This window comes from Tiliqua scincoides, chromosome 3 (assembly GCF_035046505.1).
Source record: "Tiliqua scincoides isolate rTilSci1 chromosome 3, rTilSci1.hap2, whole genome shotgun sequence".
Taxonomy (NCBI): Eukaryota; Metazoa; Chordata; class Lepidosauria; order Squamata; family Scincidae; genus Tiliqua; species Tiliqua scincoides.
This window is the reverse complement of record NC_089823.1, coordinates 175,809,151-175,953,329: the sequence shown is the minus strand read 5'-3', so window position 1 is coordinate 175,953,329 and position 144,179 is coordinate 175,809,151. Positions and strand designations below refer to the sequence as shown.

Below are 144,179 nucleotides of genomic sequence, written 5' to 3'. Positions count from 1 at the left end.
CGGGCTTCTGAATGACCGTTTAGGCAAAAACATTTCTACTTCTGGTTTTACAATAAAACTGGAAGTGATGTTTTTATGCTTATTAGGCATTCTGAGGCCTGGAGAAGCTGTGGTAGGAGGAGGGTAGCATTTTGGTTACAGGAGGCAGGAGCTGAGAGAGTGAGGGAAGAAGGAAGGCTTGAGGGTTTTGGGGAGGGGGCTGCACAAGACTTGTTTCTTGAAATGACTTGTGATCTTACTCAAAATGACCCTAAATGGGGCTCAGGTCAATTGTGTTGGTCACGCATTATGACTTGCGAGTTGACTCAAATTGTAAGGGTTGCAGACTCAGGACTTGACTCACATCTTGGGCTCAGTGACTCAAGCAGCCTGCAGACCTAACACTCACTGCCTTGTCTAGTAGCTCTACAGCAACCAGCCCTGCAGCCTACAGACCTAACACTCACTGCCTTGTCTAGTAGCTCCATGTAGGCTTGGAGCTGCCATGCTATACAGACTTTCTGGTTGAAAAATGTCACACACTTTTACACATTGCTTCTAGGCAAGTCATTTGTGTGCAATGGGTCACTATATAAAGTAGATTGAGCTACTTTGCTGCTATCAGCATCATCAGTGGTGTCACAGTCCATCAGATGTTTGGACTGGAATTTTTGGGTTCCCGCCAGTTCAAACTCTACCCAAGAGTTTAACAGCTGGTGAGATATCACTGTATAATGTTGGATGTTTCTAATAGTGTGGCTCATCACAGTTGTTCAACTGTTATCTTATCTATACCTATATTGGTCAGGTATTTCTTGAGGACCTTGGGGATTGTGCCTAATGCACCAATGACAATAGGGGTGGTTGTTGTTTTCTTTCCCCAAAGGTGCTGCAATTATTTATATCACTGCAAATAGCCAATGGGTGATGATTTACTCGTAAAACATCATCTGCATGGTAGCCATAATTTGTAAACTGAAGTTAAATGGACACTGATTGATACTGAATGTGACAACCTGTTGAGAATATATTCTGATGATTAAAAGGCTAACAATTTGCTTCAAGTCCTGCTTGTCGGTTTCCCAGAGGAATCTGTTTGGGAAACAGGATACTGGACTAGTTAGGTCTTTGCTTTGACCCAACAAGGCACTTCTTTTATGCTTATGGTTAGTCAAATGGCCCCATATGGTTTCACATTCTGAGAACAAAACAGGCTGAGGTTGCACAGATTAAGGGGGGTATTTTGGAACATGAGGTTTCTGTCCTTATTATTCAGACACAGGAAATGGTTGCTTTGAGATCATAGCAGGGATGTGTATGTGGATGCAGACAAGGTAGAATGCCATGACATATGCTGATCCTGAGATCTGGCTGATGGGAGCTGGTTTCCCAAAGAACTTTTAACAGTAACAAATCCAAGTAAGCCAGCTCTTAATAGCCCTGATCCTGTCATCAAAATGGAACACTGTACTAGGCTACAGAGATTCAACAGATAACTTTTTGAGAATCTTCTATCTAATACTTAAATGCTGCATGAGAATGACGGCGGGGACATTATGCCCTAACATTTCCATTTACCTGGGGGTAATGGAAACAGAAATCAGCCATTTGCCTTTTATTACAAGAATAAAAAATTACCATTGAATTTTTGAGATTATTTAGCCTGCAGGAGATCAAACAGCATATGCATTTATCTACATGCCTTCTATCTACATTCCTTTTCTTTAGTAGTTAAGGCAAGGAACACACAAGCAAAGGAAAAAAAAAAGTATGAGATAAGAAGCCACTGCATAGTACGAACCAGAAAGAAAAGAAAACATTTATTGCTACGTGTCTGTGCACCTGATGCTTGAGGATGAGGCACACCTGCTAATGCTGCATCAGTTGCATCCTGAGACAATTTTGGAAGGAAAAATTAACTGTGTTGGAATAATGGCTTTACCCTTCCATAGTCACACAGTGCATTAATATAGTGTGTGCCTTAGATTGACGCAGTGGTTAAAACAGTGACAGCTGAATCCTGGACATGTTTTACTCCGAAGTCAATACTGCTACGTTAAATTGCATGTGTACCTGTGTCAATGTGTCAGTCTGTTTGGGGAGCCCACCTTCCTCCACCCTCTTAGCACCTCCTGGACCTTACCTAAGAGAGGGATCTGCTGCTCAGCCTTCCATTTCAGGCCATAGCCAGATGTCCAGGAACTGCAGAAATAAACTCCCCTTCATTTTGGTGAACCTGCAAGGGTCTGCTGCTGTTTGGAGGCCTTGCCCTCCTCCTTCATCTCACTATCTAGGAGTAAGATCTGTTATTAAGGCTTCCATTTTGCCTTTTTTGTGAAGCCTTTTGCCCTCTTTCCATGTCCTCCTACCTTACCGTATCAAAGCCTAAGTCCATGCACATTCAATCACTGCATATTCTTCCCTATCTGTCCAGGCACCCTTCCCTTTCCTCTCTGGTCTTCTTTGTGTTTGTCTTAGTTTGTTACCTGTACCTTAGCAGCTTGTACTTGTACCTTAGCAGCTACCACGTTTTCCAGACTCACAAAGAGAGTCTGGTCCAACAAGAAGCTGACGGAACATACCAAGATCCAGGTCTACAGAGCTTGCGTCCTGAGTACACTTCTGTACTGCAGCAAGTCATGGACTCTTCGCTCACAACGGGAGAGGAAACTGAGCGCTTTCCACATGCGCTGCCTCCGACGCATCCTCGGCATCACCTGGCAGGACAAAGTTCCAAACAACACAGTCTGGAACGTGCTGGAATCCCTAGCATGTATTCACTGCTGAAACAGAGACGCCTGCGTTGGCTTGGTCATGTTGTGAGAATGGATGATGGCCGGATCCCAAAGGATCTCCTCTATGGAGAACTCGTGCAAGGAAAGCGCCCTACAGGTAGACCACATCTGCGATACACAGACATCTGCAAGAGGGATCTGAAGGCCTTAGGGATGGACCTCAACAAGTGGGAAACCCTGGCCTCTGAGCGGCCCGCTTGGAGGCAGGCTGTGCAGCATGGCCTTTCCCAGTTTGAAGAGACACTTTGCCAACAGTCTGAGGCTAAGAGGCAAAGAAGGAAGGCCCATAGCCAGGGAGACAGACCAGGGACAGACTGCACTTGCTCCCGGTGTGGAAGGGATTGTCACTCCCGGATTGGCCTTTTCAGCCACACTAGACGCTGTGCCAGAACCACCTTTCAGAGCGCGATACCATAGTCTTTCGAGACTGAAGGTTGCCAATACCATACCATAGTTTGTTAACCCCCAGCAGGTCTCTTCTAATGTACAGTGCCACATACTTTCAGGGTGCTACATTTGGAAACAAATCACCTTCTGAGTTGTGAACCAGGAAGTTCAATTCAAGGTGCTGATCATCACCTTTAAAGCACTAGATCAGGGTGGGAGTATTTAACAGCTGGGGGGGGGGCTGCATGACCCTGGTTTTATCCCCCGATGTGCAGATGTGGAAGTAATTGGTGGTGATGTGATGGCATCACCGCCAATTACTTCCGGGTTCTGTGTCACTGGTGCAGGTGAAGGAGAATGTGGTGGGTGTGGCTGGGCTTTTCTATCTCTCTACTGTGCTGCTCCAGCTTCTTCTTCTCTGCATGTAGCCCGGGGGGCTTTATGTTGGACCACCCTGCCCTAGATGGTTTTGGTCATGGGTATCTGAAGGACTAGACACAGTGGCCGAGTGGTTAAAGACACTGGACTGTTGACTTTTCTCTGTAAACCACTTTGTGAACTTTAGTTGAAAAACGGTATATAAATACTGTTAATAATAATAATAATAATAATAATAAATGCAAGTAGATAAATAGGTACCACCTCGGTGAGAAGATAACAATGTTCCCTGTGCTTCGGTGTTTAATTATGCTGGCCACACGACTACGGAAGATGTCTTCGGACAACGCTGGCTCCCTTGGCTTGGAGACAGAGATGAGCACCGCCTCCTAGAGTCGGATATGACTATGCAGGAGAAACCTTTACCTTTCCCCTTATCTGAAGGACAACCTGTTTCCAAGGGATTCTGCCCATCCCAAGAGATCTTTTGGGAGGGAGAGTCTGCTCTGTGTAGCATTGCTTCCTGCAGTTTGGTTGGCATGCAGAAGGGGAAAAGCCTTCTCAGCAGTGGCCCCTAGGCTGTTGAACTTCCTTCAGCTGGAGGTTTGCGGTGCTCTTCTCTCTCCCAGCCTTTGAAAAGGACCTTGCAGAGTCACTTGTTTCACTGAGCCTTTGGGGACGAGTGGGAACTTGGTTATATGTTTCTGTTTGTCTAATTGTTGTTTGTAATATTTTGTGAGCTGTGTTAAGGCAGTTGCGAGATGGTGGGATTGAAATAAAACAAAAACCTCTCTACTGCCATGAAGGTGCAAAGTGGCCCTGGGTAAGCCATGCTCAGAGTCTCAAAACCCCCCCCCCCATTTTTCCCACGTGAGGATAAATAGTACTGACCTGCTGTATAAAACTGTAGGATTTACTGATATAATGTGTATGAAGTGCTTTGAACATTCTCAGGTGCCTATACAAATGCTAAGATTATGAAGTTCATATCTTTTATTGGACCTATTTCCGAAACAGAAGGCTTTTAAACTCTTAAAGTGCACAGAACTGTTCAGTGGAAAAGAAAAAGAGAAACCATGTAACTCAAAACTGAGACTGCATGCCTTACTAAATATGATGCAGCTATTTCAGCTAGCTTCAGGCAAGCAGTGTTATGGATCAACAGCCAAACTTAATCTCCAATTTGCTGACAGTAGTTAGCTTTAAACACCAGAGAATGTTACATGGACCGAGAAAACCTCATGAAATCACAGTTTCTTTCATGTGTCATTTTTTTGAACATGGTGAGATTAAGACTTCTGCTTCCTATGCAAAAATGACTGTTAGTATACAAGTGTAGCTGCCTATAACTTGGAATCAGGTTATCTGAAGGACTGTTTTCTTCTTTATGAACCTGCCAGTCCATTAAGATGGTGCTTCATTTTCTGAGGTCAGGAAGATGACTACTGCAAATGGGGCCTTTTTGGTTGTGACACCCTGTCTTTTGAAAATCACCTCCAGGGAGGCTCACCTGGTGCACATATGACACTTCTTTAGGCATCAGGTTAAAACAATGTGATTCCTTATGATTCTCCTCTAATTTAATTTAATTTGCCCCCCCCTTTTTTTTTTTTACTATTACTGATTTATTTTTTTTATAGTTTTAGGATTTTGTACATTTAATGTAGGTGGCCTTGGACAATTAATTGAAATGATGGGATATAAATATACTAAAGAAATAAAATGTCTCATTTGCTTTCTGTTTGGAGTGAATCTTCTTTCTAATAGAATTTTTCTTGGAATTTTTAATGGCTTGTTTCGATGCATATTTGCCTTTCTGCCAGAGTCATTTTATTTAACAACATTCTGTGCCCCAGCACTATATGTATTCACAGTACATAGATCTTACCTTTTCGTCACATGCTGTGCTATAACAACCAAGGTGTAAGGTAATGGGATGCAGAATTTAGATCTTTTAATCAGTACAGCATTGTACGCATAATCCTGTTTACACATTCATAGCTATATTGAAATATCTTGTCTATGGCAGTCAACTTTTGCAATTTCCTGGTTTTTAATTAGCCATTGTCTCAGCATTGTTTCTATAGCAATAGAATAGCACTGTAATTCGATTATTCCATAGTACTCTGCATCATATGTTCTTAAATCTATAAGAGGATAAACACTGTTTACCATTTGCAGCCGGGTTCAGTAGTCAGTTGCTCTCACTTCAGATATTGCAACCCAACAGGGATTTTACAGCAGAAACTTGAAGCAGTGATCCCCAGAAGTGTTTTTTTTTTTTAATCCTCACTCTATCTAGTCCTGTAAATAATTTTAGAAAACATTATCTAATCTGGACATGTAGATAATGTTCTTTCTGGACACATCCAAATGGGCACTTTCTAGCACCAGATACTCCTTGCTTTCCCACTTGAAGTCACATGCAGAATTGCCAAGTTCGTTCCACATGGCAAACACAGTAGACTGACTCTCAACCCTTTCTCCTTCGTGTTTCTGCTGTACCTGGGCATGTGCTTCTCGAAAAGAAAAAAGGGAACTTTAGGGCTAGCAGCAGTCCAAACCACATCAACGCACTACCTTATTACCAATTCTATTCCATGGATGAATGTGACATTTTCTGTAGGGAAAGTACAGTTGGACACAGTGGTGTCGCTAGAGGCGTGTGAGGGGTACGGGCTGCACTGGGTGATGTGCACAGAGGTTGTGTAACATCACTACTAGCTATTTTTTTTTTTTAAATCTTGGTATTTTCAAATAATACCATCATGTTACATATCACTGAAACAAACCATGTTGAAATATCTTTTTTCTATTAAAAAGTTAAAGCCAAAAAACCTGCAAGGCGAGGCAATGGTGCATCACCGTGCCAACCGTCCAGGGCATTGCCCTGTCCACTGCATGGGAGAAGGTCCATCATGGGGGTGTCGCTCTGGCCTCCTGCATCGTGATACAAACCCTAGTGACTTCACTGGGTGGACAACAGATAAATGATGATGACATCATGAACACCATCATCAAGAGTGAAGTGAAGAGTGAAGTGCTTTTTACATTGCTTATATGACATATCATATTCCCAGGATCAACACTGTCTAGAAGTGCTCTTACTGTGGTCTTGAAAGACCAGCATGTGTCATGCTGCACAGTGTTTGACAGCATGTGTCATGCTGCACATGTGGGACAGTTTGCCGCATGGATATCTATTTCCTATGCCTGTCACATGGAGACAAGCCAAAATAGCTTCCTTATGGTGACTTAGGGCTTCTCCACATGACACGGTGTTGCACGTGGAATAGGCTGCCACATGGCTATCTGCATCATGTGACTGGCTTCTATAGTTGGCACAGACGCTACAAGAACTCCTAGACTACCTTAAAAGAATTCTAACTGCTAATGAGATGTCTTTGCTCTGCAGAAGCCATGCTGAATCTTCCTCAGCAAGTCTTGTTCTTCTGTGTGACATAACCTTAACCATGCTGCCTATCTGTACTTCCAGTGCAGCCATTTTTTTTCATTCCTTTTCCCATCATTTTGTTGCTGTTCAACAGCTGAGTAAAATCCCTTTCACAGCACCCCTGCATATACAATGTGTACATTTCTTTCTGCATTTGGGTTGATGAGGGTTTGTTGTTTGCCTTTAATGTGATATTCTGTTTTTATGCAAATGTGATAACACAGGCCAACACACATTTTGCTTCCTTAAACGTTACACCAATTCCAGGTATATTTGAGGTGCTGATTCCAAAAATGGCATCCATTTTACCCTATCATGTCTAGTTTTGGAGACACGGCATAACCTCTTTAGTGAATGTTTCAAGCAGCTTCCTCATGAGGAAGCCTACGCCATAGTTTCCTCATGAGGAAGCTGCTTGAACCATTCACTAATGAGGCTATACTGTATTTCCAAAACTAGATGTGATAGGGCAAAAAGGATGCCATTTTTGGAATCAGCACCTCAAATTCATATCAAACCACCATAAATTTTGGGAGAAACTTTTCTGACCCTCAATTTTGTTGGCCTATGTAATTGTTAGCTGCCTTGAACACCTCTTTGAGATAGATATATTTTAAATAAAAATGGACTGCATGAAAACCAAGAAAGGATTTTTTTTTGTTCAGAAACTAATGGTTTAGTCACATGAAGACTGAGAGCCCAATCCTATGCAAGTCTTCTCAAAAGTAAGTCCCATTATAGTCAATGGGGCTAACTCCCAGGTAAGTGTGGATAGGATTGCAGCCTGAGAGCCCAATCCTATCCAGTTTTCCAGTCTCAATGTTCCTGTGCCAGCAGGCCATGTGCTACATTCTGTGGTGGGGGCACAGTCACGGATAAGGGAACACTAGTTCCCTTATCACAGGGCTGCATCAGCACTGGAAATTAGAGTAGGATTGGGTCCTAAATCAATTAAACTCATTTGATTTTTCTCATTTTACTTTTTTTAGAAGACTTATACCGCCTTTAAAGCTGCAAGGATCTTTTTCTGCTAGTGTTCTTTTGCCAGCTGAATGAGAAGCAGAAATTCATCAGGTGAAGCTCTCACGATCTTGACATCTCCCTGTTGGGATGTCTTCACTCATCAAATTCCTGCAGCCATGTGGCCATTAAAAGACTAGGAACCCTGGCCAGTGATGGGGCGTGGTGATGGTGGCAGCGGCTGGGTTTGCATCCCTTACCTTTCTGATGGACTTTGTGTTCTAGAAGGTGACGGGGACAATTGTGACTAAAATTAGTGTGAGTTAAGGTTGGACCTTGTGGATCTCAGTATGCACCCTCCATAATTCAAGCCCAAGGGAAAAAAAATATCAAAGCTCCGTATTCCCCAACATTGCAGCCCAATACATAGAATGAGCATCATTCATTCTGGGGGGGGGGGGGGGTTTGAATTGAGACACCAGCTAACCAATTGCATTAGTGTCTCCGATTTTTGAAAAGAGGTCCTGCAAAGCGCAGAAAAATATATTGCTATAGTGGGGGACTGCGGGGGAGGGAGGAAGCACCTTTCCCGGAGGGTGGCGATGGAGCAACAGATAGTTCCTCGGTTGGGAGGGGCACGGCAATCCCCCAGGATCTCCTTAGTGCAGACTGCTCCAGAGTCAGGAGCTGCCCCCCCCCCCGTAGTACTTGGGCGCCTACCAAAGCGGCCAGAGGGAAGCCCCGGCCAGCCAACCAGCCAGCCAAGAGCAGGAGCTCCCAGTGGGTGGATGGTCTGCTGGCTCCAGCTCCCCCCCCCCGGCTGCTTCTCTCCACGCCGGCTCGGGCACGGCGGCCGCCTGCTGGGGTGTGGAATGGACACGGAGGGGCTGGTGCTGCACTTTGGCGGGGGGAGAGGGCTGCTCCGGAGCAACGCAGTGCCGGTGCTGTGCCTTCCTCCTCCTCCTCCTCCTCCTCCCTGCCTCTTTCCATGGGATTAAACGCCAGGCTGTGAAGCCAGCCGCGTGGATCGTGCCTCCCCTCTCGCCTCTCTTGGAGCACACCATGCGGGAGCTCGCCATCGAGGTGGGGATACGAGTCCTGCTCTTCGGGGTCTTCGTGTAAGTAGGGGGGCCAAGTTCGGGGTGGTCTCTTTCGGCGGGCGCCTGGGATAAGCCTGCGCCCTCTTTCCACGCGGCAGCCCAGAGGCTGCTCCAGGCGTCCCTCGCAGGGGCAGGAAGAGTTGGGCCGCGGGGGAGGAGGATGATGATGATGACGACCTTTGGGTGCCGTAGATCTCGGAGGGGAGGCGTTCCCTTTGGTTCTGCAGTGTTTAAAACCCTGGAAGAAAAGAATGCGAGAGTTCCCGAAGACCCCCCAGAAGTTGCAAGCTCAGCCCTTCCAAGTCTTTCTCTTCCACCTCCCAAAGTGCCAGGCACTTCTTGTGGTCACCACCTCTGGAGGGAAATTCACTCTGCACGCGCTCAGAGGTACTTTTCTGGAGGTCAGCTTTGCCTACTCCATAGCCAAGTCCTGGCACTGTACACGGGCTTGGGAGATGAGCACACATTAACCCCTGGGGCGCTTGTACTGGAAGGATCCTCTGGCTGTCTAGGTACAGTTTAAGAGCCCCATCCTATGCTTGTCTACTCAGAAGTAAGTCCCATGGTCTTCAGTGGGGCTTACTCTCAGGAAAGTATGCATAGGATTGCAGCCTCAATCAACTGGACCTGTACAGCACAATCTACTCAGCACAATCTACTCAGAAATAAGTCCTATTATGTTTAATGGGGCTTACTCCCAGGAAGGTGCGGCTAGGATTGCAGCCTTACTGTGCTTGCAAAAGAATCAAACCTGTGACTAGCAAGGATTATGAGTCTGTTGGCAAAAGTTGGGCATTGATTGATGCAATCTTATCCATATGTTGGGGGGGGGGGGACCAACCCGTGCTTTTCACAGAGTAGTTTTCTCAAGTAGCTTTATGGTAGAAGCATGTTTTATGCATAATCATCTAGATAATGACACACTATAGTATGCAAGGCTGAAAAGCCTCTGTAAGTGTAAGTTTGGTTCAATAACTATTAGGGATGCTTTTGATGAACTGGGGGGGGGGGAAATGAGCACCAAGATCTAGCCCCAAACTACTGTGCCTTTCAGATTGTTTAACTTGTCAGTTCACTTTAGCATCCTCTCCCTTTTTAGGTCTATGCCTTTTATTCCCCATCATTCTACTTCATACTTCAACTTTTCTATTTCTTCTCCTCTCACCAGTGTAACTTCATCAGAAAAAAATGATCATCCTACATAGATTATTAGCATGATAGCTTCAACCCCCGTCCTGCCCGGCTCTGGCAATTCTTTTAGTTTGGCCAAGGGAACCTGACTTCATAGTACAGGTGCTGCAGTGGGACTTGCCCTCCAGACTCCTGTCTGTTCTTCCTGCCTATGCCCAGATTCTGCAGAATAGTTTCCTGTTGCCTTTTACTGGAAACTGACAATGGGCAATGGGGAGAAAAATGTCTGTGAAAACAAAATGCTCTCTTTTTTAGCTCCATTGCTGCTTTCACAGCAGTCTTCCTGCACCACTGCTGGTTTTTAATTGGCTGACACTCGGATGTTTGTGCTGTGTGTTATCATTGTAAACAATTGTGCATGTTTGTGCAGAGTAATTTGTGTCCAGCTTTAGTGAATATGCTTGTGACTTGGAAGTAGTAGATAACTGTTGCTGGAGATAATCTCCAATGCAAAATGCCAAGTGTACAGTATTTACAAAGGGGCTAGTAGTGTTCCGCTTTTCTTCTTGTAAGTATTATGTAACGTTAAAAAATGGTGCAGGGTCTATTTTGCTGAAAGGGACACTTTCCTGAGTCTGGAATGTGATCGATGAATGACACAGATGTGAGGTTAAGGGTGGTATGTCATGTTGTCTTAATTATATTTTTTGTGCAAGAATTCTCCTCTTCCCCCTCCTTAGCATTGGAAAAGGCAAACCCTCTATTGAGCAAGTGCTTTCTATTTGAATTACATACACTTATTGATAAGGTCAGAGCCCTGAAATATAACATGGTAGTGGAATGTTCGGGATTCCCCCTCCCTGAAATGTGCAGTGTGGCCCTGGCATTTGGAGGGTCTGTACAGATGACAGAAAGTCAAACACTTTCAGGAACCTTCAGTGGATATTTTGCTGTCCATGACTATACAGTATGGTTATACAGCATGTTGAATCTGCAGACCTCTGTTAAGTTGCTCTAAGGACTTTATGGCTATATTTTTTCATTGTCATACTTAAATTACTGCTGGCGGGTTTTAAAAATTAACTTTATCAGTCTCTTAATTCCAGCCTCTAGATGCGCAGTTCTCTAGATGTGCAGATAATAGAAGCTTACAGTATAATTTTCTTAGGATCAACGCTTTATTAAGTTTTGTGCACCTTGACTGTGTTCACTTTCATGCTTCTAAGCATTGGAGGATTTGCCATGCACATGTTGGGATTTCTCCAGTGTGCATTAGAAAGTCAATTTTTGTTGTTGTTGTTGTTGTTTGAATACATGATCAAGATAATGTTGCTTTGTGGATGGAAACGGAGCACATGAGCCAGAAATGAGATGAGGGTCAAGGACTCATAGCCATTCACTTTGGAGAATATTTTAGGAAGTCGCTGTCCCCCAACCCCAAATCCTTTTAGTATCACTGACAATGAAAGACCTCTAGACACACTCCACAATCCTAAGCATATTTACACAGAAGTAACTCTCAGGTAAGGAAATGGGACTTGTGCTTTAGTCAGTATGTTTAGAGTTATAACCTTAAACAGTTTGTAGGTTGGAATACAAACAGACTGTCACATAATTTTAATTTTAAGTTGAATGCTCTGGGCAAAATGATACTTTAACATATCTCTGTTTTGAGGGGCCATCGCATCTAGACCCATTACATAGTGTTGTCCCCCCTGCACTTTGTGTTAGGATAAGTAGAAGATGTGGTTCATGTTAACAGTCTATAATTATTAATCCAATCATTATAGCTAGGGTGGGAAGAGTAAAACAGTGGAAAGAAACTGTCCTCTCTTTGAGGAATGGTTATATAGATTTTAAGAGACTTTATACTTGGTTGAGTTAACTAGTTCTGTAAGATTCCAAGAAGGGAGAGTTAAGGCGGAAAAAGTAAAACGCTTCTAACCAAGTGCAACTGGTGTTTGACATATTGGAATAGATATGCCAGACAGGCAGCCCCATCCCATGGATGGCAGCAGATCTCATGAATATAAGGACATACATTCCTCTTAAGGCATAAGAACATAAGAAGAGCCCCGCTGGATCAGGCCAAAGGCCCATCTAGTTCAGCTTCCTGTATCTCACAGTGGCACACCAAGTGCCCCAGGGAGCATACAAGACAACAGGCCTCAGGTTGTATCTGTTGTCTCGTGCGCTCACAAAAGGTGTGCTGCTGTCATGCACAGTTGGACTACCGGCACAAATGGCTGGAGGTTCTGCGTACACATCAGTGGCTCTCTGACACTATGGTGAGGCAGGTAAGGTAGAGGAGGATTGGAGCATAGAGTAGGCTGAACTGGGGCCAGTTTGAGGGCAGGTATTTGCTGCAGCAGCAGCAGTCAGCAAGATCCTATACCCCTTCCTGGCCTGGGCCTATCCCCAGAAGTCTCCTTGGACTGATGCCAGAAAACCAGCTAGCATAGATCTGAGGAGACCCTTTGGCTCCCAGGCAGAAAAGAGGTAAGTACATTACTTACCTTTCCTGGGCTATCTGGCCATCTTCCCACCATAGCATGCAGCATGCACTCTAGCACCAGTTGCATGGAGTAAACTGGTGGGGAATAGGATTGGGTTTTGAATGTGCTAGCATAGTTGTTTTTATTTATTTACATATGTAATAAATAATTGCCTTTGTTCTGGTTGTATAATGGGGGAGGGGGTGTTAGTCGTTCTTCTTCCATCAGTTTTCCCCCACCATGCTCTGCTTTTCATTAAAAGAAATAACCCTGTAGGGGTGTCTGGTGGGCTGGGGGACAAGGCAGCTTCTGCTTGGGGATGGTCCCTGTTTGTGGCCCTTCGGGAGGCCTCAGGGGGAGGGGGTTAAGTCACCCTGGCCCTCCTCCCTGGCATAGCCTTTTAGACTGAGTCCTAGGCAGGAGCTGTTGGAGACACAGCCTTTTGCCTGTCCAGTCCTGGCTTTCCGCCCTCATTATGGGCCTGCTGTCAGTTATATAGGCTGCTTCCTCCTCCAGACCTGCCTGTTCCTTACTGGGGAGGGCATAAAAGGGACCCCACCCAGGGCCTCTCTTCATGGTGTTACTTCCCTTGTCTCTCCCTGACCTCTTACTGGGTCAGGTCCTTCTGGCCTCCCACCTTCTCCCCGACACCAAGTGCTCCAGTCAGGGAGAGGTGCCTTGTCAGCGGGTCTCTCCTGACGAGCTGGGAGGTTGTCAGGCAGACTAGCCTGCACCAGGCGGCTCTCCCTCTTGCCTGGCCAAGCTGCCTTCCCCTTGTGTCTCCCTGGCCCTCTTGTAAGGTAAGTCTGGGTCTGGCGGGGAGGAAGGCACCCTGACAAACCCTTACATGAAAGTAAATCCAGTTTAGTGGTATTTGCTTTTCCGCAGTGTTCTTGATGCCAATCTAGTTGCTCCTTGTTATGTGTGACTAGTGGCCCTGGCTGGAGAAGCACATCCTACTTGCATGAGATGTATCCATTGGATTCATTGGAGGCAAGAAAGAGGATTAGCATCAGTTGCATGCATGGATCCTCATCACGGAATTAAAGCAAATGCATTCAAAATGTAAAACAAGGAAGCTGTTTGAAGGAATGTGTAGGGAAGCAATACATAGCTTAACTGGGCAATCAAGGTGATGTTTGGTGTTAGGCTTTAAAGTTGCTTCCTTCCATTGTAGACAATGGGGTGAAACCAGTGTAAATCCTCAACGACTTTGGTTTAACCCAGGGGTGCTCACACTTTTTTGGCTGGAGAGCTACTTTGAAACCCAGCAAGGCCCGGAGATCTACCAGAGTTTTTTTTACAATGTTCGCGCCATCATAACATATAACATTTATGTGTACAATGTATGTTGGTGTACCTTGAGCCCCACTGAGTATAACAGGACTTACTCCTGAGTAGACATGCCTAGGATTAGGCTGTGAGGCTGCAATCCTAGCCACACTTACCTGGGAGTAAGCCCCATTGAGTACAATGGGCCTTACTCCCTGCATTTCCTCCCAGAGGCACCTGAAGGGGTGGGTCGGCACTCCGCGATCTACTCATTTTGCTTCACGATCTACCGGTAGATCGCGATCCACCTATTGAGCACCCCTGGGTTAACCAATTGTGGAATGTTCTAGTAACTGAGAACAACATCTTGTTCTTATATTGCCTGCAAACTATCATGCTCCTGTTAATCTTGGAGTGATGCTAGATTTACTTTGGAGAAATGGAAGGTGGCAAAATCATTATTGAGGGAGGAAGCGTTTTGCTTTAGAAAAGTCACTGTTTGGGGGGAGGAGGGGAACTAATTGCTATTTCAGGATGCTTTTTGTGTTGTTAATGGTGTACAACAGCACTGGACAGGGAATATAAGTAACAGCACCAGTGTGGGTGTTCTGTAGTAGTACATTATTAGTTGGCGAAGTGGGATAGAGACTGAGATGTAATATTTAATTTGGGTTTAAAGGACATGATCATGTTAATACTGCACGTAATAGAAGTGCTATCCTCTGTTGCCAAGTGACTCTCTCTTGTTGAGCTTGATAGCTTACTAATTAGCAGTGATGGTCATCTGCTGTTTGCAGGTGGAGATGTTTTGTTCAATGGATTTTTATGATGAGAGGAGGCTTCTTCAATGGACATTGATGCACAGTGGCTACTCAGTACTCACAAGGTTGACTGTAGGAGTAGTTGGAGTTTTAGTCCACCTAGTAAAAAAGAAACAACTCTACATTTTGCTGCTGGCTGGATAAAAGAACCTTGGTACAATCTAGCAACTGTGTTCCTCACCGACTGAAGTTTCCAAATCTTTTGAAAGGCGGTCCCATGTACAGTTCATTAGAGGGGTCCAGCCCTGGAGATGAAAGGATATGGGTGACCATGGAGTAATTAAAGATATTGGACTAAGAGCGCAATCTTAACCTCTTTTCTTTCCAGCACTGACATAAGGGCAACGCAGCTCTGAGGTAAGGGAGCAAACATTCCCTTGCTTTGAGGTGGCCTCCGTGAGTGACACCCAATGGCAGGATGCAGCACACGTCCTTTGGCACCGCTATGCCAGTGCTGGAAAGCACTGACATAAGGGGTTAGGATTGCCCTCTGATTTGTTCTAAGGGAATTTAAGAACATAGTTTAACTATCCTTTAGCAATGATTCTACAGTTCAGTGCTAGACCACTTGCTTTGCATCCAGAAAACCCTAGGTTTAAATTCTAGTATCTCTAGGTCAGGCTGGAACTCCAGGGCTGAGGATGATGCCTGTCAAAGACCCTGGACAGCTGCTGTGAGTCAGTAAAGGTAACACTGAGCAAGATGGACCAATGGTCTGATGCGGTATGTGGCAGCTTCACAAATGGAGTCTTACAAATTCTAAGTTGCAGGAAATGCTAAGTCTCAACTTTCCCAAGCTCCACCTCCAGTCACACTGTGTTCTTAAATTCCACCAAGAATAAATTAGTTCAATATCTTTAACTAAGGATCACTTTTATCCTGCAGTATGTTTTATGTGGAATGAATGAGACTTGATAAATGTGACATCTTCATGTTAAGGCAATTAGCAAGTTGAGCCATGTTAGTTGTCCCATTAAGTTTGGTGAGGCTAATAAAATTCAAAACAGCACCAGAATTCATTCTTGTGTGTTCTCATTACTGAAATGACACATCTCTACACATGGATTCAGGCAACATGATTTTTAATAATAATTACAAATTATGATGGGGGAACTAGTCAGTCTGAGATCATAGAGCAGGGCTGCGTATATATTGCTTTCAGTAAGACTCATATAGGTATCTTTTGTATGCTAACCACCATAGAAATTAATTGCCAGTTTGTGCTAGTGTGATTCATTTCGTTGTAATCTGCTATGCCATGCAATGGGCTATGAATACTTTAGTATAGTTGAAGGAGTGGCCAGTGAGCTAGTTGTTGTAGTCTACACTTCTTTTTTCAGAGACCTGATATACCCCAGTGCAGTCCTATGCATGTCTATTCATTGAATAGTTGTTAAATGGGGTTTACTCTTAGGTAAGTTCTGTACAGTATATCTGATATGAACCAGAGTCCAGTCTCAGCTCTGCCTGAATGAATTATGTCTCAGTCCTTTCTGCAAAGTTCCATTTACAGTAATACCAGCTTGTTGTAAGGATGTTCTAGGTAAGGCATTTCTTTGCCATGGACAACTTATCTTTGCAAACATTTTAGGCAACACTTTTCAAGAGGTTACACCTATCATGCCTTTCACAGCTATTTTCTGTTTCAGTGTTGAATTGTTTCACAGTAATTTTTTTGCAGGCAGCTGTTTGAACCTTCAAAATAAAATGTAGAATGCCACGATGTCTGGGCCCCACTCTGGATTAGTCACATTCAGATCTCAGTCCTCCCTTGCTATGCAGCTTACCTCCATATCCCTTGCTCCTCCTGAAACTCCTTTTTCTTTTGCCACTTCCCCTGCATCTGTGAAGTGTCACCCATTCGTTTCCCCTGCTTTCTGCAGGGCTTTTCTTTATGAAGATCTTCACTAACCAGTTAGAACAAGGATGCCAGGAGAGTCAGACCATTAGAAACTGTGCTGTGAGAAATCTTCCCTGACCCTTCTTACCACTCTTATAGAAGCTTGTGGTGACTGCTGAGTGAGTGGCCAGTGATGGTACTGCATGACATGTTTCATGTCATTGCCACTCACAGGTTCTGAGAGTGTGGCAGCCCTAAAAATTTTGGGAACTGCTGCACTATGCTATACCAGCTCTCCCTGAGGGATGGCATAACTTCGCCCATATAGATTTTACGCTGCCCCAGCTTGGTCAACAAGAGTGTATTGTTGCTAGTCTTCAGAGATCTTTGGAAGAAATTGATTGCTGATGCAAGCCATGTTTGTTCTGTGTCCATGAACTACTATAGAGGTGCTGACACACCAAGGGCCCATTGCAGTTAGGCTTTGTAGTCAGTATCCGTGGGGGCGTGGATGTTTCTGCTGCCTGTTTGCCATTTTAGACAAAGGTGTGAGGGTGAACTTGCAAATATATGCCTGTGAAAACTAAGCATTATTCCTATTTGAATACTAAAGTAGGAGAACAATAAAGAAAGAAAAATAGAGCTCTCACCAAGATAGTATGTCTTTGCTTCCTAGATCATAAGACTGATATGAAGGGATTTGCACATTATTACCACTTTTCTAACGTATCTATAGCTCTTTATACCCTTTCAGATTCTGATCCTTTTTTAGTAGACCAAGTGTACCAGAAATCTTCTATTTATTGTTCAGCTTTAGTTTTCAGTTTAGTTTCCAGTGAGTGATTTACACCATGTCATAACAGTAGAAAAATGGCCTTTTTTTTTCAACCCAGTCATCCATAATGGGAATTGAGTTGACTGTCAGATTGAAGTGAAGGAACCATCTCTCTTGTAGTCATAGGGCCCTGGCAGTGTTTTCTGTTAATTGTGGTAGGAGTTACTGCCCCAGTTTGGATGTGCTCCAACACAATAATGGGCTTTTTTCTGAACATGTGCAAAGGTTTTTCTCAGCTTCTTTCACATGCTCCGCAAAGGATGTGCAATGTGACAGTGCTGACATGATTTCAGGAAAGAAAATGCATTTGTTCAGTACTTCTCCACGGTCCAATGGGTGGCTGTTATTAAAAGGGCCAACATAGAAGTTAGTCTGATACGCGGAACCATAGATATGGTCTGCATATCATATGGGGGGCAATAGATACATGTGCACAAAAACAGGATGTGCTTTCAAATCATTTAGGGTGCAATCCTAACCAACTTTCCAGCATTTGTGTAGCTGTGCCAGTGGGGCACATACTGTATCCTGCAGTTGGGGAGCAGTGATGGAGGCCTCCTCAAGGTAAGGCAATATTTGTTCCCTTACCTTAGAGTTGCATTGCCCTTACCTTGGTATTGGAAAGTTGGTTAGGATTGCGCCCTTATTTATTTTTTTGCTTTTTTATACCATCCTTCCTCCAGGGAGCTCTGGGTGGTGTATGTAGTCCCTCCCCTCCTTTTTATCCTAGCAACAACCCTGTGAGGTGGGTGAAGCTGAGAGTGACTGGCCCAAGGTCACCCAGGAAGGTTTGTAGCTGATCAGCATTTTGAACTTGGTTCTTCCAGGTCTACATCCAACTCCCAATCCATTACACCATCTTGGTTCTTACTATAATGGCTTTTTATATGCATGGACAAAAATCCAGAAGAATGTGTCACATTGATGAAGGGTCGGCATATTTTAGCATTCTGACAGCTTTTCTTTTGACAGATCATTGGAAGCTACCAGCACAAAATGGCAGCTTTGGGGGGCAGATTGTGCTGTAAACTGCAGTGGGGAGGTAGAACCAGCTGCAAAATAATGGCTTCTACAATGATTTACATTTTGGGGTTATTTACACAACTCAATAGTACAGAATGTTCTGCTTAGGGTTCTTTCAGGCTGCAAGCAAGGGTGGATGTTGATTCAGACCTGGATTCCCGGGAACCTGGAAGGACACAAGAAAAACATTGAAACCACCAAGGCAAGGGTTGGTGGGCAGAAAGTTCAGGAGTGACTTTTGATCACTGTCGGGACTGCCAGTAACTCTGGAGCAACTTTCTGCCCGAAACAGATGATAAATCTTTTCTGCACATGGCTCACCATTGCTGAGTTCAGCCAGCCTTCTTTGGCTATTTGCTTCACAATGATTCAAAGGAAGGGGAAAAAACAAATTCACTCTTATTTAAAAGCTATCTATGGTTTAAATATGTGTTTGAATTAGGGGTGGCAGTACGGAGCTGTAACAGTAAAACCCTCAGAGTAATAAAACTACAAGTAGTTGTTTGAGATGGTATCATCTATACTTGATGAAGTAGTAATTAATAACCTAATTAAAATCAAGTAACTGAAACCCTTATGCGTTCAGAAAAATCAAATGGTGAAGGTTACCTCATCCCTCGGGGTTTTCTGCTACTGAAAGACATTATCTCAGTGCTACTTATTTTAAGCTATGTAGTTTAAGTAGCATGGTAATAGTTTAAATGGTGGAAATAAAAAATGCAAAGTTTGTGGCAGAATACTTGACCTTGTATGCTTGTTCAAGGACATTTCAGAATGGGGCTGGCATAGGTGGGGGGGGGGGAAGCTGGGCATAGTGTCCTTTGGTGGCCTCTAATATTTGTGAGCCATTCTTCCTGGCTCCTCATGTTGATGATCCATGGTGGATTTATCAGATAGCAGAAGTGCAACTGCCTTCTCAAGTCACTATCAGTGCCAGCACCACCAGCAGCTTCCCTCTCAAGCTACTTTCTCAAGCTACTCTCAATACTCTCAGCAGCTTCCCACCACCAGCTACTACACGTGGGTCACCACTGTTGGGCTTTCCAGGTGGTGAGCATGGCAGGCAGAAACAGTGTGGCACACTCCTCAGAGCCGAGATGCACCATCAGTTCAGTTTCCAGAGTGTGATGTCCCTGACATAGCTTCACTCTGTACCATTGTATTGTGAGGAATTAAAATAGTGGCACGCTCCAGCACTGGTAGTGAGAGGCATGCCCTGAAGTAGATTGGAAAAAATCCAACTGCTAACAAGAGAGAGGGAGAGGCTGCAGATCAGGTCTAGTGATTGTGGGCCCTCCTGGAGTGCTGGGCCATTGCTGTCTGCCCAACATTGCTAATCCCTGACACTAACCCTGATTCAGAGTCATCACTAGGTACTTCTCAGTCAAGTACAGAGTTTAAAATCTGCTCACATGCCCTTTTCTTTTTTTGAGCAAATGTGTGTTTTCTCATGAATCAAAGCATCTGAAAAAGTGGAACTTGCCTTGGTTCCTTTTATGCACGAGACCTATCTCCATTCCCTTTTCCTCTAGGAAATAGGACCTAGACCTGATCCTCTCAGGTTCCTCATTGGTGTTCTTCACCATTTACAGGTGAAGTCAGAAAGTGGATGGTGGGGCGGGAGGCGATAGGATAACAGATCACTCCGAGCTCTTTCCCTTCAGCATGATGGTAGTTGCTAAATTTGGACCCTCCCTTCTGGTGAGAGTATGGCAAAGAGGTGTGTGGATGGCATGGATACTGGGCAGCACTTAGAAACGTTTCACTGGTTACAACTTTGTTGGAGACTTTGCAGCATTCTGAATTATGTCGAGTGAAATCTGTGGTGGAAAGTCCTCTAATTCTAAATGCATAAAGTTGGTTTTGAAGACAAATTAGGACAGCCAGCACAATAATAATCTCTTTCCTGTGATGATGAACATATAAAGCCATCTGATGCTGAGTTAGACTGAGTCTGCCCAGCCTAGGGTTGTGACTGGCAGCACCTCTCCAGAGTGGATTCTTGTTAACTGTTGGGGAAAGAACCAGGAACCTTCTATAGGTAATGCTTGGCTGAATGGTTGAGCTACAGCCCTTCTCCTTGAATGAACAGGAGCCTGATTGTGAAATGCTGTATAGATGCTGGGTGCTGCTAAATGGAAATCTTCCTTTTTTGGGAGGGGGGATAGGAGGCAGCAACTATTTAAGGGCCCAATCCAAAAGAGTGTGTGCCAGCTTACTGCCAGCGTGCACTGTTGCAAATGTACTGTAAGGCACATTTGTGGGCCCTAGTGCTGGTGCTAGCCCAGCACTGACTGGTGCTGGGCTAGCGCCGGTGGAGCACTGGAGCTCTGATGCTTGGCGGTCATGCAGACCATTGGGCAATGGAGAGGTAGGTGGGGTTGTGGGGGAAGGTAGGGAGGAGGCGTTCCGGGGCAGGGGGAGGTGGAGAGAGAGTGGGGAGAGGGCAGGGAGGAGGCATTCCAGGGAAAGGGAGCGGGGTAAGAGGGAGTCAGGACTGGTGGAGCTTCACTCCACTGGATCCCTAGCCTCCATATCGGGCCGTCTGCCTGACACGGAGGCTCTAAATTCTACCCCGATTCTTGGGTCATCATAGAATCAAGTGACTCCATTTTGGGGCTATTTACTTTAACCGGGGGAAGGGAACAAAAGTCCCCTTCTCCTGAGGAGGCGGTGATGGCTGCCTGAGGTTCGCTAGAGGCAGCGGCAGCCATTTTTGGTGCTGCTGCAGCCCTGCACACCAGGCAGCTAATGATTGGGCTGCCCATCATTTTGCCCTTTGACCGGATGCTGTTCTTAAGCAGAACAAGTTAAGATGAGATTGAGAAGTAGTCTTTCTGCTTGTGGTTTCAGTGTTTTTTGACACTGGCTGATGAAGAAGCATTTGCATTTTTTTTAAAAAATCTTTTAATTTCCATTGAGTGATTAGTTGATGCTGATTGAAGAGTGTCTTTCCATGAGGAAGTCTGAAATGATGTATTTATCAAACAGTGACATTTGAGAAAGGTTTGGGTGTATTCCCTAGCCAACTGAAGTTTTAACAACAAGAGTGCTGATGAATTGAATGAACAATAAGGGTGCAGCATTACCCGGTTACAAAAAGTTTTTTGCCAAGATGATATTTTGCACCATCAGGGAACAGAAAGCAAGTGTTATTCAATGACTTTTAAAATTTTGGCTACTGGGAGCCAATTGTTAATTAAGGTGACATGGCCATCAATAAGAGTTGTTGATGAAGAACAAAGACTTTCACCAGGCTTTTTCAGGGCTCTTTTATCAGAGCTTGAGATCTTCCCTGATTGTAAGGTAATTTGCAGTGGAAATGTCATTCAGGGTAATTGGATTGTGCTTTAGAGGCAATATCTTGTTAACAGCGTTCCTCAGAGATGTGTGTTTATCTACAGGGTGATACAGGATGTAATCTGTATAGGCATGTACCTCATTATTGAATATTTATTCTATTATACATGTGCTAGTCTATGTTAGTTAAGGCTGAATCAGTTGTATCCCATGTCTTGCAACCTAAACCTGTCCATGGTGAATGGCATGACAAATACACTTAATGGTGACTGCATAATTCTCTATGAAGAATAGGAATACTGGAACGTTTTCATCCCCCTCCACTTTACCTTGTGTGTAAGCAGTACATAAACTTATCAAAAATGGTCTTGTTTCATACCATATTTAGTGACATATCACTATAAAATGGGAGTTTTATTGGGATTCTTCTTTACTAATGGGCACGGACCAAGTCATTTTTATGCTCGGTTATGTTTCAGTAAACTCCTAGTGACACGTAACAAGGACTATTCATATGAAGGGCATAGAAGGGATTACAGTTTGGACATTGGCACAGAGTGTTGAGAGGAAGGGCGAAAATGGAGTATCAGATCGTGTGAGCAATTGACCTTGAGAAGATGATGCATTTCAAGACAATGGTATTTTTCAAATACACTCCCTCTTTGTTCAGATCTGCTGGCGCTGCAATATAGTTCCTATGATAGCTTCTAGTAGTTTTGCAGAACACCTCAGATATGACTTTTTCTCAATATGGTGCCTTTGAAGAACCCGAGCAACCTTAGATAGGGATGTCTCAGATGCCTGCATAGGTGTCTCCTCCTGAACTCCCTTCAGACCAGCATGGTTCAGGAGAGGGACCATCAGGAAGATGGAGTGGATGGGAAGGTCAAACAGAGCATCTGAAGAATCTGTTATTTTTCCTGCAGGATTGAGACCCCCTCAAAAGCAATATTGCCCCAGGAGGAGCAGTAAGGATACACATTTCTCAATCCAAGGTTAAGGGACATTGTAACCTCAGGAGGCGGTCTATTAATCTCCACTCTCTGCCCTTCTCATATTTGCATGTTTGAACATTTTGAGTTCACAGTGGCAAGCTGGGCCATTGTTAACATCTCCCCATTGTTGAACTAATGTTCCAGAATAGTCTACATGACTGACAGGTTATTCTTTTTGTCTTATCTGAACCTTGCTATCTGCATAGAATTATATGATTCTTTTTGTAGCATGTGTAGAATATCATTCAAACAGATTGCTAGGTTTAATTTCTTCTTCTTATGTGATGCTTATGCTTTCAGTAAATCATCAATAGTGAAGATACCAAGGGTTGGTGCTGAGGCAGGTCTGTGATGCAGATTCTGCAAATGACTAGATATTATATACAAATACAGCTACGTGACTGTACCCAAAACCAGAAAAGTGGCCAATTTCCCTTTGAATCTGCTGATTCACTGCAGACACCCGCCCAGAAGTCGACCCCACAGATAAGTCAAGGGCAGGTTTTGAGACAACAATCATGGAATTTTCTATGACCCTCGGATAAGTTGGGGGGGGGTTAAACTTAGGGGGTGTCTGACTATCGTTTTGTCTGATTTTACCCGAGGCCAGATCCTGAAAAATAACCTACCGCTAATTGTTACCTAAGAACTGTAGTCTCTAACTTATTAAAAACATTTTTAATAATGTTTTTAAGATACATTTTTAATCTTTTTAAATTCTGGTCTTCACCACCTTTTTGTAAACACTATCAGAGTAAGTGCACTGTAAACAACATACCAGTAGAACAGTGGTTCCCAACCTGGTAGTCATGTACTCCAAGGACACTCAACAGGACCTTTAGGAGTACTTGAAAAAGAATGGCATAATGCAGGTCATACTCCAGAATGCCTTGCAAGACAGGAGTGCCTTGCAAGGACCAGCAAGGCAGGAAGGGAGGTAGCTAGTTGGCTGTGAAAGCCCCACCAATAGCTAGTTTTTGGTCATCAATTCATGTATGAACCAGTGATTGAAAACACAAACATTTTGCTAATAGGAAGGGTACAATTTATGGAAATGGGCTGCCAAGGGATATGCCAGTGAAAAAGGTTGAACCATGAATCAAATCCACCTTTAAGGTGTCTGGCGTGTTAAGCCAGAAGCTCTACGTACAGCATACAACCCATAACACATATCTGGGAGTGTGCAATTCAATTCACAGCAGAGCGATGCAGCTGCATATATTTGCAACCCTTTTTACTCAGAAGTAGACCCACTACTTTTCATGGGTGTTATTCTGAAGTAATGGTGCACTGAATTGTAGCCTGGGAAGGAGGGTTCCATCCTGGTGTTTCAAAAAGCAGACCTGCTTTGCAAGCGTTTGCCAAGCAGAACCAGAACCAGGCTGCAGCAGAAGGAAGGAGATTAAAAGGTGAACTTCAGCTGGAATTTCCCAGTTCCTGTAGCAACGATCTCTGCCCTGCCTGCCTGGTGCCTGCCTGCTGCTTGAGAAACTTGGCACCTGCCTGCCTGCCTCTTGAGAAAGGAAACTGTTCAGAGTTGAAAGGCTCTGCCCTCTGATTGACCCGTGGATCAGGCAAAGTGAGAATTGGAGCTTGATTACTTGGCAGAAATTTCACTTACTATACCTGAGTATCTATGGTAATTTGGATAACAATTGCTTTTCACTGGAATCTTGACATCATGTGAAGAGGCCTTTAAGTGTGTGTTTTCATTTGCAGAAATAAATGTAATTCTTTTGTTGCAGAATAACTCTACTTCCTCTAGTAGATAAGAACCTAGTCCCAAGGCAGGTTCTTGGCAGGGTCACTTAATAGCCTTTTTTCCCCAGTATCCAACTTGTGGTTTCTAATAACTAGACCAAAGTCCAAACTGTGAACCTGGACAAGACACAGTCTGGCAATTTCAAGTCTAAAAGGTGCTTTTTGCCTTTAGCGGCTGTACTTGAAGGAAAAAGGTTGCCCTACTATATTCGAGAGCATGCTTTGAAGTATATAAGCTGCAGGGTGTAGACTTTATTCAATAGCATTCACATGGTTAGTACACTCATAGGACGCTGTCTTCCTGTCCTATTAAAAATGACACATCTGCAACATAAAGACACAACCCAGTGAACCCAAAAGACATGCGTACAGTATTAACTGATTTACTTCCACAGAAGGCACACACGCATTCAGAAAGAAAATACATAGAAGGAGAGATCAGAGCAACAAGGACATTTGTAGTTACCGCTAACATTTATATGCAGACTTGGAATCAGTGTTTTCGCTAACATTCTGAGGGTCAATAAAAATACAAATGTGCTTATCAAATTATCTTTGAAGCAGGAACCAACTTCCTAGGGAAATCTAAGAATGAGGGCTTTGAAAATGCTATAGCCTTCAGATCTGACTAAAAAGTAAAAAAAAAAAAAAAAAGCAGCAGGATTGAAGCTTAAATTTTCCCTATTTTCGCTGCAACTCAATGAATTATCTGTGCCCTTCTGTAATTTCAATGTGAATGGTGATTTTCATTTAGTTCTGAAGAAGATTCTAAAACTGCCTGTGCTGAATTAACCCAACAGGAGAAGGATGCTTTTCGAAGTATTTTCCAGCTCCTCAGAGTTTTGACTCTAAGGGCATTTTAACTCTATATATCCTTTTCCTATCAGTGATAGGCTATCACTGTTAAGGATGTCAGCCATAAAACGACCACCAGGGCATGCCCTGAGCACTTGGGACAACACGGTGCTTTCCAGGTGGCCCTTGGTGCCGCTCACTGTTTTGCCCCACCCCACCTGATGCCTCTCCCCGCCATGTCATTCTGTCTTCCTTTTGTGGCACATATTGCATGCACAGTGCTAGCAAGATGGCTGTGAACTCTTGGACAAAGTCTGGTGTTGAGCCTTTCTTCCTCCCCCATGGCCATCACTTTGACCAAGTACTGGGACTTCAGAGAGTTGGGTGGGTCTTCTAATCAGTGCTGCCCTTGAGCACACAGCATGTTACTCTTCCCCCACGTCACCCCTACTGGTACACCCTTCTTATCTTGCTGTGATTTTCAAGCCAGAGGACAATTGTGGGGAGGGGGGAGAGTGCCTGGAGGTAAGAAGAGATGAGCAGCATGGTATACTAGAGCTTCTCCTCCCACCATCTCCCTTTGCCCTTGTGAATTGAGGGAGTAGGGAAAGGAGGACGAATGGCTGTGTAAGGGGGATCACTGAGTGGAGGTGGCCTGTGGAGGTGGGTGGGTGCAGAGTACATGGACTGTGACCTAAGAGCTGTTTGCTATTGTGCTGTTGGCTGCAATTGTTCCACAGAGTTGTTCTTGGTTCAATTGCTCCACTTCTTTCCTTGTCTGAAATGATACTTAGCACGTATGTAGAGCTTTTCACATTCTGAGTACTCTCCAAACATTAGCTAATTAAGAGACAGAGAAGCTAGTTTATTAGGCTCCTGGACTTCTTTTGGCAGAAGTGAAAGAAAAGTTAAATTAATGAAAGTATTCCACGGTGCCTGTCAGACTTCTTTTTTTTCTTTTTAGAGTAGTTCATTCAGTTCTGTCTTGATGGTTATCTTTTGTTCAGCTGTAGAACTGCAGGTTATTTCAGATCCTTAAATAAGATGAGACTGGCTGGACTCCCCAGCTAGACTCGGATGGGTCTACTTGGATCTGCACCAGATACTTAGCTAGCGCAGAACCAAGGAAAACTGTGTTGGGCTCTGCAGCTTGGGAGGGCAGATAGGATTTGGTGGCAGCCTCTGCTGCTGTCCCTGTCCCCTCCCGGGCTTGATCTGCCCTCTGGCCCACCCCGCCTCTGCCCAGTTTTGCCAGAACCCAGCATAGGATTGGGGTGCCCGAGTGTTTGCCTGCATGGATCTGTGCTGTACTTTGGGAGAGATCATTCCTGTGTTTAGAGATGCTGGGTGTGCACCATCCCTAATCACAGGGAAGTTCTATCCCTTCAAGTGCAAGTTTTATGCAGGCAAACACTCTTAAGTGTGATGGATGGAATTGGGGCTATGGAGCATGGCAGTGGGACTGGCTTGTATGTACCTAAATGTTGTGAAACACCGAGACCTTCATTATGATTGGAAGAGAGTTAAAGTGAGTGAGGGATCTCACACAGCAGCTATAGCTGCCTTGAGAGAATGCAGGGGCTTTCAAGGATGTCTTCACCATTTGAGTAAAGCCTTAATCTGTCAGGAGAGAGATGCACACGTACTGGTCATAGCATCCCACTTTGTCAAGGAAGGGAAACAGATTGGCTCCGTATTACTACCCTAGAGTCATGGTTTCCCTCTCTCTTTCAGAAGACAGATAAAGCACAGAGAGCAGCTATTATGTACAGTACCACTCGCAAGCTTCCTCCAGTCTGATTGTGCTATCCCTGGTTTTTTGGTGTTCACATTTCTGTTGTTGAAAAGTCTGATTTTGAAGTCAATACACAATAGCTACAGCTTGAATCTTTGGGATTTATAAATGAAATACAGTTTATTCCTATGGTTCGAATTAGGGATTAGATCTGAGCTGTTTGCTTTGAGTTAACTTGAGCTGCACTGTCCTGTGATCTGGGTTTCTGGTTGTTTCGTATATACTGAGCTCACAGCTGTCTGGTGCTTTTTACAGTTTGCATTTAATTAATTCTCAAAGACTGAAAAGCCTCTTTCACTGTTCCCCACCTCCTTAAGCGGTAAAATCTAAGGCAGTGTTTCTCAAGCTGTGGGTCGGGACCCACTAGGTGGGTTGTGAGCCAATTTCAGGTGGGTCCCCATTCATTTCAATATTTTATTTTTAATATATTAGGCTTGGATTCTGCCATGGTATGAGACTGCATCTGGGGAAATATTACAGATTTGTACTTTTAACAGGCTACTATGTATATGCTTTTAACAATGATAGTCAGTGGGACTTACTCCTGCGTATGTGTGGGTAGGATTGCATCCTAGGATTGTTAAAAATTTTCCTGCTTGATGATGTCACTTCTGGTCATGACGTCACTTCTGGTGGGTCCTGACAGATTCTCATTCTAAAAAGTGGGTTCCGGTGCTAAAAGTGTGAGAACCACTTATCTAAGGCAGTGATTTTCAATCTTTTTCATCTCATGGCACACTGACAAGGCACGAAAATTGTCAAGACACAGCATCAGGTTTTTGACAATTGGCAAGGCACACCATGCTGCCAGTGGGGGGCTCACATCCCTATTGGCCCTACTAATAAATTATCTACTCCCAAACTCCTGTGGCACACCTGTGGACCACTTGTGGCATACTAGTGTGCCATGGCACAGTGTTTGAAAATGGCTGATCTAAGGTATTGTTTTGCTTGAAAAATGAAGATAAACTTATTACAGTTCCATTTTTTAGTCTATGAGGTGGTATTTTTATTTTTACTGGTGTATTTTTTTCCTTCCAGTTTTAGGAGGAAAATCCTCTGGATAGAATCACAAAGTTTTAATATCAGTGTTTCTAAATATGTGTGATTTTATTTCATGGGCATGTGAAGACCATACCTAGTATTGGTTTTGGTACTAAAGATGGGCAAGGTGGTTAGTCTTGACTGAAAAACAACAACTGGAAATAATCAAATTCCCCCTCCTCCCAAATCATGAAAATTTGTATCATTTACTGGGCTGTTTTGAGCCTTGGCAAATACCTACTTAAGCAACCTCACTGCTAATGCATACATCCTAGAACCTCCCCTTCTCCTTACCAGTCTGAGCACAGTGGGGGCACAGAATGGAGAATGGGGAGGTTTTTCTTCTCCCCCCCTTCATTTCCCCAATGTGCTACAAACAGTATTCCAGAAAACAAAATACAAATGGTTCAGAAGCCAAGAGGCCTTTTTCTTTATCCCCCCCTCCTTTAGTTGTCCCAGCACATTGCTCACAGTGTGCTGTGACTAAAGGAAAAATCACAGTGCCCTTTGGGACTTGCCGTCTTTTGAGTGACTACAGCAATTGCTGTAATTGCTTGGAAAATGGCAAATCCCAAAGGATATTGCAAATTTTCTTTTAGCCTCCGGCACAGCACCCTAAAAAGCAATGAATTGGGACAGTGAAGGTTAGGGAGGGCGGAGGGAGAAAGAAAAAGCTCTTGGCTCCCAAGTCACTGCCATGGGTTTCTGTGGTGCACTGCTTCCAGTTCGCAGGAGGAATGAACTCTTCCTCTTCATCCAGCACAACATCTTTCTGGTGGTTCTTTGCTGATGCTTCTTCTGCATATTTTTGGATTGTGAGTCATGGTCTTCCAGACATGGAATTATTGATTGATTGATTGATTTGATTTTGCTGAAATTGCTCTGGAGCATGGGGGAGGGAGGCATTTCACTTAACTGCGGGAGGTTTCACTTAACCGCGGGGGTGGGATTCAGAACGGAGCCCTGTGGATATGGGAGTATGCCTGTACCTCGTTTTCCGCCAGGAGGGAAGGAAACAGAAGTTTTCTCCCCCGAGTACCCTGTCATAGTCGCACCCCCTTCTGCCTTGCCCCATGGGTGACACATAGGGGTTGGGAACAACATGCTCAGTCTAATGGACATCCGCTCACCACATTGGATGCTGCCAATGGAATGTTTTATTTATGGTGACACACATGGAGAAATAGCTCAGAGAAGTTCTCTGAGATCCCTGATGGTGGGTGCCTTCTTTTGCCCAACCTTTTTCCCTCCCCAGCTGAACTTAGAGTGATGCCTGTTTTCTCTGAACCCACCATGTGTGCATCTTCAGCCACAAGAAGGACCGATCCACCACTCATTTCTCTCAGAGCCAAGGAGACACTTCTCTTGGTCCTGCTGTTCCTCTCTCTCTCTCTCTCTCTCTCTCTCTCGCTCCCCTGTTCCCAGATTTCCACCTCGAACAGTAAAGCATGCTGTGCTGTTGGAACATGGGCACTGAGAGACCATATTTACTGCTCCTCTGTTAGCTTTCACACCACGGGTAGATAATTCAAAAGTACATAAGCATCCACAGATATTGTCGCAATTTGACACTTATACAGTTAATAACTTCTTCCCAGAAAAATTGTATTTTTAAAAAAGATCACATTGTATGCAAAAGTATTGCATTTGACACATTACAATACCAGCATTTGGACTCTTTAATTAGTCTTTTACTATGAAGATGTTGTGGTGTCCAATAAACCCTAAAAATCAGTTGGATAGAATTGGGTCTTTAGAAGATCAATTGTGAATCTAGATATTTAAAAGAAATGGATTCTTTCAGCTGACTAACAAAGCACTAACAAAAGGACGAAAAGCCAGCTTTTGCATTTATTTGAGGAAACCATTGGGCCTTTACAGTAGACAGCCAGATGGTCTGTAAATCAAATTCTCTTATGAGCATTGTGAGAGTTCATGGCTGCTGCTTCTGTCTCTCTCTGCTGGTAGACAGCACCCAACCTAGAAACAGCCTTGCTGCACTTCAGCATTCTCCTGTTGTCACTTAGTTCCATATGTCATGTTTGATGTCTTTGCACTGGTGTCAGTCACTGGCACCATCTGCCCTTAGTGCTAACACACCATCATACTGTTGAACTCTGCTTTGACTTTCAACTCATGGGTGAGATTGGATTTCCAAATTCTTGAATGTTGCACTGTTAAGTTCGTTGCTTAGACTGTTGCCCACTTGTTTCTTGTTGCTCGCAAGAGTTGCCATTGTGCACGCGCTCTCTCTCTCTGTCTCTCTCTCTCAGACTAAACTTTGAGGGCCCCCACCCATTGGAAGGCCCACTGGGCTGAACCCTGTAGTCCAAGAATCCTGTAGTAGAAGTGGTCTTATGGGTGGTTGGTCCCATGGCTGGGCTTTGCCTCAGGGTGCACAGAATTTTGGTGCCAGCAGTACAGGTTTTCTTAGAATAATAAGGCACTAGGCCAGTGTTTCTTAATCAGTGGTACAGGTACCACTGGTGGCACTTGAGGTGGTGCCTGGTGGTACTTGGACCCTTGGACACTTGCTGCCTAGTAGCAAGACTAGGAATGTGATACAACAAATAGTGTTGGGAAGCTCGGCAGGCAGGGCTCCAAAACATGCTTTTCTGCACTTGGAAAAGCTCTCCCATTCACCCTGACCTTCTTACTGGTGTTTGTTGCATCGACAGTCATTGCCAGTTAATGTCATCACCAGTTAATGTCATCACCAGTTATTTCCAGTGGTATTTCGAGTACGTGGACCATGTGAAGTGGTACAGTGGAGGACAAATGTTGAGAAAAGCTGCACTAGGCCTTTTCATTTCTAAAACATTTCCTGAATTATTATTGCACAGTATCTTTTTGGTGAATATTAAATATCCTCTGTCCCTCAGGACAATCCAAGTCAATAAAGGCCCACGTTAGTTTTATTTGCTGTTAATCAAAAGTGAGAGTAAACACCACATATGTTGTTCTTGCAGCAGTTTCCATTTGTACAACAAAGGGAACAAAGCCTGGTTTGTAGGAGTGTAGCAGCTGCAAAAAATTTTTAATCTGGTCAAAGTGGAAATTGTATCATTTGGCACATGTATTTATCGTGTATAAACACAACCAGTGCACTTAACTGGAGGGAAAATTTTGCCCAGATCTCCAGGAATGCAGATAATTATGGAAGCTTTGACAGTATCTGGATAGTTGCATTCTGTATTAGCTTTGAGTAATTCTTCAAAAGTATCAACACTGCAGTAAGAAAGGAAGGCATGTTGTGCCAAATTTTTTCACTGAAAAGTTGGTCCTGTAAAAAAAAAAAGTTAGTAAACTAAAAGGTGACTCAGCTGGTGTTGATTTTTTCCCCCCTCCTTAATCTATAATACTGTATTTCAGATAAATCCCTTTACAAAGGGAGAGGTTTATGTTCTCAAATGCATTACTACCCTTTGTAGAAGTCTTGTTTTATGGTACGTTTGGCTTGTAGATGGAAAATAACCAGTGTGAAATATTTGTTCCAGATAGCTCCAGCATGGTTTAGTCCAGGGTTCAGTTTGGACATCCTGATTCAGGTGGCTCTCATGACAGCCCAAACACACAATGAACAAGGCTTACACAGAAATAGGAAACCGGCATTGAGGCTGTCCTGTGTTTGGCTGCTTGTTAGGGTGTCTGTGGCGAAAAGGGAATGACAGATGGTAGTGATATCACACAGCTCACCTTCCAAGGATTTTCAGATGCTGCATTCCCTCAGGTTCACACCTTTTGAAACATCCTAGGAAAGGCATTGAGGATTTGGTATCCAATATCTGATATTTGATATGTGCATGCCAAAGTAGCTGCTGCACAGGAATTCTCTGCTCTTTTGTATTCTCCTATCCTCCTTCCTCTGAGCTGAACTACAGCTCCTCCCCAGCCCTAAAGGGATAAGGTTCACTGGGATTTCACATTTTTGGAGTGATGGTGGTCCCATACAACCACCTTGGGAGGTCTGCAGATCACTTCTGAGCTTGCAGCTGCAGGCGTTCATGTAGAGGTGCCATGTGTATAAACTGACATTGCCATGACAAGGCCATACTCAAGGCAACCATGATGGTTCACTTGATGGCTACCTTATATGCCCCTGAAGCTATCCCATGAGCTTTGGCCTATCAAACCTGTGACTGATTTTATCTCCATTTTAAAAAAAATACAACATATAGCCTTGCAGAAGTAGATAAAGCTGCTCATGCTAGTCATGGTATTTTATTATTTTATAAGTAGGCTGCTTATTTTATTGCACTTTTTTTATTGTCCGGAGAGACATTCTCTCCCCACTGAGTAATCTTGTTCTAATATAAATTTGACTTCCTTTAGTGACATAACTGGCCAGTAGTGTTTTACCCAATTTAATAGAATTCCTCCAGCTTCCATGTGGCAAATAAATGACAGTGATAAACCACAGGTATTCATACTTATCTTGCCTTGCCAGTGCCCCCAACTATTTGCTTCTGGCCGCTTAATTCAGTTTTTCATCAAAGCTGCAGTAAGGAATTTAATATTTGGCATTTACTTGCAAAAAGATTATGATGAGTCCAAAAGCCTTTCTCTTGCTTTCTTTCTCTCTATTTTAAATATGCATGGCAATAGAATAAAAGCTCTTTATTCACAGTGTCATTGCATTAATGCAAGCAAACTTAACAATGCATTTACAGCAATTACTTTTGAGGCATGCAAAAATATGGTATAAGCAGTTGTGATGAATGCCCCCATTTTTTTTTTTTTTTTTGCCAATTTTTGTGTATTTTTGAACTCCCTAGCACAGTGGGTCCCAAACTCTCTGGGAGTTTGGGAAGTACTGTAAGTTTTTGTAAGGGAGAGGTGAAGGCACTGATGTGATTACCAGGATCACACTGTGTCAGGTCAGCTGGGGAGGATAGACTTTGCTTTCCTGATAGCAGAATGGCTCGGGAGCGTAGGGAGATAGCAAAAGAAGCAGGCAATCCCAAACAGAGCCAAAGAAGCAGACACAGGCTTGTTTGTTGCAGAAGCATGTATTGGTAAAAGGAGCAGGCAGAAGAGTAGTCAGTCAAACGGTCCAGAAGTCAGGGATACAGCAGGTCACAGTCATGAAAAGCACAGTCCAAATCAGTACACAAACCAGTAGCAAGACACACAGACACTCCACCACAACAATCCATACCTGGAGTCTGTGCTTGCCTCATATATACTGGGGCCAGCCAATCAGAGTAGGGTGACCTCATAGTCACAAGACAGTCTTGTGACCCACTCTGATTGGCTGTCCAGTGGTGCATTGCACCATTCCTCCATAGCCTATGTGACTCAGTACTCATCTCTCCCCAAGTCAAGTGACTCCCACCTGCAGCAGGCATAGTTGATTGCATCAGCTGTGCTGCCTTGCTGATTGCTTCACACCAGGCCCAGATATCAGGACCTCCTGCCACATCCTGGCTAATAACAATCTCAAGCCTGGGATGCCAAAAACCTGACACACTGCTGCCAGGGATGGGGGGGGGGTTACTTACCAATGGCAGCACTGGTCTTTGTAGGGGGTTGCTGGGAGCCCTTGAACGCCTCTGCAGTGCTCCCCAAGCCTTGTAATATCTAAAAATAGCTATCATGACCCACTTCCGGCATCTGTTTTGCTCAGCAAGAGAGCTATCTTGCTGATTGGCTAGCAAACCTGTCTGCCTAGGTCCATGATGTGGGATGGAGAAGTTAGGTGAGTTCCACTCCTCCAGTCAGGTAACTTGATGAATTCATTAAGCAAAGTATTATATGCTCCAGCCCACAGGAAGTCTTTGTTCTCTGCCAGTCACTTAGTGAGAGGCCAATACTAAACAGTGTGCACTGGCTTACCGCCGGTGTGCCATGTCACAAATGTGCTATAAAGCACATTTGCAAGTCCTTCATGCTGGTGGAGCATCAGAGTGAGCCCAGCGCCAGTGGAACACTGGTGCTCCGCAGTTGCCCAAACCCCTGGGTGGCAGAGAGGTAGTGAGGGGAGGTGTGGAGGAGGCGTTGTGGGGTGGGGGGAAGGTGGAGAGAGAGTGGGGAGGAGACATGCCAGGGGAGGGAGTGGAGCGAGAGGGAGGTGTGACCCATGGAGCTCAGCTCCACCACATCCTGAGATCCATGTTGGGCTGCATGGCCCAACACGGAGGCCCTTGATTCTATGGCAGCCCAAGGGCTGCTGCAAAATTGAGTAGCCCCGTTGTGGGACTATTTCCAATCCCTGGGAAGGGGATGAAATCCCCTTTCTCCCAAGGAGCCGCTGGTGGCAACCCTGCTGCACATAGATGCCATGGTAGCTGTTTTGGCACTGCGGCAGTCCTGGCAGAATGCGCAGCTCAGGATTGGGCTGTGAGCCATTTGTTTTCCATTTAAACATGAACAAATATTTGTCTATAACTGCAATTATCTAAATTCACTTGCTTTCTTCCTTGTATTCTTTTATGCAGCAGTGACACAATTTTAGCATTTAAAATTACTGTATGTCTAACTCGCAGGTTGGGGATTGAAGATGAAGGATTTTACAGACTCAGATCCAGTTGCCTAGACATGTGAATAAGAAACAGAAAGTGATTAACAATTCAATCCGTGTCTACTCAGCTATAAATCCCATTGGTTAATGGAATTTACTCCCAGGATTAGGATTGCAGCGGAAGTCTCCCTAGTTATGTGTTTAAAAGTCTTGTTACAAACTCAGGCCTACTAGATTTGTCTTCTAACATGGTTATTTCAATTCTTTAAAATACTTTTATTGTATCATAGTGTCTGACTGTTCTTTGCTACTATGTTTTTTGAAAATAGACATAATAGTACGACTGTTACTTGCATTAGAAAACATCTGGACAGCCTAACTGAATGCCAACCAAAATGAAATCAAAATGTCTTGTGCTTCTTACGGCTTGTGTTCAGGTGCGAGAAGCTTCCCACACCTCCAGATACAATAAATGTACCTCTACTGTTCTGGCTTTCTCAGAATCATTCTGGAATCTCTGTCTTTCCCCTTCCTATATGGCTGAAGACTGCAGTGTCTCCGAACGTAACTTCTGCTTGCAGTTACTTATGTAGCACTAACAGGAATTTTTCGAAGACAGTGCTTAAAGACTTCTGCCTGCATTTATTCTACTTTCCACACATGTAGTTCTTCTCCCCCCATGCCATTTCATGAGGAAGGGAAACAATTTTGATGTTGTCGAACTATGGAAGAGCTTTGTGACATACAAACACACCATAGCATTATTGGTTTGCCAGATGTCCCTGTTTCTGACTTTTGTCTCAGGAAGATGGACAGCAAAGGGTAATCTCAGGCCATTTTCCTGGTGCTGCTTGGCTCTGCCCTTGGCTGCTGAGCTCGCCCCCCTCTCCCTGGTACCATATCCCTGCCTTTTTCACGTGCTCATGGTCTTGTGACATTGCCAGGGCCCATGTGAGACATCTCAGGTTTTTTGATCCATCTCACCTGAAATCCTACCCGCATTGCTTGAATTGACATCTTTTACAGCACACTCCTAACTTGTGCTGGAGCAGGCAGGTGCTTTATCCAATGCAAGTTTCAGGCTCTCTGAGGCTCAGCCAGAGGCAAGGGGAAAGGATTCCCCTTACCCCATGGAGAGCCACAGCAGTCCCAATGGGGCTACTCGGATCTGCGCAAACTAAATTGGTGGCGCAAATCCAAGCGACCTGGTGACTGCCCTGGGCCGCCTGGGAATGGGGTTAGGGTCTGGCACTTGTGCCAGATTCTGGTCTCGCCACCCTCCCCCACCTTGAAACGCTTCCTCCCTGCCCTCCCCACACACATACACACCGACCTCTGCACTGGCCAGGCTCAGCCAGTACAAATTTACCGGACCCGGGGCTTGCGTCAGTGCAGGGAGTGGCATGAGGGAGTAGGGAGTGGTGCAGGGAGTGACTTGACATCATTTTCGCTGCACTCTTTGACCAGTGCAAGGGAGTTGTGAAAACTGGAGATGCCGAAAACCGGAAGTGCCCTTCTAGGACCTCCGGAGGCCTTTCTGAGGCCCTGAATAGCATTGGAAAGCGAAACTGAAAGTCACCTTCAGAAGCCTTTGGGGGCCTTTCTGAGGCCTGTGAAGGCTGCAAGCAGCCTCCATGGCCTCAGAAGAGCTTCCGGAGGCAACTGGAGCACAGCTCTGGTTGTCTCCAGATGCTTCTGGTTGGGCCGAATGTAGGTCAGCAGGGGTCCGGAGGAGCTGTGTTGAGCCAAATCCACAGATCAAAAATCTGCGACTAAATAGGCTCAACTTGTCGAAAGTTGCATGCTGTCTCCTTCTGGATAGGTGTTCACATAAAACAGGGGAAAATGTCTGGAAATAGGGTCCTGCTTGCAGGGTTTACACAATTTGTTATTGAGCACTGTTTTCAATAAATGTGGTTCAGTTCTAATCCAAACATTATCTTGTGTCTTATGAAAAGTACAAAGGAAAAGATAATGATAGCTGCAAATAAACCTCAGGCACATTCAGTGATCAACAAGCTGATGTCTTGCTTATAGCAGAGACTTAATAAGTGTTTCTAACTAGGGTTGATGCATTTGTTTTTGTTTTAGACTCTCAAATCAAGTCAGAGTCTAAATTCTAATGCTTACATTTTTGGGACATAGGCATTGAAATAAAATTTTGATAAAATTAGTCTGAGTTTCGTATTTCTAAGAACATTTTTTCTCTGGAAGATTCTTATTGTTTTTCTTTAAGTAATAAAAGACATCAAATATTGTTCCATTGGCTTCTGTATCAAGGCTTCAGATCTGAAGTGTTTGTTCATAGACTTCAGCAAATACACATTACTGTGTTCGGCTGTACAGGAACGGCCGAAAAAAGAACAGCAGGGCAAATATTTTGCTTTTTATATCGTTTACAGGGTACATATCATATTTTGACACATGGTCTTTAGAAAAGGTTTTGAGACTCTGGAAAAGAGACTCTCTGAAGAAGCTAGACCAGCATCCTGCTTCTGAAAATTTCCTGGTATGCTGCTGCTGAAACTTGGGAGAACGTTGGGTGTCTTCTCCATTGTAACTCATGAACTGTGCTTGGAATGTGCAAATCTCTGGGTGTTTATTATTGGAATATTGAAATACTTGTTTGTGCTTGAAAAACTCTGTGTCTCACATTTCTAGCTGTCATGATTTTGGAAGAAGTCTTAAAAATGTGGCTGATATGTGACTTTCAAACATGCAATTTTGCTTTTTCTATCTATTTTCTTACTAGTTTGAGATTGAAGCTACATGTTATGTGTACTTCAGGAATGCTTCCTAAAATGGCACCTCTACATTATGTCCTTCCTGTAACATGCAGGAATACTAAGTCCATGGTGTGACATCATCAAATTGAGTCCTCCCACTCCTGCTGCACATAACTGAGGACCTGATCCTGTCCAACTTTCCAATGCGGATGCATATGTACCAACAGGTTGTGTGGAGCATTTTGTGGTGGTGGTGGGCAGTCACTAACAGCCCAGTCCTGAGCTGCTCAGCAGGGTTGGGCTACAGTGGTGCTGAAAATGGCTGCCGCCACATCCAATACAATCCAGGCAGCTGGCAGTGGCTCCTCAGGAGAAGGGAACTTTTGTCCCCTTCCCCTGGGTAAAGCAAGTAGCTCCACAATGGGGATACTTGATTCTACGTTGACCCAAAGGTCAGTGTAGAATCAAGAGGCTCTGTGTTGGGCTGTGAAGCCGACATGGTGGATCTGGATCAGGTAGAGCAAAGCAGCACCAGTCCAGCCTTCCTCCCGCCTCGTTCCCTCCCCTCTCTCCTCTGCACCCTCCCTCCACCTCCCCCCTTCCTGGAACGCCTTCTCGCTGACTCTCCCCTATGCTTCCACTTACCTCTCTGCTGCACATCGGTCTGTGCTACTTCCAAGTGGTGGAGCTTTGGTGCTTGCCTGGCAGTAGCCTAGTACCAGCCAGCGCTGGGCTAGCACTGGTGGAGCACTGGCACTAGGGCATGCAAACATGCCTTATGGCACATTTGCAACAGTGCACACTGGTGGTGAGCCGGCATGCTGAGCTCAGGATTGGACTCTTAAGTCATCCTCAAAGTAAGGGAATGTTTGTTTCTTACCTCAGGGCTGCACTAGCTCAGTTAACACAATGTCAGTGTACAGTTGGTCTTCACCAGGGTGGGCAAACATTTTGGCAGGAGGGCCACATCATCTCTCTGTGTTAGGAGCCAGGAAAAAAAAATTTACTTTTCAAGTTGAATAAATTTACATAAATGCATTAGAGATGGAATTTATATGAATGAATTTTACTGAGCTTATTTATAATACACATGAGAACTATAATACAGGCTTGTAGAACCACCTGAGAACTATGAACTGTTTGCCACACACTTCTAGCACAGTGAAAACATGCAGACCAAGCCAGAAACACACAGACGTAAGTTGTTCAGAGGCAATGTGGGTGTGTGTGTGTGTAAAATAATGCCCAGGGAAAAGCGGAAAACACTTGGAAACTAGAAAAGGCCTTGCTCTAACTTGGCCTGCAGCTCGCTTCTGGCAGTCGTGACCAGTGGTTGTAGGCCAGCGTGGGCTGCAACAGTCTCTGATGGGCCAGAGGCTCATTGGAGAATGGGGGCTCCCTGTGGGCCAGATTGAGGGTCCCGGAGCGCTGCAAATGGCTCCCAGGCCAGGATTTGCCCACCCCTGGTCTTTACCACAATGCAAATTGCATGGATGGTTGTAGCATTGCAAGCTGATAACAATCAAGAGGATACTAAACTGATTTGGGGACCAGCTGGTCTTGTGTACTTGGAAGAAAGTCATTTTGAGATTGATAGGTTTGCTTGACTGTGACCAGACACATTTCAGGCTGCAGATCTCAAATTTGAGTAGATGTGTAGCACAGTCCTCATTCATTGGGATGTGGCTTTTAGCAGCTCTGTGTCTTGGACAGAACAGAGGTACCTATGCTGGGTGTAGTGCCATGGAAACAAAATTGTGATACCTTTTATGAATAGTAATAGGTTGTCTATCAAAACTAAAGAAGTAATATAAACTATGAAGTTGGAAGCAAGCATACATAGAGTCAGTTCTCATTATTGGCTAGGGCTGGGTTCTTAGAAACCCTAGTGGATAGCGTAATTGCAGATAGCAAACCATTGATAACACCTGCTAACTGGGTAAGAGGCACTTTTTTAAGTGGTGATTGGTGCTCTCAGTGCTATTCCAAAACACTTTGAAGAGCACCTGAACAGCCACAGAAATTACCATCAATCAGCTGCAAAAAGCAGCAGTACTGGGAACAGCTTACATTTTGCAACAGTATTTATAGAATAAAAACCAGGCATCCAAGGTTCTTGGGAAGGAATCGATGTCTGGATAAAACAAACCAGTTGATAACACCTACCTGACTGTGCGAAAATCTCATAATAACACAGTTGTGCGCCACTTGATGACAGGGATTGGGACCATGATCCCTGTCATCAAGTGGTGCTTGATGCAGTCGGGTCCCTCTGCAGGGAAGGGGATGCTCTGCTCTCCTCCCCTCTGGAGGTTCATCTGAGCTTCCCAGAGGCAGCTTCCTTGCTCATAGAGGAAACTGGAAATCACATGAGAGTCACGATTGCCCTTAGTCTGAGCCTTGCAGAGGCAGCATGCAGATGTTCACTGCCTCTGGGAAGCTCGGACAACACTCTGGAGGGGAGTGGAGCTTTCAAAGGGTTGGGCAGTGTAAACCGGAATGTCGCAAAGTGGTGCGCACCTATAATAATAATAATAGGTCCTATGGGATTAATGGGGATAGGTACAAGGTGAACCCTGGGGGGAGGAAGTGGTACCTTCCCTGCCATCAGATATATCCAGCAGAGACCCTCAGGAAGCCAGTAGAATGCAGCAGGAAGTGTCAAAATGTCTCTAAATGCTGCAAAGACATTCCAGAGGCTACAGGGACCTTCAGAATGGCTCCCGCAACCAGCTCAGATGCCTTTAGAATGACCGGCATAGGCTTCCACCCACCATTTTAAAGGGGTCCATGCTGGTCACAACTGCCATTCTTGAGGTTCCTGCAGCCTCCAGAAAGTCTCTGCAGGGAAGAGAGAACAGAGACACAGATAAGGAGAGATGGTAGCAATTCTGTCCCTCACAGATAAGCAAATTCGCATATAAAGAGAACTGACTGTATTCATCATGCTTTAAAAACATGCCTGCATGTGTGTAGGGAGTTTGTCAAGTATGAGTGTTGCATATCAGTTAGTTTGCACAGTAGGCAGTAACTGAACAGCTTTCCTATTAAATTAAAGGCTATTTCTTATTTAAAGATTTGTTTTAAAGAAAATGGATATATTTTTTCTCAGGCTGTTATAGCTCTTTGAAACTTCTTGCCCCGTAATGCTTTAAGGCAGTGGTTCTCAAATTTTCTTGACTGGCAGTTTCCTTGACCTACTGGGCCATTGGTTGTGGCTCCTGATTAGAGCTACAATCCTATACATTGTACAAGGCGCTGGGTTTTTCATGAGGGTTCTGTGGCTCTCTAGGCTGGTTTCTGTGGCTCCTTGGAGAGCCACAACTCGCAGCTTGGGAACCATTTCTTTAAGGATATACTGAATACATGAATGAGACAAATGCATTTGAAATACATTTATCATACAGCTGTATTGAGTCAAGGAGCTAGGATTGTCTGCCAATGTACTCATGCAGCACAATCCTATGCTATCTACGCATATGTAACCCCCATTGACCTCAATGAGACTTGCATCCTTGTAAGCTTGCACAGGATTTCATAGCCCAATCCTATGTAATTCCTCATGTGATGATTCAGCTGCACCAACGGGGCACATACTGCATCCCACAGGTGAGGTTTGGGCTGCAAAGGCTTCCTCGAGGTAAAAGAACATTTGCTGCCTTGCCCCAGGGTAAATGCTTGCTGCTCCATTGGGTCTTCTCAGACCTGTACCAGCTATATAGTTGGTAGAAATCCAATTGGACCCAGGTAGGCAGACTGAGGCTCGGAAGGGGGATAGGATATTGGCAGTGCTGCTGCCACTGATATCCCTTCCCTGCCTCGAATCACCATCCTCCCCACCCCGTTCCGTCCACCTCATCTCCCTCCTGTCCCTCACACTGACTTACTGGCAGTGGCACTCCTTCCCTGACCACTGGTATGTGAACTTGACCACTCATTGCTTGCAGCAGTCAACAGCTGAACAGACTTTCCCAGGTTTGGTATAGGACTTTCGACCCAGCTCTTTTTCCCTCTTGATGATGATAAGGAGCAAAGGAAATTATGTAACCAAAGCAAATGGCAAATATTTGATTAGTTTGCATAATATAAACATTTTGCAGTGCTTAGCTTTTTCTTGATTCAGAACTTGTGTTGCTTTGGCACTTGTGTGTCTGTGTGCACTCTCACTCTCTCGGATCAAATGCGGCTGGTTATGAGAGATGAAAATGTTTTAGTCATGTGCACCAGTTGTGCTCATGCTCTGGGACCCCTTGCTTTTGGAATTCTTGGATTAGCCTTCCAAGGTGAACTCCACCTCAGATGAGTCAACAAAATGGTATATCTTAAATTTGACAATGTAGCCTTATTGTGTATGTTTTTGCCACTAAGAAGCACATGCAAATTTGCTTACATCTCTGATCCATTGATCCACAGGTAAGAAGATATAACAGAGTTTTTTTTGCGGCTATGTTTTTGAAAAAGGAAAGAAAAAAGCTACTCTGCTCTCCTTTTTGTTTAGAAAAACTTGGTTTTATTGGCAAGCAGCTGCTCAACGCCCCATCTACAGCCAACTCTTCAGCCAAATTGTATTTTTCTGTTTTGACTCTAATTGACTTTTGTTCATTTCTGTTAGGCTAATTTGCCTTCCTCCTCTCACCCAGTTGAGGCTTAAAGTCATCATTAGCACAATTTTCATAGGTACAAGAGGAAATGCAGAAGTACACAGTGTAACAATAGTAAAATCTAGGAAATCATGTTGCTGTGACAACACTCACTTTTCAATTATACAACTTCTCATCCACCAGACAGCACGTGTTATGGCATGGCAGGTGTCTGACAATCCTCCCTGCTTTTGCAATCCCAGGCAGATAACAAAATTAAGAGGGTTACTGAGTCACAAGTGGGTTGTCATATATAGCAGGTGGCCTGCATTTGTCTGGGTGGATCTCAACTTGCATAGACCTGATCTGGAGGGATCTTTTTTATTACTTTAAATAACATTTTTTTGGTAGTGCTAATCTTGATAGTCCAACAGAAATAATGTTTGAAAGTACCACAAACACATAAATGTTAACACATGCACTATTTCATAGCATTTTTAGTACTGCCCTTCAACAGTGTTTTCACCAGCAATAGACTGCACCTTCCACAGTGTCCTTTTATGTTGACACTTTCAGTTAGGACATGAGTCGTGGACTATAGTCAGCTTCATGTGAATGATGTCTATGATGTCACAGTCTATGATGTGACAATGAAGAATATGATATTCGCAGGACTAGAAGGAAACCACATCAAGAAGTCCAAACGGCTTCTTTCACTTTAACACATTCTGAACATTTTGATCAACATAGGAGGATGTTTCTTTGGCAGACAAGGTTAACCGGAGTGGTCAGCTAGAGAATATGTAGTAGACCATATCAGGATACCATATGGTATGGGTTTAGAGAAGTACAAATCTCAGTATGCAAGGCATCACTTACAGAGCACAACACGCTATCTCTTGTTGTGGTTGGTACACTTTGTTAGTGCCTAAAGATGTTTGTTTTAAATGCGTCTACACCACTGGATTATGGCAGAATCCAGTTAAACCATTTTTGCCCAGCCCACAGATGTACACATTTGGTCCTGTTGCGTATATACAATGTTGGGCTGTTGTTGGCATCCTTCAGTCTTGGAAGACTATGGAGTCACGCTCTGAATGGTGGTTCTGGAACAGAGTGTCCTCTCCAGTGCGCAAAGCCTGGGTAAAGTAGATATGGAGGATAGACTGTTTCCCATGCAGCAAATCCCCCCTCTCCACGTCGCTGAAATGGTCCAATGGAAAGGCAGAGGCCAATACTGTTGATTCCAGCGGCATTGCAGGAGTTGCCAGAACGTGACTGTGTTCAGCCATGAACTGCCTCAGGGACTTCGGCTCCGGATTTTGCCTAGAGGTTGACTCCTGAAGCCTTTTCCACAACTGGATGTAGCCACAAGGCAGTGGAAGTTTGGGATCAGAGTTTTCCTTCTCTCAGATGAGCTGCCTTCCCAGGCTGATGAGTCCCATCTACCCGGTGGCTGTTTAGTCGCCTCTTACGACAAGTACAGCCAAACTGAGGGCCTATTCTTATCCCCCAGCCCTCAGGAGTAGAATGTTGGGCAGAAATGGCTTAATTTGTACTTCAGGCATGCTATTGGTGACAGCTGAGTACTGTGCATCAGAAGCAGGATAGTGCACCATCAGGGTAGAGGTGCTGAGAGGACAATGAATCACTTTAGCCATAACTTCACTTCTCACACAGCTTTGTCCCTTAAATTGGGTTTAATGTTCACTGCATCAGAATCCTGACTTTCAAAAGCAAAGGTTCCAATCCTACGGGGGCCTTGTGCTGTTGGAACTAGTATTCTGGTAATGCAAGGTCCTTTGCGGCAATACGAAAGCCAGGCTGCTGTCATGCACTGCCAGGTTGCTGCAACAAGTGGCTAGAGGTGCACCATGTGCAGCAGTGACTCTGGGAGGTTCTACAGGCACCAGTAAGTTGGTGGTGGCGGGAGGGGTCATGGGCGGGGAGGGGGAGTAACAGGGCATGTTGGGAATGTGACAGGATCCGTAGGGGACGGATCTGGTGACAGTTGCGCACATCAGATATTATATGACATTGTTCTGCTTGCCTTGCCCCTGGCTCTCCTTGGACTTGCACCAAGGTGCAGCTAGTGTAGGTCCAAGAAGACCCATAGATGAGCAGGCAACCTACTGGGGGGGGGGCGATGGTTAAATGAATATTTTTGGTTATCTCCCGCAGGCTGCTTGATTTGCCCCACCCGTAGCATATAGCACATCCTTTGGCATGGCTGCATGCTATAATATGGTGGGCAGTAAGATTGGGCAGTTTGCAGTCAGAGCTCTGGAGTTCAGAGTTTCCAAACCGGAAGTGGGCTCCAACTGCAGATCAGAGTCCACTGCTGCAGAGGGGAGGCTCATGGAGGGGACTGCAAGCCTCCAGGACCCTTCAGGAGGCTGCACAGTTCCTTTAGGTATATTAAAATGCTTCTGGGTGCCTGCGGCACCGTGACTGCTGCAGCATTGTCAGTATAAACCCCCCCACTTCAGTCCCTACCCCCATAAGCACTTACCAGTACTTCTCAGACTCTTGGAGAGTTTGAGAACCACTGCTTTAGGGTGTTCAGACCGTGTCTGGGTGTAATTGTGGCAAGAGGTACACTCCTGTGATATGCTTTTCTCAGATCCCTTGCTTCAGGTACATGGTAAAACAATGTTCTCTTTATTGTTTTGTTTAGTTTTACAGAATTTTTGGACCCATTCCAGAGAGTTATTCAGCCAGAAGAGATCTGGCTCTATAAAAACCCTTTGGTAGAGTCCGACAACATACCTACACGCCTCATGTTTGTAAGTACTAGAGATTTAATGATCATTTGGCTGTGTGGTGAGGCTTGTTTGATGACTGTATACAGTATTAGCTAACATAGAAATGAAATTCAGTGCTTTCTTTTGAGAGAACAGAGTGAACAATAGCTCGCTGCATCCATACCCTGCACTGATGATAAAGGTGATTATTAAATCAAATCTGACTTTGGAAGCCACTGGCTGCTGTTAAACACCAGTTTCTTTTGCACTATCCACTGTATTTCCTCTTCAGCCCAACATTGCTACCATTCCCAAGTGCATGGGGTGAGTGTGTGTCTATGTATGTGCTAGAATTGATAGGAACAGATAAAAGAAGTTTGCAGCATTTTGACCAAGGCTAGAATCAGATGAAATGCTAAACCATGATTAAAGTAAATTGCCCAGTCCGATGCATCTCAAAATCTGTCACTTCTGAGGTGGAGGCATGGTGATGTCATAACACAGGGCCTAGTGGTATCACAAGTTTATCAACCTTTGATGAAAAACGGGGAGACATGTAGATCTGAAGTGGAGCTCTGCGAGGAAGGTTGGAGCTCAGTGATGACTCAAAAATTAAATTAGTCTAATTCAAATCTGATTTGAAATGTTTAGATTAAACTAATTCAAAGTTGATCTAATTTGATTAGTCTAATCAAAATCAGAATAATCCTTGCTGCCAATTTATCTGAGAAAAATGGAGAAAAACCTGGAGAAAACCTGGAGAAACAGGGTCCTTTTGAGCAAACTGATAAACCCCATGATTCAAGTATGGGTTCCCATTACTAGCACAAGCCTGTTGTGTTCCTTCTCCTTCATTCATGAGAATAGAAAATTTGCTTTTTCTTTTCCTGAATTAAAATAATGCAGGATTTTTCACTGCCTATGAACATGACCAATCCTGGTTTATTCTAACCATAGTTCGGGAACAAGCTAGGGTATTGAACCAGGATAAATTCCCAATATGCCACATAAAATATAGCATTGCCAGCAGTACCAGCTGGTAAACATGTACAGTTGTAGTAAGCTCTAATGAGGATAGATTGACTCTTAATTTTGTGCTGAAATGGTATGAAGATGCAGATACACCCCACAAATTAAACTAGAATCTTAAGTATTCATACCGAAGACAAAGAAAGTACTCTGTGTTCTTTAACGTTCCATGAGACACAGCTGCAGCTATGGGCTGCTTCAAAGGAGATATATGCATTCATGTATTTTTGACACTTTCCCTTTAGAGTGCACCGTTGGTTAACCCCATTCTATCAACTTCTATATCTTTAGCTTGAGGTATTAGGCAGGGTTGTCCTTTGTATTCATGTATTTAGAATCTTTATCTGGAACTGTTGCTGGTCAAGATAAGATACAGTGACATCCTTTACAGGAGCCTCCAAACTGTGGGCAGCAGAGCACAAAGAAAGGCTTCTCGGGCATGGTTGGCATCCTTCAGTCTTGGAAGACTATGGTATCATGCTCTGAATGGTGGTTCTGGAACAGAGTGTCCTCTCCAGTGCGCAAAGCCTGGGTAAAGTAGATATAGAGGATAGACTGTTACCCATGCAGCAAATCCCCCCTCTCCATGTTGCTGAAATGGTCCAATGGAAAGGCAGAGGCCAATACAGTTGGTTCCAGCGGCATCACGGGAGTTGCCAGAACTTGACTGTGTTCAGCCATGAACTGCCTCAGGGACTCCAGCTCCGGATTTTGCCTAGAGGTTGACACCTGAAGCCTTTTCCATACCTGGATGTAGCCACAAGGCAGTGGAGGTTTGGGATCAGAGTTTTCCTTCTCTCAGATGAGCTGCCTTCCCAGGCTGATGAGTCCCATCTACCCGGTGGCTGTTTAGTCGCCTCTTACAACACGTACAGCCAAACTGAGGGCCTATTCTTATCCCCCAGCCCACAGGGGTTGGGCGTGGTGCAGCAGTGGCGAAACCATACAGTTCTATTCCGCCTCCCATCTTTGAACGTGATCTGTGCAGGAACTTGTGCTGGGCAGCCACTTCTGTTGCTGATCCCCCCAGAAGACTTTGTGTCCTGATTTCATGGGGGAAGCGACTGCTCAGTGTGAATTTTGGCACAGATTGTGCTTGAAGACAGGAGGCTGTAAGGCTTCACCATTGTGCCGCCCACTTGATGATTTTCTTGGCGCACTGGATTCAGCCCCTGGACCATAGTTTGGAGGCCACTAGACTAATAACACAGGCCAACACACATTTTACCTCCTTAAACGTTACACCAATTCCTGGGTATATTTGGGGTGCCGATTCAAAAAATGGTGTCTGTTTTGCCCGATCACATCTAGTTTTGGAGATATAGTATAGCCTCTTTAGTGAATGGTTCAAGCAGCTTCCACCTCATGAGGAAGCTGCTTGAACCATTCACTAATGAGTCTATTCTATATCTCCAAAACTAAATGTGATAGGGCAAAACGGATGCCATTTTTTGAATCGGCTCCCCAAATTCATATCAAACCACCATAACGTTTGGGAATAAGTTCTCTGACCCTCAATTTTGTAGGCCTATGTAATCGGGAAGGGGTATCTGCTAATGCTGAATGTAATTATCAGCCCAACCCTATCACATACTCTTCCATGCCGATGCAGCTGTATCACTGGAGTGCAGACTGCATTCTATCGGGGCAGGGCAATCCCAGAGGTCTCCTCCGGGTAAGTTAGCATTTCTTCCCTTGCCTGGGAATAAGCCTTCACTGCCTGCAAGGGTCTGTGCAGTCCTGTGCCAGCAATTTATCTGGCACAAATCCAAGGGGATCTGGGAAGGTGGATTGAGGCCAGGAAGGGATATCAGCAGCACTAATGCTGCTATCTCCCCTTTCCCAGCCTCAATCCCTCCTCCTTCTGCTTTGAAGTCCTCCCCCCTCGCCACCCTGTTTCACCCATCCTCTGCCTCCATCCTGCCCCCATGCTGAGTTAGCACTAGCGGACATGGATGGACTGCTGACATGCTGCTGTGGCCACTTGCAGGGGTGGCCCGGCTGCACAAAATGCCATGATGCATTTTGCGACAGCCATAAAGGACAGCATAAGGCCCTCATAAGATTGGGCTGAAAGTCAACAAAGATGTGCATGAGCAATATGTATGTAACTAGTTTTTAATGGAGCAGAAAACATCTCATGTTTCTCAAGTAATTTAAATCAAGGTCCGTTAAATTGAAGTCCACCGTATAGTGCGTTCGTTAAAGGCTTGTAGGACTACATGGATTTAAAAACCTGAGATCTGCAGATGATTTAGCTTTAATAAACTTTGATCTTGAAAATCCCCTTTCTACTTTTCTGAAAATTTTGGAGGAATGGATGAATTGATCATCTTTTCAGATTAATCATCTTAAAACAGTAGTGTCATTTCGTCTTGCCAAGATGCGATGGAGAATATAAAGATTAAAAGTAATCATAAATTCTACTGGGGTGAGCTACCGTGGAATCCTTTTTTCTAATTCAGATTTAGGTCTCTATAAACTTAATTATATGCTACTTTAAAAAAAAAAAAAAGCTATGAACAATGTAGGTAATTGGTCTCACTTTCCTCTCTTTTCCTTTGTTAAAACTGCTGCTATTAAAAATGGTTACATTGTCAAAAATTAACTTTCTTCTTCAAAGTACTCCTGGTGCCATTACTGATTATCAAGTATTTAAATTCCCTATTTAAGGACCCCTTATTATTCCATATGATTATAACAGCCAGGCTTATTTTAACAATAAGATAAGGCTGCTGTCCCCAAACCCAGAGAATAGTGGATGAAACTATGGGATTTGGCCTTACTGTACAAAATAACGTGATATTTAAAAACTAAAAATAACTCAATAGTAAGTAATAAATATCTCCTGGACTGGGATGTTCTCAGGCAATGTTGGGAAGCAACAGTTAATTTTAGGAAACTTTGTTTCTTTATTATAATATTGCCGAAAGAAAAAGTAAAGGTTAATAAAGTAAAGTAAAAGAGAGAGATACATTTTTAGAGCAATTTATATGTTTCCTGTGTCTATTGTCTTTTAGTTTTAATTGTAGATCTTCGTTTTGCGATAGCCAGCTCTCACCATCTTATATATATTTCTTCTATATTTTTTGTTTTCATTTTCACTTATTGGTCAAAATGTCAAGATCTCTGTTGGATGTGGGTTGTACCCTTGGCTAGCCCCATCCATGAAATCAACTGAAGCAGTTGGCTAACCAGGCAGCAGCTCGGCTGGGGGCACCCACCTCCATCCATACACTGCTCTTCCTCCTCTTTCCACTCCTTGAACTGGAGAAAGGAAAGGAGGAACGGAGCCAAAGAGGAATTCTAGAAGAGAGGCTTGTATATAACCAGATAAAGGGGGGGGTTGGGGTTGGAGCATTCTACACTCAGGTATTCTGCATGAATGACAAAACATGTCACATACAGAGGAAGCCAGTAGGAGGGTGAAAATGGAATCAAAAACTTGCATGTTCTTTATATGGTTAAGTTTTTCTTTACTTACAGTGCAGTGTTATCCAGGACTGGGCTGCTGGGCAGAGCAGGTAACAACAGCGGAAGTGACTTCCGCTGTTGTGAAATGGCTGCTGATGGTGCACTCAGCATGCCACTGGAGGCTCTTTTGTGCGTGCTGCCACATGGGGCGGCAATGCTGCAGCTCTGTTATCAGATCCCGCCCTGCCCGTCAGACATTGTAGGTCACAGGTAGAGGCAGGGAGGGGAAGGAAGTGGGCAGGCTGGTTGGTTGGCAACCTTCAGTCTCGAAAGACTATGGTATAAGCCTACAGCACCCAGTATTCCCAGGCGGTCTCCCATCCAAGTACTAACCAGGCCTGACCCTGCTTAGCTTCCAAGATCAGACAAGATCGGGCGTGTGCAGAGTAGTGTAACTTGGGGGGAATAAATGGGGAAACTGGGGGCAGAGAGGAGGCGAGAGGTGGTGGATTCAACAGCACTGTCTCACGTTGGTTCCTATTTCCTGTTTTCCAAAACTCCCTGCCTCTTTCCTATCCTTGGACATACACCACCAGAAGTGGAGTCATATGTCCAAGGAAATGCATAGGTGGCCCCTGGGTATACTGCGAGGTAAGTATACATTTGTCATATGTATTTCCTATTTGCCCTTAGGTCACCTACTGCTAGATGCAACACTCACCTGTTGGGCTCAGCTGCATTGGCGAGGGCAGGGAGAGGATGGGATTGGGCCTTAGCATGGTTTCCTTTCCTTTTTATAACTGTAAGGAAGCCTAGTTGCCTGTTTATTATTTTTGGGATAGTGGATACAGTTCAATAGTGGAAACAAGTTCAAATCCTTAAAAATATTGTCAAGGAATATGTTTTTTAAATATTTTTTTATTTAAAACCTTAGTACCCTGCCTTTCCTATTCCGTCAGGAAAGCTCAAGGATATTTACAGAAGCAGGATTAATAAACGGTAAACAAATCAAATCTAATGCAACAAAATAACGCATGGTTCAGTCAGAACCAAATAAAATAGCAGCCTTACAAAGAAAACTAGAAAGGATACAGGAACTTGTGAATGAAAATCGTATCTTTCTGCATGCACATTAAATCAAATCAGTTAGTGGATTTTCCTAAAAGAATGAGAAAGCAAACATGAAGTGTTTTTCTGGAGAATTTGCACGACTCTGTGTCTTTAGGCTGCCAGGATGGATAATGAATGTGCTTGATAGTCAAGAGGGTCTTGACCATGAAAGCAGCAGCTATCCTGGAAGATGTCACTATAGAGACAAAAAAAATTAGCCAGAATTATATAAAGCAGATCTTGTTTATCTAGGGCTTGCCTTAGGGATGTTGTTCCGGAAGGGAAAAAAGAAGAAAGATCTTTTCAGTGGCTACAAATTGGCTCTGGCTTGGAAAGCACTTGAAATGTGCACAAATATATTTTAGTTTTACAATTTACCACTGTATTTATAATTATACATTGTGTTGTGTACACACGCATGCGTATGCATGTACATGCTCTTACATTTCACTGCTTTCATATGGTAATAATGTCCAGGGCTGACCTTTGTGAAATGTGACATAAGTAACCAACTAGAGCAACACGGTAGAGATGGCACTCTTCCTGTAGCAGCTAATGAGAGGGGCACTTGCCTTTTTGCAGAGCCTCCTTGGTTCATGTACTTATATTGCTAAAAGATGACTGGGATTAGAAGAAGGAAAGACAACATGGTGCTATAAGAAGACTAGGAAGGGATGGGCAAAAAGCACAAGACAAGGTCTGGGCCATGGATCTGTGACTTGCTGCCCGAACTTATGAAGGACTTGGGACCCGATCCTGAACATTGTGCACCAGCTTACCGCCAGCATGCAAGTATGCTGTAAGGCACACCTGCGACATGTTCTGCCCAGCCAATGTGGGTGCTGGCTCAGCATAAACCTGCACTGAGCCAGCGCAGGATGGAGCTTGGGCAACCGTCACCCAGAGCTTTGGGCGAATGCCAGGAGGCGGAGAGGTAAGTAGGGGTGCAGAGGGAGGTGGGAGAAGGTGTTCTGTGGCGAGGGGATGGTGGGGAAAAGACATGGTGGGGGAGAGAGCAGGGCAGGAGGGGGGAAGGACCGGTGGAGCTCAGCTCTACTGGATCTGGAGCTCCGCATGGAGCCTCTTGGCCCGACATGGGGCTCTCTTATTCCACGCTGTCTAAATTGCCGGCCCAGGGTCAAGTAGCCCCATTGTGGGGCATTTTACCTTACATGGGGAAAGGGAATGAATGTCCCTTTTCCCCGAAGGCTGCCAGAGACTGACCAGTGTGCTAAGGATGTTATGGCAGCCATTTTGGTGCCGCGGCAGGCCAGCACGCTAGGCAACTCAAGATTGGGCTGTTACACTGCTGGAACAAGTGTTACTTTATGTCTGTTGTAAAATGCAACACACTGTTTTGTGCAGTTCGGCCACTGCTACAAGTGGTGAATGGCTGCAGTGGCAAGCCAGTAGACTGTCCAAGTCCCCTGGCACCAGTAGGTCCGTGGGGGGGGGGGTCAGGTGGGTGGTGGGTGGAACAGGGCAGGAAGAGGGAGGAACCAGGTGGGGTGGGGAGGAATGCAGATTGAGACCGGGAAGGGGTTGATGTTTGTGGCAGCACTGCCACCATTATCCAATTCCCCATCCTGACCTCAATCCCCCAACCTGGGTCCACCCAGACTTGCACCAGCAATCTAGCTGGTGCAGATCTGAGTAGACCCAGTAGGACTGTGAGGAGTTATCCCAGAGCAAAGGAATAAATTACCTTGCAGAGAACTTCATGCTTCAAAACTGACCTATGACATGCAGCTCGTGTCCCGTTGCCGTGACTGCATTGACACATAGGGGTTAGGTAGGATTGGGCTGCTTGGCTACATTCTAAATCACCTCAAGTAGGCCCAAGGTATTTAAGGACTTGGTCAAGATGGTTCAACGGGGTGAAAAGATGGCTTCCTTTCCCTTGACTTTTCATTGCCAGTGCATTTTCCAGTGATCTAAGCTTTTGTTTGTTACCCAAAATAGTCATCTAAGAGCAATTCAAGCATGTGTGCTCAGAAGTCCCATTGTGATCAGTGTGCCTTACTCCTAGGAAAGTGTTACAATAATTATAATCCTTAACTATTGTAAATACTCTTAAGAATAGTGGGAGAATGTCACCATTGAACTATATACAGGTTACGGTGAAGAATTAAGACATTTTATGGGCAGCAATTTCCTGTTAAGTGAGTTTCGGTAGACCTTATGGTGGAAATTATGCATTACATTGAGCCTGTCATTAGACTGGAGGTGCTTTACCGTTCTGTACTGACTAAGAGGCACTAAGGGCTGATCTAGAATGGAGCTGCATCATGGAGGAAGGTGGTTTTAATCCTTAACCTTTGCTGTGGTCCTGATCCATTGGTGACAATGAGAGAATTCCACAGCCAGCCACAGTGTATAAAGACCAAGGAAGAGGCAAGGGTTAAAGCCCCCCCCCCAGTCCCAATGTGCATTGTCTTATTTCTCTGTGGCTCCTGTATGTAGTACAAGAAAGTTAAGCAGGTCAGTACTGATGATGTACTTAATGTAATGTCTTCTTCAGAACTCAGACGGCTTACCTTCTGAGAACTACAAAGGGATTTAGGGCCTGATCCTGAACAGTGTGCGCCAGCTCACTGCCAGCACGTCAGGCACGTTTTTGAGCCCTTACTGCAGGTCCGGTGCTGGAAACGGCTCCAGCACTGGGCCTGTGTCCTGCCGCCTGGTGGTCGCCTGGACCGTCTGGCAGTGGAGAGGTGAGTGGGGGTGTGGGGGAAGGTGGGGAGGAAGGATTCCGGGGTGGGCGGGGAGGTGGACAGAGTGTGGGGAGGAGGCGTGGTGGGGGAGGGAGCTGGGCGGAAGGAGTGCAGAACTGGTTGAGCTCTGCGCCACCGAATCCTGAGCTGCATGTGGGACTATGTGGTCTGACATGGAACTCTCCGATTCTGCGGCAGCTCCAGAGCTGCTGTAGAATCAAGTAACCCCATTGCAGGGTTGCTGGCAGCTGCCTGGTTGCATGCTGGCAGTGATTTTGGCACTATTTTAGTCCCACATGCCAGGCAGCTCAGGATTGGGCTGCCCAACAGCCTCACTTCTTGGCTTTCTCAGGGCCCACATTTAAACAGTGTGGGAGATCTGCAGTTGGATGCAGCCATAAGCCATAATAATCTGCCCATTTGTCTGAAGCAGTGGCTGGTGGAGTGGAAGCTTGGGTGCAGTGGTACATTCCACCTGGGCCATTTTCCTGATCAGAACCCTGCATTTTTTTTTTTCTTTGTCAAGGGAAACAACAGCTTTGAGGAGGTCTATATTGGGGAAAATGAAGTGGGAGGAAAGGTTAAAACTTCCTTTCCTGCCGTGACCTGGAATAAATTGGCTACCCCTGAATCAAAATATAGTTTTAAAAAAAATGGGGAGAGCCAGTTGTTGATCTACATTATTTGTTGGACATCCAGTTGCAGATTGAGGAAAAAAAACATTAGGAGAAGTTCTGTGGTTTCCCAAATATGTTGGTAGAAATTTTTTGACCAACAGGCATTTAACAGTTCATGTAGGCATGTGCATGACGGCCTCAGGTTTCATGTTTTCCACAGGGAGATCCATGCATTGCTCATGTTTTGTTCAGTAGTTGTAACCTTGATGATGAAGTAGCCTCCCCAAAATTGTAGCAAACGAGAAAGTTTCCAGGGCAGCGTTGAGCCGCCTCACCTCTTTTCTTTTGTTTTTTCCCTCCTGAATTGTGTTTTGTTCAGCCCAAGTAAAGCGAATTTGGCCTTCTGAATTTGACTTTACATTTTTTATCTTAATGCTTTCTCAAGTCTGTAATAAGCCTTCTTTTGTGAAAGCAGAATGAACAAGTGATGAATGGCAGTTGGATCCCAGGGCTAATGATGCTTATGAGGCTGGTGATGAGTGATGGAATCTGTGGGCAGTGGCATATTTCACAGCAGACAAAGCCCCGTGTATTTCCATTTACCTGACCTCTGGATTGTAAATCAACCTGTGGCCTTGGTAGCAATGGTGGAAGCTGGATTAAGAACACTGTAGATTCTGGCAAAGGAAGTCCAGTTACAAACATTTTTTTTCCATTCCTCTGCAGCACAAAACAAAATTTAATTGAACAGCAAAAACTTGTTCCCTTTGTTATGGGGAACAAAAGACCAAGATTGCTTTTTTAATGTTTTGCATTTAGGTTTGCTGTTAGTGTATCACTAACATAGTATGCAGTATATCACTGAATTCAGTATTTTACTGAATGAAAACTATCCAAAGCAAATGAATAACAGCGCCTGTTCTGACATCCTTGAGCCAAACCCTGTTTTGTTTACGGCACAATGATATTCCTCACTTTCTAGGACTACTGTGATTTAACTGCCTACCTAGAGTTACTTGTTCTGGTTACGTTCCACTATGTAATGTGAAAATTAACGTTTTTAATTCCTTATTTGATATTTTTACGAGTACTTGTTGCTATACTTTATACTTGATTATAAAGCTTTGTTAGCCTTCTTGGGCATTTACTTTGGCATGGGAAAGGCGGGATCTAAATAAATAAATAAGATTCATTCTATCTGACACACATTCCAGCATTATTTTCCATAATACAGAAACTTTCACAGTGAATTCTGATGATGCAAATGTTTTGGCGCGTGTCATAGCAGGCAATGAATCTTTGTGCCAGGGATCCAAGAAATTCATAGGATCATGGCTTCTGATCCCTTCACCATATAGATGCTATCCAGGAGAGTCATCTTACCAAGTGTTTGGATGTGGATGTTGCAGTAGGAATAGGGATCCCCTGCTAATAGGATAAAATCCCCTGCTAATTGGGTAAGAGACACCTTTTCAAGTGGGTGCTCCTTTTTTTTAGCAGGGGGAGAGTAACTGGCCCACCTCACCCCAGCAGTGTCTGTTCTAGTGGCTGTCTGCTGGTATTCATTTGCATCTTTTTAGATTGTGAGCCCTTTTGGGACAGGGAGCCATTTAGTTATTTGATTTTTCTCTGTAAACCGCTTTGTGAACTTTTAGTTGAAAAGCGGTATATAACTACTGATAATAATAATAATCTGAAAAGCCTTGATGTGCATACAGAATGCAGAGTGAGGCCATTTGGCACTGGACCTACATGCATAACTTTGCAGGTTCAAGACCTTTTGTCTTAAGATGTGCAATCTAGTCCAGTGAAGGACAACTTTGCCTAGTCCATTCATGGCCATGAGATAAACTTGCCTTTATATTTGTCGGCCTCCGTTTTTACAATCAGGCATATACACTAACCATGAACCCATTAGTACTGTGAGCAATTCGACAATGCTATATATGGACAACAATAAACAAAATGTATTGTGGGCCACACATAGAATCCTAATGGGCTGCATGCAGCTTTCTCATCATTGGTCTAATACCATTTATTGGTCTAATACCATTTATCAAAATGGTTTGAAAAATGCCAAAAACTTATGGTGAATGACATGCTAAGTGCTGGAGCACATGTGACAGGTGTGACACAGAGGCCGGTAGAAGTGGCCTCCATGTGATGACTAATGGCCCAGTCCTGTCCCCCGGTTATGCTGCTGGAATGCACTTTCTGGCTGTTGCAAACGCGACATGCTGGAGAGCATAGCCTGACCACTGCCAGAAGCAGCAAGTGGCCCAGTCTATGCTGCAACAGACTAGAGATGGTGCCTGCTAAATCCTAATGCTCCTTTCCCCCAAGAAGTTCTCCAGAGGCCAAAACTCCCTTGCAGATGCCATGTCAGTGGACCTCATGTTGGGGCTGCTACACGACCATGTGGGGAATTAGGTAGGATTGGGCTGTTATTCTGTTGCAACCATTACTTGTAACACATGGTTTGGGATGCCATACTCACGCAGGCATGACCACCTCTGAGAGCACAGAGGATCTCTGTGACATCAGCTAGAATGATGATATGACTGGCAATGCATGTTACTTCTGCAGTGGAAATGAGTTATGCCCATAGAGTGTTTCTAGTGATTGCTTTATGATGTTGGTAATGTGTAGAATTGGATGAAAGGACACATTGTAGGTGGAAGGTGTAGAACTCTTCAGAAAATCACCCCAAGATTCTTTGACCAGAAACATGTGTACATAAAGTGAAATTGTTTGACTAAGATAAAGGCCTGGAAAAATCCTAGGTTTTTACAGAATTTGGGAGAAATGTGTTGCTTTTCAAATATTATCACAACTGGGGGGGGGGGAGTGACCTTAAAGGGTCTTTCATGTTCTGTGTCAATTGAAATCAACACATAAATCTTTTCTGATTTCTGAACATTCACCAAATGATGCTCACGCTTATATGTTTAGGCTTTTCAGTATATTAGTATTGGAAAGCTATTTCTTCAATAAGTGACAAATAAGTTTATTGGGATTCTGACCTCAATGCTTCATGCCCAGTCACAGTTACAAACACTTAAAATCTATGGAATTGGAATTTGAAAGTCCAGCATTTGACTGTAGAGCAGTGGTTCTCAAACACTCTGAGTTTGAGAACTGCAGTAAGTCTTTGCAGGGGTGGGGGGATGATGGTGACATATCGCCAGGGTTGTGCTGCTGACACAGGGGTTTTCATTGTGCTTACCTGTGTCTGCGCCAGCCTCTAGAGCAACCATTTTCAACCACTGTGCCGTGGCACACTGGTGTGCCGCAGGTGTACTGTGGGAGTTTGGGGAGGATCATTTGTTAATAGGGCCAATGGGGGATGTGAGCCCCTGCTGTCAGTGCAGTGTGCCTTGTCAGTTGTCAAAAAGCTGATGACGTGCCTTGACAATTTTAGTGCCTTGTCAGTGTGCCATGAGATGAGAAAGGTTGAAAATAACTGCTCTAGAGGGTGCATGGAGCCCTGCAGATCATCCCATGCCTTAGAACACCCCATGTCTGAAAAAAATGTGTTTGCAACCCACTTCTGGTGTCTCGATCACAACCCAGAAATGGGTTGCAGTCATATTTTTTCAGTGTTCCAAGGCATGGGGAGCCCTGCGTCTCCTGGAGGTTGTCGCTGACAGAGGTAAATAGCTCACTTGTCCTTATCTGCTGCATGATCCTGGTGATCGCCGGACATTCCCTGTCCAAACCCCTTAAGGGCACAGAGACAAGGCTTCTCCAGCTGGTGGGTTGCGACCCACTAGTTTGAGAACCACTGCTACAGAGGTTCTCAAATCTGATGTACTCCCAGAACACTCAAATTGCTATTTAAATTATTAGGGATGGAAAGGCAGTTCATTTCATGAAAGCAATTTATAGAGTATTTTGGAGGCAGGGAGGAATATTACTTGCATGCCCGCTGCAGTTTCATATGAAACTCTGTTCACACCTAGTCTTTAGGTTGATTTTTGAACTGGAGGTAGTCTAAATAGCACTGGTGGGAGGAACCTTCTAAAAGAGAAGCTATTAAGAAAAAAACAATTTATGAAACAGGAATATTGTATTTCAAAAGGCTGTGTGGATGCACCTGCCTGTGTGGTCACACAGCAGGAAGTATTCCACACTTACCCAGAAAGTGTGAGCTCATTAGATAGTTCTGGGAAATACTGTAACAGTAATTACAGTGTATCTTTGTAATGAGTCATCTTTGAGATCTGAGTTTTCATTTAAAAGCTGACGAATTTTAAATATAGTTCCAAGTGATTATAGATCAGTTAAGATTCAGAATTTAACTTATTATTCTTTTTCTTTAAAAAAAGTATTTTTGCTCTTTAGTTACAGGTACTGATCACGCAACTTTGCTTAGAGTCAGGAGGCTTGCTAAAGATAATTTAGCCAGCCCATCAAAATGACACTAGCTGGAAATTATCACTTCTGTAAGACTGATGGAGTGAAGATGTGGTAACATGCAGGGCTTTGTTATTTCTCATAGGCAATTTCATTTTTGACACCACTGGCCGTCATTTTTGTGGTGAAAATCATCCGTCGGACGGACAAGACTGAAATTAAAGAAGCTTTTTTAGGTAAGCTGTGAATCATATTAATTTTTTTTTAACTGGAAAAGTTATTGCTCTGTGAAATGTAGGAAGCATTTTTTGTTCTGGAAACATAAGTGATTCTCTGACCTTAAACGAGGGAAAAAATTGATTTTTGGGCAAAGCTTTTATCCTTCCTGAAAACCTGTGTTCTGTGTGGTTTCTTAAGTCAGCAGAAAGTACTGAGAGAGCAGGAAAAGCATGCAAAGGTGAGAAGAGTGGGTGAAAGGTATATGCCAGTCAAAGATTGTATTAAATGTATTTTTTTCTGTCCTTGGAGAGATGAGCAGTAGTGTAGGTCTTTCTGCTGAAGCTATTTTGAGAAAAACCTGTCTCTTACAGTAATTGATCTTTTCGAAAGACTGCCAAACTGTTTAACTTAGAGAGATGCCTACCAAAATCAGCTGGTTGAGTGCCATAGATAGAAAGATAAATAAATGACTTTTCCCAGTTTTATCTATCTCTAACAGACAGTCGATGATGATTTACTTGAATCTTATCAATGATCTAGCACATGTCAAGTGTTCAAAGCACTTCATGTATTTTATCTCCGTCATTCTTAACAGCAGCTGTGTAAGGTAGAAAAGTGCTGCTATTCCCATATTACAGATTGAGAGTGAGAGGGGCTGAGAGAATAGTTGGTTGCTAAGTGTGTTTCCAACAGACATGAGACTTGAAATTCCTGGAACTCTCTGGGATCCTACTCTGACCTGCTACTCTACCCTAACTCTGCCACTCCCTTTCATCAGAGCCTCCACATTTTCACCTCCCTCCTTATCAGAATAGCCTTCTCCCTAGATGTATTCCTTAACAAATCTTCATGGCTTTCCAACTGCTAGAAAGAAGAGAAAAGGATCATGTTCCAGTATTTTTTTTTCTTTTTCTAATCTGAGTACCCCACTTAAGAATTATTTGTATCTATAGTCTGAAGTTGATCCAAACTCTGGCCTTTGAAACATGAGCACTGTCTATGACTCTGTTTCCACTATAGAACTGTTGGCCATTCACAGTTCATTTATTACTAGGTTCGGTTTGTGGGTATTTTCTTCATACAGCTTATCCGTGAAAATCTCCATGGGACTAATTGTTCTTTAGATTGGAACATATTTATATTTAGTGTGGCCTTTGATCTTCTCAGTCATTTAGAATCTCCTATATGATATTTCTTCCTCTACTGCAAAAATGAAAGCTTCAAGCTCAAACGTTTGATCATAGGTCAGTGGCAAAGCACGTGCTTTCCATGCGAAAGGATCTGGGTTCCATTTCCAATAGCAGGACATCTGCCCAAGGTGCCGGATAGCCACTACCAGAGAGAGTAAACAATACTGAACTAGATGGAACAGTAGTCTCTAAGGTAGCTTCATATGTGTGAGGCATCTGCTATCATGTGAGAAAGCAGTTTTGCACTGGAGCTGTCCAGCACTTCCTGCTGAAGTTTGAAGAAGCAAGTGAGAGTGCTCCATGAACTCCTATATGCATTCTGGATCCTGGGGCTAGAACAAATTCAGCGTGAGACTCTTGACATGACATGGACTTCCAGCAACACTTCTGAGAGACAGGTTGCCCCTCAGAAACAATTGTTAGAAGATGCGTAGCACTTTCAGTTCACAAGAAAGATCTGAAGTAATTGCTGGATGACCAAGTGCTTCCTTGGAACTCAACAGCATGATAGTTTCAATTGTTCTGTAAAAAGGCATGCTTATGGCCCAATTCTGTTTGGACACTACACTGATGGTGTGTGGGCACTGGCACATTGTCTGTCATATCCTAAGTCTTATCCTAACTCTGTCATATCCTAAGTCAACCAATGCCTTGCCTGCTGGCACAGCCCTTCCCAGCAATATTGACAGTATCCATAGAAACCCCAACTCAACCTGACACCAATGGAGCAGTGTCCCGACATTGGCATGTCATTGGCGCTACATTGGTGTGACGCCTACTTCTCATTGGTGTTACATCCGAGTGTCATTGGTATAGTCTGGGTAGCCAATGATCACATGCACCCAGCCCCATTGCTGGTGGCCAGAAAATCGTCACCAGGGTGAACAGAGCAGGGGATGGGGGAGGTACAGAGCAAAGAAGGAACACAAGCAAAGACCTGTTAGGAAGTTCTACTTGTGGAACTACTCCACGAAGCTACTGTCTAACCATCCAGCTGCAGAAGAAGGCAGGCCTCCTCATCTAGCATTTAACACCTTGCATCACTGCAAATAGGCACACTTGCCTGGGATGCTGTAGTACATTAAACTATAAGAGGGACAGCTGCATGTGCCAGTCATTGGACTATCATGTGACACAGGCCTCTATTGGTGGTTGTATTAAAGAATCTAATTTCAACCTTTGTATGATGCTTTACAAATGTAAAATATGCCTGTTGTAGAACTACATGGTTCAATTCTTATTTTTTTTTAGCTGTGTCCTTGGCTCTTGCTTTGAATGGAGTCTGCACAAACACAATTAAATTAATAGTGGGAAGGTAAGACCTTCAATATTGTAACTTGCTTTGAACTTAATTAACTGTTGAATAGAAATTAAATATGTTCTAGTGCAACTGGATGAAACAGGAATTTATGTTAAAAAGAGTGTAATAAGAATTCCTAACTATTTCAGCAGCTGCTCCTGTAAAATAAGAAAGTGCTTTTTAAAGGATAGAGGCTACAGTCCTATCCACACTTCCCTGGGAGTAAACCCCATTGACTATAATGGGTCTTAGACATGCATAGGATTGGGCTCAGAGAAACGCTTGTTCTGTTATTATTTAGAAATAACTAGCTGTGTGGGCTCAAAAATCCATCTTAAAGTATAGATTTTCAGTGGAAATTTCCATTAAATGACATTACAATATTTACAGTGATTTATTGTGCATAAAACACTAATTGTACAGTACTGCTATAAAATAGAATTCATAACAAAAATTTCGATTTTCCAAGCATTGCAGCTCATGAAGCTCTCCTTTTATCTTACATATTAAGAAGTGCATTGTAGAATCATGGGATTTTCTCTCTGTGACTGATCAATATTAATAATATAAATGGAGAAGAAGCCCATGCCGGTAGATGCAAATAAGCCACAAAACCAAAACTGCAACAATGGACCATTTCCTGTAGCCTTACAGTTTATGATACCTTTGAGAATAAGCATGGAATAGAAGTCCTTGTCAGTACTCACTGTGGAAGAGACAGGAGTGTTCCTTCTATGAAGGCGCTGGATGATGTATCCTTTCAACAGAACAGCTGATCAAAAGAACCGGGCATGACTAGTAAGAGGTTAAACAGAAGGAACAATTTGAAATCTCAGATTAAAAAGCAAGGAAAAAATTATGGAGAGGGCATAATACAGATTGAGCCTCATTATTTGCGTGGGTTCCGTTCCAAGCACTCACGTGAATGGCAAAAAACGCACTATAGTAAATCAATTTAAAAAACAAAGTTTCTTTGCTCTGGTGATTTAAAAACAGACTTGCTGACCTTTTGACTCTAATATAAGAGTCATTAAGGGCGCAATCCAAGCTTTTCCCCTTACCCGTGAGTAAGGGCTGCATGCTCTTATGGGTCTCCTCGGACCTGCGCCACCTCCGGAGGTGGCACAAGTCAGAGGAGAGTGGAGTGGCTTGAAGCCACTCCACTTGCCCCGGGGACGGGGATTGGGATCCGGCATAACCGCCGGGTCACAGCCCCACCCCCAGCTCCCCGCATGCCCGGCCCTGGGCCCGCCCTCCTCCTGCCCAGTAACGCCCCCTCCCCATGCCCCCCCATGACTACCTTTGCCGCTTGTGTCGGCATGCTCACGCTGACACAAGCAGCGGCACGGGAGCCGTGGCGGGGGCTTCTGCCTCTGCCTGCGCATCAGCGCATCTGAATGCACCGATGCAGTTCCCACTCATGAAGGCGCAAACTTTACGGCATGTTTGCAACCCTCCAAGGCCACCTATGCTGGCATAACTGCCGGTTTGGATTGCACCCTATATAGATAATTCATCAATCAGTCGTCCTCCAAGTGCTTCACTCAGCCCCTCCCTTCACCAATGCAACGCTATCACCTTTGTTTCACATGCAGGGGGAAGGGAGGGGTCCACTGGAGAGAGAAAGATTGATGGATTATCAGCCAGCTGCCCCCCCTCTCATTAAGGAGGCTATTGTTAAAGGACTGTTCAGTTTTTTAAACTGATTTTAAAGGGGTGCATTTTTCCCGTTCTCCAGGGATCAGCACATTCCTTCTCATTTGCACGGGTCATTCGTGTTGAGTCAAATCCATGTATAAAAAATCCATGTATAAATAGGCTGGACCTGCACGTTAAAGCACTTTTTTCTTTAATTTTTAGATACAGTAAATATATAATTCCATTAATTCCGTTGTGCGTGTCTTTAAAAACATTCTAACAGCACAATCTTTTGCATGTCTACTCAGAAGTAAACTTCACTGAGTCTAATGGAACACTTCTAGATAAGTGTATATAGCAGTGGTTTGCAAACTTTTAGCATTGGGACCCCCATTGAAAAAGTTTCAACCAGCTGCTCAAGCTTCTGTGGCTATAATGGTGATTGGGCAGTAGTGCTCCCCCGCCCCAAAGTGTTTAAACCTTGATGAACTTAGCTAATCTGCCTTGCCAGTTTTGCGATCCACCAAAAATTGAGTTGTGGCCAACTGGTAGGCCAGGGACCCACAGTTTGGGAACTGCTGATATATAGGATTGTAGCCCAAAGCTGCACAGAAGTATGTCCCATTGAAGTGAATAGGACTTACTTTCACATAGACATGCATAGGATTAGTATCTAGTGTATTTTTTTTTTAGTGGACAGATGTATCCTGTGCATGCCTTGGTAGAATGGAACACTCACTGTTACTACAAGTTTTTTATTTTAATTTTTGTTGTGTGTGAACCTTGTTTTGAGGCCATAATAGGTTTTTGGTTCACAATATCCTCCTTTTTGTCTATGTTAATATATTGAAATCTTTTAATTTCCTTATCAGCAGTGAAGGGAAAGAGTTACAGTGTGCCATCTTCTTCCACAAGTCCAAATGAACTGAAATCAATTAATTGCATGAGTCTGTTTTCTTAATTTATATTCCTGCATATGACCTTATCTGGGATATATAAGTGATGACCCTATTTTAAGATTGAATTAACCCATTGATTTCTGACAAAGTGGCTCTACATTTGCCACAGAAGAAGTCTTCTGTATTCCAATGCTGCCCCTGTCTTTCCGCTGCACTGTAGGCTGTCAGAATCTTAACTACTTTCATGGCCAGAGCACTCCAAAAGAAAATAACTAATTGATTTTCTTCAGCACCTTTGCCCAATATAAAGCAGGAGGAAATGAACTCCCTGAGCATAACTAGTCAGTTTAATGTAATGATCACTTTGAAGTTTTTACTAACGGCTGCTCTTCTGTTTCAAATGTCCGTGGTGTTTCTTGTAGACCTCGTCCCGATTTCTTTTACCGCTGCTTTCCAGATGGAGTAATGAACTCTGAAATGCACTGCACAGGTGATCCAGTTGTAGTGTCAGAAGGCAGGAAAAGCTTTCCCAGCATTCATTCTTCCTGTAAGTTCAGTCAAAAGTAATTCAATTCTTTTTTGCCTGTATTGCACCATTATACCTCCTGATTGTTCAAAGGTGATTCAAGATGGAAAGAGCATGTTTATTCCCATTTGGCAGTGAAGAACTAACTGGACTATGGTTAACAAGGTTGAAAGTGGGATGTGGGGACTCTTGGTCCACTGGAAAAGAACAATGGTTCCCAAACTGGTGGGTAGCAACCCACCAGCTAGGGAAGCACCTGTTTCGTCTCCTTTATGGGCAGGGAGGGGAGGGAATGCAGCAATGTGATCCCCAGGATTGTGCTGCTGCTGGGGGGAGGGGTGTTTTTACTTGGTGGAGTGCCGGCCTCCAGGGGATGTGGGGAGCACTGCAGATGTCTCTTCAGGGCTTCCCAAGTCTCTGTTAACAGTAAAAAAAATAAAATCGAAACCACTTCTGTTTTTTGATCAAAAACAGGAAGTGATTTTCAATCTTTTTTTACTATAACAGTGGCATGGAGAGTTCTGCAGAGCATCTGCAGGGCTTCCCACTTGCCCTAGAGGCCGGCATTCTCCCAGGTAAGTATATAAAAAAAGCCATCCCCCCTTGCAGAAGCGCAATCCTGGGGATCATGTTGCTGCCATAGACCCTCCCCTGAAGACCCTTAGAGTGCTCCCAACTCCCTTGTAGGAGTTTGGGAAGCACTGAACTAGAGTGTATATTGCACTCTAGTAAGATACATTGAAGCTTGCAGTTTGTGATCCAGGAAGCCAAATCTGGTCCATGTCATGACCTGATGATGGCTTTAAAATCCCAGTTTTTTCAGGGCTATGAATTTTGTCAAGCCCTTGGCAACTGGTGGATCACAAGTTGTATAGGCTTAGTCTACAGGATACAGCATTGTATAGATTTAAATAAGAAAATGATAGAGCAAATATAGCCAGGAACACAAATGATATACAGAAGAATGCTGTCATTGCATGTGTGACGCTATTAGGTATTCATGGACAATGGTACTTAAAGTACTCTACAGGTATGAGTGAGTCCAGTGCGGCTTGACATTAGTCAAGTCAGGAGTCACCGCCCCCTGCAACTTGACTCAGAAAAGAGTCCTAACTGGCACAGACTTTCTGAATTGCCAGAGCATTTTGGTGACTCTAAAAGACTCAAGTCATGAGTCTTTTTGATACAAGTGTCAGGCATAGCTCTGTGGAAAAAAACAGGGCTGCTGCTGGTGTGTGTGTGTGTGTGTGTGTGTGTGTGTCGGAGTGCTCTTTAACCACTCCCCTGCTATCCCCAACCCATCTGTAAACAAGGCAGGAGTAGGTGGGACGGACTGCACGAGAGCTGAGACTGAAGCAGCAAGAGAAAGGAGAGTTACATGCAGCAGCTGGGAGGCTTACCAGTATGACCCCATCCTTTGCAGCTCTACTCAGAAGTCGTCCCATTTGTACCAGTTGTTCAGTGACGCTTCCTCCTCCCAAGTAACAACAGAGCACACAGGAGCCATGAAGTTGAAAAGTGTGATAGCTAGAAACCACCCCCCTCCCTGAACTTCTCCAGCCAGTTCTAAGGCAAGAACCCCTTTGGGCTCTTCCTTTTGCCCTATCACATCCAAAGAAAAAAACAGACCACCCATCCTTCATAAAATGATCCTCTGTTCCTTCAGAGTTGGGCAAGAAAACTCGTTTCCACCTCCTCCTGCCCTCTTGCTCAATGCAAAAGCAAAACATTAACCGCTCCCTGCCTCCTGACTGGAACTTCCCTGCTGCTCACCTGGTCTGAATGATGGATGGCCCTACGAGATCTTTCACATTGCAAAAAAGTAAGCAAGCACACCCAGACACAGACAGACTTGAGTCTGCATGAGTGGGGATGGAGTGCCAAGTCAGTGGCCTCACTCGAGTCAGTACCTGAGTTATTGACGCAGGTGACTCAAGTCTGCACAAGTCAGCAAAACGCACATGTTTTGTGACTCAGACTTGAGTCACCTGACTTGAGTTCCCATCTCTGGTATTCAAGTATGTTGTGTTTGAATGATCGGTGAAGCATTAGTATTATAGTTGTGAAGATGTGACAGCTGCCTAAAATTACCCAGTGATTTTTCTAAGTTGCTGTATACTGTCTTGGCAACTTATCTCTCTACCCACTCCAGTTGCATGCAGTTTACAAACTCATACCTTCATACACGAACCTATTAAAAACCGTACATGGATTTTCATAATGATTAAAGAGAATAACTTCTGTAAGCCTTCCAGAGTTGATTCACATGTATTTCAATCTGTATCTCAGCAGTTGGTGACCTTTGTGGAAGGCGTGAGCTACCTGCATTATTAAGGAGGGGACGTGAAGTTTATTTGAAAGCTTTGTGTGGGGTTTGCTCTGTAGTGGCCCTTTCACACGTTTGTGATCTCTTGAAATTGTTGTTGAAACCTCATGTGTGAGTTTGTGTGTGTGAACTTGCCTTTAGTGAGTGCCTGACAGACTCAGCAATTCCTTGCTGGTTATGGTGTTAGGACTTCTGAACTTAGTACCTTTGGAAGTGAATTGGAGCTGGTGTGTGCCAAGGGCAGAAGGTTATTTTCCAGTAGCTTCAATGGTGGTCTGAAGTAACTCTCAAACCTTCAGCTTGCCTCCCCACCTTAGTGGTTTGAATTTTTTTCTTGTGCCCTCTTCAGTTTCTGGAAACCCAGGTTCAAACCCAATCTCAGTGTTGTTGGAAGCATGGGCAAAATATTGAGCACATTACTGAGAGGGTGTGTGTGTGTGTGTGTGTGTGTGTGTGTGTGTGTGTGTGTGTGTGTGTGTGTGTGTGTGTGTGTGTGTGTGAAAAAACAATGAAAAAATGTAAATTATTGTACAAGTATCTCTATTGAGACTGATTCTTCCTCCCTAAGCTAACATTTTGTAGTGGCAGCTCCCAAGGCTCTGGCCACAAGCAAAAGTAGCTCCCAACAGCCTAAAATCTGTCCACCCTGCTGTTCTAGAACATCAGTTCACATCATTTAATTTGCTCTCACCAGTGTGCTGCATTAGGAAATTCCTACAGCGACAACGCTTTTCTTTCTTTTGCTGCTGTCCTTTTTTTCTTGTTTTTCTTTCTTGTTCCCCATCAGTAGAAGAAAATATTGTCAGCTGCCTCAGAAAAAGAATGACAGTTGACATAATTCCCAGTGTACTTCTTGAGACGATAGTTAAAAGCAGCCTGCTATAGTTCAATATAAATTTTGTTGTTGAGTTGGAACATATGAAGCTAATATGGTGTCAAACTACTGGCAAAGAGAGATTAAGAAGATCAGTTGAAGTTAGATGGTCTTTCTTGTTCTTGCTGTCAGTTTAGGATCTTGCCATACACGCTTCGTTGTTCTAGTCCATGGTCAGCAAGATTTTTGATTGGCATTCTGAATGTACTACATGACGTTAATCTAACCCATGTGGTTTTAGAGCTGGTTCATGCATTACTTCAACAGGCACTTTTGTACATCTAACTTCTCAATGTCTATTTGCAAGAGTTGCATAATATTCAGAGGAAGAAGCTTGCAGAAAGGAGGCATGTTCTCCAAGACTACTAATCCAGGCCCACAGAAACAGATTTGATGAGCTCCTTCGGATGTTACGCTACTCTGAGTAAGGCTGCACTCACACTGAGCGGATTATTAATGATAGCAATTAAATGAGCAGATGATCTGGCTGAGGTAATATGTGAACAGGCTTTTGCTGTCTCATCAGTACAGAGGTAAACAGGACTCCAGCAGTACCATGAGTAGTCAGCTTTTGGGAGTGGGGGAACTAATGCTGTTCAAACATTAAGCTGTATCTGGGTACAGTTGTTATTCACATATTCTATTCAATTCACAAATGATCTGTGAATAGTTGATTTGTAAAAAAGTTGAATACTTTTGATTTTCAGAAATGTACCTAGTGATGGTTATTTCTGAGGAAATGTGTACCTGAATATAGGTGTTTTTATTGATACTTTTAAAAGGTATCAAATGTATTGTTGCATTCTAAAATGTCCCATTTGGTTTTGTTATTTTGTTTCTGCTCCAATAAAAGTATGGCGTCACCTCCGCAGTGTAGTTCAGATTTCAATTCCAAAAAAGTAGTGAGAAAATAAAATAGTCCTGTATTCTTGAGGTACAGGGAAGGCAGAAAGCAGACCATGTGGTGACAGTGGGTTTTTGCCTGGAGAGACAGCACAGAAGGAGAGGTAAGTAAAAACATTTTTAATTACTTCTCCCAGGTCATCTGGTCACCCCCCCCCCCTCACTATAGCATTCAGTGGGGATAGGATTGGCACTCAAGGCGCAATTCAGAGCACCCCTTTGGCTAGCGCAAGTCCCTTGCACCATAAAGCACTTTCATGCCACTTTTCAGGACAATAGGCTGTTGCACAGACATGCACTGGCCTCCCCGTGCTGACACAAGCCCCGGGCCCAGTAAGTTTACGTTGGCTGAGCTCAGCTGGCACAGGGGTTTGGGAGAGACGTGGGGAGGGCGGGGAGGAGGCAGAGGGAGGCGTTTGGGGGGCGAGAGTGGGTGGTAGGCATTCCCTTGGGCAGGGAGCGGGAGTCGGGGTCAGGATCCTTATGCCGGATCCTTACTCCCATTCCTGGGCAGCCCAGGACAGTCCCAGGTTGTTTGAATTTGTACCACCTCTTTAGGTAGCACAGATCTGAGTAGACCAATTGGGGCTGCTGTGGCTTTCCCTAGGGTAAGGGGGAAAGTCTCCCCTTGCCTCGGGCCAAGCCTCAGACAGCCCCAAATTTGTGCTGCACACAGTGCAGGCCTGCCAACCTGCCTGTTTCAGTGCAAGTTAGGATTGCGTTGTTATTCTCTAACTGGGGATTGTCCTTGGGTGCACCCTTTTGTTGTGTCCCATCTGAGTGAATGCATGCTAACCATTGCTCAAGTGGGAGAAAGCTATATTTCAGGATGACATTGAAGTAGGGGCAAAACTTGGTCACTACCTGACAGTGGAAGTCCCAGCCTCCCCCCATAAGAGCCGCAATGTCATGTAGCAGGCATTTGGCTGACAACAGAATGTTGAATATTTTTCTAGTTCCTTGACTCCTCCCTTTCTCCTTGGAGAAAGTGCTGCTAACCCCCCACTCCAAAATCTCAGCAGGGAAAACAAATCACTGAATAGTTTGCTAACATGGAGTCTCTCAATTTCTTTATCTCCAAACCTGCATCTGCCAGCCTTTTGGAAACTCTGTGCTATCCTTTCACTTTGTTAATGAGTAAGTGTGCTGGTTTACAAAGTGTATACCAGATTATAAAGTATATACCTTCTGATCAATCAAATGGTAGATGGGTTGCAGGATCAAAACCTGTGCCTAAATCATGCCGTTTACTTTTGGCACTGGCTCAGGGTAATTCTGTTGCAGGCTAATCATGGCCATATTAAAATGTGTACTCTTTTACATGTCAACCTGTTCCTATATTCCTGCTGTTCCAGCAATCATTGCACATTTAGTTGTTTTATGCCCCTCCTTTGCTGGAGGGGGATGGATGTTGCTCATATGAATAGGAGATCAATTAGCAGACTAACCTCTGGAATAAACTGGTGAACAAAAGCTGACAAAAGAGTGTAATGCATGATGAGAGAGCAGATTTTGTGCTCAGTCAGTCATTTTATGGAAACTAGTGTCAGTCGACTGGCTGCAAACCAAGATGAAATGAGAAATGGAGCAGGGGGATATAAAAAATGGTTGTCGTAGTATTTCAAAATATGATGCCCACATTGCAAAAGCAAGAGCTTTGGATGTTCTGTATCCATGTTGCTTTCTTGAAAACTAACAGTGTGAACAAAGGAACAAGAGCCAGAAAGGCTCCCCACCATTACATTCTTAACCATACCCATGAAGCCTAGATGGCCTTAGTCAAGCTACTTATTTCTCAGCCTCCTTCTCAATTTGCATAATGGGGATAATATTGGTCTACGTAACAGGTTTGTAAGGATCACTCAGAATATATGTGAAGTGCTTATAGCACTCACAAAATCCTTCATAAATGCTTTATGTATTATTATTGAATAAATGAAATGCAAAATATGAGAGCTAAGCACATGGTCCATTTTCCTCTGGGCCATCTGTTGCCTTGGCTTACACAACCGAGAGACAATTTGTGTGTCAGCTCACTAAAAATTCAGAGGGTTGTCTTTAAAGCAGCAAGGAATATTATGAAATAATTAAGCCACAGTTATTGTCCACGTACTTCCAATAATACACAAAATTTTGGATTCAAAACAATGGACCATGATTTTTACTGACTTAAATAATCAAATCCCGCAGCAGTCCTAATTCTTCAGACTTTTCACCCCTTGTAGTTCAGGCACTTACGTTAGGTGAGACAGCAAGCTGCTGTCTAGTTCCCCTTTTCAGCCCCTGACTCAAAACTGTTGATTGTTTGCTAACCATCCAAGTGTCTCTATGCCAAGCTCTGAAAGAGTTTGAGGAAATTCTGGATTGTATCACCTACCTAAAGCTGGACAACCTTTAAGGTGGATTTTTTAGTTTTTGTCCAGGGAGTTCCCAGGCAGCATTCCCTAGTTTGGCAGCCTCCGGACATTCTGGGTCCCCCTGCCAATTCTACTTACCTCAGGATGAGTTAAACCCATGACATGTCCCCCAATCCCTGTTATTAAACTTTGGCCTTCACTGCACCTGCCTCTTGTGACTCACCTGGCTAAAGCAGCACACCCATGCAACAGGAATATTGTATTGGCAACCTTCAGTCTCGAAAGACTATGGTATCGTGCTCTGAAAGGTGGTTCTGGAACAGCGTCTAGTGTGGCTGAAAAGGCCAATTCAGGAGTGACAATCCCTTCCACACCGGGAGCAAGTGCAGTCTGTCCCTGGTCTGTCTCCCTGGCTATGGGCTTTCCTTCTTTGCCTCTTTGCCTCAGACTGCTGGCAAAGTGTCTCTTCAAACTGGGAAAGGCCATGCTGCACAGCCTGCCTCCAAGCGGACCGCTCAGAGGCCAGGGTTTCCCACTTGTTGAGGTCCATCCCTAAGGCCTTCAGATCCCTCTTGCAGATGTCCTTGTATCGCAGCTGTGGTCTACCTGTAGGGCGCTTTCCTTGCACGAGTTCTCCATAGAGGAGATCCTTTGTGATCCGGCCATCATCCATTCTCACGACATGACCGAGCCAACGCAGGCATCTCTGTTTCAGCAGTGCATACATGCTAGGGATTCCAGCACGTTCCAGGAGTCAGGAATAGGGGGGAAAAATCCTCAGCCACAAGTCAATCAGGTGATGAGCAATAGATTCCTATCTGTCCCCCTAAAAGTGACTAGCTAACCTCAGACTATTTTTCTGGGTGGGTAAGAAGCAGTGATGGACCTGCTATTAATGGGAAGAGGCAAATGTCCCAGGTGTGGAGCTCATGCGTGTCTAGGTCTGCACGGAAGCCTCTCTGAGGCACCCAATGCGTGTTTCCAGTTTTCAAGAAGCACGGTTTAAGAATCCGGGGAAGCTTCCGTAGGCTTCCGTGGTGCCTAGAGTCACGAGAGGCTCTGTACACTCCAGGTAAGTGGGGAGGAGGATTTGTGTGTGGGGGTGGTGACAGCATCTCACGGGGGGCGCCATCACAGACCTTTGCACCGGGGCACGAGGCTGAGAAGATTCACCACTGGTAGGGAGCACCTGTTACTTTCGTCTCACAACTGAGCAACGTACATTCCAACCCTAACAGCTATTCAGTCTCCACCCATACTTTCCCGTTCTAACCAATAATGAGCCCTGGTTCAACTTCTTGCCTTGTGCAAGAAGGAGCAAGGGGGAAGGAGCAAAAATACTCCCTCCAGCTTTTCTCTGGGAAGTCAGAACTCACAGAAACAGTCCATGTTGGTGCATTTTGAGCATGGCTCTTCATTGGAACCAAGGTATTCAATGTTATATATTTAATCAGAGAATCATAAGAGTGTCTATGACTTTGTTTTCATATGAAAGAACCACTTAGAAGCTTTTGACAGGAGCAGCTGATGAACAAGTCTCAAGGACTCTTGATTTTGTGTGTGTGTCTAGAAACATGCACTTCACAGGGACCACTTGTGTTTGATACTTAGTTATATGTGCATCATTTTAAAAAGTGGAGTGAGATGACCTTTGTCTAGTACATTATCGCAAATGGGGAATTGGAGTATTACTGTATTTTCATTGACATGTGCCCAGCTGTTCTATGCATTTCAGTTGTCATTAAGTTTTGCCTTGCTAACTTGGGTTGTTCTTCTGTGGTAGCTCAATCGACCTGTTCCATCTGTCCATGCATAATCTGGAAGGGCACTGTGGCATATAAAAATTCAGGCCACAGTAAATTAGTCATCAGGGCATTGCCAGGCTCTGTCTTTTTGCCACATAAAACAAATCAGATTATAGTTCTGTTCAGGGCTTTTTTTGTAATGGAATGCACCGGAATGGCGTTCTGGCACCTTTTTCCCCCCTCCTCTCTGCCCCCACCTTTTTTCCCCCCTGCCTGCACCACCCCGCTCCGCACTGCTGGCTAGGGAGGGATTCGAACCTCCAACCTTGTGCTCCACAGCCCAGCACTCTCTCCATTGGGCTATAGGAAAGCCTATTGTTAAAGTGTTCAGAACTAATATATAAGGTCTTCAGCCCAGCTGGTGGCTATCAGTGCCTCAAGTATTAGTTCCAAACACTTTGAGCCTAAGAGCTCTGGTGGCTCAATGGCTAAACTGCAGGTCTGTGGAGCCAGAGGCTAGGGGTTCAAATCCCAGTGAGGAATAATATTTTTTTTTAAGGTGAGAAGGTGCTCCATGGCTGCAAAATATAAAGGTTGGTTGCTAGTTGCCAAAAGGGGGGCCAGTTGAGGCTGCAAAACTCCTCAAAGTTCAGTCCCAGGCAGGCTTTTTTTGAACTTTTTTTTTAAAGTCCCAGGTAGGACTTAACCCACAGCGTCCAGCAGGGGGCTCACTCCAGGAGCTTAACTGTGGGTTAAGTCCTAACTGGAACTTAAAAAAAAAAAAAAAAAAGGTAAAAAAAGAGCCTGCCTGGGACTGAACTTTGAGGAGTTTTGCAGCCTCAACTGGCCCCCCTTTTGGCAACTAGCAACCAACCTTATTTTGCAGCCATGGAGCACCTTCCCACCTAAAAAAAAATTATTCCTCATAGGGATTTGAAACCCCAAGCCTCTGGCTCCACAGACCAGCGGTTTAGCCATTGAGCCACCAGAGCTCTTAGGCTCAAAGTGTTTGGAACTAACACTTGAGGCATTGATGGCCACCAGCTGGACTCAAGACCTTATATATTTGTTCTGAACACTTTAACTACTGTATAGGCTTTCCTATAGCCCAATGGAGAGAGTTTCCTATAGCCCAATGGAGCACCTCCCCACCTAAAAAAAAATGGGGTGTTTCACTCCAGCTGTGGCAGGAGTGCTTTTGCTATCAGGGAGCTCACACGAGATGGATGGATGGATGGATGGATGGATGTGTGTGTGTGTGTGTGTGTGTGTGTGTGTAAAAAATGGTTTATAAATAAATAAATAAAAAGTTGTGAGTTCCTGCACCTATTTTTTTTTTTACAAAAAAAGCACTGGTGCTGTTCCTTCTGGTCCCCCCACTGTCACGTAGATGATCATGTAGTTCACGTTGATCTGAACAATGTGAACAGAATTATAGACATGTTTGAATTTGAGGTGTTCTGCCTTGGGATGTTGGACAAGGTGGTGATCAAGAAACTTCAACCCCGAACATTCTCTGATTCTATTCCATGCCATCTATGTAATGTTTACTAGGTCCCTAAGTACCCATTAAAAATACAACAGGATTCTTGAAAACCTCCATACTGTTTGGGGGCTTTGTTACTACTACTTAACATTCATTTGGTGCCAACAGTGTGTACCCAGTGGATCTAATCATTTAATTCTCTGCATTATTGTCTGGCATTCTGTATGGGGAGCAATACAATAGAGGATTTAATTGAATAAGACATGCTCCCAGGAGTTGGCAGCTGTTCAGTGTGCTTTAACAGAAGAGGCAAACACTATCTCCAAAGAAACCTTTTGACAGGGTCAGGTAATCAAAGTCATAATGTCCATACCAGGCCAAGAAGATGCTTCCATAAGGGAAGAATGTGGCTTGAGTCCTATAAGGTAAATGATGTGTAGATTAGTCATGCCTCACTCTCTGAATATTAGTTTAAGATGCAATTCCAGTGGACAAAAGTATGCTGTTAGGTTTAATCTTGGCTTTAAGCATTGTAATGCATGAAAAGTGCATGAGAAATAAACTCTTCCAAGACCATTTTTGCATGCAGTTGAGCAATCCAAGGCAGACCAGATGTCCAGCAATAAAAGGTTGGAAGTTAAATCAGAGAGACCCTTTTAAACATCTCTCTGCTCTTTGTTACTGTAAATAGCCCACTGTTTTTATCAACCAAAGAAGGATTTCTCAGTACATCACTGCTGAATACATCACTTGCAGTGAATACTCATTTTTGGGCACCAGCTGCTATTTGTGAAGTTTGGAAAAATTTGAATTCGTTTTGGTGTGAGGAGGACAAATGATTTGAGTGTTACCTAAATTTATCTGTGGATAATTTTCAGTTTAAACCTTAAACACACTTCTGTACAAGGCACACTGTATTCATGCAAAATTAAGTCTGTTTGCAAATCTCTTCTGGGGCAGCAGTTCTTGATTTAAACGTTTTCAAGTGTGATTTGGTATGAGCAGCTGATGACTGACCACCATTATTATTTTGAACACGAGGCAATAAAGAATGAAGTTGTTTGTCAGATCCTTTTCTCTTAAAATGGAATATACTTGGAACTGTTACTAAGAGGATTTCCAAATTCTTTCCACAACTAAAGTTGCTGCTGAATTAAGGCCATTAAGAAAGGAGACTTGCTAGATCAGGCTAAAGGTTCATCTGCTTTCTGTAGCCACCTTGATACTCTTGAGATGACACAAAAGTGATAACCCTTCCCCAGTGATGCTCTCCATCACAACTATGGGGTCATACTGCCTCTGACTATGGAAATTACATTTAACTGTTGCCATCAGTAACAGAGTTCTTTTTTTATGAATCTCTTTTAAAGCTGTCTGAGCCAGTATTTTTCAGTGGTTTGCAGGTTGGGACCCACTTGATGTATTGTGAGACAATTCAAGGTGGGTCTCATAGCACCTAGCTCAGCCACCATTGAAAATACAGAGCTGAAAATACAGGATACACAGCTGCTGAGCAGGGCAGGCTCCTGGTGAGAGAGAGGCATGGTGATTTGCCCTGAATAGGTGGTAGGCTGTGATGCTGGAAAGGGGGGAGGGCTATGTGGTTGGAGAAAGATGCAACCAATCTGCTTTGATCTCTGAGCTGGAATGTTTGAATTCCAAGCTATGCAAAATAACAGCATGAGCTTGCTGTGTAATGGAACTTTTTGCTGATCATGGCTTAGGTTTGAAGTCTGATGTAACTTCTGGCCATGACATCACTTCTGGTGGATTCCGACAGATTGTCATTCTAAAAAGTGTGTTCCAATGCTCCAAAGAACCACTGGTCTAAGCTTGAGAACCACTGGTCTTGTGACACACACAGGGCCTGTATCCTGCTTTTCCTTTTTTCTACCCATCAGAATCATAGCATTTTGGAAGGGAGCTTGGAAGTCATCTAGTCCAATGCCTGCTCAGTATATGCAGCTACTGCAGGATCTATAATAGGTGACTGTCGGGGTTCCCCTTCTCCCACAAGTCCCCAACTTACCTAGGGAGAAGGCTTCTGGGCCAGAGGATCAGGGAGGAAGCCGGTGGAACATGGGGCCACCTCCCCATAGGCTGCCTGGGCACTCCTGTGGGTGGCAAGGCACAGCAGAGGAACACTGCATGCCGAACCCCCCGCTTCACCCCCCGCCTTGGAGGAGGGAGGGGGGAGACAGGACGCAGGCTATTCGGCTGCTGGGCAACCGCCCCTCCCCTGCCTTGGAAGGGAAGGGGAACACTCCCTCGCCCAACCAGCCGGGGCCTGCCTTGCCGGGCAGGGCACCTGGCTGTGACATCAGGAGCCCACAGCTGGACCTCCCCAAGTAATCTGCAGAGCTACAGGACCCAGATGGGTAGGGCCAGCCCACCCCCCAAAGGCAGAGACCAGAGCAGAGGCAGCAGCCTTCCCAGCCCTCTCAGGAACAACCCTGGCAGCTCCAGGTGAGAGGAGGTGGGAGGGAAACAGAGAGAGGAAGGGGAGGAGTTGTGGTAATCCCAGGGGAGGGCAGTCCCAGAGACAGGCCCTTTTTGTACCATCCCTGTGAGGGAAGGGGAGGGGTCTGCCCTACATAAACCTGGAGGCCAGGGATGACAAGGCAGTTGGGAGTCAGAAGAGCAGGCAGGAGGATCTGCTGCTAGCAGCCCCTGCCCTGACTGGCAAATGCTGCCAACCCAAAGAGGGGGAACCGGGTGACACAACCCCCCCTTCTTCTGGTGAACTCTTCTGAGGCCTCCACAAGGGGGTGCCTCTCAGAAAGGCTGGGCAGGCCCTCCCCTCCCCTCCCCCCACAGGGAGGCCTCACAGTGACCTTGAAAATGTCCAATGAAGGGGAGCCCACTGCTTAATGAGACAGACTATTTCACTGCCAAGCTGCTCTTACAGTTAAGAAATTCTTCTCATGTCTAGCCTACTTGCCTATAGTTTCAATTGGCTGGTTCTAGTCCTTCCCTCAAGAGCCAGAGGAAGCAAGTGCTCTCCTTCTTCTGCATGTCAGTTCCTCACGTATTTGAAGATGGCTATACTATCTTCCCTTCTCCAGGCTGTACATACCAAGCTGTTTTAACCTTTCCTCCTAGGACTTGGTTTCTAGATTCCTCACTATCTTAACTACCCTCTTTTGAACCTGCTCCAGCTTATGAATATTCTTCTTAAAATGCAGTGCCCAGAATGTGGACACAGTATTCTTCGTGAGGTCTGATCAGTGCAGATTAGAGTGAAACTATTACTTCTCATGATCTGAACTCTGCAATGTTGGGTTGACATTGCATTCACTCTTTTTGCAACTGTATCACGTTACTGGCTCATGTTCAGCTTGTAGTCCACCTAGGCACCCTTACTTGGGAGTAGATTCCATTAAATTTCATGGGGCTTACTTCAGAGTAAACCTGCTTAGATTTGTAGTGCAAGACACAGATGCTTTTCACACATGCTGCCGCCAAGTCATGTTTCCTTCATCCTATACTTGTGCCTCTGATTTTTTTGTTACCGTTTAATAAAAAATTGCATCATGTTCAAGCCTTATGGTTATAAATATTTTTTGTTTCTTGATCTTTGCAGCAATTTAAGACTGTACAATAAAGTCCTAGTAGGGATGTTTCAAAGTGACATGTGATAAGACCATAAAAATGATTGGCTAAATTAAAGAAATTCAGTGTTGGTTTCCAGGAAGATTAAATTTAACACCTGGTAGGAAGACTTTCCGGTTTCCTAGGGATCTATATTCTCATCAGAAGGTGGGAAACACTGAAGTATTGGTTCACTCCATGCAAATCTTTCTACTGAATTAGCATAAGATTTTCCAGCTTCATGAGACACTGACAAGGCTCTTTTTCAAAATCATAGCTGAGTTTTTTAATTTACTTCCATCTGTTTAAAATGGCTTCAGAAATTGGAGCTTCTCTGCTGTCTCTTATCTTACTTTTCATTACGAATAACCAGCAAGGCAGATCCGTGAATCTCTTGAGAATTATTATCTTGTGGTTTCTTTGATAGGCATTAATAATCCGTAGCCAATCATGCCACCAACTTGATTGCTGACTGTATAACTGAGGAAGGTTGTGCTTAAATACAGTTCCCCTCTCACAAGCTGTGCATGTCTATTTTAGGGCTGCTAAATAACCTGGGGTGTCCATTCTGAGGAATTACCTTTGCTTGAATGCAACACTGAACCTAGAAACACAGACAGTTGCCATATGAGATACCCCAAACCATATTCCGCTTCCTATTGGATCTTGTTGCATCCTGAGAAGCTTCACTTTCGTGTCAGTGACGTTCTAGCCCCCAGATTTTCAAAGGATGTGGAATTGACTTGAAATGCTTAACTTCCAACCACTCCCTTTGCTAAGAGCTGGTCAGTAGAAGTACATTTTCAGACAGAAGATGGCTTGTAGAGGGATGGATTGGGAGAGCCCTGAAGTGCTCAGAAGCAGAGCTTCTGTTCATTCTGTCCTTTGCATTGGTCGTTATTCTGATAATGCAGAACTCCATCGCTTAAGAAGCAGGTGGCTGTACTGAGAAAACGTTTCTCTTCTGTTGCTTTGACTTACGTTGAACACTATGAGCAATTGGGAAAACTATCGTGGCATTGCTTTTTATCTTGGGTAGTTGTGCAACTGTTTCACTGGCATGTGCAGCTGGCTTGAGTAGTCCACATTATGCTGCCACTGTGGCTTGGAACTGATGATCCACACTGAAGACTGGAGCAATTGTGCAGTCAGGGCTAACATGGATGCAGTCTTGGTGCTCAGGCATCCCATGCCATTTCCTGCTACATTGTAGGTCTAGGAAGGAAAAGACAAATGAGTTCCCAAATAGTGCTCTTTTGCAGAAAGTAGGGTGGATTTTGAAGGAAAGCTAGAATGCCATGGTTGCCTTACTCTTTTTCTATGTAGAGACTGCCCCACATGGGGAGTCAGTTATGTATAAATACAGATGTGCCCCTGTATTCACAGGGGTTCCATTCCAGACCCCCCACCCCGGATACTTGAAAACCTGAATACCGTAGACGCCTGTCCACTGCACCCCCTCCCCAATGCAATTTAAACTTACCGGGGTGAGGGCTGAAATCCTAGCTATCTTCTGCTTCAAAAAACTTCTTTAAAACTGGGGTAAAATCTTAAACAACCTAGTGGGCTCATGGGGTGATGGTGGTGCAGAGCCCCCACTCCCCCCCATGAGACCATTAGCTGGTTTAAGGTCTTACCCCACCCAAAGTTCCTTAAAGGAGAAGGCAACCTCCTGTCAGCCTGGTCCTTAAAAAATTTTTTTTAAAAAAAGAGGTTAACAGGAAGTGGTTAAGATCTGCTTCCTGTTAAGCTCCATCTAGTTATTTGCAAGTGGCCAGGCTGCTGGGAGCCTATGAACTCCTAAGCTCATAGCAACCTAGTTTAAGCAAGAATTTTGCCCCTAACCCTGGTAAGTTTAAATTGCATGGGGGGCATGGGGGTCCCGCATTTGCGTATAAGTGAAACCGTGGATACAGGATCTGCAGTTACCAGGGCATGCCTGTAACTCATCATGAGGTGGTTGCGTGTAATGAATCATCATGCATAAGTCCTCACCAAGCTAGGTAAATCGATCTGTAGGACTGCAGTGAAGTGGAGGTCCTGCAGAGTGAGCAACAACCCGCAAATCATCTCCACACAGTTGGATCTGAAGTGTTTGTACAGCCACTTGTCACATGAATCCACCTTGTAATTATCACTTGTCATTGTCTTCTTCACAAAATCTGTCACTCATTGGGTAGTGTTAAAAGTTGAAGAGCTGCCTTTTCAGGGCTGGTGTGTGATGATAATTTTCAATCAACTGCTTCAATGGAGTAATCTACAAAGTGATGAACTGTAAAAAGTCAATTGGATTCATTCCTTTATTAGACAGAAGGCTCTGAGGACAAGAACTTGTAGATTCTTGCAGAAAAATTCCTGACCCTTGAAAAGATGAGCTTTAGGGCGCAATCCAAACCTTGAGTTTGGGCCTGGGAGGGTTGCAAATGTGCCATAAAGCACATTTGTGCCTCCTCAAGGGTAAGCCATACCGGCGCTCCAAGAAGTGCCGGCCTGCAGAGGCTGACAGACGCCTCCACACCGGCTTCCCCTATGCCACTTGTGTTGGCCCGCCTACCCCGACATAAACAGAAAAGGTAGGCATGGGGGGGCAGGGAGGAGGAGGGAGGGAGGCATTCCTGGTTGGGGGGAGGGAGGGTGATTGGTGGCCCCAGGGGCGGGCACGCGGGGAGCCGGAGGAGGGACTGGGATCTGGCAGTTATGCCGGATCCCACTTCAGGAGGTGGCACAAGTCCAAGGAGATCCATTGGGGCCAATAGTCCTTACCCAGGGGTAAGGGGAAGAATTTCCCCTTGCCTCTCGCTAAGCCGCTTCTGGCCACAATCCTCCTGGCTTGCCTGTTCCAGCGCAAGTTAGGATTGTGCCCTTAGTCCATGAAAGTTAATACAGTACTGCACAATTTTTATACCAGTATGTCTTTAGATGCACCATGACACTGTTACAAAAATTTGAGGATTCATCAGTCAAAAATACAATTGAATGAGCAAGATCAAACATTATGTGATGATGGAAAATTCCTTGCAAAAAAGTTTTCTTGCTGTCTTTCCAGAGATCAGGAATTCTTCTGCAGAAATCTACAGATGGTAGTCTCTTAACCCCAGTCTTCTCTCTTGTAAAGGAATGTGCCAAATTAGTAATCTATCCTTCTCCAGATATTTTTAGGTTGATATAGCTACCCTTCTGCAAATTATTACAGTGATTCCCTCAAGGTGAATTCCAATAACAATATTTTCTGCACTGTGGAGATAATAATAATAAATAATAATAATAATACAGGTATTTATATACCTCCTTTCATGGTCTTCAGATTTCTCCTTAGACTTTATTTCAAGGCAGTTTACACAGGCAGGCTACACTAAATCTCTGTAGGGATTTTTACAATTGACAAAGGTTCTGTCTTTCAAGAACTACAACATTTCAGATGGATCCTTTTATGATCTGGTATCACATTCTGGCCTCCAGTTTCCTCCCACGCAAGCTGACAATCCTTCATATCTCATTTGAAGGGCGGCCAAAGAGCAGATGGAAAAACTCGGCTCGGCTTGTCAGCTGTTCCAGGTCTCGCCTTTCACGGTGCCAGTGGCCTTGAACTGGCGACCTTCAGCTGTTATCTTCAGGCAAATGGAGGCTCTACCCTCTAGACCAGACCTCCTGCCCAGATCTCTGCCCAGATCTCTGAATCCTGAGATCTACCTGCATGTGGAATGTCTGAAAGAGTGTTCCACATGTTGTACTCTTCCAAACATGCTTTTAAAAAACTGCAGAGAACTTGCTTGCTGGAAGCATCCAATATTTACTCCATTGTTAGATAATCCAGTTGATTATCACATTATCATTAGAAACTAAAGTGGCAGGTCAAAAGGATATGCTCCGCAGTTTTGGCCTTATGGTGAGCAACTTGCAGCACAATCCTGTGCACATCTACTCAGAAGTCCCATTGTGTTCAAAGGGGCTTATTCCCAGTGAAGTGTGCATAAGATGGTGGCCTTGTGGCCCAGTCCCAGCAGGGCCTTATACTCCTGGAACAATTCTTTATTGCTTTCACAAAATACCATACAGTGTACAAGCAGTGAGCAGCTGGATTCACTCTCCAGTATAGTCAATCCACATCCCTCAATATGTAAGCACAGGGAGTGGGAAGGAAGTGGAGGGCAGAATGGGGAAAACACTGGGGTGGTGAGGGGGTTGGATTGAGGCTAGGAAGGGATGGTATTGGAGGCAGTGCTTCCAATGTTCTCTCCCCTTCCAGGCCTTGATCCACCTTTCTGGGTCTACTTGCACTTTTGTCAGCTATGTAACAGGTGCAGGTCCAAGTAGACCCAGCAGAATGGTGAGGATGTACACCAGAGAAAGGGAACAAATGTTCCCTTAACTTTGAAGAGGCCTTCACAGCTCAAATCTCCTCCACAGGATGAAGTGTGTACCTGTTGGCATGACTGCATTAGCGTGCAGGGAATTAGATGGGATTGGCCTGTGAATTATTGATCTGCAGCTAGACAGACCTTTTAAAGACCTGTTCAGCACTAATATTGGGACTGTGCTAACTAACACCATTCATGTTTGGATATAGGTTCAATATATGTTGGTCTGTGGAGCAAATAGCAACTCTACAGGATTTATTCAAATTGGGAAATAAGCACAGGGCAAACGGCTGAACTACCTCATACAGTATCATGGGCTTAATCAGAAGCAGGGGGTATTGGGGGAACAGCAACTGTATTTACCCTTTTGAAAAGTGGGGCAGGGGGGAGATCTGATTGCACACTTCCTGTCATTATGTCTAGTTTGGCCTGGAGTGACAGAGCTTTTGTTTCCTTATGGAGATTAAATTGTAAATTTAAAAAATAACATAGTTACAAATGTTTATATGCACTAGTGTAGATAAATGGAGACAGTGGTTTGTATCCTGTAGTCAAGTCAATAATAGTGGGGTCACTGATGAGCTAATGTAATAGATTTTTGTCTTGTCAAGTGTAAAATTTTATTACACATTTCAATATAGCAAAGTTAAATTGATGTAATATGTTGGGTTTTGGGAAGGTATGCAATTGATTTTGAAGCCAAAAGCCATCATTGATTTCAGAAGTCTCTTATCTCCAGAGTTGAGCATTAGAAATTATTTTAGATATTGTCTCTGTTCACTGTGTATTCAATTACACAGACCTTTACTCTGAATCTTTTTTAGACCTTTACTCTGAATTCTTCTGTTGTTTTTTTTTTCATCCAGCTCTTGTCTGTGTTGTACTGGCTGAATAATAGTTGTAGCAATTACTGTTGACTACAGCTGTTGCAGATCAGAGTCCTTCATTAGAAGGAATCTAAGATAAAGCATGTAATCAGTGTATTTGGCTGTAACTTCAATAACAGTAATTATCGTGTCCTGTGGCTGCTCTCTGATTTAAAAAAAGGAGGATTCTTTACATTGAAGACAGTTATGGCCTTGGGCATGGAAATGCAATTTCTGTCTCTGTTTTTTCCTAGATCAAGATATCCACAACAGCATGAAAATGAAAGTTAATTTATCAATAAGGCTGTTTTATTTGTTGTTTCTCATTTTGTCTAGTTAAGGAACTTGCTAAATGACTTCCTCAGTCCCATTATGTACCATTTGCTGTCCTTTTTTTCGATTGCTGAAGAGTAACAAAATGTTCAGGATGTGCTGAAACCATGTGGCAGTTTTTGCCCATGCCTTATCCTGGAACCACATATAATTCTGTCATCAGAGATCCTTGTAAAGCTTTTGTGCTGATGCCTCCCTCGCTCCTCTCTCCACCCTGTGTCAGTGCAGGCAGATAACTGAACCACAGCAAATCACATGGATTCTGGTGCATTGCATGTCCCAGTGGCTGCCCAATCCACACACTGCTGCAATGACTGAAAACCTTTAAATGGCAAGTCTTAAACAACTGATTATCAGAAGACTGGAGCATCACATGCATGCATTGTCTGACTGTGGCCTGTTAAGTCTTCTTTCTACAATTGTGTGGAGGTGAAGGAGGCATCAATGCAGTGGTTTTGAATCACACCCGCGAGCCATAATTGTATGGAGTATATCTGAAAAGTTAGTGTCCATCCTACCATTGCACTAAATCAATCAATACCTACAATTTTTTCTTTATTTATTTATGTTGAACCAACAGGAAAATAATTCAAAAACCACACCCTTACTATTACCTTCATTAGGACCATCAAAAAAGACACAATGTGAGGAGGCTTTTTAGAACACCAGAACTCGATTTTAATAAATTGGATGATAAGCAAAGCAAAAAAACCAAACCAAACAGATATGTAGCTGAGCATGATGGAAGTTGGCAGTCTATACAAGCCTTAAGATGGCATACAAGCAACATTACCCGTGGAAGCCACTGCCTTAAGAGAGGTGACATCTCAGTAGGAGTCAGAAATGCATGCAAAACTCTGCTATGAAATGCCAACACAAACTTCACAGCCATAACAACCTCTGCCATTCCTAGCCCAGCCACCAGGCTCTTGGGGTGCCTGAACAAGCTGAAGCATATAATCTGTTTGCCTTCTAAGCACCCAGGAGCACCCAGGAGACACTAAGATATTTCAGTGATAGGGGCCAAGTGATCAGCTGCCAGCCAATCAGCTGCAGAGGAGGTGGCCTCAGCCCTTTGTCTACTGCAAGCTACCCAAAACAGGCACACAAGCTACCAGTAGCTCTCAAGCTACTGGTTGCCTACCTATGGCTTATAATGGACCATGGAGCAGTGCTGGAGATGAGTCATCAGCGAATCATCAGTGCTTGCAGCATGGGACTCCCAGGGTAGTGCCTAAACTAAGGTAGATGGAAACAAAATGTAAAGTGAGAACAAGAAAATATCATTACACTACAAAATGTAAACTTGTGGATCTGAGGTATGGGAAAAGTGAGTTATGTGTTGGATCTTCATGACTGATAGATTGCAGAAAGGGTCTTTTGTGTCTGCTGTCTGGAAATAGGTGTGTTAGTTGAGATTGCTGTCCAGCTCCATTTTGAACAGAAATTATAGCCCTTTTCTATGGACTATTAAATGCATGAATGCATGAGGCCTATGCCAACTAATAGCCTATAAAATGTGTGTAATTTATATTACATCAATAAACCAGGCCAGTTATCCCAAGCCTTTTACCTGGAATGGCTGTGTATAAATATGAGGTGTTTCACAATATCTTAATTGTATCTCACGTAAGAACAATGTTCATCATTTAACACAGAGTTACAACCCAATCTTATCCAGGGCCAGTCTGCACAGTGTAGGAATTCTGGCACATCCTCTTGAATGGGGACCAGGCTGGCCAGGAGAGGTAACTAAAGAACACATTTACCTACTTCCTCTGCTGTTCCCTGGTCCCCTATGGATCTACTCAGATCTTTGTCAGCTCTTTTGCTGGTGTTCATCTGAAATGCTGCAGGGGACATGTCAGATCTAGGATCCCACAGACACTGCTGCTGCCAAGGTTCAGTCTGGCTACCAGCAGACCTCTGTCAATGGCCCATCTGTGCAGCACTCCTGCCAGTGTGTAGCCTCTGAGCCTTTGTATCAGGGGCACACTCTGCAGACTGTCAGAGAGGTGGCTGTGAAATACATTGGCAGACCACATGGAATACACCGGCAGACCACAGAATACACTGGTGTACTATAAGAACGGTCAGCGTATCCTGTGGATAAGATTGGGTCCTTACGTGTTGATTACAGTGTGCTTAAGGATACCTAAGTCTATGCTGGATTGTTGCCAATGTAGTTCAGCTTTTCTAAAAAGTAATACATAGACTTGCAAACCACGGGCATCCCAATTCTAACCTGCCCTGGAGCATCCAGGCCAACGGCGCTGCCCCACATCCAAGGCAGGGCTGGGGCTGAAACCATCCCCATTTCCCCAGGTAACACTGCAGCAGCTCCAATGGGTCTACTTGGATCTGCACCACCTAAAGAGGCCCTAAAACTCCTCTCTCCTGCCCTCCCCACACACCTCCCCCCCAGAACTCCATGCAGGCTGAGCTTGGCCGCTGTGGGCCTACCTGTTGTCCTAGCTGAGCTGGTTCGGTGTCGGCCTCCAGAGGCCAGCACATGTCTGTATGCTGGCCTCCTTACTCTAAAGTCAGCATGAAAGTGCTTTACTGCACTTTAGCAACAATGTTGGGCTGGCGCAAGGGACTTGTGTCAGCCCAGGGCGCATTCAGGATTGCACCCTGAGTGTATTACAGTTTTGAGCAAAAGGATTCTGTTTGGCAGGATTCAAACATAATGAGAATTCCATGGTTTAAGCTTCCAGACATTCAACAGACCAGTTACAGGGCATCTCAAGAAAATGTACACATACTTATAGTGTCAAATTTATTATGCTGTAATTCACACATACACTGCTTATTGTGTGAACTGCTTATAGTTCTAAAACTGGGGTGTCACAATGTCCCAGCTAGAGAGCCCTGGCCTCTGCCCCCAAGGGGCGGGGAGGGTGGAGGCAGCGACACGATCGCCAGGATTGCATTGCTTTGGAGCCCCTTTGGCTCAGGGGCTTGCTGAGACCTACCACAGCCTGCAGCAGCATCCCAGGGTGTGGGGAGCCCTGCGCCAGTCCCTGCAGGGCTCCCCAGCAGGCAGAGACAGGCAAAATAACGAACGCGACCCACTTTCGGTTTGCAGTGGTTTCTTTCAATGTCATATAGCTATGTCAGGTTATAACATAAAACAAAAGCCTAAAATTATCCTTGATAGCTACACCATCAAGAAGCCTGAATCACTCAGATAGTGATCTTTCCTGGTTCTAACTGGAGATTATAGGGATTGAATTTGAGACCTTCTGAGTTACCCATTCACTGCTTGAGTGAATTCATTCCTGTAAGGAGCAAATGATTTTAGAATTTTAGACACCATGAATTCAGTTGGTAGTGGTTTTTGTTTTGGTTGACTTTGTGCTGCAAGAAATAGCTTTAGCATTAGCATTCTCTAGTTTTAGCATTATCTAGGCATGACTCCAAAACTTAGATTTTCTTTAATACACATTTCTTAAGCCAACTGGTTGCATTTATGAGTCTAGTGTTTTGTTTTATAGCTAGTCTAATTAGCCAATCAATTAATTGCATGAAATGATTTGTTGTAATCCGAAGGTGAGAGGCAAATCCGAATTATGTCAGATTTCAGATCAAGGAAAGTCTTAGAAAACCATCAAAGGGCAAAATATGCAAATCCCTTACTGAACAGTATTAAGAGATAAACTAATATAAATCCAGTCGCTGCAAACCACTAAGTGCTGAACTGAAATGTCAGGACCTGCTAGTGCTCAGACACTTGACCTAATGAGTCTCCTCCAAAGAAAAGGAGAAGGTTTATCACATACGGGATTCTGGAGAGTCAGTATCCCCTGAGGGATTGATGGAGAATTTTTGTTTTGCTTGGCTGTTAAAACCATGGATCCAGACACTACTTTTAACCAGTCTTACGCTCCAATCCTATACTGGGCCTGCTCAGCGCATGCGGCGGCTCTGACACAGCTTCCGCAGCATGTTTTGAACTGGCTGGGAACGAGGCAGCAGCAGAGGGGCTTTTATACTTGCCTACTCTTTTGCTCCCCAGTCTCCAGTTGGCCTACATGGATGTATACCCGCTGTTTTGCTTGCATAAATCTGAGGTGGTTGATAGGAGCTTATCTGGCCTGGGTTGGGGGCATAGAATGTTGACACTGCCAAGACCCACCCTCTTCAACATGCCCCCAAGCCAGCCTGATCCTCCAACAAATTGTCCCCTTCACCACCTTACTGGCAGCAGTGGAGTGACCAGGCAGGTCTGGTGCATGTGAAGCTGCCAGCCATTTGTGACAGCAGCTCTGAAGTGCGCAACTGTGATGCAACTTTCACACCACCACAATGGGGCCTATTGCAGCGGATTGCAGTATCTGCCTCCATATGTCCTTGATTGGACTAGGCCATTAATTACATCACATTTTAGTGCTAATTCTTTTATCTGACCTGGCTACTCTTTCCTCTCCCTCCATGAATATTTCTGGTGGATATACATGTATGGAGAACGCTCAGTATGAATCCAACTGGCCATGGAGGAAATCTGCAGTTGTTTCTTTTAGTGTGGACTGAAGCAATAACAGTGATGGATGGGTATAGGATGCAGTCTCCTGTTGATGCTGGAGATCTATCTCTTTTCACATTTTTCAGGGCATCACCACCCTATCAGGAGAAGAGTGGCAATTTTAAATATTTTAAATGACGTGCTACTTCATACATGCTTGTACACCATAATTTTAGTTTACTAGATGACTCATAACTGAGTATGGGAACATACTCCTCCATTAGTGATGCGAGATAATATGAAAGTTCTTTTTGTGATGTTTAACAAACACACAAAGTCTTGCCCTAATGAGGAGAATAAAAAGGAACATAAACTGTGGCAAAAGAAATGTAAGAAGGTGATACTGGAGGCCAAGCGAGACTATGAGGAACGCATGGCCAGCAACATTAAGGGGAATAATAAAAGCTTCTTCAAATATGTTAGAAGCAGGAAACCCGCCAGAGAAGCGGTTGGCCCTCTGGATGGTGAGGGAGGGAAAGGGGAGATAAAAGGAGACTTAGAGATGGCAGAGAAATTAAATGAGTTCTTTGCATCTGTCTTCACGGCAGAAGACCTCGGGCAGATACCGCTGCCCGAACGGCCCCTCCTGACTGAGGAATTAAGTCAGATAGAGGTTAAAAGAGAAGATGTTTCAGACCTCATTGATAAATTAAACATCAATAAGTCACCGGGCCCTGATGGCATCCACCCAAGAGTTATTAAGGAATTGAAGAATGAAGTTGCAGATCTCTTGACTAAGGTATGCAACTTGTCCCTCAAAACGGCCACGGTGCCAGAAGATTGGAGGATAGCAAATGTCACGCCTATTTTTAAAAAGGGAAAGAGAGGGGACCCGGGAAACTATAGGCCAGTCAGCCTAACATCCATACCAGGTAAGATGGTGGAATGCCTCATCAAAGATAGAATCTCAAAACACATAGATGAACAGGCCTTGCTGAGGGAGAGTCAGCATGGCTTCTGTAAGGGTAAGTCTTGCCTCACAAACCTTATAGAATTCTTTGAAAAGGTCAACAGGCATGTGGATGTGGGAGAACCCGTGGACATTATATATCTGGACTTTCAGAAGGCGTTTGACAGTCCCTCACCAAAGGCTACTGAAAAAACTCCACAGTCAGGGAATTAGAGGACAGGTCCTCTCATGGATTGAGAACTGGTTGGAGGCCAGGAAGCAGAGAGTGGGTGTCAATGGGCAATTTTCACAATGGAGAGAGGTGAAAAGCGGTGTGCCCCAAGGATCTGTCCTGGGACCGGTGCTTTTCAACCTCTTCATAAATGACCTGGAGACAGGGTTGAGCAGTGAAGTGGATCAGTTTGCAGACGACACCAAACTTTTCCGAGTGGTGAAGACCAGAAGTGATTGTGAGGAGCTCCAGAAGGATCTCTCCAAACTGGCAGAATGGGCAGCAAAATGGCAGATGCGCTTCAATGTCAGTAAGTGTAAAGTCATGCACATTGGGGCAAAAAATCAAAACTTTAGATATAGGCTGATGGGTTCTGAGCTGTCTGTGACAGATCAGGAGAGAGATCTTGGGGTGGTGGTGGACAGGTCGATGAAAGTGTCGACCCAATGTGCGGCGGCAGTGAAGAAGACCAATTCTATGCTTGGGATCATTAGGAAGGGTATTGAGAACAAAACGGCTAGTATTATAATGTCGTTGTACAAATCGATGGTAAGGCCACACCTGGAGTATTGTGTCCAGTTCTGGTCGTCGCATCTCAAAAAAGACATAGTGGAAATGGAAAAGGTGCAAAAGAGAGTGACTACTATGATTACGGGGCTGGGGCACCTTCCTTATGAGGAAAGGCTATGGCGTTTGGGCCTCTTCAGCCTAGAAAAGAGATGCTTGAGGGGGGACATGATTGAGACATACAAAATTATGCAGGGGATGGATAGAGTGGATAGGGAGATGCTCTTTACACTCTCACATAATACCAGAACCAGGGGACATCCACTAAAATTGAGTGTTGGGCGGGTTAGTTATTTGATTTTAGTTATTTGATTTTTCTCTGTAAACCGCTTTGTGAACTTTTAGTTGAAAAGCGGTATATAAATACTGTTGTTGTTGTTGTAGGACAGACAAAAGAAAATATTTCTTTACTCAGCGCGTGGTCGGTCTGTGGAACTCCTTGCCACAGGATGTGGTGCTGGCGTCTAGCCTAGACGCCTTTAAAAGGGGATTGGACAAGTTTCTGGAGGAAAAATCCATTACGGGCTACAAGCCATGATGTGTATGTGCAACCTCCTGATTTTAGAAATGGGCTATGTCAGAATGCCAGATGCAAGGGAGGGCACCAGGATGAGGTCTCTTGTTATCTGGTGTGCTCCCTGGGGCATTTGGTGGGCCGCTGTGAGATACAGGAAGCTGGACTAGATGGGCCTATGGCCTGATCCAGTGGGGCTGTTCTTATGTTCTTATGTTCTTATGTTCTTACATTCACACATTTGAGTCATCCAAAGATATTATCCATGTGTGAATCATCTCTAAATTTGGAATGCATTTAAAGTATGATGAACAGATTATACATAAATGTAGAACCTTGCATCATTGTCACTAAATTTACTAAAGTAAATTTACTAAGGCTGCAATCCTAACCACACTTTCCTGAGAGTAAGCCCATTGAACAAAATAGGACTTACTTCTGAGTAGACCTGGTTAGGATTGTGCTCTAAGTTTACTATAGAAAACAATGCATCAGATAAACAATCTTCATCAAGTGTTTCGTCACATAAACTTACTGGGGCATGAATGAATTGCAGAAGACAATAGTCTTGTTTCTTCCTGAAGCTATTCATTAGTGTTCTTTTTTTTTTTAAGTGTCTGTAGGATGTAGTAGAGTAATAATTTAGTTTCAGTAGCCTGTTTTTTTGTACAGTAGGAGAATTTATGTCGTGGATGATTCCTGCACGTGTCATTATGCTTGGGTATGAGAATCTGAGCCATTAATTACCTTCAGTTAGTAATTTCATGGAGTATAACCATATTTCCTTCAGCACTGATTGAACAGTTTAAGTAATAGATGAGCTACAAGCTCCAGGTCTTTGACCATAATTACAACCACTTTCCTATTTTCAAGATAAATCTGTTAATTAACAACAGTGTAGGAATGTCTGTCTGAAATATTTCTCCCTCTTAAGAAGTCATTGCAGTAAGGGAATGATTCAGTTGTGAATAAAGAAGACCTCCTGCAGAGTTGATCAGGTTATGAATTTAGCTTTGGGGATATGTACAGAACGTCTGATGTCATAAGCTGCTATCCCTGGTCTTTAAGGTCTATTTATTTTGTAAATTTACATTCTGAAGTTCCATTCTTTAAAGGAGCTGAAGGTGACTTGCAGAGTGAAAAACAATAATACAAAAACCACACATGAGAGAGAGAGAGAGAGAGAGAGAGAGAGAGAATCTAAACCTAGTCTAAATAGCAGAATAAACTCAACTTTGGCTCAGATCCTAACCAACTTTCCTGCACTGGCATAGCAGTGCCAATGGGTTGTGTGCTGCATCCTGCAGTTGGGTGGCACTCACGGAGGCCTCCTCAAAGTAAGGGAATGTTTGTTCCCGTACCTCGGAGATGCATTGCCCTTATGTCAGCCCTGGAAAATGGGTTAGGATCGCGCCCTTTGTCTAAAAAAAAAATAAAAACTGCAAACATCCTATGTGCTTACTTCCACAGTGAATTTGCACAGTTTATGTTGCAGCTAAAAACCGTTTTACAGCATCCTCAGCTGGTATGGCCACATTGTCACAAAAAGTAGTGGTAACCAGTAGAATTCCTGAATAGTTCTAGTTAACAGTTTCATGGAGGATTGAGACGTATTTGACCGGAAACTTGGGGCATCAAAGTATACAGTAGTCACCTGGTGTTTGCCTCCATAAATTGTTATTGTTTACCAAATGTGGCCAGGAAGGTTGCAATCAAAAGTGGAAACCCATGCAATGGGAAGAATGGCTTTGTATGCCTTTTGTGCTAAATATACTCCCGGATACCTTTGCTGTAACAGGAGAAAAATCAGAGATAACCCCATACTTGAGCCCAACTGAAGCTATTGCATCAGGCAGCGGATTGGTGGGATGCACTCTTCTTTGTCCATCTCCTTGCTCCTCCTCCTCTTTTTATTCTCTGGATTAGAATAGGCAGGGGGGACAGAGGGAGAGAGGAAATGTTGAGGGGAGGTTGAGCTAGAGAACTGGAGGGTGGGAGGAGCTGACGCAGGCTCATCATCAGGAAAGGGGGCAGAATTTGTCACTCCGTCTCAGGCATCAGGAGGACTTGGACTGGCCCTGAGAAAAATATCTTCACCTTAATCATCTTTGATCTGCATGTTGAAAGCAGTTGGAGGAGGCCTTCTTAGCAGAAAGGAGTAAGAATCCCATTCCCCTGTGTGGAACTTCTGCTTTAGAGTGCAGCTTCATTGGTTGCAAAAGAGGAAACAAAAAGCCTTAGAGGCAAACTAGACATGTCTGAGCATCGGTTTGGCGCTTCTGAGTCTTGAAATGTCATCCTTCCAAAGCACAGAATGTCACACTAGAGAACAAAGTCAGCTATTGTCACCCCATTATAAATTCCTCAGGCATTTGGCTCCAGCAACTCTTGAGTCTGGATATCGGTAGCACTGTTATTAGATTTGTTATGCGGCTGTTAAATCTCAAATGTTTAAACTCCCTTGAGCCAATGCAACCAGAAGAAGTCTTGAAGGACACTCAGACATAACGAGATTGGCTGTCATATTTTCTGACTTATCCTCAGAGGCTGAAGGGCTATAAGTATACTATTTCAAATTGGCCGTTGGGATTCTTTGGTGCTTAACAAAATCCAATTGCCCACACAGAGTGCTTTGGGGAGAAGCGGCTTGGGAAGAATCTTTTGGGTTATATGCAGCCCACTCACACTGCATATCATAAACAAGCAGTTACTTTCTAGCATCCTTTGACAGAAATTGCATTCATTTTTCAGTGTGCTCTGCACAAGTTTGAGCCGAATACTTCAGTCACAGTCTGGAGAACGGCACTCCCAGCGGAGCTTTAAACTTATTTTTACATTTTTTTTTCAAACAGCAGTCCTGTCTATCTCCCTCCGCCCCCCACCCCCCACTCAGCATGCCAACCTGCTTTTGAAACTCTGGAGAGCTTCTGATACAGTTGACATTGTAGCATGATAGAATCCTCTTCAGGGGGAGCAGAGAATCAAAAAACCCACATGGGTAAACGCGAGTTCTTAACCCCAAGATCTTAACCCCATTTTTTTTCTGGAAGCTGATATTACTTAAGACCCAGTCCTATCCCTTGCCAGCTGTCCTGATGCAGCTGTACAGATGAAACTGCACCAAAAAAAATGCACTGCACCCAGTTCTGGGAGGGGTAAGTAAAAATTATCCTTACTTACCTCCCAGTAAGCTCTGGGATCACTTATGGATATCATTGGACTTATGCCACCACTTTTTGTGGCGTTTGTCCAAGGGGTGCGGAGCATTGGAATGGGGGGAGGCAGGATAGAATCCAGCATGTGCCGTTGCCACCAGATCCTCCCTTCTTGCCTCCTCCCCACCTCTGGTTCCTCCCCCCAGTTATGCCCAGCCACTCCCTCCCCCTCACTGCTCATGTCTTACCCCTTCCGCTGATTTACAGGCCCTGTCAAGCATGGCGGGGTCCAACAACAGACCCGTGCGGCTGCTACCTCTTGTAGCAGCATGTGTAGAATGGTTACTGAGAGCACACTGTGCATGCCATTGGCAGTCATTTTACAACAGTGGAAGTGAATTCTGCTGTCATAACTGTAACTGCCCAGCTACCCAATCCTTGATAGGATCAGGCTGCCCATTAGTTAAGCTCATGCCCTAGTTTCAGCTCTGTCATTAATCATGGCTTTAAAGAAATGTTGAAGCTTCATTGAACAGAGTTTGTTCAGAAACCCAGTTTTATGAGGTTTGTCATCATTCAAGAAACTTACATATTTTCTTTTTCACAGACATCAAATATTATAAAGGAACCTGATGAGGTAATCTTGTGAGGAAAGTGAATCATTCTGGGAAGAAAGGCAAAGAAAGTGAATGGAATGGGAAAGATTAAGCTAAAAATAGCAGCTAAGAAAACAGAATTGAGTTGAGTTTTAGAATCTTGCCCCTAAAAGCCAAATTTAATATCATTCTATTCATGAAGGCAAATATTATTCTATTCACTGCTGCCTAAGTAATAAATGAGATATTATAACTTTTTTTTCAGTTTAAGACAATGGTTACCATGTTTGTCCTGAATGTAAATCCTTCTAACTGTATCTTGTACCTTTAGAAAATGAAAAAGATCAATATTGTTGATCAGAAATAAGGCAACTCTAATAAAACACAGTTCCAAAAGGTGTATAAAATATTTTGCATTTTGCTCTTCTTTCACTTTAGTAAGTACTTCGCTTATTTTGGAGATATAAGATATCAAAAGGATACAAATGCATTATAATTAGGGTATCACACTAGCTATATAGGTCTAATGCTCTACTATGTATTTTTCACATGGAAAATCTACATCCAGCACTCACAAAAATGCTGCCGAACAAATGTTTCTGCAAACTTACAAGCTCATAAGTTTTTATTAGCCAACCTGTCTACCTTCATGTACATTTTTCCGTCATTTGTGGCATGTTCAGCCTAAAGAGCAATCAAATCCTCTGCAGTTTACAATAGCTTCTTGGAAAACATTTTTGTTTGTCGTAGCTGGCCTAGTGAATGGGTCTTTACAAATCTGGAATTGATTGTCCATTAAAAAAATTACATGCTTACTTCTTGAAAGAGTCCTGCTTGCTTTGTTTCTTGGAAGGTGGGAATTATTTGATTAAACTGAATGTGGTGGATTGCAGTGAACTGGGCAAGCTTGGATCACTGCTGGTTTATGCCCAGGGGAAAAATGGAGCATGGTTGAGGGGTAAGAGAGCCTTCCATGTGCAGAGCCTGCCATGAATTAGAGCAGTAATTTTCAACCTTTTTCATCTCATGGCACACTGACAAGGTACTAAAATTGTCAAGGCACACCATCAGTTTTTTTACATTGATAAGGCACTCTGGGCTGTTAATGAAGAGCTCACATCCCCATTGGCCCTATTAACAAATGACCCTCCCCCAAACTCTCACGGCACACCTGCAGACCATTCGCGGCACACCAGTGTGCCAAGGCACAGTGGTTGAAAATGGCTGGATTAGAGAATCCTTATGGATTTTTAACCTTAGAAAATAGTGCCTGCAATTTTTCTTTTTCTATTATTATTTGTTTGACTCTAAAACTACTGGAATAGCTCTGATTTAAATCCAAAGTCCTTAGTTGATCATTGCTAACTTAAAATACGTAGAATAAGAATGGAAGAAGATCCATTTTACTCATGATTCCCAATAAACACACAAGATAAACACTCTTGCAGAGAAGGGTGTCTTTTCTTTTTCTTTTAGAGGAAGCTGAGAGAAGTTGATCACATCTGAAGGTGGAAGGTGTGTGAATTCTGGGACATTGCCAGTCCTGACCTAAGTGATCACCCAAGAGGTGTCAAGATATTGGGTACTGATACAGGTAGAATTTCATGTTCTAAATGAAAGTGTTGACATCCCATAAACCTAAGATGGAATACAGACCATTGTCTTTCTTCAGTACCATGAGGTGCCTCAAGGAGAAGCCCTCTTTGCAGACAGCTGACCCACCTGACCAGCCACTCTGAAGGTCTGGCTCCAGCGAATGGAGCTCTATTCAAATGTTGCGTTTTAAACTCGGGGGATGGAAATGAGGGTGTTCTACCCACACTCAAAGCACATAACTGTGCATGAAATTGTTCACAGAATTCCATCATGTGTGTCTGTGCAGGTGACCAGGCAAAGAATTATATTTACAGTAAGTAATCTGTACTTAGACAGGTGCATGAGACATTAGAGACCATGAAACACCATGGGGTTATGATATCTTGAGTCAGGATTGGTCCATCCATGAGGCTGATTTAAGTGATTGCTTCAGGAAAAGGGGAACAGAGAGGAAGAGGAAACATGGAGGGGAGTAGAATATTGAGCTAAAACTTTGAAGAATGGGAGAAGCAGATGCTGGCACATGATCAGATAAGTGGGGGCAGCATTTGGCATGCTGCCTCAGGTGTCAGGCTGTCTTGGGCTAGCCCTGTCCTGACCCTGGCCTTTCCCACCCAGTGGCGTCACTAGGGTTTGCGTGACCCGGTGCGGGATGCCAGCGTGTCACCCCCCATGCAGTGGGCGGGGCAACACCCCAGGTAGTGGGCACGGTGATGTACCATCACCCCACCCCCACTGGTTTTTTTGGCTGTGCCTTTTGATAGAACAAAGATAGAACACATTCTGCATGAAATTGCGCATTGGTTGATATTTAACATGATGGTATTATTCTTCCAAATTGTGATTTTTGTGATATTGGTCACTAGCGGTGTCACACACACCCCCAGGGTGTCACCTTATTAACACCTTATTGCAGCATTTCTCAAACTTTTAGCTCTGGGGCCCACTTTTTAGAAGGACAATCTGTCCAAGACCCACCAGAAGTAATGGCATGGTGGAAGTGACATCATCAGGTAAATTAAATAAGTATAAATAATTAAAGTAAAACAAATAATGAAATAAGCAGATGCCAGCCCTGTTCCACCAAGTGAATCTACTCTGTAGCCTGCCTGCAATAACACCTCCCCTCCAAAATCAGTAAGGTTTTCAGCCCTACCCAGTGCCCAGTTCAATTTAAGAACTTCTGTTTAAACAGATCACTGTCAGGATCCACCTGGCTTTGCAAGTCTCAGAAATGTTCACCTTATCAGCTGAAGCCTCTGTTTTGATCCTTTTTAGTGGAGGGGGAAGCTGTCTTCTGGAGCACTTGTTTAGCTCCAGGTGCATAGGATCAGGACCATTCTGGTAGCCTTGCACTCTGCTTCACCTGATCTTCCACACCAGCCAAGGCACCAAGCTTGCTTACACGTGAGTAAACATGAGTAAACGCGACCATGAGGCTTAGTTTCGCTTTCCATGGGGCTCAATACATTCATCTGCTTGGAGGGAGGGACTTCCTTCTCAGGTGTTTTTGGGGGCTGCATTCATTGGATTGGGACCATTCTGGTGCCATTGGATTCCTCTCAGCCTGCCCTTTCCAATTGACTAAGGCACGTTTGCCTCCTCACGAGTAAATGCACGATATGGCTCACTTTCCATAGGGATCCATGTATTTTTTGTTCTCTGGTTTTTTGGCCATAACTTTTGATAGAAAGGAGATATTTCACTCTGGTTTTTTGCATTGCATTCTGCTCATAATTCTACATCCAACGGTTTATAATATGATGGGGTTACTCCTAACCACTGTGATTTTAGCATGTCACCCTCCCAATGCGCGTCACCCCCCTGTGCACGTCACCCGGTGCGGCCCGCACCCCCTAGCGATGCCACTGTTCCCACCTGAGATGTAAGTTGTAATGGGACCAGAACCTAATATAGTGTAGTACTTATGAGACAGAAAGCTCTTTCTTCAAATTGCATAGCAGTTGTAGCTCTGTGCAGCATGGCGTGAGTTCAGTGGTAGATCACCTTTGCATGCACAATGCCCCAGGTTCAATCTCTGCCTGTTACCTTGGAGAGCTGCTGCCATTCAGTGTAAATAACACTGAGAAGTGGACCAATGATCTCACTTAGTCTAAAGCAGCTTCATGTGTGAATCTCTGAATTTACTAGATAAAGGAGACACAGGTCAGGCAAGCCATCAAAATCTCTTACTTTAGGTCCCCTCCATCCTAAATAGAGATAAGACTGGTCTGCCTTATAGGAGCACCATAAGGATTATGGAGCTGATATATACAAATATCTGGCTTTTTAGAAGAAACACTGCATGAATACAAAAATATCATTTTAATACACTGCCCTGCAATATATCACACCACTTTGTCTTCATTATATGTGTTCATGTGGATTTCTGGTTGGATGTTTGCTGCGTTCTCTCTGTGCTCTGCTTTGTATTGAACAGAGCAGTTTGAAATAAAAAGCAACATACTGGTTTACAAACATGCTTGTTCACGTAGGTCTAGTTCTTGTTCAACAAGTGCAAAACATTCTCCTTGAAATGCCTGCCTATCAGCTGTACTTTGGGTTGAGTATTCGAATTGCAATTTAGACTTCCACCTGATGTCCTGCATTTTCCGTCAGGAGGCAGATAAATACCCTTTTGTGTGAGGTTCACCATAAAAACTCCATCTAGTTTTGTAGCAAGTGGTTGTGCAATTCCAGTGATGAATGTTATCTGATCACATTTGGAAAATGCACAGTAATCACGAGTATCAAGCTCCACAAAGAAAGAGCTGGATCATTTCTCTCTTACTGTTTCTTGGGCATCTTTGTAAATTGGAGTTGGTGATTTCGGTAATTTGTTGCCGTTTAGAGAAATGGTGTGATATTTTTTTTAGTTCACAGGAATCAACTCATCAGATGCCACTTGTAGCACAGCAGACTTTGCAATGTTGTATTAAGTAGCAGTTCTACCATTGACGGAGATCTGATGGCTCAGCCTGGTGCAGGAGCCAAGCAATTACAAGTAAATTAGGAGCAAAGTCAGATGAAATCTGGAGGCAATGTTGAAAGACCAGGGTGGTGTAATGGACAGATCAGTAAGCTTGGACCCAAGAGATCTCTGAAGGTCAATGGATGACCTTGGGCCAATCACTACCTCTCAGTCTAACTTATCTCACATGGATATTGTGAAGATAAAAGGTAACACTCTGCTCCTTGGAAGAAGGGTGCATTCTGCAACACTGATCCTTCTAGCATTGTGTTTTTAGCAGCAACCATCCAGATGCTTTTGGGAAGCTTACAAATGGGCCTTGAAGATAATCACTGTCCCTTTTTGTTTGTCCCTCCATCTGGTATTCACAAAGGTATACTGCCTTTAAATATGGAGGTTCTGTTTTAGCTATCCTGACTAATATCAAGAGGAGATGGTGCAGGAGTCAAGTGATGGCCGGGTCTTGCAATCATTCAGGATAGTAACTATGATGGGATTGATTTTCACCTGTCTTAACATCTTAATCAATCAACTGAAATGTGCATTTGGTGGAGGCACTGTGTGCCTCAGCTGGGTTCAGTGAGTCTGCAGAGAGCCCTTTGTCCCCCTCCCCATTACTAGAAGAAGGAATAAATTTTGGTATACTCACAGTACATGCATGTTTACTCAGAAATAAGCTGTGTGTGTTCATTGAGGCTTACTCCAAGGAAAGTGCACATTAAACTGTAGCCTTAGGATACTATTCCTCACCATCCATAGCATGCACGCATGCCATGGAGGGGAGGGGCCAATCTCTCTCTCTCTCTCTCTCTCTCTCTCTGTAGTTGACCCTTAAAGTTGAATTGGGTGACTGGGACACTCATGAGGGAGAAACCAGCAGAAAGTCTTCCCTCTTATATGGATAATGGGTTTATCCTTTAAAAAAAAGGGAGGGGGGTTCTTTTCACTGCCATAAGCATTTGCTGTTTCATACATTTGGAGTGCTGATTATGCCTAAAGGCCTAAATAAGCTGGGACAAGAATACATTCAGACCTTGGAATTCCATGGAATGCCATTTGAATGCCTGTTTTCGGAGCCCCCGTGGATGACAGAAACCACAGATAATAAAATCCATGGTTGGCCCGACCTGTACCCTCTGATCATGACTGGAGCCGAGCCCCAGTCATTTCCAGAGAGTGTTCTGAGGCAAGGAGAGGTTGCATGCGGCCTCCTCCCATCTTAGAACACCTGTGATAGGTGCCTAAGACACACTTTTAATTCTTAGAGGCCTCCAGCAGGTCCCCAGACATGCAAAGAGCCTCCTTGCATCTCAGAGGGCCTTCCTGACTCCAGTCGTGTTTGGAGGTCAAGCCTCACTATGGGTCGGGAGACCCATGTTGAGTTGAATCCATGGATGTAAAATCTGTGGATGATAAGGTCCAACCTGTATACTAGAGACTGCCAGTTGAGAGCATCATCAAAGGCTTTTCTCTGATTGCTCTCGCCTGCAGAAGTTATGTGGTGGCTTTTGGAGACCAGCTTTCATCCGATGGAAATCACCCTTTAGGTATATCTAAGATAGGCATAGGCTATAGCTTAGGTTATCTTTTTATTGTTTGAGCACTCAGTCCTAGTTGTATGAGCCTTTGCTAGTTAGTAATGTTTTTGTTAAATTAATGTGGCTGATTTTAACTGCTGTTCAATTGGCTGTTTGAAGTCTGTATGTTTTTGTTTGGATTCCTTTGCTTATTAATAGTGACTCTTTCATTGATTTATGAATCTCAGCATTTGTGTGCTGCCTTTCCGCCTCCTAAGAGGCCCTCAAGGCAATTCACATTGCCATCTCTTGTGAGGGATGATCCTTTTTTCTCCAGAGTTCTCCTCCTATTCACAGGCAGTTGGTGCTCCTCTGTGTTCAACTGTGATTGTTAATAAATAATAATAATAATAATAATAATAATAATTAATAACAACTACAAATACTGCCTTTCTGGTCATCAGATTACTCCTCTAACTTTATTCAAGGCGGTTTACATAGGTAGGCGTTTCTAAATCCCTCAAGGGGATTTTTACAATCATAAAGGTTCTCTCTTTCAAGAACCATCAACATTTCAGAATAGATCTTCCTGGTTTGGTCTCACTTCTGGCCTCCAGTTCTCCCATGGAGGCTGACAAGCAGCTCCTTCATCTCTCACATGGAGGGCAGCCAAGACGCTTCTTGCTCACACCAAGAGCAGGTGGAATCACTCAGCTCAGCCTGTCAGCTGCTTCAAGGTCTCGCCATTCTCAGCCGTTCAGGGAGCTGCCGGTGTCCTCGAACTGGCGACCTTCTGATGTTATCTTCGGGCTAACAGAGGCTCTACCCTCTAGACCAGACCTCCTGCCCACAGATTGTTAACTGTGTTCAACTGCTGCTTGATCATGGGTTGATTTAGGATTGTTTCATTGATTTTTTTTTTTAAAAATGGATTTTGTAAGCTGCCTTAAGAGCTATCATTCCTGAAAGGGATTTTTACAAAATAAAATAAAATGTAGTTTTTAACAAATGAAGAAGAAAAGTATAGAAGTCCTTCAGAACTCATCAGCACAGGGATCATCTTGGCTAATTTGCTCATATAGATGGGACCTCAGTATCCGCTGGGGTTTGGTTTTGCGACTCCCTGCAGATACTAAAAAATGTGTTAAATAAAAGCAGTTAAAACAAAACAGTCAGGTAGTCAATTAGAACCGCTGTTTTGCAACTTGCTCCAAGAAAATTGACTCCCCTCTCTTTGCCCTAACTCATGGCTGCTGATTAATTACTTGCACATTCCATTGTTCAGTGATTCAGAGTGAGGGGAGAGTATCACTTTACTTGGAGCAAGCTGCAGAATTTCCGTTAGTCTGACTCCCTAGAAAAATAGTTTTTAGAATGGAGACGGTAAAGGGATGATATTTTCCCTGTTCTCCAGAGATTGGCAGGGTCCTTCTCATCTGCAGTAGCCATCAGTGTTGAGTCTAATCCGTGGATAAAAAATCAGTGTATTAAAAAGTTGGACCTGTATCTGTGTGAGCAAAAGTTGAACATAGGAAGCTACTTCATGCTGAGTCAGGCCCATTGTCTGTCCTGCTCAGTATTGTCAACAATGACTTGCAGGGGCACTCCAGAGTTTCAGATGATGATCTTGTCCATCCCTATCCAAAGTCACCTGCAATTAAACCAAGCAAGTGCTCTACCACTGAGCGGCAGACCTGTTATCTGAAGTTTGTTTTACCTGAACATGTTTAGGACCTTCATCTGCAACTTTCTTGAATAGCTTTATTTCTGTACAGTTGACATGCTTCTGGAGATGTATAAATAATACATAGTCACACTGAATTACTTTCAGATTTCTCCCTTTTTATATGTTGCATCTGCAACTCACAGATGCCAGTGGAAGGGAAATAATTGCTGTGTTACTTTTTGTTTTTCATAGCTTTTTCCAGACTTGCTCCTGTTCACTGACATGCGTGATCTAAAAAGTAGCATGTTAAAGGGAACCGCCAGCTCAACTCACAGTTAAAAGTCTTTGGAGACATCTCTATTTCACAACCAAATCAACACATAAATATTTACCATCTGTTGCCTCCAGCTACAACATATCCTGACAACTGTGCCCAGATGAAACACAACCCTTAATTCATCATAGGTGACCCTTTATGCAAAATGAAATATAAATTTTTATTTTTAAAAAAGTGTTGCGTGTACATATCATGAATCATATCATGTTCTGTGGAATCGAACACATCCATTTTAACTGGTATGCCTTTGCAATCTCTCTCTTTTTTTAAAATCATATCCTACCTTATTAGCATAACTTTCAGGATAGCTAACTAACCATAAAAGCAATTAATACATACTAGAGATTGAGAGCAATAATCATCTGTTCAGCAGCATCAGATAGTGAAGATTTAAAGCCAAGATGCTCTCCTTTCCGGTTTCACTCATGCTGAATTTGCCAACATCTGTACTTAAGAAAGCTGTTCCGCAGAAGGCTTGCACTACCTTGGTATTTGACCATCTATTCTCTCTTTACTGTTGTCAAGTTCTGTATGTTTCTCCACTACAATCCTTGTTAGCTTTCTCTACCATCTTTCTTCCCTTGCTGTCAAATTTCAGATTGTAAGCTCCTTGGGACGGATAAGGGCTGTCCTGGGGGGGGGGGGGGGTAATTTTGTTTATGTGTACAGCATCATGCACCTTGTAGACCATGTAAGTTTGTCTCAATAACAGAAATTCCCAGAAGAAGTTGCTTTGCAAACCTGACGAGAATCAGGCTTCCCTGGATAACCACCTTTTTTGCACCATGTGGAACAGACACCAGGAAAGGGGAAAAGAATAGATCGTCTCACTGCACACAGAGTCAGAGTGATATTCTCTGCTGCTTTTAAAGTCACAGTTTTCCATTTGGATTAGTGCAAATAGAAAATGATTTTAAGTTTTGGAGATCCTAAGCTGCTGTTTGAATTGAGCAGAAACATTTTAGACAGTGAGATCTTACTGTGTGTACATTTCATTCTTGACATTTGATATGATCTCATCTCAGAATAGATTACAATGGGAAGAAATGTGTGATGGCAAGTGGCTGGCGTAACTGATTTTGATTCTGAGATCTGAGGCACCTCAAATAATTTAGATTCTTTTAAAGTGAGGATTTTAATGTCAGAGAGCAAGTTGAGGATGTGGAAGGGAAGAGATGTAAAGTTGCATTGAAAGAGGCAACAGTGGTAGGGAATGAAAAAAAATTGCTACAACAGGGGTAGAAGGATGAACTGGGCCTTTCTTCCTTGTTGGGGAAGGAGCCGCTTCAGAGAAGGATAATTTTTGATGCAAAAATGGCACAAAGGAACAGCAGCCACCGCCCCACCCTCCCCACTAGTTCTGAACCTGATCGGAAAGCCCCTCCTCTGGACCAGTTTGAGGTTTAAGCCTATCTGTTCACTAACATCATGTGCTTTTGGCCATAGCTGCATGAGTGGAGTGAGCATTCAAAATAAGAGAGTGTCTAAAAAACATGAACCTCCTTCCCTGAAGAACTGCAACCCATTTCAAGTCGATCCAGAGACCTATGCGAGTCTGAATCAACTCTCAGAATGGGTTGCAGTTTGAAGCTCCCTATTAGTTTGCCCTTATCAGAGACAGAGAAAACGACCAGTCCCAAGATTCGTGGGATTCTCCCTCAGAGAAGAATATGATTTTAACTTCCATTCTCTTCTTGCCTGGAGCTGGGGCTCCGTCCTGCAGCTGTCAGAAAAGTAAGGGTGGTGCTGGTTGGGATTGGTAGGCTGTACCATTAGTCTTCCACTGATTCTTTAAGAATATGCACAAGGAATGATGGCATGACTTAGACATTTTTTTGAGGCACACGGATGTTTTCTCATCCCTCGCAGTCACATAATTACTTGTCCCAATAACATTACTTCCTATCTTTTCTCACAGCATACGTCTGGCCTCAAAGGCCTAGCAAATGTCATCCCAACAGTGTTTCTGGCATTTGCAAGCCCTGCCAGGGATTAGTCTTACCACTGACTGCCTGTGGAGAGAGCAGTGAACTCCCTCAGTGACTCTGTGCCCTTCCAATACTTACAAAGCAGATGATAAATACTGTTTTGCATGACACTGCCATGAGAGCCTGTGTGAAGTAAATGTGCATGGACTCACTTATCTCAGTGACACGTTGTTACACTGTTTTGTAGTATTTCGAGTATTGCGAGGATAAAGAATTCTTTGAGCAGAAAAATTGTTTTTCTCCCTCCTGAGGTGCAGATCACCTGATGAACCCTACTTTCTGCTATTAATGAGGAGGGTAGCCTGTAGACAAAATTATTTAGGGCGCAGTCCTAAACCCTTATGTCACTGCTTTCCAGCACTGACATAGGGCAATGCAGCTCTGAGGTAAGGGAACAAACATTCCCTTACTTTGAGGAGGCCTCTGTGAGTGACACTCAACTGCAGGATGCAGCACATGTCCCATTGGCACCGCTATGCCAGTCCTGGAAAGCACTGACATAAGGGGCTAGGATTGCACCCTTAGACACCATTGCCTTCCTGGTTTTGAAGTGTCTTGAAGGCTAGCAAGAACAACACAATGACAAACATACACAGTGCGCTAGTTAAAACTGGAATCATCTGTATTTCCCTTTATATTTGATTTCAAGTGGGGGAGTAAAACTGCTAAATCAATGCCTGGAATTGGTAAGGGATAGGATGGGGACCAATAAACCAAAGCTCACTTTAGACAAGATGAGTTGTTGATGGCTGTGTCATCTGCACATGGGGGTGGTAGTTCAACTTATTTTGTTTGGGATTGCAACCCCCTAAAATTTCACAGCCTGTGGATTCCCATTAACTTGCAAACTAATCCTGTCCCCTGCTATTTTACATGATGCAGCCGTGCTGGCAGAGCTGCATGCAATGTATGAAGTATACATACTTACCCCTCTGTAGGCTGCCTAGCTGTCAATGGGTCTCCTCAGACCTACATCAGCTGTTTTGCTGGTATACATCCAAGAAGATGCAGGGGCATGTCAGACCAGGAGAATGGGGATAGGATCCAATTTGTGCTAGTGTTGCCAAGAAACACCCCCTCCCATCATTGAAAAACCCTGCCTGCCGTGATTCTCCTTTGTCCTCTTGTTCCTGCCACAGACCACCCCCATTGCCACCTTATCTACCATGGGATTAGGGTAGGTTCATAATATACTAAATATTTTGAATATACGAACACCACCTTAATAGCACCTCTGATGCCACTCTTATCTCCCTTTCCTCCACCTTTCCTCCACATTTCCTATTCTGCTGTTCTCCCCTCTTCCTTTTTTGGATCCAGGGAGCAGGAGGACAAGTGATGGAGGCCTGTGGAGGCAGGTGGTGCTCCCCCCCCTTCAAATTTGCCACCTATGGTTATTTCTTCAGTTAGCCTTTGGGGTGGGCTGGCCCTAGGGTTGCCAAATCTGACAGTAGTTATTCTCAGAGGGGTCTCCCCACAAACACAATGCAATGTTAGAAATTTCAACCCTTTTAAAAATCTTCAGCATTGCTTTCAGTATTCACCTGGACACTGATTTGACTCCTCAAGATTCCAGTCCAGTCCTGAAGTGTTGGAAATCCTAGCCAGCTCTAACAGGAGCCTAGTACCACTGGCGTAGCTAGAGGGGGCGGCAGGGCACTAAGTTTTGCAGGGAGCCTCCCTGTAGTGTGCAAGCGGCCCTTCCCTCTCCCCTTGGGAGCTATTTGCCTCTGTTCCCTCCCCCCGCCCAAATGGGAGGCTTCTTGCAAAACTTCGTGCCCCCCCGCTATGCCAGTGCCTAATACTTCAAGAAGCCTTGCACATCCTGTACCTTAATCAGTGGGGCACGTAGGGCTTATTCTGCTCCAGTTTTGTACCATCAGTTAGAATACCATAAAGTTAACATTATTTGTCCACCTCTGGTTCTGGCTACAACTTAAAACTTTTTTTTCTGCTTACTGGTAAGGTTTAAAAATACGGTTTGCCTAGGTGCATGTTAATGGTGCATTTAACTGAATTTAACATGACTTTTTCATTTCTCTCTCTGCCCTTTGCTTTCTTTTGTATTTTCACTGGGATTGTATATTGTTCCTTGACTTCATTATAAAAGTGTCTTGGAATATTAATTCTTTAATGGCTAGGGAAGAAGGCAGCTGATAATGGAGCAGAAGTGTTGATGAGAGCAATAATAGCGAAAGGCTGTTTGCTTAAGAGCTTGTTTAAAGCACGACAACACTTAAATATGACATTGCACAATTTTGAGTTTTAATTTGCATAAATGTATTTGCAAATTTTGTTTGATTGGGTGGAGGTGATGAGCCTACATTGTGCATGAGAAAATTATGTACTCAAAGAAATGACTCTGGTTAATTGATGTCTCAAATAACTTTTTTCAATACCTACCCTCCTGTGATTTTTTATTTTATTTTAATATTATGGAACGGATAAATCAGACATTGCGATAAGATCTGATTCAATTGCACTTGTCTTGACTTAGTCGAGCCCCATCAAATCTCCCAACAACTATTCCTGTCTCATTCTTTTCATCCTGCTGAGCTCATACATTTTTCTCTAATCTTCTGGTCTCTGAAAATAATCTGTGGCTTGATTCACACACAACAGCAAACCATTAAGCCAGTGGTTTTCAAACTCTCATGGAGAGTTTGAGCCACTGTAAGTGCTTGCAGGGGCAGGGGGGAGGCATTGGGGCGACTGGAGGGCAGCAGCACGACCCCCAGGATCGTCCTTTAGCTTTAGCAGAGGCGGGGCGCGATTGCTTTGCTTTCACTGCTGCGGGGAGCCCTGCCAAAGGTCGCACTGGGCTCCCCGCACCCTGGGGAGGCTGCAGGAGGCTTGGGTAAGTGCACCCAAGCCCCTGCAGCCCCCTGAGTGGTGCAATCCTGGGAATTGCGCTGCTGCCTCCTCCCTGCCTCCAGGCTGCCCCTGCCCCTTAAGGGGGCAGAGGCCAGGGCCCACAGGATGGGGCGTTGCAATGCCCCAGTTTGAAAAGCCCTGCACTAAGCATTCATGGCCAAAAATTGGGCTTGTGTGGGCTCCACTCCTCGTGTGCTCCAATTTCCCTCCCTTGCTTCCTTGTCTGTGGAAGCCACTATAATCATGAACCTGTGTTTTAATGGACTAATGGAGGGAAGGAGTGTCCATTACTTCTGAATGTTCGCTCAAACCAAATGTGTTTAGGACAATGTACACCTGCATGTGCAAAACATACAAGACTAACTTTTAATGCAGCAGACAATGCCTTTTTCAGACGTCTGTTACATTGAGGTCCATTAAATCAAGAGTTCACTATATCCAAACCAGGCAGTTAGAGAAACCTTGAACATTATGATTCGTGCCAGCCATGGTTTGACAATTCAGTTGTAACAGCAAGCAGTGGTTTCCATAAACTAGGACACAAAGGGGCAAAGGAGCCATTGGAGCCTTTCATGCAGAAGGTCCCAGGTTCAGTCCCTGCTATCATCTGATAGGATTGAGGAAACAACCCATTGAAACCTTGGAATGCCATGGCTAGTCACTGTAGACCAGGGATATCTCCCTCTGCTGTGGCACTTTAAAAAAAGGCCCCTTACTGTGCTCCATTGTGTGGCTTTCCCAAACCCAGAAGTGTAGAACTTCCAGTTTTATTTAAAGGAATTGTACAAATGAAAGAGCTCCTCTCTTTGTGTGCTTCCTTAAATAAAACTGGAAGTTCCACATTTCTGAGTTTGGGAAAACCATGTGAGGATCACAGTAAGGAAACAGATAATCCACTTTCTGTTTGCTTTTAGCAAACACGAAGTAAATCAATGTGGTTTGCATGTACAGCAGGCTGGAGTGAGGCAGTCATGGCTGCAGGCTTGGGGTAACAGGCACCCCAAACCTACCATGTTCTCATCTACCCCCATCATCCACTGATGATGCAAGCTGCATCAGGTTGCTTCATGATTGGTCTGGCAGTGTGATACAAGGACATCTGCAAGAGGGATCTGAAGGCCTTAGGAGTGGATCTCAACAGGTGGGAAACCCTGGCCTCTGAGCAGCCCGCTTGGAGGCAGGCTGTGCAGCATGGCCTTTCCCAGTTTGAAGAGACACTTGGCCAACAGTCTGAGGCTAAGAGGCAAAGAAGGAAGGCCCATAGCCAGGGAGACCAGGGACAGACTGCACTTCACTTGCTCCCAGTGTGGAAGGGATTGTCACTCCCAAATTGGCCTTTTCAGCCACACCAGACGCTGTTCCAGAACCACCTTTCAGAGCGCGATACCATAGTCTTTCGAGACTGAAGGTTGCCAACAACAGTGTAGACTGCACTCAGCTGGATGAACTGATAGTATAAAGCAGGTTCACATGGGAGGACAGGGACTCTGAATACAAGGATCATGCATAAAAGGCCAAACCATAGTTTGCCATATAAACTGAGCCATTCTCTCTCTCTTATAACACAGATACTTGAGGGCCTCAGAGACAGTTTGTTTCAAGCCCGATTTGGCTCTTTGCCTAAACCAGATATGACCATCTAGATCAGGGGTATCAAACATAAGGCCCGGGGGCCGGATGTGACCCATGGAAGCTTTTTATCCAGCCCTTGGTCTCTCCCAGCACCATCAGTTGCTGAGATGTGCTAAGGTGTCACTGCTAAAAGGACTGCCTGTATGATAATTGCGTTCTCCCATATCTTGAAACATGATCAAGATTGCTTATTTTCTTTTCTTTCATTTGCAGCTAATGAGTTCCTAAGTGAGAAAAAGTGCTTATTTCTGGTTTATGACCTGTTTAATGATATCACTTCCTGCCTAATGACATCACTTCCGGCCCTCAGTAGGCATCATGAATGCTACTTGGCCTGCTGTATGAAATGAGTTTGTTACCCCTGATCTAGATCTTAGCCTCAGTACAGAATGCAAATAAGAATGTTAGAGCCGCAATAATAAACCATCGAGTTGTATTATCTCAACCTGTTGTGATGGATGAGAGACATTCACAATATAATTTTGTTCTGAGAAGCAAACCTGCTCCCTATTTTGTGCAAAGTAATAATCTTGTTCTGCTATTGCTTCTATCCAAGGACATAAAAACAATCTGAGAAAGCAGGAGCCTTTCCTAATGCAATTAACTAATTTTCTTATGGATTTCGGTTTAGGGCAGTGATGGCCAACTAGAGATCATATTACTCTAGTTTTTATTACACATTACGTATTATATGGTATCCAGTGCAACCCATCCCATTGCTTAGGGCTGTCTTTGTGTTTAGTCTACTGAGTGACAGAGCAGGCAGTAGCATGGCATGTGAGTGGTAGGTAAGAGGTTGGGCTGGATTTTATGCCAGCAGGACCAGCAGATTTAGTTGTTTCTCTAAGGGGTGTGTCACAAACTCCTACTATCTGTGCCACTTGCGGCAACCATGTTACAGTTTGGGCAAGCCAGGGAATATGTAGCAAGGTGTAATAAAGGAATAGGCAAAATTGATTAGGGAGAAAGGAAACTGCACCCCCCTGATAATGCTCTGTTCATTATGGTTAGTAACTATATCTTCAGCTTACAGTCTACATGAGGAGGCATTTTGCACACAATGCAGAGCTTTCAGGCAATTTCAAAATCCATACGGATCTCTTCTGCAAATACACCCACACTAGAGAGGCTTTGAACTGCTGATGGTTGTGTTTTCCTCGTCTGCTATCACTACATAGGTGCTTTGTTGGGATAAACAGCCAATTCTGGATGATTGCATAGCTAGGAAAATCAATCTTACAATAAATATTTCATTAGAAAGGCTAGGCTTGGAAAAATTGTATTAGTTTCATAGTCACAGGACTCAGCACTCTTCTCTCTGTTGGACATCTTGCGGCAAGTCAAAGCTCCACATCACACAGGCATTTTAATTGTATTCTGAACCCTCTGTGTGTTTGTCAGTGTTTTCCTTTCATCATACAGGAATGGACAATTGTATGGCACAGTTTGCCAAACTTCTGTACGTGGGCTACAGGCCTATCATTTTCTTACCAGTTTCCATACAGCTGGATGATAGTGTTTAACAGAATGAGGAAGGTGCCAATGCTATGTTGGTTGGATTCTACTTTCATGGGTGGACTGTGTTACAGGATTTTAATGTGTTTTCCCACTATCATACAAGAACTAGATAAAGTTATTTTTTCAAAATTTCATAGAGCACAGTGTGACAACCCATGGATGTTTCCTCTGGTGGTTCATGAAGAACTATGGAATTTTCATTCCCATCTTAATAAACTCAGTCATATTTTTTTCTTGTGCTTTCAAAAGTGCCCATATTGAGGAAAAACTATATTGTGGAAGTAGTTCATACTTACCACATCTTCTGGCATGCTGTTTCTGCACAATTGGAGGGACTTCTCCAAGCTCTAATGGGCATTGCTTTTAAACATAGAAATTCCCAGATAACTCCTTATGTATCAATCACCTCCATTAATAGCTGTTCTGGAATGTTAGGGCCCAGTCCTACCCAGCTTTCCAGCACTGTAGCAGCTGCAATGCAGCCCCAAGGTAAGGGAACAAATGTTTCTTTACTGTGAGAAGGCCTCTGTGATTGACACCCCACCACAGAACTGACACCACACCCCACTGACACAGCTGCACCAAGCAGTGAAAAATTGGATAGGATTGGTCCCTTAACTAGCAATGTGCCCAACAAAAAAATGGTCAGCTTGCTGTGTAACTATTAAATTGATTAAAAATAAGCACTCCGGCTAAAGCTTGGTAAATCCTGGCTCCGATGAAACCTTTTTTTGTTCCTTCCCAAAACATGTTTCAGAAAGCAAATACAAGCTGAGAAACCAAGGCTTATATCAGCATCTGAGCAGATGCGCCAAGAAGGAAATAAATGTCTTGGCATTTACATTTTAATTTACATTTTATGCACCTTTTCTGAACTAAGCATTAGTGCCCGTTTTTGGGGAGGGGGGGAAGCTTGAAATGGCCCTCACCTAAAGCAGGGTGTTCTCCATCACTTCTGATGGTCCTGCATCATACAGTCTGTTACATTCAATGTCAACAAATTTCACTCCAATTTGTTTCTCGACCTTTTTTCTCCCAATTACATTTATTTTCTTCCCAGAGAAGATACATTAAAGGGTGCCTCTTTCTAAGAAAGGACTGAAAGCCCTGTGGATGTGATAATTTGTGTCTTCTTTATGCTGCCTTTGTGTTATAGTTAAAAGGAAAAAAAAAATCTCTCTTATACACTGTGAACCCTCCTGAGATTACAGTTTCTGCAAAAATTTAACCATAAGATACTCCCTAATCACTAGCATTCTTTGTCTTTTGGAAAGTCATGATAATCATATTTTAAAAGCCAGTTATTAATGTTTTCTTTGAAAAGCTGATATACACTGTTAATGAATCTTATGCTGTTTCTATCACTTTATTTCACAGTATTCTCCTGTGGTATTATTAGGGGTTCGGTGTATATGTACCCTTAAAGAAGCGCTCCCTTCACTTGCCCCATTTCTTGCCCTGCATAAAGACTGCATAAAGACTGCCCTGCATAAAGACTGCATAATCCCACACACACACAAGTGGGATTGGACTGAGTTTTAGCCAAACAATACTTTGGATTATAGAAAAGCCTGAGATGAGGAACAGTAACTGTACTAATCAAAACCAACAGCTGTCAGTTCTGCCCCCCCCCCTTTCTTCACTGCAGGAAAGTAAAACTCTTTTAAAATCTCCTTAATGTTGGAAGTGACTCACAACCCAAACCTGAGCTGCCCGGAGCACGGGGCTGCCATGGCCCCAAAGTGGCAACTGTGGCATCGTGAGCACAACTGGGCAGCCCACTGTCATGCTGCAATCCTATGCACACTTACCAGAGGGGAAGCCATACTGACTATAACGAGACTTACTTCTGAGTAAACATGTGTAGGATCGAGCTCTCAGAGAATCTGAGAGTTGGAATTTCTGAATAGGCAGCAGTTCTTCAGTCAGCTTACATGGAAATAGATTGGTTGGTCTTTTAGGTGCTACAAGACTGTTGTTTTTGCCACAATAACTGTGTGGCACTCCTCTGCCTGGCCCAACTCCAACAGAAGTAGAGATGTCTGGGGTGGTGATAAGTGGCAGCTGCTGTGGCAGCCCAGATCTAGCCCTCCAAAAGAGGTGCAGATTGGGGAAGAAGAATGCAAGGCTGAGGAAACATCAGGGATCAGGAATTAACTAGAGGTGTCTTCCCCTTGCTGTAGGAATAACTGTATAATGAGCTGTCCAGTCCCTCAAGTAACACTCATCCCTGGAGACAACAGTGCTGGCAAAAAGTAGTGCTGTCAAACCTGCTTGCGAAATATGGTACTCATTTTTTTTAAAATGTTGAAAAAGTCAGCAACTGTTACCCTACACATGCCTAATCTTGGAAGCTAAGCAGGGTCAGGCCTGGTTAGTACTTGGATGGGAGACTGCCTGGGAATACCAGGTGCTGTAGGCTTATACCATAGTCTTTCGAGACTGAAGGTTGCCAACCATTTTTGAAAAAGTCCTGTTTTAAAGTAAACATGACTTCTTCTTGAGCCTTTCCTTTCTAAAACAAAGCTTGATGTGATTTTTTTTAATGACAATTTAACCCCATCCTTTCTTTAAGAAGCTCACAGCACTGCATATGATGTCCCTGTCTCTCCCCCAATTTTCTCCTCACATCATCTTTCTCAGGTAGATTAGATCAAGAATTGAATGGCGTTAGTAGACTGGCATGGAGGATGTTATATTTGGTGATAAGGAGGCTGGCAATGGGGAGAGGAGGAAAACCAACTTGGCCTTAAATCTGAGCAGGGGAAGGAATTGGAGGCTTGATGAGCTGGTTCTTTCTCCAAAGTGGGTTTTTATGAACCTCAAAAGTTCTTTTCTGAATCTGAGATTTTGGATAATTTCACCAACATCACTATTTCTTATAATAAACCCCAAACACCTCAAATGGCACTTACTTTGAACCTTATGCATATTTCATCCTGCAAAACAAGTATGTTTTTAACTGTGGATTGAAATCAATGACAGGTTAAGCCAGTTGTTAGGAGACTGATTGCATTTATCCACATCTTTAGATAAAATATAACTATAGCATCATAAGCACCTGCTTATCCCAACTGCAGCTGCTGATGCTTTTTCTGTGTAGAAATTTGACCTTCCTAGATGTGAAATGAAAGATGATATGAATCGATCTGCATTACAGTCAGTGTCTGTGTTTTAAAGAAGTATCAGTAGATCAGAGGTTCTTGACTCTCATCAGAGGTTCAGACGATAACAGCTCAAAATGCATGCACTTTTCCAGAGCCTTTGAAATATACTCATGATGTGCTCTCATGAGGATAGGCTTGCATGGTGAAGTTGTATGCTTTTGGTATGCTTAGCAGCCCTATGACTGTGCATTTTTTTTCAGGTGAAAAATGAAAAATCAGTATGCAAGAGGATGATTGAGTAAACACACTAACCCAGTGGTTCTCACACATTTAGCACTGGGACCCACTTTTTAGAATGAGAATCTGTCAGGACCCACAGGAAGTGATGTCATGACCGAAAGTGACATCATCAAGCAGGAAAATTTTTAACAATCCTAGGCTGCAATCCTACCCACACTTACCCAGGTGTAAGTCCCATTTGCTATCATGGTTAAAAGAATATACATAGTAGCTTGTTAAAAGTACAGGTCTGTAACATTTCTCCAAATGCAGTCAACATACCATGGGAGAATCAAGTCTAATATATTAAAAATAAAATATTGAAAAGAATGGCAACCCACCTGAAATTGGCCCGCAACCCACCTAGTGGGTTCCAACCCACAGTTTGAGATACACTGCATTAACTTGAATGTCATTCAAATTGACTTTAGCTAAGTATTAAGTCTTCTGAAGATGTTAAGATATCTTCACACCCACTTTTCCTCCATATATTGCAATGAAAAATACGGTGGACAAAATGGAATTCCACCATATTCCAGTTCCATATTCCATAGGATGTGGGAAGCAGCCCATATTTTGGAGAATTTGCTGAAGTTTAAAAAAAAAGAAAAAAAAAAAGGACCTGCTTCATAAGCCATGAGGGGAGTCAAGCTGTCAGGTGAGTCATTGGAAGGTACTCATATCTCAGGAAGCCAGTAACCTCTAGCCAGACTTATTTCAGTGCCACCCAGATACTCCTAGGGTCAACTATTTTGACTTTAGCTGCTTCAGCCAGATTCCAAGATATTAATGCAACACACAGAACGTAAGGTTTGAGTGGAATCTTAGATGAAAAAATATCCTGTTCCTCACCTTGGTTGTCTGCTGACAATCCAAACCCCACAACAGATTTCACTGAGGTCCTCCAACACTATCTTCCAACTATACTCAGCCAAGGTTACCACTTTCTTTTGGACCAAAGCATGTTGGGCTCAACAAAAATCACATGAGTTGATGGTTGAACAACAAAAGTATTTCTTTTTACTGCATTCAGCAGGCAGAAAAGCATCCTCATGGTTTTGTTGGTTGCTTCATGATACTTGTATTCACAGTGGCTATTTTTCAAACAATTTATTATCCTATGATCTCTTCTAGCTCATGAGAGCAGTCTGTTCCATTTGTTCATTGTTCGTAACCTGCCCTTCCACCAAAGAACCTGAGGGAAAACATTGGTTTTTCCCCCCTCTAATTTTTGACTCACAACTTGATGAAGTAGGTTTAATTAAGAGACAGTGAGACCAGCAAATGTGATTCACACTAAGATCGGACCCCACATCTCAGCAGCCCGTGTCCAACCTTTCATCCTCTGCACCATGTGAAAAAGCTCATGAGCAGAACAAGTTCGGGCACTATCCTAACCCCTTATGTCAGCAGTTTCCAGCACTGGCATAGTGATGCCAATGGAACATGTGCTGCATCCTGCAGTTGGGTGTCACTCACGGAGGCCTCCTCAAAGTAAGAGAATATTTGTTCCCTTATCTCAGAGCTGCATTGCCCTTATGTCAGTGCTGGAAAGCACTGACATAAGGGGTTAGGATTGCACCCTTAGTGGTTTGTCAAGACGTAACAAACTGCTGCTCATGTCCAAGCAGTAGCAGAATCCATTCACCGTGAGCAAGGGCCTCTTTTGAAGCAACAAAAAAAAATGATACAGTCCTCCCTCTGGGTTTTGTTTCATGCTCCTTTTCCCTTGTAGGGAGCTGTCCTTTAATGTGGCCCCTTGCCCTAGATGTGCCTAGTGTATCTTATAAGAATATTCTAAAATCAACATTGAATGACCTTGGGTTGACCAAGAGAGAATTCAACATTTCAGCCCCCAATTCAAGGAAGAGCATAAGTTGCATATTGCCTTACTAGTTTTTTATTTTATTTTTAATTAAAGTAGGTGATATAGTGTGTGATTAAAGGCAGAAAGTGACTCTTTGGTAATTGCATGCAATAGCTTGCAGGCTTAAAATGGGGGGGGGAATCCCCTTGTAATTTCAGCTAAAATTGTCTCTTCTTCTCCAATACACTGAAGTAATTATATTTTTAAGCCAGTGTGGAAAAGCCTGTCATGAAAAGGGGTCATGAGAAGGCCTGTGGCAAGACTTTAGAAAACAAATGTGTTAATTATTGCACCTGAACTTGGATTTAACAGGAATTCTCTTTTTAAGCTCTATGTGACTAGGATCAGTAGCAATCTCATTTAAATGTACCCTGTTACCCCTGTCCTGTATTTGTGAACATAGTACCCACTGACCTAAATTATCTCTTAGAATATCAGGGGGCACTCTGTAGGTAATTCCTTTGCCCCAGTTCAGAAACTGACTTTTGTTTTAACCCTGTCCTTTGTCAGTGCCTGCCCTTCCTCTTACTGGGAGATGGGCATGCTCATTGGTTGTCCTACAACTCTTGGAGTTCCCTTCTGCTGGAAACCTACCAAAACATTCACTTGAGTATCTTAGGGTCACCTCAGTGCGCCATGGAAGCGCTGTGTTTGGAACGCTTAATTATTTTTATTTTCCAAACCATCCACAAAGCTTGGGGGCAGGATTGCAGCTTGGTGGTAGTGCACCAGCTTTTCATGCAGAAGAACCTAATTTCATTCCTTAGCAGTGGTGGTGCAGGCTGCACCAGGTTACGCACACAGGGGGGGGGTGGCGTGCACTGGGGGGGTGACATGCTAAAATTGCGGTGGTTAGGAGTAATACCATCAAGTTATATACCATTTGATGTGGAATGTCCAGCGGAATGCAACGCAGAAAACCAGAGTGAAATATCTCCTTTCTATCAAAAGTTATGGCCAAAAACCAGAGAACAAAAATGCACGGAGCCCTATGGAAAGTGAAACTGAGCCATATTGCGTGTTTACTCATGAATAGGTGAACTTGCCTTAGTCCATTGGAAAGGGCAGGCTGAGAGGAATACGACACCAGAATGGTCCTGATCTAATGAATGTAGTCCCCCAAAACACCTGAGAAGGATATCCCTCCCTCCAAGCAGACGAATATATTGAGCACTATTGAAAGTGAAACTAAGCCTCACGGTCGCGTTTACTCATGAGTAAGCAAACATGCCTTGGCTGGTGGTCAGGCCAGGCAAAGGGGAATGTGAAGCCACCAGAATGGTCCTGATCTGATGGAACTGGAGCTCAACCAATGCTTCAGAAGGTAGCCCCCCCCCCCGCCCCCACTAAAAAGGATCAAAACTGAGGCTTCAGCTGAAGAGGTGAACTTTTTTGAGACTTGCAAAGCCAGGTGGATCCTGGCAGTGATTTGGTTTAAACAGAAGTTCTTAAATTGAACTGGGCACTGGGTAGGGCTGAAAACCTTACTGATTTTGGAGGGGAGGTGTTATTGCAGGCAGGCTATAGGGGAAATTCACTTGGTGAACCAGGGCTGGCTTCTGCTTATTTCATTATTTGTTTTATTTTAATTCTTTATACTTATTTATTTTAGTTTGCCTGATGATGTCACTTCCACCATGACATCACTTCTGGTGGGTCTTGGACAGATTGTCATTCTAAAAAGCGGGTCCCAGTGCTAAAAGTTTGAGAACTGCTGCAATAAGGTGTTAGTAAGTTGACACCCGGGGTGTGTGTGTGTGTGACACCACTAGTGACCAAAATCACTAATATCACATTTTGGAGGAATAACACCATCATGTTATTTATTTTTATACAGGTATTTATATTATGTTTTGTATCAATTAATGCCTAATTTCATGCAGAATGTGCTCTATCTTTGTTCAATCAAAAGGTACAGCCAAAAAACCAGTGGGGGCGGAGTGATGGTACATCACCACGCCCATTACCTGGGGTGTTGCCCTGCCCATTGCATGGGGTTGACACACCAGGTGACGCAAACCCTAGTGATGCCACTGTTCCTTAGCATCTCCAGTTAGTACTAAGCAAGGCCCTGCTGGAATCCCTGAAGAGCTATTGCCAGTCATTGTAGACAATCCTGAGCCAGATGGACCAAGGGTCTAACTAGTTATAAGCGAGTCTCACATGTTGAAGCTGTTTTTGGCCAGAGAGGGAAATGTACAGGTGATTGTGCTTGTAAGCTTGTTCCTGTATGCTTTCCCATAGGTTGCTGCTAGAGAGACAGGTTAAATCAGAGAATCACCACCAGTCCCAATCCAAATCATGCCTCCCCATCAGCTACTACTTTTTGAGAGGGAAAAGGAAGCTAGAAGCTCTAAGCATGAAACTCCCTTGTTACATCTGGCTTGATCCCTGATTACTGGGCACCCCCAACTGTCATGCTAGCATTGCATTTTACCTAAAATGAATATCGGAATTGAGAACATCAGCTCTAGATATACCTTGATATATTTCAGTTGTTTATTGTGTTTTGTATGATGTTATGCTGCAGGTAGATTGGTAAGCTAGAGGGAAGAGGTTAAAAAAAAGAAAAATGAAAAAGAAAGATGCTTCTCAGAGGGTTGGTCTGGGAGTTCTCAGTGGTGCACTTAAAATTTTGATTATGTGACAATTTCAGGCACTGATGTTAAGAATAATATTTCTTTCTGAGGCAGTCACTCATAGAAACTGGGGTTCTGTTGCTGTAATGCATCTCAGCCTGCAAATGATGGAATGCCCCCAGAAGAGGCCAAGCGGCTTTGCACTTTATGCTGTAGGTACAGTAAGCTGCCTGGGTATAAGTGTGCATTAATGACTATACTGTGAGCTGTGGAGAAGGAGTCTACATCTCTACATACAGAGTAGCTGGTACTTCCCTACAGGGCATAAATAAATAAATATTTGGTTACTAGGTGGAGCCCTCTGTGAGCAAGCTCTCTGTATCATTCTGCTAACTCTAATTCACTGCTCGCTTCTACATTTTGTTTTTCATTTGGCAGTTGCATTTTCGGGCCTTGGCTTTACCACCTTCTACTTAGCTGGGAAGTTGCACTGCTTCACCGAAAAAGGCCGTGGGAAAAGCTGGCGGCTCTGTGCAGCAATTCTACCTCTGTATTGTGCCATGATGATAGCTCTGTCACGCATGTGCGATTACAAGCATCACTGGCAAGGTAAGAGAAGGCAGTTCCTTTCTCCCATGAACTCTCCTTGCACTTTGTGTACTGTAGTGAATCTAATACGTGTAGACTGCAAATGACCCAATTCTACTTAAGAGTCACAACAGAGGTTCTCCTTTCGTAAATGGTCATAGGGCAACATGTTGTGCATTCTACTGGCAGCCATTTTGGAACCGGTGGCACAAATGGTGGCTGCATCAGCAGGTTGCTGCCGCAACCTGTGGAAACAGATAAGCCAGCATGGGGAATGAGTGGTGGAAGGAACGAAGCAGGGAGGGGGAGGAATGAGGGAGTGTCTGGGCGGGGTTGGGTAGGAGGCAGAACAGGGAAGGGAGGGGATATCCCAGTTGCACGGGCATGCGCATATCCCCGTTCCCTCTCCCCTCCTCTCCTTGGTTCTGCACCAACAAAATGGCCGACACAGATCCAATGAGACCCATTCAGGCAACAGAGGCTTGCCGCAGGGTAGGGGGACAAAATTCCCATACCATGAAAAGATTTCTGCAACTGCCCTCCCCATTAGCTGCACATAGCTTGCAGCACGTGCTCCATTGGCATGGCTGTATCAGTGGGGGACAGGATGTTTCAATTAGGGCTGGGCTGTAGGTTTGATTTAGTATAGGATTACATATTTCATCTCATCAAAGAGATCAGCCAATGTAAGAGAATTCAAAGGGTGAGTTCTGAATCTGTTCCCCTTGCTCATTTGTTGTTCCCACTCATTTGATGAATGCCCCAGACGGATGTGCCATCCTGGGGGTGGATAGGAGAAATGGCAAGAAAAACATCTTCCTTCTTCCTGTTGAAACCAAATACAGTGATGCCTCGCAAGACAAATGCCTCGCGCAACAAAAAACTTGCAAGACGAAAGCGTTTTGTGATTTTTTTGGTGACTCGCAAGACGAATTTTTCTATGGCCGTGCTTTGCAAGACAAATTTTTTTCCTTTTTTTTTTGGGTTTGTTTTAAATCGCGCTTCGCAAGACGAAAATTTCGCAATACGAAACGACTCGTGGAACGAATTAATTTCGTCTTGCGAGGCACCACTGTATACTGAAGTTGCTTTGGGCTGAATTACTTATTTTATGCACTCAATGGAATTGATAGGACAACTGTATTTTTTAAAAATTGTATTTTAATACAAATAGTTGAAAAAAAATCCCAAATAGTTGAAAGCTGATCTGATGGCAACTCTTTACCACCATACATGTATCAAGCACAGAAAAATAATTAACTAATTACTAATATTGAACACTAATAAATGTATCACACTCTTTTGAAGAAAGCTGTTTAATAATGCAGGTTGAGTCTCGTTATTTGCGAGGGTTCCATTCCCAAAAGGCACTTGGGTGGCAAAAATCACACTAAAGCAAATCCTTTTAATAAACAATGTTCTTTTGCTCAGCAATTTAAAGACAGCCTTGTTGACCTTTTGTAATGCACACAGAGGCAATCAGTCTTTCTCCAGGTGCTTAGAAAGGCTTCACTCCTAGGCAGCGACCCCTCTCTTCCCCAGGAGCCTAACTCAGGGAAAGAATGGAGCAGGTGATAATGATTTGCATTCTTTCAGATGCTCAGGTGAAGGGAGGGGTTGCTTGCCTGGAAGTGAGGCTGTTCTAAGTGCCTGGAGAGAGAATGATTGATGGATTGTCTACCGGCTGCCCTCTCCTCCATTAATAAGGCTTTAGTAAAGCGTCTTTTTTCCTTTGATATAAAGGGCTCTTCTCATCGCATTGAGATGAAATCACCGGTAAAAAATCCATGGATAACTAGGTTATACCTGTAATATTGAACTAATGAGGCTTTTAGGAAAAATTCAGAATGTTTCAGAATGTAACACATCACTAGGAGTCCTCTTGTAATCTCACAGAATGATTTGATGTGGTGTTGAATTGATATTATGTTGTGGAACATGATCCTCTCTAATCACCTATACAGTACATGGAATATGGACATATATGTGCATTTCTGAATATGCATACGTATGTGCATGTGTGGAAGGTAAAACTGTTTTGAAGCACGTGAAGCAGGCACTCTTCCACTGAGGTTCAGTCTTTCCCCTATAGGTATGGGCCCTTTATGCCCCCTCATGGGTTTTGTCTGGGATTTGAACCCAAGATCTCTCACGCCTTATATTAGCATCATACCACTAGCCCAACAACCCAGTATGCTGAATGAGAAAATTCAAAGTGCGTTCTTTTGAAATCTCTTCTGCCAAAATTATTCATGGAGTGAAATGTGCGCGGTGAGGCAAATAATTGCAGTAACGTTTTCGGTATGGTGGAAATAGACTGTGCCTGAGGGGATTACCGCTGCGTCCATTACAGCTGCATATGCTTTTCTTTGAAGTGTAAGGCTGTGGAACTAGGAAGACTGTGCTGGCTGTTATGCGGAAGCCAGGAACTGTGGCAGCGGCATGTTTTTCTGCGGGTAACTTTAGCGAGCACCTGAAAGGACTATATCCTGAATGGGGACGCTAATTCATTCAGGAAAACAGGCTTTGCCACTCTGCCATTGTCTTTTATGCTGCAGGGTGACAGGCAATTGTGCTGAATTACTTGTGGTGGCTTTGTGATAACAGCCTGAGCTGTCCAGCAAGGAACAAACAAGGGTCATCACCACAGTGCATGGGGCAAAGATTGTGTAGGTGAATGGCAATTCAGACAGCCTTTTGTTAAAGTCACAGTTGTATATGGCTAAATGAATATGGTGTTCTTTCAGACCTAATGGAAAGATATAGTATTCATATTCATATTCATACACAGAGAGTGTTGAGCAAGGACAGAGGGACATATTCCATTAGGAATTCAAGAGTGTAGATAATTATTCTTAACAAGGTTTTTCTTCCCATTTCTGAAAAGAGTGCCATTTATTGCACTAACATGGTAAGCACAAATAATTATAATGGGTAAAAGGCCACTAGCTGTCAGCGTAGCCTTTTCTTTATACTCCTGCCCGTAAATGAAAAACGAAAACAACCCAATTTTGGAACAGTTCCCAGACGTTCAAAGTTGCAGACCTTTCTCACTTGAGGCAGACAAAAATGTCTTGATGCCAGCTTCAAAGAGAGGTGTCTGAGCATCCAGCAATCTAGCAAGGTCCTGATTACTGTATTTGGTCAGAGAGAAGAGTGTTTCTGCATATGTGCAAAGTACAGCCTCATTGTTATATCACCATAATTATGTCATTGTTGTGTCAACTATGTCATCATACATTTCTAGAGATAAAAGGCAATGGTTTAAAATCAGACAGGAGGAGACAGATATACTTCAATTTTGGGAGGATTTAGGGAATAGTAGTGGAAGCTGGTGTAGCATAGTGGTGAAGAGATTGAGCTTCAGAACCTGGATGCAACTTTGCCTACCAGGTCCCAACCAGCCACGTTTGTGCTGTTGGTGGGACACACAGGAGAACCTCTCTCCTGTTAATCTTAACAATCAGGCGGATTTGTAAGGGAGAAAGCAATTTTCAAGCACATCTGTGTATGGTTCTGCTATGGTTTTCCTGCTATAAATAAATTACCAACCCAGTAGGTACTTGTCTTTGTAGAACTTGAAAACGAGTATAAATATTGAGGCAGGTGCACTAAAGTCTGAAGCTGTCAAGGCAAGTCTGAAGACTGAGTATTGCTTTATTATTTAGAAAGGCTCTTGTATTCCTCCAGTGTGAGAGAACAGCAGCAAATGTGGGTAGTTCAGGAATCACTGCAATGTGAGGCTATGACTATGGAGAGACAAATTTGCATGCATCATTAATTTGCCTTATGTCTTCAGATCAGTACCCTACTTTATCTGATCTCCTGCCAGTGGAATAGAAAAGTTGTCATCATGCTTGTATTTTTAGCATTGCTTTTCTCTGTTGTGGTGCCTTCCAGTAATACTATCATTTCTTGACCCACTCTAAAAATGTTAGAATATAATTCTTTTCATAAAAGAATATTGATTTAAAAAAAATACCCTGTCCCAGAGGTTTCAAAATAAATTTGAAGAACCAAACATATTAGTTTAGTTAGGTTTTATCTGATCATTTAGGAATTGAAATATGAGATTTTACCTCCGTTGAAACCCAAGGGGGGAGGAGAGAGAGAGAGAGAGAGAAGATAATTCAATTAATTTCATACTTTCATTTTCAGCTCCTGCCAACTCCTTCTCCTTTGTTCCTCTAAATCAGGGGTGTCCAAAATTTTTGGCAGGAGGGCCACATCGTCTCTCTGACACTGTGTCGGCGGCCAGGGAAAAAAAGAATTAATTTACTTTTAAAATTTGAATAAATTTACATAAGTTTACCTAAATGAATACATTAAAGATGAACTTATATAAATGAATGCAGGTCTTGCAATAGCTCAAGGCCTATAAAAGGCCTTGCACAAAGCATGGTTGGCCTTTCCTTTGCTGCCGCTACTGCATCACAGACCTGAAACAACAAGCAGTGGAGGGAGCCCTCAACCCACAGCTCACGCGAGAGGTCAAACAGTTGCCCTCATGCTGAGAGCAGTTGCGTCGGGCCAGTGCGGGCTCCAACAAACCTCCGGAGGGCCAGAGGCTCACTGGGGACTGGGGGCTCCCTGAGAGCCACATTGAGAGGCCTTGAGGGCTGCAAGTGGTCCCAGGGCCAGGGTTTGGGCACCTCTACTCTAAATAATTGTCTTGTTATATAACAAAAGATTGCAAAGCTAAGGATTGTGTCCAGTCCCTTCAACAAAACTCTGTACAACAGGGATTGTTTAACTGCTAATGAAGCCTACTTGCTGTTGAACATAAAAAAATGCATCTCTTAACCTAAATTGTTGTTGTTGTTATCAGTATTTATATACTGCTTTTCAACTAAAGTTCACAAAGCGGTTTACAGAGAAAAAAATCAAATAAGTAATGGTTCCCTGACCCAAAAGGGCTCACAATCTAAAAAGATGCAAAAGAACACCAGCAGACAGCCACTAGAAAAGACGCTGCTGGGGTGAGGTGGGCTAGTTACTCTCCTCCTGCTAAGAAGAAGAGCACCCACTTGAAAGAGTGCGTCTTACCCAGATAGCAGGGGTTCATAGAGAGCTAGCTCCTTAAGGCTATCCAACTTTGCTACATATTCCCCATGAAGCTCCATATCAATGCTGTCCCTATTGAAAGAGTTCCTGGTTTTATCCAAGTAATTTTTTTCAGTGTTTCCCAGTATTTTAGATATTCCACAGAATATTTGGATCAAATTAAGATTGTGTGACATGTTGTATAGGAATGTGTGTGATGTGTTCTATAAGAAAGCCAAGTCCCCAAGATCCTGGGGATCATGCTGCTGCCTTTTCTTTCCCCTGTCCCTTAAGGGGACAGCCATCCTTATGGCGAGTCTCAGATCCCAGCCATCCTTATGGGGCTTCTCAGATCCAAGCCCAGTGTAACACCAGGAGGGAGGTTAGGATATGGCATGCGCTAGCACTGCCAATTCCACCCTCCTCCCAGGCCTGATCCTTCCCCATTCCACCCTACCCCAAAACACCCCTCCTTGGCTCCAAAACACCCTCCCACCATCCTCCCCCACCCTCTGTACCACCCAGTACAATCTTACCTGCCCCAGCCAGCACAGGGTTGGGATTCAGCCTGGCCCAGCCAGCACAGGCCTCCATGCTCTCAAGTCAGAGCAAATATGCCTTACAACACATTTGAGACACTCAGAGCCAGCACAGGAACCACTGCACCGACTCAAATCCTGGTCTGGATTGGGCTGACAGCCACTGTGCTAAAGCAGCTCCTATATAGTTATAGAAGTTATTGTCCAAACCACTCACCCACACACGGTTCATACGCTCACACTGCCAAAGTTCAGAGCCTTTTAATGCAATAGCATGTAGTAAAAATTCCAAATGCCTAAGAAAGATTAAACACCAGTACCAACGACCTTAAAGCTAAGGGGAAATTACAACTCAAATAATTATAGTATTTGGTATAAAGAACAATTTATTACATTGGCTCTGATGGCTATGTTTGAGTATTTAAATCACTTTAGTGATGGGGTCAGGCTTCAATGATCCTCCTTTGGTGCAAGGACTTGGCACTGATCACCCCTGCAGCCCAATAATTATATTGTCACAGGATGAAATAGGAGGCATTTAAGTAGCTGCTACCTGACTATAAGCAATTTCTGTTTTGCAGGGCTACCACTTCTGTTCATTATATCAATAACAAGGAGTTGTGTTTTTAGTTGTGTTAAGGTCGAACTAGGTGTGACAAAGGTAATCCATGGGCATTCTTTTAAAGCAGTGTTTCTCAAACTGTTTCTCAAACAGTGTTTCTTCAAACCCACTTTCATTTGAAACCCCATTCATTTCAATATTTTATTTTTAATATATTAGACTTGATGCTACCATGGTATGTGACTGCATTGGGGAAAATGTTACAGACCTGTACTTTTAACAAGCTAATATGTATATTCTTTTAACAAGGATAGTAAATGGGACTTACTCCTGGATTAGTGTGGGTAGGATTGCAGCCGAGGATTGTTAAAAATTTTCCTGTTTGATGATGTCACTTTCGGTCATGACATCACTTCCTGTGGGTCCTGACAGATTCTCATTCTAAAAAGTGGGTCCTGGTGCTAAATGTGTGAGAGCCACTATTTTAAAAGATAGTATTAGCAGCTGAGGGATTGGGAATTTGTATCTGGACTGCAGCACTTCAGAAGGGTGAGCCCCAGCTTTATCTAATACTCTGCTTTGGTAATGGTGCGTACAATCCAGAACAAGTATCCTGGTACCAAAGTAATACAAAGAGATGTCTGTGCACTCACTTGCTGCCATGCTGTAGCGCCATCCCTCAGCCCTGGCACAGCACCAGCACTACATGACTCTACAGCTTTTCCAGGGGGTGGGACAGAGAAAAGTGGTGCTCCTAGAGACAGCCAAACAGAAGCCATCCCTGATGCCACTGCTGCCCACCTGCACCAAGGCAAAACAACAACCCAGAACTACTTATCTGACTCCTTCCCACATGATGCTCCTGACAAAACAGGAAGTGCAGATGATGCTGGGAACTCCTAGCATCTCTTGCGTGTTGTTTCATTTAAAGGAACCACAAGGAAGGAACCCAGTAAGTGACTCCTACCCTCTTGCACCCTACTCACCTTGTGCAGTCCCTTGGAATTTAAAGCGACTATTCAAGGAAGGAACAAGGTGAGGGAGTAGGGAAGTGGGTCACTGCTGCTCCTGCTGAAAAAAAAAGTGTGGGCAGTGGTGACTGGCTTCCCCACCCCCTCACTTTATTCATTCCTTGTGCGGTCTCTTTAAGTTTGAAGGGAAGGCGTGAAGAAGGAGAAGGGAAGGAAGAAGTGTAGTGAGTAAAATTCACTCACCACTGTCTGTTCTGTTTTTCTGGGGAGGAGGATGGCAGTGGTGACTATTCTCCACCCCCTCATGCACTTGCTTGAAGTATAAAGGGACTATATGAGTAAGGGTTGATGTGAGAAGCAAATGATTCCATTCACTTGTAACAATCAGTGTGGCGGACTGGAGGGAGATGGTGGCCACTCCCCCCATCCTCACCCCACCACTGATGTGAGCCATGGTCACTCACTTTATGGCTGGGCCAGCCCCAGGTGCTCCCCTTGCAAAGGATCCCAAGAGATACTGGAGTAGTTCTGGATGATAGGCAGAACTGTTCCAGAATATTATGGAGAAAAAGAGTTCTTTCAGTAGCCAGAGACCTAAAGTCAAACATGCTACTCACTCACTTAGCATTGCAGCAGCTACATCGCACCATTCTGTTCACCAGCTGGTGAAGAAAAAAGGAAACTGCTCCAATCAGCTTCACATAAGCAAGTAGCTCTGCACAGTCTGCAGCCAAGCTTTTGTCTGATAAACATTTACACATGCGGAATTCCCCAACATCAGTCATCCCCTTTCCATCCTACCCCTGATCTTATCAACCAATGTCACTCTTTTCCTCTCCTATTTTCTTCTTCATTGACTCTTTCAACTTTGCACCCTGGACCTGCCTTATCGTTGCTTGAAGTAATTTTCTTCCACCCCAACCTCAAAACCTGAAATAAACTGAACTGGGTGATAAAGATCCTTGAAGCAATGCAACATAACAAGATGTGTGTGTGTGGGGGGGGGGGCTTTGCTCCCTTGATGTAAGGCAGTAAGGGGTGTGTGTCTTAAACAGGCTCTCCCTCCAACCAAACTTTAGCACCTTAGTTTCTGCACCAAGCCTCGGCCCTGGCTGTTCAGTAAGTCAAGTAAGCATCCTTGAGCAAGGGTGTCAAACATAAGACCCATGTGCCAGATGTGGCACCCAAAAGTAATTTCCCTGCCCCTGTTATAATTGGGCTCTCCCAGAGTGATAATTGGGGTCTCTCGTTTCTTGAAGTTATGAACAAGATTTGCACATTTTCTCTTCTGTCATTTGCATTGTCTCTTCTATGAGTTGCTTTGTGAGAACAAAGTACTTCTTTCTGGCCATTATTGCTTAATGACATCACTTCCAGCTTAGTGATGCCACTTCCAGCCCTCAGCAGTCATCATGAATGCTATTCAGCCCACTATATGAAATGAGTTTGATACCTCTGTCCTAGAGGGCATCATTGCACTGGATGCCATCAGCTGACTCCTGGACTTGAAAAACTCGCACATTCAAGTCATCCCAGCAGTCTGAGAAACTCATCCTGGCCTTCCTCACCTCACCTTCCCTTACCCTGCCTCAGTTCACCTCAGCCCTTCTGTTTCACTGACTCCCAGCCTGCCCTGGTGAATCCTTCCACCCCTGTCCCTGTGCTCTATGATTGTTTCCCTGTGTCCTGTCTCAATCATAGCTGGGTCATGACACGTTACTGTGTACCCCTTTCATGTCAAAAGACTTCACCTGGACTTTATGTGGGAATGGGACAGACGCATGAATAAAAAGCATGTGCCATCATGTCTAATTTGAGCTTCACTTTCCTGCTTCTCTCTTTTCTGCGGCACATTGTGCTTTGCGATTTATCTTCCTCCTCGCTTGTCTGACTTGTATGCTGTTGGTGGCAAAGATTCACAGCCATGGGCAAAATAAAATACAAGGTTGTAAATACAACATGTAATTAATCTGTGGAACTCCTTACCACAGGATGTAGTGATTGTATCTGGCCTAGATGCCTTTAAAGGGGGGACTGATTTTTAGAAGAAAGTCCATCATAGGTTACAAGCCATGATGGGAATGTGCAACCTCCTGGTTTTAGAAGTAGGCTACCTCATAATGCCAGATGCAAGAGAGTGACAACAGGATACTGGTATTTTGTTGTCTTGTGTGCTCCCTGAGGTATCTGGTGGCCACTATGAGATACAGGAAGCTGGACTAGATGGGCATTTGGCCTGATCCAGCAGGGCTCTTATGATCTTAAGGTTATATGATGAGTTTATTGTGTGAAATAGCTGTTCTTTAACCATGTGTCAAAGTTTACGTTCTCCTTGTTCTTAATTGCACTCCGCAAGCATTCTGGGTCTTGCTGCTTCACATTCATATGTCACTGTCAACAGCATACTGATCTCTTGAGAATTTTAGCTGTTTGCTTGTATTAAACTTGTTTGATCTCCTTTGGAATGCTGTTTATTTTCAAGGGGGAAGGAAGAACCTATGATAGGGCATGGGAGAGTCATTTGGAATGCTAAATAGTTTGAATATAAAGTATAGGCAGAAAAAATGATGCTATTGGTTACTTAATGGTACATCACTGTGCTTAATTTTCTACAGAAACTTTTAAAAGATTGAAGGAAAGGTCCATAAACATAATATGATAAATGTAATTGATTTTCTTTGCAATTCCTTATGGAAAGCTACCATGCAAGAAGGAAACAGATTGTCCTAATGTTGTGGGTTTTATTGCCGCAGTATAATAAAGTACTAATAAGAGTCAAGAGTTTTTTCTTTTTTCCAGTTTGATGTCTCCCATTTGAATGCACAAATGAGTGCAGAGAAACTGAATAATGGGGAAGTAAGAGAAATTGTAATTTTTCTTTCTGAGAAATTGTCATTCAACGACATCAATTAAATGAATACTATTCAAGGCAACGTTGAATTTTTCTTTGGTAATACACATTGCTTGGTAGAAGGAAGCATTCATTGCTTATAGTGCTTTCTGGTTATGAAGCCTTGAAAAGTTTCATAACTTGTAGTTTCATGCTTGTAGTTTCATAACTTTCTGCTTATGAAGCCTTGAAAATGCCACCTGTAAATTCATGGCAGCCAGTTAGAAATTCTTGGAAAAAAACAAAACAGCCATTCATAAAATGTACAAGTCTCTTTTTTAAACAACAAAACATCTTTATATTCTTCTTTTGCGCTGTTTTATTTTTTTAAAACTCAAGTAAAAGAGTCAGTTTCTCTGCTGGTCTTGAATCAGAAAAGGCTTACAAAGTCTTTAAAAACTGAGGCTAAAAAATAAAAAAAAATTAAAAATGAGCAGCTAAGTCTTAAGGATCAAGAGGTGGAACCATTCTGATTTATTGTGAGCCCAACATTGATCTAAAGATGACAAATGACCCAATTCTGTGGACCCTTTACAGCAGTGGATCTCCTGATCAGCCATCATAATGGTTGCAGTAGCAGCACCGTAAATGGCATGCTGCTCTGCGCACAAATAAGCTGCTGGAGCAGAAGAGCTGCTGGTGCAAACACCAGTCACTGATGAACCCAGCCCACACCAGAGCAGGCAAGCTGGTGGCTGGGGCAAATTGTGGACTTTTCAGGGCTGGGGGAGGGCAGATATGGTTGGGAAACCATTGTGCACTGGGAACCTATCTCTGTTTTTCCGGTCCAACCCACCCCCTTTCTCTCCTTGGACTTAACACCAGCAAAATTGCTGGTTTAGGAGTCCCATTCGCAATTCGTTTTCCTCTTGCTGGCCTTCTGATCAATGGCTACTCATGATGGCTATGCAATACTTCTAGGTTGAACGGCAATATGCCTCTCACAAAAACCCTTGACTTCCGATGGGAGGACTCCCCTCAAATGAGGAGGCTGGTTAGAAGGAGGTTGAAAGGGAAGGTAAAAAGAGTCCAGTCTCTCCAGAGTGCATGGAGGCTGCTTAAAACAATAGTAATAGAGGCCCAGCAGAGGTGTATACCGCAAAGAAAGAAGGGCTCCACTAAATCCAGAAGGGTGCCCGCATGGCTAACGAACCAAGTTAGAGAGGCTGTAAAGTGCAAGGAAGCTTCCTTCTGTAAATGGAAGTCTTGCCCTAATGAGGAGAATAAAAAGGAACATAAACTGTGGCAAAGAAATGTAAGAAGGTGATACGGGAGGCCAAGCGAGACTATGAGGAACGCAAGGCCAGCAACATTAAGGGGAATAATAAAAGCTTCTTCAAATATGTTAGAAGCAGGAAACCCGCCAGGGAAGCGGTTGGCCCTCTGGATGGTGAGGGAGGGAAAGGGGAGATAAAAGGAGACTTAGAGATGGCAGAGAAATTAAATGAGTTCTTTGCATCTGTCTTCACGGCAGAAGACCTCGGGCAAATACCGCTGCCCGAACGGCCCCTCCTGACCGAGGAGTTAAGTCAGATAGAGGTTAAAAGAGAAGATGTTTCAGACCTCATTGATAAATTAAAGATCAATAAGTCACTGGGCCCTGATGGCATCCACCCAAGAGTTATTAAGGAATTGAAGAATGAAGTTGCTGATCTCTTGACTAAGATATGCAGCTTGTCCCTCAAAAGAGCCACGGTGCCAGAAGATTGGTGGATAGCAAATGTCACGCCTATCTTTAAAAAGGGAAAGAGGGGGGACCCGGGAAACTATAGGCCGGTCAGCCTAACATCTATACCGGGTAAGATGGTGGAATGCCTCATCAAAGATAGAATCTCAAAACACATAGACGAACAGGCCTTGCTGAGGGAGAATCAGCGTGGCTTCTGTAAGGGTAAGTCTTGCCTCACGAACCTTATAGAATTCTTTGAAAAGGTCAGCAGGCATGTGGATGCGGGAGAACCCGTGGACATTATATATCTGGACTTTCAGAAGGCGTTCGACACCCTCACCAAAGTCCCGCACCAGTCTCTCACCAAAAGCTACTGAAAAAACTCCACAGTCAGGGAATTAGAGGACAGGTCCTCTCACGGATTGAGAACTGGTTGAAGACCAAGAAACAGAGAGTGGGTGTCAATGGGCAATTTTCACAATGGAGAGAAGTGAAAAGCAGTGTGCCCCAAGGATCTGTCCTGGGACCAGTGCTTTTCAACCTCTTCATAAATGACCTGGAGACAAGGGTGAGCAGTGAGGTGGCTAGGTTTGCAGACGACACCAAACTTTTTCGAGTGGTGAAGACCAGAAGTGATTGTGAGGAGCTCCAGAAGGATCTCTCCAGATTGGCAGAATGGGCAGCAAAATGGCAGATGCGCTTCAATGTCAGTAAGTGTAAGGTCATGCACATTGGGGCAAAAAATCAAAACTTCACATATAGGCTGATGGGTTCTGAGCTGTCTGTGACAGAGCAGGAGAGAGATCTTGGGGTGGTGGTGGACAGGTCGATGAAAGTGTCGACCCAATGTGCAGCGGCAGTAAAGAAGGCCAATTCTATGCTTGGGATCATTAGAAAAGGTATTTAGAACAAAACAGCTAATATTATAATGCCGTTGTACAAATCTGTGGTAAGGCCACACCTGGAGTATTGTATCCAGTTCTGGTCGCCTCAAAAAAGACATAGTGGAAATGGAAAAGGTGCAAAAGAGAGCAACTAAGACGATTACTGGGCTGGGGCACCTTCCTTATGAGGAAAGGCTACGGCGTTTAGGCCTCTTCAGCCTAGAAAAGAGGCGCCTGAGCGGGGACATGTTTGAGACATACAAAATTATGCAGGGGATGGACAGAGTGGATAGAGACACTCTTTACACTCTCACATAACACCAGAACCAGGGGACATCCACTAAAATTGAGTGTTGGAAGAGTTAGAACAGACAAAAGAAAATATTTCTTTACTCAGCGTGTGGTTGGTCTGTGGAACTCCTTGCCACAGGATGTGGTGATGGCGTCTAGCCTGGACGCCTTTAAAAGGGGATTGGACAAGTTTCTGGAGGAAAAATCCTTTACAGGTTACAAGCCATGATGTGTATGTGCAACCTTACACAAAGGTAAGAATCACACAACAACAAAATCACTTAACGGCAGGGTTTGGAGAACATATCCCCATTAAGTGACGCTTGCCTGCATTTCTCTGGTTTGTTTTTTTAATAATTAAATGTCATAAATTATGAACAACCAGTGGGGCAATAGAGAGACATCCAAATCAAAATACCAGGTGTTAAATGACCCTAAAGGACAACAGTTTGATCTAAATCATGTGTTGTTATTTGGAACTCACTTCCTTCTCTATCTCTAGCTTTGATTAAGTTTCAGTCGCAATATTTGGAATGAACTGGTTTTCCAACAGCCACAGAGATTTTTTTAACATTGTCTTCTTTTCTAGATGCTTTTGTTGGAGGAGTTCTGGGTCTCATATTTGCTTACATTTGCTACAGACAACACTACCCACCGTTGGGTAACATGGCTTGCCATAAGCCGTATGTCAGCTTGCTAGTTCAGACATCACTGAAGAAAGAAGAGACCCCTACAGTGGATAATGCGACCAGCCTGCCTCTAGAAGGGATAACAGAAGGTCCAGTATGACTAATACACATGCAGGATGAACTTTTAGCCCTTTCATACATTCCTCCAGTCCAAACCGGTCTTTCTGCATAATGATGTCTCTTAACAGCTTTGATTCTGCCATAATTTCCTCTCACATTTACGTCTTCATTTCTTTGCATTCATGCTCTTTGGTTCTCTTCTCCCCCTCCCCCTTGTTTCCTGCAACATAAAGAGAATGTGGCCAACTAAAGAAAATATGGCTTAAGAGGACAAAGAAAGAGCTGGGACTGCTAAGATATTCTTGATTATTACTAATCACCATTTATGTAGCACTTTGGACGTGTAGAGTACTGTACTTTATAACCCATGGCTCATTCACACTCACAATTGTCCTGTGAGGTAAGAGGTAGGTCATTATCCTTCCCAGTTTTAGAGAAGGAGAACAGAGGCTGGAAGAGAGAGACTTGCCCAAGACCACCTAGTGAGCCTGTGACTGAGCTGGAATGTGGAAAAGGAACACATTCTTTTTTTCTTCCGGTGGGACCATACTGGCTGTGAAAGGGTTAAATGCCTTATGCTAGAATGTGACAGGCACCTTGAACTGTCACTGACTTCAGACCTCCTCTCAACAAGGTGTTCAGCAAGTCGCCAAACTGGACCCCAAGGGTTTCTGTTTTTTATATCTCATCTTTGTATGTAACAACCTTCTGGTTGCCCAACACATGGTGTGGATATTTCTCTGCTGCCCATCACGTTTTGGCAGAATTACTCTGAGCTGGCTCTAATGAAATGATGGTTTTAAATAAATGGAAGTATGAGAGCCAGAGAAGGCCAAGATTGCTGGCATAAGTCACTCCTGAAGAAGATGTTGACAGCACGCTTCTGTGTAGCAATTGAAACTGTCAGCTGGCAATAACATACGTTGATAAGATCACTTGGGCACTCTCTATTAACACATTAGTGTATATTTTACCTTGAGAGCACTGTCGTAATTACTTTCAAGCTTACTGACTGATTTCAAAGACAAGCTGTGATCCTTTTAAAGATATATATATATATATATATATATATAAAGATATATATATAAAAATATAGAGAATTGTGATGATGAAGAAACACTTTTTTTGTGAATATGTCACTTGCTGTCTTTCTGGTATAATGGTTTCTGTTGACTTACTGAGGCACTAGTTAGCTTTTCATTCATGGCAACCCATTCTGGAAAGCTTGGCTTTGTTTCGGACACTATATTCATTTAGTAATTTTGGGGAAGAAAAAAAAAATTCTTGTTTGCTGCATCTGCAATTCTGAATCTTTCCTAAACTTCAAGTTTAGCTGTTTGTTGTAATACTACATGTGCATGCTTGAGGTTGAGATATTTGGTAGCATAACCACTAATGATTATAGGCCTCATTCTAAAGTTCCTCAGCGAAGAATCCCAGAACAGCTTGCTGCATAGATGAATCTCATAAGGACATATAATTCATGTACCTATTTGACACATCTCATAATGCAAGAATGAAGGAAATGGTGGAAGGATGAATTATGGCCCAAATCCCACCAGCTTACTCTATACAGCTGCATGCTATGGTGGGGGAGCGACTTGATGACCCAGGAGAGGAAAGCAAAAATATTTTTAATTGCCTCCCAGAGGCCACCTAGCTGCCAATGGGCCTCCTTTTTAGCTGGTGTAAGTCCAGGGGGGCAGGATGAAACCAGGAAAGGGGGATAGGATCTTGGTACATGTGATTGCCACAGAAATCCACTCCTTCCCTTCTCAAACCACTCTTTGCCCCAATCCTCCCACAAACTGTCCACAACCTGTCGTCCCCCCCTTATCTGCTCCAACATGACCTGGGTGTGACATTGGTGTGCACACAGGGCCTGTGGCCATTTCCGCCAGTGGTCCCACAGAATATGACAGCAACACACTTTTTGCAATGTCATAAAAGGACTTATGGCAGCAGATCACAAGTTTGATGGCCACCTCTTCAGTTTATTCTAATAAGTGCCCTTGTCAGTGTGGGCATGGCTGTTCCAAAACCTCCTGACACCCACCTCTTACAACATGCTAGCTACTGTCTCTCCACCTCTTCCTACCACTCGCTAGATTCAAACACAAGGGAGGTCGAGCAAAAGGGAAAGTGGACAAAAGAAGAGTGGTGGGGTAGAGCACATTCAGGGGACACTTTAGGTTGCCACTGTCTTTTATTCCATACTTCTTCTGCTCCCTCTTCCTTCTCAAGTTCAGGGAGTGGGAAGAGCAGCATTGATAAGAGGGCAATTAGCACATCCATCAGTCTGCCACCTGAAGCAACTACCTGAGTTGGCCTCACTGTTGGACTGCTCCTTGGGAAGTAAAGCACACTCAGGTTGATTAATCTCCTGCCGTGATATTTGACAGGTGTAAAAAGAAATGACAGCACATGGGAGTTTCCGCTCTTTAACTGAAGTTCTACACAGCAATTCTGTATCTGGATCAAGTCTCACAGTCTCAATGTCTGAAACCTCTCAACCTGATCTGACCTTGGAAACATCCAGTCTAGTGAGGGAAGCAGAGACAAAGGCCTCCATCCTTATGCATCAGAGAAATGGAAGCAGAACTCATATTTGTTTATCTTTTGACTACCTCCATTAATTTTTCATGCGAGCATCACCCTATAGTGACACTGGGTCCATTACTGCGAGCGAGCGGGGAATAAAAGATGTCACTTCCAGCTTTTCCTTTTAAGTAATGTTGTAAAAAGATTAGGGAGGTAGATGTTCTAGTTAATAATTGGACAGTGATTGTTGGCTTGATCAGCTTAGCTATACTAATAGAGGTGGCTTTGATCAACACTATCCATTATGGTGCTTTAGACTGGATGGAATTGCTGTCATAGCTGTTCTTATAAACAATGTGTGCCTGATGGACTATCCATTGGCCCTGTAGGCATTCTGTGATTTAAGAAGCTTTGTGTCTCTCTGTGAAAGCTGGTAATTTTCTTTATCAAATTTTGTTATTTTTTTTCTGTGAAGGAAATAATAGCTGATTGGCAACCTGTGATCTTTTGATAAAAAGAAAGACAAGATCAGTTCTTTCCAAAAACAGATTGACAGCAGAAGATAAAAATTCATATTCAAAATAACAGTATTAGCTTGCATACTGGGTGTATAATGTAGAAGAAAATGATTGAAAAACCCCATAGAATGTAATGAATTTGAGACCTTTTTCTATACATACTACACGTAAATATTTGGGGCTGTGAAATATGTCTTGGAGATCTGGATAGTATACCTCTGCACACATAGGAGGAGGGGAAATTATGAATTGATGCAAAGCCAGCCTGGTAAAATGCAATGGCAAGTTTTTACCTATCGAATAGGGTTTGAAAGTTTTTGCAGTAATTGTCCCCAGTAATCAAATTTGTATTCATTCTGTAAATCATTTGTATTATTAATGTAATGTTCATAATGGCCTTCAGTCAATAATTTTTTAAAGAAATGTTACAGAATGAGTTCTGTATGGTGCTCTTTTTTTTATTTCAGAGCAGAATGGTGCTCTTTTTCTTTTATTTAGCTATATGGTTCTCCATGAAGTTATCACTGAAACTTTCAATATGTGATACATGGCCACTAACACAGGCAGGAGTACTATGGGAATACCTTAGGCTTTATGTTATTGGCTTCCCTTCTAAAGAATACTCAAAATCTTGTTATAAGAATCTGCCCCCCAAACCAAGGAATAGCTGCAGTATTTGTGGACTTAAAGCTTTATTGGACATTTAGCTGTTCCTGTGCCTTTGGATATCCTGGTAAGATTAGTTTTCTCTTTAAGGTTGTTCCTTTCCCTACCTCGCTTCATTTCCTTTGAGGACAGCCCATATCCTGTCATCCTACCTTACCCACATCAACTTTTTTGGAATAAAAACTAAAAGTGGCTGCAATGGCACATCTCCATTTTCAACAAGAAGCTTCCTACAGCAGTTCTCATAGCTCTAATGAGTGGCACCAAACCAGCACACCATAATGAAAATATTGGTTGAAAGAATGAGTTAGGGCCCAGTCCCATGCAGGGCCCAATCCTATGCTCACCGCCGGCACGCACTGTTGCAAACATGCTATAAGGTATGTTTGCGGGCTTAGCGCTGGCCGAACACCAGACCTAGCCCAGTGCCAGCAGGGTTAGCCAGTGCTCCGCCACTCAGTGGTTGCCCAAACCGCTGGGCAGTGGAGAGGTAGGTAGGGGCATGGGGGGAGGTGGCGAGGAGGCATTCCGGGGCAGGGCAAGACAGCGGGAGGGCGGGCAGTGGGGTGAAAGAAGGGTTGGACCGGTGGAGCTCAGCTCCACTGGATCCCAAGCTCCATATTGGGCCAAGTGACCCCACAGAGAGCTCTTTGATTCTGTGCCAGCCCAAGGGTTGCCGTAGAATCAAGTAGCCCCATTGCGAGGCGACTTTTCTTACCCGGGGGAAGGGGACAAGCACCCCCTTCTCCCGAGGAGCTGGAAGCAGCTGCCCAGTTGTGTGTTGGATGCAGCAGCAGCCATTTTCAGCACCACGGCAGCTCTGCGCTCCAGGCAGCTCAGACTGCAATCCTAATATATTTACTTGGAAGAAAACCCCATAGAAGTCAATAGGGTTTGCTTCTGAGTAAATATGCATTGGTTCTGTTAACATATTTCAAAAATTCCCATGGTGACCTAGTTCAGAGGAAGAAACTGCCACAGGGTGGTCTCTTCCAAAGCAAGAAAAGAGCTTCATAGTGCAATAATGTGTCCCATTGGTCACTATGCAGATCTAGTATTCACCATGCCGCCTCAAGTTCTTTTTGAGGGGGAAGGGAGTGGGGCAAAGTTGAGGGACAGGTCAACAAACATGTAGAGCAACTTCAACACTGTTGCTGTAATTATGGCCATCATGTGGCTATATGTTCCAGTTAGCCTGATTCATATAAAAGGTGTTAGGATTGAATCAATCAGTACTATTATATCCTTCCTTTTCTCCATCAGCATTATCTCTGTATTATGAACACTTGCCTTCATAGTTCTCTCACAGAATCTGAAAACGTAATATTTCTTATTGACACATAAGTGAATTTTGTGCATTTTCTTATTGATCCATCTAATTCTTTTTTTAAAATTAAATATATGGACTCTCCTCCAAAATGCTGTATGAATTCTCAGCTTCTTGGGATGAAAGTGGGGATTGGTATAATGTGTTCCCAGTTTCCTCCTCCAAACCTCACATGTTCCACTCACTTTCTCTTTTGGATATAATTAGAAACTCATTGACCATTAAATGAGTCCCAACTAATAAAATGCTAGAGTACAGAATTCAGTGCAACGTAAATATATATAGCGCTGGATAAGTGATTCGAAGGAAGTTTGCAATGTGGAAGAGAATAAAGTGTTTTTAATGAAAGCAATTACACTGAAAATTGTAAAACAAATAATGTTAAATGCTTTGATTTTGATGTAATTAAACCTTAGCAAGGATGTAATGATGTAAAACGTATGAAACAATCCAGAGGGGATGCAGTTATTAGGACACGTTGGTGAAGAAAAGGCATTTTTGTGGCTCAGTACCTTTTTAATTTCGTGCTCTTAATGTGAAGGAACTGTAAATGCTGTAATGCACCAATAAAAATGAACATGAATGTGGGATTTTGTACATCCCTCTTTTAAATGTTTCTTTCATTGGTGAGCAATGTGTGTTTCTTAATAAGTCCTGCTAACTGTGGAATGGTGTCAATGTGGTAGTAATGCTTCTCATTTGGATCCAGAAAGAGGCTACTGATGTCTCTCAGAATGACCAGCCTCCAGTTTTTGACATAGAAAAGCTGCTGGCCAGTTTTCTGGTTGTATCTTCAGCTTCATTCATCTTTATTTCTATACTTTTTACCAGCAGAACCATTTAATGATTGTTGGCTTGTGATGCATGGAGCTTTTTTTGCATCATAAAAATGTCTAGTTTAACAGAGATGGTATAATATGACATTCTGTAACCGAAAGCCATTAACAGCCAAATGCTTGATCAACTCAGGATGTTTGGATGGCCTGCAAAATGTAGAAAAAGAAATAAAGTGAACAGACTTTAACTTCATTTTTAGCACATCTTCCCGATTCAGCAGCTTCATTGAGGCTCTGGGTATCTGTTTCCATAGCAGTGAAATTTTACTTAGTACTCTGTTCTCTGTTTGAATTAACAGCAGAAAATTTTGGCTGCTTTGATTCTAATCCTGCACAGTATATATTTGTGATTTTATGAGGCATACATGCCATATATCTCTGCGACAAATCTCATGTTGTCTCCACACATAGCCCAATGGAATCCGTGCTTTTTTGGTCAATGGTACAAGCACTCGCAACATACTTATATGTCTTTTCCTGTTTCTGTTCCCCTATGTGCAATAGAAGTTTCTTTATTAAATCAGAAAGCACTCATATTTTTATGATTGGTAACCAAGAATGCATACTGATGTAGCAATGTGCAGTATGGTCAGAAATCTCCTTCATGAACTCGCACTCGCACACACACGCAGTGAGAGAGAGAGTTTAAATAGTAGAGGCATTCAAGAACAAACCCAAATTATTTCCTATAGTTGTATTCAGTGCACTGGGCTACTTAATCAGAGAACAAGCTATGAGAACAGTATGCTTTGATGCAATCCACTCACCAGGCTCTCATCAGCACTGAGATGACTGAAACTCCTATTCCCTATTTCTGAAACTCAAATACAAGTCTTGGGGGGCTCATAATACCTCATCTAAGATACAAACATAGTAACCCTTGATTTCTTCTCCAATGTTGGATATTAGGCTGAAGTGAGAATCCCCCACTTAGGCCCCTCCAGTCCATTTACTGCTCATCCAAACTCCTTCCTCCTCACCCAATCACCAAACTTTTGCTGGTGTGCTGGGAGTAGCAGTGGCAAGTGGTGATAAATGGCAGCATGGAAGAGAAAGAGATCTCTTTCTTTCCCCTTCCACACACTGTTCTACATCAGGCCACAAGCACCCCCTGAGGTTTTCCCAGGGCTGCTGTGTTGCAGGCTTGCCATTCGCCAGCAAAGAAAGAGCGGCCTTCACCAAATGGAATAAAAGGAAGGGTAGGAGGATCTGCGAGTGAGGAAAAGATGCTGGGTGAGTGGGGTTGGGGCTCACAACGGTTGGGGTAGGCTCATTATAAATGTGGATTTGTCCAGAAAATAAGTAAGTCAAGCTCTTTCATGCCTGGAAGAGGGTGTGTGTATTAGCTCTAATTATCTCTGATCCTATTAGAGCAAGGTGGCTTGCCCATGGATCGTGTTGATATGAAGTCCTTACGCTTGTGCAAAGCTGCCATGAGAATAATATTTTGCAGTAGTCTAACACTTAGGCTGCAATCCTATGCACACTTTCTTGGGAGTAAGACCTGTTGAACACAATGAGACTTACTCCTGAGGAGACATGCATAGGATTGTGCCCCCAATACATCACTTTTATTAACGATGCCATCCAAACCAGAGGTTGCTGCACAATGAAAACTCCCAGTCCTGAGCAGCACTTACTGTTCCGCTGCTCTGCCACTTTGTTCTTCACCCATGTGGGCATAGAGATGCTCTGGGCAGTTGCGTCTATGGCCTGGACATCCTGGTGCAAAACCTGCTAGGATGTGGGCAGGGCATCCCTATGCCCACATGGGTGAAGAACGAAGTGGCAGAGCTGCAGAACAGTAAGTGCTGCTCATGGAGGGGAGGGATTTCAGCAAACACCAGATCCAGACCGCAGGCCAGGGTCTGGCAAGCCCTAACCTAGAGAGTTCAAGGCAGAGGAAGAATTCAAACAGGGGAAGTCCTGATTTGCAGTTCAGCCTCTTACGGCTCAATTCTCCGCATGTCTATTCCCAATGTAGATGACTACACCCTTGACTGTTTATGTCACACCAGCTCTGAAGTATTTCATGACTTTTACAAAGACTCACTTCCTTATCTGTTTCGCCCAAGTAAGAACCTCCACATTTACATAAAATGTTGCTAAAGCCATTTCTGCCCCACACTGCATATATGCAAGAGGGATCAAATGTGTACACCTGTGGGTTGGGCAGAAATGGGTTAAAGCAAATCTGGCAACTCTGAAAGCCATAGATAAAACCAGAGATGGGCTGAGACTTGGATGACTCAAACTCAAGTCACAAAAACATGCATTTTTGCAACTCATACTGACTTGAATTGCATGTGTTTTTTAACCTGAAGTGACTTACAACTTGGGCTTTTACCCTAAAAATAAAAAGACTTAAATATACTTGAGTCAAGACTTGGTTTTGTGTGTGCACTTGCTGTTTGCCTTTTTTCCCCGCCACTTGCTTGACTCCATTTTCAAAAAGACTCAGACTTGAGTCACAATGACTCAAAAAAATGGCTCTAGATGAGTCACGATGGCTGCAGTTATGATTTGTGGGCCACTCGAGTCAAGGAGGGGTGGAGACTGAGGACTCGACTCAAGTCTCAGCACTGTGGGTCCAGCACATCCCTGGATAAAACCCATGTTATAATGGCCAAGTTAAATAGGTATGGCCCTGTGGTATGTACACAGTTAGTTGGTACTAAACAAAGAGGAATCCTTGTCACTTGGGATATTTTCAGATGGTCAGATGTGATCCATGTCAAAGATCTGATCCAGATCCATGTCAAAGATGGATCTGAAACCATGTGTGTTCAGTGACCATCTTGCTGTTGGTTTACTGTTGTTGGTCTGATGTAGATAATTCTTATCTAGCTTGAATTAAAATTCACACAACTCATTATACTGGCATTCGTAAGGAGAAGGGTGTCTGTAAAAAAAAAAAAAGAACCTGAATAGAATCTGGCTGCTGTATGAAACAGTTGTTTGAAGAGGTGAAATGAAAAAAGATCAAATGGAATAATGTGAAAGATGAGGAAAAGAACGAAACTCCCTGTGACGAGGAGAATAAAGAAAGAGGAGAAGTGCTGGCAGCACATCCAAGAACCTTTTCAGTATCAACTGGAGTCATTGCCAAGGGGGAAGTATGAGTCTCCAGAGGAACTACAATCCCAAATACTAAGAAACAAATGTGGAAAGATAAAGCTGAGCTTTGTGACCCGCTTAGTTGTGGTCCGCTTTGTGACCTAGCACTCAGTTGTCGGTGTCAGTGTGGAGTTACATCTTGAACAAGTTCAGAAAAACGTAAAGTGATCCAGAAAGGAAAGTCAAATGTTTTGATTAGTTAATTCATGATCTAAATGTATAAAATGCAGCAGAGTGTTACACACAACCATTTCAGTCCATTTTTCACCATAGGCTAATGTTGTAGTGTTAGATCACTATAATCCATTACCCCTTCTTTCACTGGAAGTGTGTGTGTGTGTGTGTGTGTGTGTGTGTGTGTGTGTGTGCCATCAAATCTGAAAAGTTGTTTGTCAATTGGCTGCAGCTCCCCATTAGGGCTACATCCTATACAATCCTATAGAGCGTATAGGGCGGTGGGTTTTTCACAAGTATTCCACCTCCAGGGGAGCCATGGCTCACAGTTTGGATACCACTGCTGTAAAGCGTAAGTTAATAGCAGGTGCAAAAACACATTTAAACTAAACATACACACACAGAGAAAGAGAGAGAAAGACTAGTGTCCTATTTTTGAATGCCAGCTGTATCCCAGCAATTGATCTGAAGCCACTTCCCATGATTTGGTAGCCATTTATGAAATGACTGGGTATAATCAACTCACAGCACAGTCCTATGCAGGTCTAATCAGAAGTCCCTTTATGTTCAGTAGGGCTTACTCCTAGACAAAGGTGCACAGGATTGCAGCCTCAGTTTCCTTTGTATACAGAATTTATTATATGATGAATCATTTCAGAGTAACACACAACTCTGCTGAAAGCTCTAATATTAGAATTGTCTCTGGTGGGATCCAGAGGGGAGGCTTTCATATGGAGCCTATCAAGTTTTTAATTTGAAAAACTGGGCATTGAATACCAGCTTTTAATGTTTTATTAAATTCTGTATTCTCTCTTGGGAACAGACAAGCAACATTAACTCCTTAAAATATTTCCTCTAAATAGCTGTATACTCAGAGATGGTGTCTTCAAAAATTAATGGCCACCTATGGCCTGGTGCCTGCAGAGGGAAGCTCTATAAAAGATTTCTCAGGATGCCAGGAAAGAAACCATCAATATTCAGCTCTCAGTGCCCCTTCACACTGAGTTTGCTCATTGTTTGCTCATTCCAAGTGACAATTCTTAACAGCTGGATAGAAGTTATGTCCTGGAGACAAGCAAGAGGAAAAAAAAAAAAAAACCTTCAAATTTTCATGCAGTGGCCAAAATCCCATCTTTGATATAAAATCCCTTGTTTAATAACCGGAGACAGAGTAACTCCGGTGATTTACAGAGCAATCTTATGCATGTCTATGCAGAAGGAAGTCTCATTGAATTAAATAGGACTTACTTCCATGAAATGATGCATAGGGTTGCAGTAAAAACATATGTGCTTCCCTGACATACACAGCCTACGCTGAAGTGTGTGAAACCTGCAGGGCCTCAGGGCAGCCCATAAGAAATTCTTTTTTCAGTTGTACAGAAGCCTTGAACATATGGTTCCCTTTTGATGTGTGAATGCCTCTGATCTAGCACTGACTACAGTAATATCAATCGTGGTAATGCGCCACACACACCTATGGGACTTTTCTCTATTTACTTTAGCATTTCCATTGTCTAACTGCAGAAAAATCTCTCACTAGCTCTTTCTAATTTTATTGGCATTGCTCTTTTAAAAGACACATAACTTCTGCATACGAGATGTGATGCAATTGTGTGCAGGAATCCTATGTCAAAACTAATGGAAATGTCTATGCATTTCAGTGGTGAACAGTGAATGAGGCAAAAGTCAAGGTGCACCAAAAATGTATTTAAAAGTGCTCAAGAACCAAAATAGGGCAACCAAGATCCTGTTCCAGCAGGATTTAGAGCTGGAAAGATTCATTTTTATTTTGGAGGCATGAAAACTGCATTCACATTGAATGTAAGTTCCATGCAAATCCAGAGCATGAATTCCAGAGATCAATTAAGGGATGTTACATGGACTTTTACTTAAAAATGATGATCTGTGACCTCTTGCCAATAGTCACAGGCTTGGTCTGACACTGCTCTCCAGGCAGGCATTCAGCACCAAGTAGTCCTGCTTAAACACGTCTTCTGCATGCTTTGAATTAGACAGAAATAAACAAAAATAATTGACCATGTAACACTGGATGAGGTGGAAAACTTCTATCCACCTTCTAGAGCTGATTGGACAGACTATTTTCTCAGCTGCCTCCTTCCCTTGGACTTGGGGAGCCATGATATCTGAGGGCTGTTCTATGCCACTGCCTCTCATATCTGATGCGTGAGCATTGGAATGCTGGGACCCCATCTAGATTTTTTTCAAATGTTCAGGAGATAGTCTAAATCGTCTGTCTTGTTTTATAGTGTCTTGAGCCCTTTTCCTTTTATCTGTGTACTAAAACAATTGGATCCTCAGATTGACCAGTGACTTTTCACATACAAATGTAGCCCACATACGTATTACACAGTTTCACACAATATTCTTCCATATTACACAGTTTTATTTAGTTATTATTTATTTATTGCATTTTTATACCACCTTCCTCCAAAGAGCTTAAGATGGTATATTCCTTCCTTTTGTCCCCAAAACAACCCTGTGAAGCTGAACGAGGGGGGGGGAGGGAGAGGGAGAGAGAGAGAGAGACTGGCCCAAGGTCACCCAGAAGGTTTTGTGAATCTTCCAGGTCCAAGTCCAGCTCCAGAACCACTACACCAGAGGTGTCAAACATAATGCCTGTGGGTTGGATTTGGCCCCCAGAAGAAATTTATCCAGCCCCCATTATAACTGGGCGTGTTAATTGGGCTCTCTAATATCGTGAAATTATGAATGAGATTTGCAGTTTCTCCTCTCTCATTTGCAACTAATGAGTTTCTAGGTGAGAACAAAGTGCTTATTTCTGGCCATCATCTGCTTAATGATGTCAGTTCCTACTTAGTGATGTCATGTCTGGTCCTCAGTAGGCACCATGAATGCTATTCGGCCCACTGTATGAAATGAGTTTTGCACTCCTGTACTACAGCATCCTGGTCTGAATGGTTTTCAGATCATTCAGACAATAGAATTGAGTCTTGCCAGCAGTGAATGGAAAGATGTGCAGTTGTACATTTAGCTATAACAAGATTGCTTCTTCCTGGAATGAAAGAGTGGATGGAATTGGAGGCAGCCTATTGGAGAATGAATATGGAGCAGAGGCAAGATGGCGGCTCAGCCACCCTCCATGTGTGCTGGCAGAAAATGCTCTGGTTAGAATAATGGATTCACCTTGTTTCCTTCTGGATAATGAAACACAAGCACTCCAGGAAAAGAATACCTCTACGAACATATGTCACTGCTTCTGTAAATCTCCCTCGTTGAGAAAATATTTGCTTCCTGGAGAAATTAGTACCAAGCATTGATTACTTTGTTCCTAGGGGCTGTTGCCAGCTACGAAGTCTAAACAGAAAGATTCCTTTCTGCAGATGTTCCAGTGCTGCCTTGCTTTTCTTTCTGATATGTACCAGAAAGTTACCATATGCTCAGTTACTGTGGTGTACTCTATATCCATCCTTGATACTAAATTAAATGCAACAAAAAAGAGTTTTGGATAGTAATTGAACTTGACGTTTCCAAATATGACGTCGGAGAACAATTGATTCATGTTAATGAAACCACCACTAAGCAGTGTTATTTTGTACTCAAATACAAGTAGTCTTAGTAAAATGAATATATAAATACTTGCATGTATATCTAAGTAGATAGTGTATACAGTAAATCTAAAAGAGTATACATTTATTGAAACAGACAATGAGGGTGAGACAAGACGGATTAAATGTCATTTGGGTAAAATGCTTACCATCCTTGTCTGAAGCAGGCAACTTTATCAAAACAAGATACACATATTTATGCCAATTTTGTTACCCAATTATATGGAAGAATTAGAAGGAAGTTTTATTACTCTGGAACAGTGGTGTCCAAACGTCTTGGCACGAGGGCCACATTGC

At 43.6% G+C, this 144,179-nt stretch overlaps 1 protein-coding gene and 1 pseudogene across 1 annotated transcript; one reads left to right on the top strand and one right to left on the bottom strand.

Annotated features, from left to right (window-relative positions):
* Positions 1 to 44,583: 44,583 nt before the first annotated feature.
* PLPP4 (phospholipid phosphatase 4) lies at positions 44,584 to 131,156 on the top strand (the record flags this gene model as incomplete). Its single annotated transcript, XM_066621450.1, has 6 exons — positions 44,584 to 44,712; positions 58,056 to 58,146; positions 60,571 to 60,634; positions 63,579 to 63,703; positions 117,369 to 117,539; positions 130,957 to 131,156. Coding segments are annotated over 6 exons (780 nt in total), but the record flags the coding sequence as incomplete, so codon positions are not given.
* Positions 49,458 to 49,576, bottom strand: LOC136646353 (5S ribosomal RNA; annotated as a pseudogene).
* Positions 131,157 to 144,179: the final 13,023 nt, after the last annotated feature.